The following is a 141,325-nucleotide window of genomic DNA, read 5'->3' on the forward strand; positions in this document are numbered from 1 at the left end:
CACCTACAGCTGACAGACACCCAGCACCCAAGTGCAGCCCTTCTGTGGCATTACTCAAGTGGCCGATTCTCTGGGCCTTTGCACACTAAATAGGTACCAACGTGCATGAACAAAAGACAGCAAGTGGCAATCACAGCAAGAGTGAAAGACAGAGTAAAAGAGACCTTGTTATGGTTTAGATTTGAGTGTCCCCCCAATCCCACATGTGACAGTGCAGGAATCAGGTGGGATGATTAGATTATGAGAGATTGCGTTGCTCCCTGGAGGCGGGTTAATTGGATGGTAGCTGCTGGCAGGTAGGGTGTGGCTGGAGGAAGAGCCTCGGGGTGTGCCTTTGGGGTCTATATCTTGTCCTTGTTGAGCAGAGCTCTCTCTACTTCCTGGTTGCCATGTCCTCAACGGCTTCCTCTGCCAGGCCCTTTGGTCATGATGTCCTGCCTCACCTTGGGCCCAGAGCTGCAGACTCAGGTGATCACAGACTGAACTTCTGAAATCATGAGCCAAAATAAACTTGTCCTGTGTTGTTTTTGTCACAGCAATGAAAGAGCTAACTAAAACCAATTGGCGCTGAGACGTGGGTGTTGCTGTGACTAATGTGACCATGGTTTGTGTGGCATGGGGGGTGTTGGGGTTGAACATTCAGAGATGTGAGCTGGAGAAGCTTCAGAATGTTGTAACAGAGCTTGACGGTGACCGCGGTGGTTTCAGAGGACCTGAATGCCAGTAGCACCGCAGAGAGTGAAGACTGGGCTCATGAGGTTTCAGAGGAGGGGACGCTGCTGGATTGGACTGGAGGCCGTTCGTGTTCTGTTTTGACTCAGAAGTTATCTACACTGTGCCTCTGTCCTGAGACTTTTTATGGGACTGAATTGATCTGGTGGAGGGAACTTAAAGGCAGCGCAGCATTCGGACGGTGGCGTGGATATTGCTGGTGGATTTTAGCCAAGTTTACCATAATAACCAGGAGCAGAAAGCGGAGAGGATTTGAAACACTTGCAGGCAGAAAAATGTGAGTAAAACTGGCTAAGGAATAGGCAGTTATTAAGGAGATTTCAGGCTTTAAAGAAGTAATAGGAAAGATGGCCTAAGGACATCTTGGGAGTTGGTTAGACCACACCCATCTGTCTCCAGAGTGAAAGTAAAAATTCAAATTCTTTTGAGATGAGACTACAGAAGCATCCTGCTTGTGGGGGTGGGGCAGCTAGTAAGTTTTGGGGTCTGGGCTTTTTTGTTTGTTTTTACCATGCTCAGCCACCCAGACATGCAGAGGCTGCTGCAACCAGGGTCCCAGGAGGCGTGGCTACTAGAGCTCAAGATGGCAGACCTCGTCATCAACCACATGGTGCCGATTCTGCAGGAATGAAGGATACTGGAGTTTGGGGGTCATGGAGGCATCTACCAGAATTGCAGAGGAAGGCCTGGGAGGCCAGGCAAGGTGCAGCAGGGTCAGAGTCCCTGTGGGCACCCCTGAGAGCGCGATGCGTGAAGGTACGAGAAGGAAGCCCCAAAGATTCAGAGATGGCTGTGACATGGAACATCACCCGAGGAAAACTGCAGGAACTGAGCAGAGACAAGCAAGAGAGGCCATGTGGGCTGCAACACACAGGCCAGGGAGCCACGCAGCCACGGAGAGAGCATCCTCATGCCCTGCGCCCAGTGGCTGAGCAGGGAGCTGTAGGACTTGCTCACCCAGCTGGATTTCAGTCTTACTTTAGGCCTCTCTCTTCTTCGTGCCCTTATTTTTCCCTGGTGGAATGGGAATGTTTACTCTGCCATTACATATTGGGTATATGTGACTTGCTTTTGCCCTTACAGGGGACACCATCCATGAGTTTACCTTGAGTCTTGGATGAGATTTGGATGTGGACTTTCGGGCAATGGTAGAACTGTTTTGACGATGGGGATTCCTGGAAATGGACTGGATTTATTTTGCACTGTGAAATGGGCAAGAGCCTTTGGGGGCCAGGGGCAGTGTGTTGTGGTTTAAATATGAGGTGTCCCCCAGAAGCTCATGTTTGAGACAATGCAAGAATTTTCAGAGCTGAGCTGATTAGATTACGAGAGGTCAACCTCCAGCGGATTTACTGATGGATTGTAACTGTAAGCAGGTAGGCTGTGACTTTGGGGCTTCAGTTTGTCCCTGATGAGTGGAGCTGTCCTGCTGTGCTTCCTAGTTACCATGTTCTGAGCTGCTTTCCTCCACCAAGCCCTTCAGTCAGGAAGTTCTGCCTCACCTCAGGCCCAGAGCTGTGGAGTTGGCCGAGGATGTACCAATCCTCAGGAAATGTGAGCCCAGATAAAGTTCTCCTCCTCCCCATTGTCCCTGTCAGGACTTTTGGTCACAGTGACAGAAAAGGCAGACCGCGACTCCTCGGCCCCCTGGAAGCCGTTCCTCACGTCAGTGCCCGCGGCGCAGGCTGCCCATCCGTGCCCACAGCACTCATGTGAGCCAAGAAAATTCTGTGTGCTCGGGATACTTCTTCAATTAAGACCAGAAGTAATACCTTCTCAGGCCGATTTACATCCTGAATTCCAAGGTTAGGGGAAAAGATGTCCGGATTTTCATTACAAACGGCAATGCAGAGCCCAATCTTTGAATCATGGGCAGAATAGAAAAACCAGCTCACTAGAAGGGTGTCCTGTGGGTGAGCGAGGAGCCGTGGCTGTGCTCCGCGGTGCTAGTGACCGTGCCATTCCCCAGGTGGCCCCGTCCCGAGCGTGCCACAGTGGGCGCCTCTGTCCTCAGAGCCTGCCGAAGGCTGAGAGTGAAACGTCTCAGCGACCCCCACAGCCTCAGATGCACACGGGCAGGGAATTGGCAGAGCGGGCCTGGCAAGCGGGTGAACCTGGGTGCGCGGTGGACGAGTTGTGTCAGTCTGAGTGCTTTAAAAACAAGTTGAGAAATGGAAGCACTTCCATCACCATCGGCCTAGGGACGCTGTGCCAAGGCTGGAGGCGGGCGCTGGGACAGTGTGCCAGGGCGCAGCTTCTGCCCTGGCGGTGGCCTGCCCAGAGGCGCTTCCCCAAGCACCACAGACACCCCTGGTCTCCTCTCCGTCCACCCCTAGCCTTTTTTTTTTTTAAACCTAGATAATTTTTATGCAGATAAAGAGGGGGATCTAATCTGCAGATAAGTGGAGTCCTCCTTCGTGCAAAGCACCGCGTTCCATTTGTGCCACTTCCCCAGCCCGGGCAGTGCCAGCGCAGACAGGCCTGCAAGGCCCTGGACTTCCCTGCCTGCCTGACTGCAGGGTTAGGTGGCAAGGCTGTGGGCGTGGCTTCTCCACCAGGTGGCCTGGGCTCAAACTGATTCTGCCACCTGTCAGCTTGTGAGCTGGGGCAAGCTACTTGACTCTGTGCCTCAGTTTCCTAATGTGTAAAGCTGAGGTAGATCACACTTCACGGAGTTATTTTAAAGAATATGCAAATTACCACATATAGAGCACTCTGAAAAATTCTTATAGTAAGCGTATAGTAAGTGTTCGATTAGTATTAGCTACTCTGGTGGCCTTGAGTCTGTGTTTGACTCTTCTATAAAAGCTGTGTGCTCTGCCCAGCTAGGACATAAATCTCTATCCTCTGGGCTTCTCACAGTGCCCATGCTGAAGCAGTCATGAGCACCAGCTGGTACCCCAGGTGGAAGTGTGCCCAAGACACCTGAGCTTTGACACATTGCTGACATCAACAGATACACAGGCACAGAGCCATCAGATCTGGATCTGTCACACGCAGTCGTGACCTGGCAGTTCCTACCGTAGACAGCCGTGGCTGGGCGTCGGGTGGGCTGTGGTCGCAGGGTGAGAACAGATGCTTCAGGGCTGCCCTGGGAGGGAGGGGCTGGCCTTGGTGCTCTCATCCAGGGCGTCACTGTTTGATCTTTGAGTATTAACTGACAGGTACACAGCGCCGCATGTGCGGTGCCTGAGGTCAAGTCACACGTCTGCTCCAGCATCCGGCTCCGACTGGGACACTGGGTGCTGGTGAGCAGGGAAGGATGGGTGGAAGCCAAGCTTCTGTGTCGGGGAGCTAACAGTGGACATCCGTCTCCATGAGGTGGGCACAGGCCGTGCTAAGCCCAGGGGACATGGGAACAGCCTTCCTGCCAGTGAGCAGGTGGAAAAGATGAGCGGGCAGGGCAGCAAGCCTGAGGGAGAGGGGACCAAGCCACAGCAGGCAGGTGTCTGGAGCACCCTGGTGACCGAGCCCCTTCACAAGAAGGCAGGGCTTGATCCTGGTCAGACTGCTGGACAGTGATGGGCGACTGCTGGGGCCAAGGGGTGTATTCTGGAATGCCCAAGGCGACTGAAATGGATTGTTCTGGGCAGTGCAGATGGATTGTTTACCTGGTGGTGATCCGCAGGTGAGGTTGGAGAGCTGACATAATAGCAGCTCCTGGGCAGTGGGCACAAGGCTGACCACGGGCCCCACAGAGCAGACAGCACTCGGTCCCCAGAACTCTCCAAGTCCTAACCAGGCTCTGAGGGCACCACCTGCACCTGTGAGCTGTGGATGTGGAGTCAGCTGGGTGCTTGGGGTCTGTGAGGCCCCCGCCTCCTTCCTACGGTAACGAGTCTTCCAGTGGGAAGCTGAGCCTCGGTCTTTGCTCCTATGTGACCAGTCCACCTGAAGGCAAGTGACGGCAGCCACCCACACGTGCCTAGCAGGCAAGCAGGCAGGATGGGGACAGTGAGAGGAAGGGCGGTGGGCCTGGGCCTCCTGGAACCCTCCCCCGGGTGCCCACTCTCCGAGTGCTCGGGTGCGACTGGAGGAAACAGCACCGTGACTGTGGAGGGGTGAGGTGCCTGCAGGGTGGTGCCGGGCACGTCTCTGACATGCCAGGCCCCGCTGCCCCGCCACAGAGACCACAGCCTGGCCCCGCGCAAGGACAGACACCCTGGCTCCCGTGGCTGAGCTGACACCTGCCCCTGCGCCTACCTACTGCAAGCAGGAGTCAAGGACAGATGAACACATCCTGTCTTCAGCTCCAAGTGGAGATGCTCCCGGGTCCTTCCAGGTCAGCACGGGGCCATGGCAGGTGACAACAGCCTGAGGCATGCCCTCGAGCTGCCTTCACGCCTCCCGCTTTGCTCCTGCAGATGCACCCGTGCGCCCACTGGGCTTCACTTCCCAGACGTGCCCCCTCGCCATGCTAGGCTCCACCTCTGGGGTCCCTGGCTTGTAGTGCCCACAATGCACTGTGGCCCACAAGGACCCCGGAAATGCTTTCTATGGTGAATTCTTTAGCCTCGAGCCTAGACTGATGCTCAGTGGCTTAAAAATCTTGTCAGAAAGTTAGAAGACAGTCTTTGCCAAGAACTAAGGATGAAGCAGACACGAGGCCATGGCCTGCCTCTTAGGTCACCTGGCCTGATGGCCAGTCACGTGCAGGAACCAAGAAAGGTCGCAATTCAGAGATCCTCAGAGGTGGCCATGGGACCCTTGGCACAGCACAGGACTCCAGGAAGCACAAAGACAACCGAAGGCATGGTGTTCCATGTGCACATTTATTTCTTTCAAAGGTCATTCCTAGCCACAAGTTCTTCAGAGGAAGCTGCCCGGAGCCAAGGACTCGGGCTCACGCAGGACGGGCGCCTGTTTTTAAAGTGCTTCCGAGTAATGCGGTCATCGCCGCGGCATCGGCGCCACACTCAGCACCACGCCAGACCTTTCCATGCACCTGGGAGAACGTTCTTCCTTTAAAATGCAGGTTTGACGTGGTGTGGGTGAGAAAAACCACAGACTGTGAGTCAAGTGATAATGGAGCATTGCTACCCCAGGTGAACCGGAGGGTGGATGGGTGTCCAATGCCTCCTGGCACAGGGGACAGGAACGCAGGGGACAGTGAGCCAAAGATAACCTGAGCTTGTGCGGGGGTTAGGCATTGCTTTGGTAATCACCTCTGGGCCAGTTTGGGCCACAGAGAGGGACTGACATGAGGCTCAGGACCCAGGCCTGTTTTCTGTCTGAAAGAGACACACATTTTGACTTCCAGTGTCCGTCAACTTGTATTCTGTGGGTTCAAGGCCAAGAACCTTGAGTTCATAACCCAGAAAAAATCTGCTTTGGGTGACAGCAATGTAAATTAATCTTTCCCTTTCTGCTCAAGAAAATTTGCAACATTCTGTACTTAGCCAGTAAGACCCAAGCAAAAGTCCAGATGGGCACCTAATTTGTAATTGGTTGGCAGCAGTTGGCCAAGTAGCCCTGGTGAGGACCAAGGACTGGTTTTGAACTTAAACTTGAAACTAGATTGATAAAGTGCTCTGTGTAATGCTCTGTGTCACAGCAGATTTTCAACTGGAGTAAAGAGACCCCACCTTCGTTATTGCTACTTTAACACACACACACACACACACACGTCCGCTGCATCCTCCACAACAGATTCAGGCTGGTCCTCAAGCAGAGGAAGGAGAGGCTGCCAGCTCATCCAGACCAACAAGCGCACCTGCTCCAGAGAGGCGGACCCGCGTCGGCACTGGGGTCCTGAGGCATCACCCGTGACATGAGTCTCTGGGAGCTTGGGCGGCACAGTCAGTGAGCACTGGTACTTATAAAATGCCACTCTGCAGCAATTCCATCAAGACAGAAAGACACGACCCTCGGCTGGGGATAAGGAGTGGGCACGTGAGTGCGGTCAGCATTCAGCGTACGATCTTAATCATCTCCAAGAAAGTCACTTTGAACGTAAATACCTCACACTGTTTAAAAAAAGAAAAAAGCAGACCTGGCTACACAACGTGGAAGGGGATTTCACAGTATCGACACAGCCCATTCCTCAGGGCTTCCCGTGTCCCTGCAGTAGTGTCCTCTATGACGTGAGAAAGGCCACTGGCAGAGACGGCGAGGGTGCACCCCCAGGAAGTGAGCCCCAGACCTGGGTGTTGAACAGCAGCAGCACTCATGGGGGGACTTGGGAAGGGATTGGTGAAAAGCTTTCTTCTATTTTTTTTTTTTAATTAAGATGACCTGAATTTTAAAAGCAAACAGATCAAAAAAGAATTTTTTTTAATTATATAGGTTGAATTTTAGGATTAGGAATTACCAACCAGATATCCCTAATCCAAAATTACAAAATTGAAACTTTTAAAGCATCAGGGAGCTCAAAACATTCTGAATTTCCAGACAGTTCAGATTTTGGATTTTTGGGATTAGGGATATCTGGTTGGTAAAGACTATTTACATATTCAAAATCCCAAAACCTCTGCAATACTTTGGCCTCAAGCACTTCAGATAAGGGATACCCAATCTATACTAACACTTCTGATCCAAATCTGGAATTCTGACACATCACACCCCCTTGGAATTGATTCTCACGTCACAGACTCTATCCATCGCAAGACAAAGAAAAGAAGTGACCCCTCCTATCCCGAAAAGTTGGTAGCAATTACTAACTTTGGGGACTGACTTGCTATTAATATATTTTGGAGCTTTACAACGGCTAACATTCAAATGCAATCTTTAAAAACAAAGCGTGGGTAAAAAGTCATTTTAAAGTCACTTGATAATTCCTGGAACACCTAAGAATTTTTTAATGTGCATTTGAAAGTGAATTCCCAGTGTAGTTTTTGAATCTCTCCCTCAAAAACAGGAAAGAAAAACAGTCCTTGGGTCTCGGCTCTCTCAAAGGGCCTTGCTCCTCCACGGCTCCATCAGGGCGCTGGACGGCAGGCTCTGCTTGCCCATCTGCCAGGGGTCAGGGTCACACCAGCCTTTTCCATCTTATTGGAAGAGCACCAATCTCAGTAAAGGGTCAAGACGTGTCACCCCAGTGACAAGCACGTCTGCTGGCATCACACGTTCAAGAGCGGAGCAATGTGGAAACTGGCAAGTGATGAGGGAGGTGGTTCGCTAGGTACACAGGGATTCTGAAAGTACGTGCCAAGCTTCTCATTTTTCCACTGGAAACCAAAACAAGGACACCCCAAAATGTGGCCAGGAGCACCATTCAGAACAGAAACCTGAAGAGCCCATAAAAAGAATTTCCCATCTGTCACTAAACTCCCATTCCAAGGATGGACACCTGAGATGCGGAACACTTTCTTCGAGTGCCCTACAAGTCCTTTGTTTTGGCCGTAGGCAATATTTGGCAAAAAGTGCGCGTGTGTGGGGGTCACCATGTTCTGTGAGCTGTCACTTACTGCTCCCAACTCCCGGGTCAGGCTCATCAGGCTCCTGTCTAGTAAGGTGCGCCAGACGGAGAGGAAATCTGCACATCGACTGCTCCCTGGCATTCTGAGCGTCTGACATGGCAGAGGACGATGGAGAACCACGCCGGCATTCACATCGTCTCCTCCGAGGAGGCTCAGAGAGGCCTGGGAAATGCTCAGTAATGCGTGGGACATACTTAGTGTTTGTGTAAGGTTTCAAGTTCTATGGCTAACAGCAAAGGCAATGCCTTCCTATATTTGTCAAAGCATTTCATCAACTGCTATCATATTTCTTTATCAAAACTCCTGCCCATGTTCCACCTCCCTGTTCTCAGGGCCAGGTGTACTTTTTAATTCTAAGCAGCAAATTAGAAGAGGTGACCCATCCATTCTGGTCACAGTGACAGCCCAGAGGGGCACACCTTCCCCTGACTTGGAGGCGTGGGCCCCACACACACCTGCTAGAGGCCCCAGTGGGTGAACCGAATCCCGCCGTCCCTCCCAGGCCCTGCGGGTGGTGTAGCTCTTGCTCTCTAACTGCTACCCCGATGCTTAGCCGGGGCTGCGGGTGCCACTGGGGTTCTGGTGGCAAACTGGGCTTCGTCAGTTCTCCTTGGGGGAAGCCTCCGGCTGGAGACGCACTTCCTTCCTTCCCTTCAGACGAGCTTGTTGGGAACCCGAGCTGGAGGAGTGGGTGCGCGGCAGCGGCCAGGCCTCCTGCGTCCTGGGTGCCCGTCCTCCAGCGGCAGGGAAGGCGGCGGGCAGCCTACGCACAGGGCTCCACGGGGGCCCCGTTCATGGCGCTCTTGCCCCGGTGGTGCCTGGACAGCAGCTTCTTGTTCAGCAGCCGCGTGAGGGTCGCCCCCTTCCTCGGGGCGCCCTCCTGCCGCTGCAGGAACAGGAGGTCGTTGTGTGACTGGCTCATGCCGGGCTCTTTCTGCGGGTGCCGTCGGCGGAAAAACAGCTTGGCACCCCTCCTCAAAATTCCTCCTGCAAGAGGAAGCACAGGGCCATCAGGGCTGTGGGCACAAGGGACCGTCCTAGGTGAGAAGGAAGGACGCTGGTGTCTCTGGTGAAGAGCTGCCTGCTCCGAGCCGTGGCAGCTGGCGGAGAAGACACTGACCCGACCCTCGCGCAGCGCCTCTCGGGACGGAAGGGGGACCTGGCCGTGCGCCGGGCGCCCGGACCATCGGAGGCCAGGTGTTCACAGCCAAGCCAAACGCGGCAGGTTCTTGCCCCTGGCCGGCACTGGGAGGTGTGAAGGCAGCACAGCGCTGTGTGTGTGACCCCAGGAAGGAGGGTCACACACAAAAGACCCGCTTAAGGACCCCAGAACAGTGGCACTCGCTTTCTCAGGAAACCCGAAAATTTGTTATTTTGGGAGTAAAATTTTTAAAATTTTTATATAATTCCCAATCCTACTGTGTGTATATACAAATATATTCATATACTATATACCTTTATACACACAGCTCATACGCCTAGGCCTTATGAGAATCGACACCTGAGTTTTTTGATCTACAAAACCTCAGTTTGGGGAGGGGCAGAGCTCAGGTAGAACACTTGCCCAGCATGCACGAGGCCCTCAGTTCAATTCCCAGCCTGCAAATAAAGGAAAAAAAGAAAGACCCCTCTGTTTTGTGTGGCTTGACCACCTGCACAGGATCTCAGGTGGGGGATAACACGCAGCCTCAGCAGCCACCCCAGCAGCAGTGGCCGGCTCCCTAAGGTTGGGTGTGGGCAGCGGCTCAGCTGCTTTTCTACAGTAGCTGGGCACCCTACCGGGCAGGACCCAGCAAGTGTTTCAAGCCAGCCTGAGAAATTCATCAGCACTTGGAGGGAGGTGTCAGTGGCAGGAAGAAGACCACCCGGTCAGTGAGCTGAGGAGGTAGCTTCAGTGTGGAGCTAGCCGTTGTGTGCAATCATTGTGATGTGTGCCAACAGCCTCCAGGTTTCAGGAAGGAGAGGATCGGGCCATTGGCTCCTGTGAATGGACGCAGGCCCACATGGAGCCCACTGAGGGCAGGGAGACCTGCCCAGCAGGCTGAGGTCAACTAGCGGTGACTCGAGGAGCCACTCTGGGGCTGGTTTGGGAGCTGAGCTTCCATGTCCTGGGAAAGAAGCTGGAACACTCCAGGGGTGGCTGAATCTAACCTGGTGAAAGCTGCCAGAAAAAACTGTCCTAAAAACACCTTTTGGTAAATACAACCAAATCGACTATTGTGAAGAATCACTATGGCATCTTTACAGTTAAAGTCGGGAGCCCATGAGTTTCAGGGATGCTGGAAAGAATGGGAAGGTGTTAGGGAATGGTGGTGGGAACGTGGAGGGACGCCTCTGTCCCCTGGGCCCACCCTGCTGACCCCCACATGCTTTCTTTTGAAAGCAGTTTACCTGCAGCCCTGCCTGGCTTTAGCCAATAGGATTGGCTGCATTCCTCTGCAAACCCCCCCATCATCTGCAGGAGAAGTGCAGGCCCCAGGTGCCCATAAGAAGAGCACAAGCCACCCTGGGGGCCGGGAGGCTCCTGTGACCCGGACACAGACCAGGTTCCAGAACTCAGGGAGATAAAGATACTCCCCCAACCGGAAACCGTCAGAACAGGTTCCAGTTAGAAGCAGTCAGCACGGACCACAGTGACTCAGAGTTGCCCTGGCCCTTCACCATGTGCAGTGGGGACTTGGAAGTCGGATGCCGTCCTGCTGTCTGTCAAAGAGGTGGACCTGGGCGGGACTCTCTGGAAACTTCTGGAGGGCAGGAGGGGCATGTCATCCTCCTCTCGGAGAGGACCCACTCTCTCCCTCGAGAGTGTCCCCTTGTCCCCTTTTCTGATCCCTTCACAACATTTGCTATTCTTTTACTAAGTGTGTGTCTTGCCTGGAATGCTCTCAAGCAAGAACATGGAATCCGGTGGCCCTCCCAGCTGCCTGCTTCTGCCCGGGTCTCCTGCAACACGGGGAAGGTAGCAGGCTGTGTAGATGGCAGCAGGTCTGTGGCACGCACGTCCCCAGAAAATGCAGCCTGTCATGAAAGACCATCGAGGGCCTCAGGACAGCCAAATAACCTCTTCCAGTGGGACATAGCTTGGGGTTCAGCTGGTGGGCAGAGTCCCCTGGGTATCAAACAGCATGTGCTGGGCTCCCAGCCAGGGGACCCTTGCTACAAGGGGGCTCTGCACCCTGAGGTTACCCCCGGCTGGAGGTTCAACTGTCCTATAGGAGCTGCTTCCAGGATGACCTGGGAGTCTCTGAGGCAATGCACAGACCCCCGCCCCCCCGTGTGGACTAGAGACGGGAAAGAGGGGTCAGAGGCCCCGCTGGGGCAGTGGGGGCTCAGGGAAGAGACGAATCAGCCTGCAGCCTGTCAGCCCCTGTGGGCAGGGCTGTCCTGAAGGGCCAGCCTCAAAGCCCACTTCACATGTGTCTCTGCTTTGAAATTCAGCCTGGGGGCTAGAGTCAGGGCTCGAGGTGCGAGCAGGGCCTGAACTGTGTCCTTCCAAAGTCCACACAGAACTCTGCACCCCAGGACCGTGGAAACTGACCGCTTTTTTGGAGAGAGTGTCTTTACACAGGTGATCAACTCCAAGTGGCTCATTAGCTGGGATTAATCAAATACGCCTGGCATCCTCAAGGTGGGACATTTGGACACAGAGGGAAGACAATGTGAAGACACAGGGAGACGCCCCGTAAGGACGGAGGCAGAGGCTGGGCAATGCTCCTCAAGCCACGGAAGGCCGAAGGGTGCCGCAAACCCCGCAGCCAGGAGAGCCCGGCACGGCCCTCCCTGCGGCCTGGGGAGGAGCCAGTCCTGGAGGTGCTTCAGGCTTAGATTGGGCCTCCAGGCTGAGAGAGACAGCCTCTGTTGTTTGGACCACTCCTTCATGGCACTCTGTCCGGGCCTGGAAGACCACCTCAGCCAGGAGAGACAGGGGAGCAGCTGGCCTAAAATGGCGACCAGACACCCAGTGCATCATCCTGCTGGGTCCCGGGAACCCTGGTGGCCACACAGAAGAGTGGGCAGCAGAGAGGTGGCCAGCAGGGTAACATTCTCAGCCCTGGGACGTGATCACCAGCCAGCATCTACCGAGACAGCAGAGGCCCAGGCCCCCTGGCCCCTGAGATCCGGGGTCTGGGAGAGAGCCCAGGGCAGGCGCCTCCCCTCCCCTCCCTTCCGCTAGTCTTCTCCTGCTGTGTCACATCCTCTGTCCCTGGGCTGGCAGACACAGGGCTGTGGCCACAAAAGGCACAGTGGCCTGCTTGCAGGGGACAAGCACTGGTTCCCAGGGGCTAAAGGGAAGCCAGAACCTGAGACAGGCGCAGGTCTTTAAAGAACTTTAAAGGGCTCTGCACCCGCCCAGCAGCCGCGGCCACCTTCGAGGGCAGCGGCCGAGTGACATCTGTATATCAGGTTCTTGCGCACTAAGATCAGCACCACGGACGTCCTGCCTGCGCACGGGTGGCGGGCTAGGGAGGTGTGCACAGTACTGGTTTTAAACTCGCCGCTGGTGGAGTTCCTGCCGGTGGGCTGTGGTGTGGGCGCTGCACACCACGTGGTGTGGGGCTCTGGCGGCCCGTGCAGCTCTGCCTTCTGTCATGTCCCTTTCCCTGCGTCTCCTGCGCCCTCGTGACGGGCTCTCTGCAGGGGTTCCCGGGACTCACACGTGCTCCCTAACCTGACCCGTGGGGTTCTGTGGGGACGACACCGGCCTCTGGTCCTCGAGGGGACACACCACACGGAGACTTGCAGTGCTGTGGATGGAGCCCAGCTGCTCCCCAGAGCCCGTCGGGACGGAGGTGTGACCTCCTTTACCGAGTGGGCGTGGAGGACACGGGGTCGCTCGAGGCTAACGGGCCGGGGACCCTCTGCCTCCGAGGCCTGCGTGCTGGGGCCCGGCCTTCTGTCTGGGATGATGACGGGCGCCCACCAGGAGAGGCAGCTGGAGCAAAGGCCAAGCCTGCGTCCCTGGGGAGGAGCGCCGGCCAGCTGCCTGATGGCGAAGCCCTCCGGGCCCCCCGCCCCAGCGCGACTCAGGCAGGGCTCCGGAACAACTGTGCCAACAGAGAGGGATCCTGGGGCGTGGGCGATGCCAAGGCTCAGCCGCCAGCCGTGTAGGGCGCCAGCAGGCAGAGACCATTCAGCCTCGGTCTGTCTGAGCCTGCTACTGTGCACTTGCCCCCGGGGCAAACAACGTGGAAGAGCTATGGCCACAGGCCTGCTGGGCGACCAGGGACACAGCCAGGCCATCGGTGAAGGTGAGGGTTGCTCAGAGGGAAGAGCACCCTCACCTGCTGCTGGGAGGTAGCGCTGCCGGAGTCTACCTGTTGTGAGGGCCAGCGTTCCATGTCAGCTTGGCCACAGTGCCCACTGAGTCAAACACAGGTCTAGGTGTTGCTCGGGAGGTGTTCTATACATGGAGCGAATACCCGGACATTGAAGAAATTATTCTGGATAATGTGAGTAGGCCTGGCCCAATCAGTTGAAGGACTTAAGTATGAACACATGAGATTTTTCTGGAGAAGAAATTCTGTCTCGACATGGTGGTCCTGCCTCCAGCCTGCCACCTGCCTTGCATACTTCATATTTGTGGGCCCCACCATTGCATGAGAGAGTTCCTTAAGTTCTATAACTTATTGGTTCCATTTCCCTGGGAAACACTGATAGCACAGCTCCCGGTTTGGTAGGTCACACTTGACTCTGAGCCACACAGTCTGCTACCCTTTGCTGACAGGGAAGTTCCTACCCACCAGGCAAGAGCAACTGTGGCCACTGTGACTTCAGGACACCCAACTGCTACATCCCAGGCCCTCTCACATGTACCCCTGGCTCTGGGAGCAAGACTGAGCCCCCACCCACAACCATGGCCTCCAAGGGACCCAGGGTGCCATCTTGGAAGCAGAATCATGATTTCCAGAGGGCGGAGAGTGGGAGGAAACAGGGGAGGCCGTGGCAGGCACAGAGGGACACGGTGGAGCCGCATGCACGGTGGCTCCCAAGGCAAGTCATGATAAGGAGGTAGGAACGTTGGTCACCGGATTTGATCAGAACACACTGACACAGCCCAACAAATCCCAAAAAGATAGGCAACCGTGCGCTTATCAAACGTCCTCAAAGCTGTTAGAAACACTGAGAACTGGTTTGCGGCCAGAGAACAGCTCTCGATTTCAAACGCACGCTGGACAGGCACAGAAGCCGGAGGGGAAGCTGGGCTCCCTCCCCATCCACCCCGGCCTCGGCTCCCCGCGGCAGCCCAGGTCAGGAAAGCAGGCCCCGCGGGCAGAGGGTGCAGCGGACCGCCCCTTCGCCCCGCGTGTCTCACAGCAAGGCAACGCGTAATAGGAAGACAGAAGACAAAAAGGACTTACTGTGCAGACACTTAACTCTGGTCGGCAGAGCGATCCTCTTAAGTGAGGGGGAAGGGCACGGAGGCAGAGAGCGCAGAGGTGAAAAGAAAAGCACGCAAGAGAGAAATCAGAACGCGGGAGGCCGTGCGCAGGCGCACCAGCCGCGCAGACCCTGGCCAGGTTCCCACCCCCACGCCCCACCTGCAAGCCTCCCCTGATGCGCTCGTGACAAAATACACCTAAGAGCCCCATCCTGACCGCGGCCACGCTGTGGGGGCCCTCACCCACTCGCTGTTGGGCAGCTCTGTCCACACTTCTTAGGTCACAAACAAACCTAAGTTCGGGAGGGGACTTCCAACCAGCACCATTCCAGGTTCCAAATACACAGGCATCCCAGGAGTCTCCCCCTGACTCCTGATGGGACAGAGGGTACTGGTGGCTTCTAAACCACAAAAAGTGAATTTTAAAAAAGCATGAACTCCACAGTCATTCCCTTGAAAGTTTTAATTTTGGGGGTGTAAAATGAGAACAATCTGGCAACCACACATAGTCTAAGATTCTGACATCTCAGACATACTAAATGCAAATCTCTTGGAAAGCACTGGAATGAGAAATATTCTTTTTCCCACTCAGCCAAATAGCTCACCTATAAAAAGCGTGGTGGCAATGCATCAGTGCCCCAGTGTGAACCACGCGGCCGCGTATCCTCACCACGCTCCCCGCCCCAGCACGCCTGCCCACACCTAGGTCCCCCAAAGGCTTCACCGCCCTGGCCAGGGAACGGGGAGGCAGGGGAAACCTGGAGGCTGCGGAAGCAGAGGGAGCAAGGGATGGAGGAGGACTGGCGTCCGGATGGACAGTGTGAGCGAGGCCGGGCGTCTGGGAATCCATGGGGAGGGGCGCACTGGGGTGCCCGGGAGCAAGAGCGCGTGGACATCAGTCAAAGCAGGAGGAGGAGGGCAGTCCCCAGGTCCCTTGCTTTTTCTGCGACCCATCAAAGGCTGAGGGACAAGAAGGACAAGCAGCAGCAATGGCAGGTGGCGAGGACGCGACCCACCGCAGGCTCGCTCGCACTCGCAGCACAGAACGGACGCTCCCAGAGGGGCCGCCTGGGGCGGGGGTGCCCTGTGCCCTGCAGGGTGTTCAGCAGCACCTGTTCTCTGGGGGCGAAATCCCGCCTTAGGAGAACCGGGTGACTACGGCCGTGAGAGCAAGGGCGGGAGGGTTGCAGCAGAGCAGCCCCGGATTCCTGACCCCTGGAGTGGCCGAGAATTCCACGGGCACATGCTCTGGGAGTGCTGGAAAGCCAGCTGGAGTCCCGGGCGGGCAGAGCCAGGAGGCAGCCCAGCTGCACCCGCAGCGCCACACCCTGCCCTCAGCCCGATCCATCCGGGGCCCTCTGACCCCTTCACGGAGCCGACTGCACCTGGGTGGAGGAGCTCAGGAGAGGGACGGGGTGGGGGCATGGTCCTGCTGTGGAGGACCCGAGGCTGGGCGTGTCCCAGGTCTCTGAGCCCCGAGACACGTTCCCAGGTCAAATGGTGTGCACCTGAGCAGCAGGAGCGGTTCCAGGACGTCACTGGCCATCTAAGAAAGGGCGTCTCACGGCTTCTTCCCTCCATAGCCCGTCGGGCTCAGGCATGAGGCTAAGGCTGGGTTGGGTTTAGTTTGAGGGGGAGCCTGGGGGGAGCCTGGGGGGCAGATGAGGTAAGCGCAATCCCACGGCTGGAGACCTGGGCTCCTCCAGCTTTGCTATTTCTGGTCCTACCTTGCTCCTGGCTCCTGGTGACCCTGAGAGTCAGGGGCAGCTCTGCTCCCAGGTGGAGCCGGCTCAGACAGTGGAAGGGGGGCTGCCCCCAAACGCAGAGGTGACCCAGCCACTCACACACACAGGTCCCCAGTCTGCCCCACAGGCTCTCGGTGGGCACGTGGGCCAAGATGGAGCTCAGAGGACAGAGGCAAGGGAGGCTGCTGGCAAGAACTCAAGCAGGGTGGACACCAGCGCTGGAGCGTAGCCACCAAGTGGGAGGCCGGGGGCTCCGGAGCAGGTACCTTTAGGCTTCTTGGCAGCGCCGGGCTCTGAGATGCTCAGGGAGCTCTCGGATAGCTGGTCCCCATCGAGCTCCAGAGGGGCTGGGCCACCCCACGCCGCCGCCAGGGGCTCCTTCTCCAGGTCCCAGGAGTCCAGTTCCTTCTCCTGGGGCTCCAGGGCAGCTGGGGCCTGGGCTGGCTCATCTTCCACTGGTGGGACAGAGGCCGTGGTGGCCTCTGGGGGACAGGGGTCGGACGGGGTGTCCTGGCAGGCGCCGTCCATGGAGGATGCGTAGTCCTGCATCAGGGCAGCCTCGTGGTCCTGAGAGAGTGAGGTCTGTGGAGGAAATGCACCGTCAGAGGCCACGGTGAGTGGGAAGGCAGGTCGGGCAAGATGCCAGGGGAACGTGGAAGGAGGGCCTGCAACACCCGAGGGCTCTCAGACGCTCTGCTGGGGGTCTCACAGTGGCTGCAGCAGGGCTGGCCCCTGAGCTGCTAGGCACCAGGCCGGGGCAGGCCCCCCCGCAACACAGGCACAGGGCTGTCTGCAGCCAGGGGCAGCCAGCGCTCCTCAGGACGCAGTGGGTCTCTACTCCCTGTAGGTGGGCCCAGCACTGGGAGCCCAGTGGTGAGATGTACGTAAGGGGACGATGAAGTGGCTTGGCGTTTCAGACTGAGCCTTTCGACCCTTGTTCCTGCAGCCCTTTTATGTTCCCCACAAGTGGAACTTCACTGGAGGGCACTTTGTATCCTCATAAGAATCTTATTTATCTGTAAAATGCACACGGGCTCTGAACTCTGTGGGTGGGGTCAGGCGGTGGTCCAGGGGAGAGTGACTGAGCGGGGCTGCAGGGCCACACAGGTGTGCCTGCTTGGTGATACCTGGCGCCTGTGCTTCTTAACATAAGCACCAGCTTGCAGAAGAGCCCACTAACTCAAATGGACAGTTTGGAAATTGATAAAAATTATATAACCACAGTGGAATGCAGACTCTAAATACTAAGATTTGTAAGTCTGGGATTCTAAAACAAAGCTGCAGAGAAAGCGCAGGTGAGACGATCCCGGATCTTATTTTGCTCATTCATTTATCCATGTCCGAGAAGAACCACGACTGGGCCTGGTGCTCTAGAGAGGGCCCCCTGTTGGCTCTTACTGGAAGTGCACCTAGGGACCCAAAAGAACTGGTACCTGCTCCAGTGATGCTCAGGGCCACCGGTGAGCAAGCTGGTGTCCTAGGGACTGAGGCCACGTCACTCCACTCCCGGTACAATGGCGACCTTGGTGACTCACCCTCAGCACCTCCAAGATCCCTTCTGGCACCCTCCTGCAGCTGAGGGGTGGGTTCCCAGCACACTCCAGCCCCCTCCCTGACCTCAGGAGTCCAGCCCCGCCTCCCAGGGTCCCTGTTCGCACGTCCTCCTCACTGCAAATCAGACTTCTCCACCGTCCTGCTGCCAGTTTGCTGGGAGACCTCAAGGCAGAGTCAGGGTCTCCTTGTGGCCCTGCCCCCTGGAGAGCTGCCCCCTGCACCTGGGCCACACAGCTGTGCTAGATGGCCTGGCCACTCCTGCTCCCCAGGCTACCACAGAGCAGGAGGCGGGAAGGAGTGAGGATGGGGCATGTTTTACAAAAGTCTTCACTTCTCTAAGAAAACAAAAGGAATCAATATTTGTTGCAAAAATTAAAATGCTTTGGAAATGTGTAATGTGGAAGAGGGGGTTCCCCAGAAACCGGGGGGCAACGAGGGTGGAGTCTGAAGCAAAGGGGAGTCTTGCTTCAAGTCCTTCCTTCCCTTTCAGTGATTTTTCCTGGGATGCGTCACCAACCTCTCTACTCTCAAGGCATCACTGGGCAGAAATAAACAACTATGCCACCTAAGGAAATCGGACCCCTGCAAAGGGGACCTTCTGAACTCTGGTCGCATGCCTGGGCTGACCCCATCCGGGGACCTTCTGAACCCTGGTCGCGTGCCTGGGCTGACCCCGTCCGGGGGCAGAGCTGAGGTCCCCGCGGCCCTGGCCGTACCTTGGAGATCCCTGAAATGATGATAGTGCTCTTCTTCCTCGGCGACTTCAGCTTCAGCTTGGAAGACTCACTGAGCTGCCTGATGGCCACCTCAGCCACCGGATCCGAGCCGCTCAACACCAGCAGTTCTGCCAGAGGGAAGGTAGCGCTGAGCTCGCAGCAAAGCTAAAGGCTTCGGGGGCCCCCAGGGTGACGGGATGGCTGGCAGACATCTCTGATAAAGGGCAGGGAGTAAGTTCTGGAGGCTCTGCAAGCCGGCTCTGAAACAGCCCCTCCAAGTGGCTCCAGAGGACGTTCAGCAGAAGGGCAGAAAAGTGCCCGCAGGAGCAAGCAAACGAAACGTCTCCACCCTCTGGAGACTCTGAGCTTTGAGAGGTGCAGCCACCTCTCCCTCCAGGGTGGCTGAGCAGAGGGTGGAGCCAGGGCCGCCAAGGGCCGCGCTGGCCAACGGCTTCAGCGTGCTCCTCGTGCACAGCAAGAGCTGTGTGCGTGCCTCACTTGCCCACCCCGACTCCGTGGGGCTGACTCTTTTCTTTTTTCCCCTAAACTCCATTTGACAGAGGGAAGGTGCCAGGCAGCCCCGTGAGCGAGGACCAGCGAGGTCTCGCTCTGAGGCAGGCTGCGGCTGAAAGCCACACTAGTGCTGAGGAAAAACTCAAAGTGGCAGAGCCGCTGGAGCCGCAGTGTTAAAAGGAGCTGTTCTGTGGCAGCCTCAGCCGTGGCCTGAGGGCGGGAGAGGCGGGTTTCGCAAGGGCATGGGTGGAGGCCACTGTGGTGGGGACTGCGGCCAGTGACCCTGTGATGCCATGGGCCCTGGCACACAGCTCCTAAGACCCTTGGAAAGGGTGAGTGGGCCTTTCGTTATTCATAATGAGCCCTTTAACTAAGGCTGACTGGACCAGGAACCAAGCTGGGATTACAGGTGGGCACTTTGAGCTCCCCTAACCTCAGGGCGGGGCAGGGACCGGGGTCCCAGGTTAGTTCACCTCGGTGACCAGTGACACAATCCACCATGCCAATGCAGTGGAGCCCCCACAAATCCCTGAAGGACAGTCTTAGAGGGTTCCTGGGCTGGTACCACCTGAGTGCCAGGAGGGAGCACTTAGGGGTCCCCAGGAGGGGACAGAGGCTCTGGCACGTGGGACCCTTCTTGCCCTGGTCCTGGGTACCTGCTCTCTGGCTGGGTCTGCACCCTCTGCCACAGCCTGATGAATCTAGGATGTTTCCCTGCATCTGTGAGTCCTGACTCCACACTACAAATGGAGGATCACGGGGGGGGGGGGGGGGGGGGGGCTGACGTAGGTTAAGAGGGGGGGTCCTGGGGACCTATTGCTGTGTCCGGCCTAGAAGCAGGGAAGCAATGGTCTTGGGCCGAGCCTTTAGCCCTCAGGTCTGTGCTGACCCCCGGCGGCTGGTGTCTGCAGAGGCTGGGGAACGGCCTGGCTGTGCCACACGCTTGGTGCCAGAGGTGGTGGGTCGAGGTCAGTTTTGTCCTGAGCCTCTGGCCCACAGAGAAGGGTCAAGAGAAAGGATCCACTGTATCCGCCTGTCACCAAGGAAAGGGAGGCAGGGCGCTGCCCTGACGGCTACTCCCTGTGCCTGGAGGCAGCTGTCCTCGGAGGGTCACCGTGCAGGAGGCAGCTCAGAAAGCCAGTTGTGCCCGGCTGCACAGTGGACAGCAGCCTGGGGCTGCTCCACTGCAGGGGCTGAGGATGTCAGCCCAGGTCTCTTAGCACCGGGCGAAGGCCCCACAGCCTGAGCACAGGCACGTACTGGGCAGGGCGCTGAGAAAGGGGTGTCGGGAGTGGAGGCCAAAGAGGGCTGGGCCTGTGTCCCGGACGCTGCAGCTGGCCCAGCCGGGCAGGAGCCGGAGAGGCACAGGCGACCGGCAAGGGAAGGGCAGCTGCAAACTCCAGGTCACACACCGCCCAGGCGAGTGGCTCCCGTTGGCCAGCCTTGCCCCACCTCTGACCTTGGCAAGGCCAGAAACAAAGAGGGTGAGCAAGGGAAGCGCCCACCTGCCCTTTTTCTGATGGGAGGTCACGGGACAGACAGTGTTGTGATTAGAGACACACGGCATCTCTGCGAAGATGCTGGTTCCCTGGACACAACCATCAAAACCAGAAACACGCACCAAGGGCTGGGAGCCACTGTTGCCAGCAAGCTTCAGCAGACAGAGGGACACACACAGGGCTGGTGGGGCTGTCCCCGAGTCCTGCCTCTGCAACGGCATCGAGGTCATCAGTGTGCTAAAGAGCAGGAAAAATAATGTTCGGAAGGTACAGTGAGGTCTTCTTTGGGTTTTTGTATTTATTCCATTGTGCTCCCTCAAGCCTAGCAGGGACGCACGGTGACTCCAAATCTTTCTGTTACTTCCCTGTTCTCATTTTCTACTTATCATTTAAAAAAAAAAATATATATATATATATATATATCTATATCTGGGCTGGGGATACAGCTCAGCTGGTAGAGCGCTTGCCTGGCACGAAAAGGCCCTGGGTTCGATCCCCAGCACCATCAAAAAAAAAAAAGAAAATTATGCATAAATATATAGATTCTCTTCTCCAACTTAGAAAAGGAATCCTGACCCCTAGGCAGACGGGAGATTTCCAAGGACAGCTCAAGAGCCAGGAGGGAGGAGCGCACACTGGCTCACCCGTATCTGAAGAAGAGAAGGTCTTGCTGACAGGCGCACCGTGGCACGAGATGGCCTGGATGGAGATGTCCTTCTCGATGACCTTCACCTTGACGGGCGTCTTCACGGGAGACTCTGCCGGGAGACAGCCAGTTACCAGGGCAGGCCAAGCGCAGAGGGAGGGAGAGGACCCCGGTAGCAACCTAAGCCACACCCAGGGCAAAAGTGGGGCCGGGGGCCGGACGTGAATGAAACTTCAGAAACGTTTTGACGAAGCCATTTCCCTTTGTGCTCTGCGTCCCCATGGAGTAAGGGCTGTTCTGGGGGAGGATGCGCTTGCTCAGGCCGAGACGCAGCGTGTAAGTAATGACGTGTCACGCTTGCGCAGGAGCCTCTGAGGCAGTGGCCGTGGGGGTAGGCCCGGAATTCAGTCAGCTCTACATGGAAAAGGCAGGCCATGCCTTCTCCTGAGTGACATTTAACCTCAGAGTCACGCTGACCACCTGCACTGAGCTCCTCTAGTGGGTGTGCTGTCCCTGTGTGACCGTTATGCGGCACTTGACTAACCTGGGTGGGCCTGTGTCTGAGGGCAACTATTGTAGTCTCCAAGGGACCTGAGCTGGGGAATAGGCCGGGGTGCTGAGCCTCGGGTCAGCTTACTGGACATTTCTTTGACAGAACATAAAGGCAAGGTGTCCAGCCCAGAAGCAGGTGCAAGTCTTACTGCCGCCACCCCCGTCTGGAGCTGGCCTTCCTAGGCCCAGTGCTGCAGCCCAGAGCACTCTGCCTTCACGAGGCCAGCGCAGAGGCTACGCCAGGGTCTCACCAGAGCTCAGCGGGGACGCCCTCCCCGCATCGTAGCGAGGCTTGGTCTTCACGGCAGTGACGGTAGTGACCACAGTCCCACACGGCATCACTGTGCGGTCCTTTTCTATCTTTGCAGCAGCAACAGGGGGAGGGGTTTGCCGGGATTTCAGTTCACTGGGTTCTATGTAAGAGAACTGCAGAGAAGGCTGGTCACTTGCTCTGTGGTACCGTTTTCCCACAGCACCTGGGGGTTTGGTTCCAGGACCCCCCAGAATGCCAAGATCCTCAGCCACTCAAGGTCTGGGCACCCTCAGTACAGACGTGGTTCCCCCAGGGGTTCCAAGCCATGATGGGTGGAATCTGCAGATGAGGAGCCCACAGACACTGCAGGCCAACTGTTAGCGTGAGGCCAAGTAGCAGAGGAACACTGCTTCCTCTGAAATGCCCACTGGCCTCTTTATTCAATGTCACTTAGTCTTTTCAATTGACCTGGATTTCCCTGGAGTTGGCAGAGAACCATGGCAGCCAAGCTCAAATACAGCCAACCCTGCACAAACAGTGGAATTAAAAACCAGAGAAACAAAGGTCTTAAAAGGCCCTTCGGGTCAGGCCCTGAGAGGTTGTTGCAAGACGTCATCTCACACATTGGACAGCACAACCCCATCACAGGGGGACAGGTCCGTCCAAATCTAGACATGCGAACCATGACACCACATCTCTTGCATGAGACTTAGAGGGCACTGGAGGCCGAGGGAGCCTCTGGCAGCCACAGGAAGCTCCTAGAACAGGAGGTCAGGCCAGAATGCATGGACGAGAAGGTCACCATACCTCTGCAGTGACCGAGCCCAGTGCCAAGCTGCTGCAGGTGGGTCCACCGACCAACGCGAAGCTCTGTGGCCCAGAAGGCTGCTTCTTGAACAGGTCCAGGGGGACAGTGGTCATGGCCAGCGGACCTAGAGAGCAAGGACGAGAAGGAGCATGGCTGACGTCTGCTGGGTGACGGGAGCTGACACACCAGCACAAGCTGGTCCATTAGCCGGGAAGCGGCCCTTTTCAAGAGCCTGTCGAGTGTCAGGTCATCAAAGGCACGGCAGGGGTGTTCCAGCCAGACAGAGGCAACGCACCCCGCACGGGGTGGAGATGCTGGGCAAGGTCATTCCTGATCCACTGACAAACGCTGGAACATGGACAGTGGATTAGAGACTCTTATCAAGATAAATCAGGAAGCTGCCAACTGTACTGTGAACATAAGAGAATATCCGTATCCTTAGGAAATGCACACTAGAATGTCGGGATAAAGGGCATGGTGCCCCAGGACTTGGGAGCTGTCATGAGCGTGAGGCCAGCCTGTGAAAAGGGCTGGAGGGTAGCTCCGTGGTGGAGCACCCTCTGGTTCAATCCCCAGAGCCACACACACACAAAAAAGAAAGGAAGGAAGGAAGGAGGAAGGAACGGGGGTGGAGATGGTGGATCAATTTTATATATACCTCACCAAGATTAAAAAAATTAAAAAGAAGTTCGTTGAGGCTAGAAGGGGTCCAAACTGCTTCTCTAAGCCAAGAATTGATGAATAAAAGATTCAGAATTGGTAAAAAAGAAAACAGATCAACATTTTCCAAAGCCATGACCTGCTAATAACTGGAACTGAGTTAGAGCCAAATGTGCCCTTGGAAAGCCCAGGGGCTCGGGGGAGAGGGCCAGCCTCCTCTGCTGGGTCTTGCCAGCCCCCACCCCACCCGGGCCCTGGGTGGCCTCCCAAGACGGGGGCTCTGTCTACCTGCACACCAGCCTCCTTCCGAGGACTGCCCGCCCTCTGTGATCTGCAGGTGTAGCTCCTTGGATCTGGCGTTCAGCTCGCTGCGGACAGGGAAGACAGCGTGAGACCTTGGGAACGCAATGCTCTGTGGCCTTCTCAAGATGGAGTGATTTTTTTCTCAACGTAGAAAGGAACACAAAGTTGTCAACAGTTAAGAAACTGCAGAGACACGTAATCAGAACAGGAAAGGTCACCTGCAGCCTCACCCTGTGTACCCAGCTACTCACAATGCCGGGCCACCTGCCTTCCAAAGCTGACCGGGGCCACTCACTTTGGGTGGTGGTGATGCGATGGTCAGCGCGAACTGAGGAACCAGGTTTAACTTTAATTTTTATTAATTTAAATACCTAAGCCAGCTGCGGCTGGTCTCTACCATGTTGAAAGCACAGATATATAATTATCTGAGGACAAAGTAGGGAACACTGACCACCTCCCTCCCCCTTGGAAACATTTCTTTTCACTTACAACGTCACAGACATCTTTCCATGTCAATCACTACAGAGAAACACCATTTTTCACAGATGTCTATTGCGAGGCTATTTGGTCTTGTGAAAATTTTACTTGGCCAATTCCTTTATAACCATTAAGAACGATTGGGTTGCTGGGCGTGGTGGCACACACGTGTAATCCCAGTAGCTCGGGAGGCTGAGGCAGGAGGATCAAGAGGTCAAAGCCAGCCTCAGCAAAAGCAGGCCCTAAGCAACTCGGTGAGACCCTGTCTCCAAATAAAATACGAAACAGGGCTGGGGGTGTGGCTCAGTGGCTGAGTGCCCCTGAGTTCAATCCCCAGTAAAAGAATGGATGGTTGTTTCTAATGTTTCATAATCATAAGCAAGCTGGGATAAATATGCTTACACATATATCTTTGCACATAGTGTGATTATTCCCTCAGAAAAACTGTAACTGTCAGTCAAAAGGTAAATACATTTAAGACATTTTTTAAAATACATCTTTTGATGATGGGCGAAATATTCACTCCACTTGACGTTACTACTCTCTTATTCTCTACCAAATTCTGAGGTGAAAAACGATATTCCCCGTAAGCTCACAGGGCTTCACGTATTTCTGAGACTGGACATTTTTTCAGTTTATGTCCATCTCTACTTGCTTCGTATCTCCAGTGGGGAAATTTTGCCACTTTCTAAGTGGGTGCTCCTATTTCATTAATAATTCATGAAAGCACTCTGTGAAGACAGAGGAGGTTTTCCTACATCACTCTCTATGCAACTTGTTGTATAAACATCAAAAAGCAATTGACTTCTTGTTTTCAGTTAGGCTTTCTACTGAATCACTACTTCTCCCAATTTTAGTTTTTTTTTATTTTTTATTTTTGGGGAGCACTGGGGATCAGACCCAGGATGCCCTACCTCTGACCTACATCCCTGGTCCTTTTAGTTAATTAAGTAATTAGTATTTTTGAGGCAGAGTTTTGCCTTGAACTTGCATCCTCCTGCTGCAGCCTCCAGAGCTGCCAGGATTACAGGTGTGTGCCACCGTGCCTGGCTTTCTATTCGTTTTCCTAATATTATTTATTTCTACCCCACATACATTACTACTTCTAAGTGTTGGCTGACTTCCTTGGTCAGTCCAGAAACGCAATGATGCACCTCCAAGGAACGGCCTGCTTGCTGCCTTCCTCCTGGCACCTCCATGCCATTTCTCTTTCCTATTTAATTGCACTGACCAGTTCTTCTAGAACAAAACATTGGGGTCCTTCTCCTGTGTCAGCGGTACTACTCCTGGTAATTACATTCACAGTAATTTTTAAAGTCTTATTAAGGAAGAATTCATAAATTTGGTTCTAATTAAGTGTTTTAAAATTAGGAATGGGTATCAAAAGTCACTGACTATCCTTCTGGCATATAAAAAGATAATGAGTTTGTTTGCTCCTTCAATTTAATGATGTAATAAGATTCATTAATAGAGTTCCTTACATTTCTGGTATGAACTCAACTGGCTTACTTTTAATTGTGCTGCTAGATTCTACTTGGTAATATTGTATTTATGATTCTTACATCTTTATTTGTAAGTGGTCTATGCTTCCGCCTTCTTTATTCTGTTGGACGTTGGTATCAGTGGGAAGTCTCCTGCTCTGGATGGTTGTGCTAGATGTCTAAGGGACCTGGGGCCCCCACAACGGTGCCCTCTTGTGACTGAGCTACCTTAAGTTGCCTAGGACAGTGTGTTTACTTTCTAACTTCACTTAGCTTTTCAGCATAAATCGTGTTGTCCGAGGGCCTCGGGCTCTGGCGGTCCTGGCTGTGGACACTGCCCATGATGACCAAGGCGGTACTCACAAGGTGAACTCCTCCTCCCAGCTGAGGTGAGTAGTGCTCTTGGCTTGGGTGCTGGTAAAGCTCTGCACAGGGTCATTCAGCTGAGCGATGCACACGGGGCTCACGCTGCCTAAAAGCAAGGAAAGGGACGTCATATGGAGGCCGGGGACAAAAAGACAGTGGTGTAGGTAATAATGATTGGGTTAGGAAGACGGGCTGGTTAGGAGGAGATGAAACGCTACCAACTCCTGAGCCCCTGCCCTGCTGCAACTTTGGGCAAGGAGACCTGCCTCCAGGGACCTGCTCCTCCCTGCAAGGGGCTGTTAGTGAATGCCCCCGGGCCTTGATCACTCCACCTTCACCTTTGGCCCACCTTCTGGCCACCCCTCATGTAAGCAGGATGGGGAGAGGCCATGAGAGCAAAGGAACTCCGGACAGGGTAAAAGGGGCAGGACACCCCGCTTCTTTGGATGCCAGCTCTGGATCCCCTTCTGTGTGAAGAAGTCCGTCTCTGTTCTACCCTTTAAATCAACTTACTTTCTACACTTGCCTCTGTGTCTCTGGGGTGTTCAGTCTTCAACCTTCTAGGGAAACGGGACTTGGCCCTGACTGGTTCTCATCCATGGTGACATCATATTTGGAGGTCCTACCGAGATGGTCACTGAGGTAAGCTTCTTCACAGGCACCCCATGTCTTTCTGGGGTGTGTCTTTCTGTCTCTTTCTTTCTGGAGGACAGCAACGGGTACCCATTGGCTAGCTAAATGCAGTTAAGGAAGCCGCCATTCTACAAGACATCATGAGAGAATTCCTGGCCTAGGCAGCTTCAAATCACCTGTCCTGTGGGTCAGGCATGTTGGGTTCTGCCAAAGCCGTTTCCCATGATCCTATCCAGGCCCAGAGAGCATTTGGTGTGAGTACCCAGTGTCTCTAATCCCTGTCTGCCTTTGGACGTGTGGAGATGAACAGAGGGTTGGAAACTGTAGGGTCACTGCCCAGTGAACCTCAAAGTTTCCTTCCCCAACTCCTCTCCTGACTGCCCCAGTGGGGTAGCCATGGTGATCAGCTCATAGTGGCATTGAATGAAAGTGCCAATAACATATGCCTCTGGATGATATGTTAGGCTGTCCTCCTGCGCTCCTCCGGAGCATCTCCGCCCCTCGAAGGTCAGACTCCAGCTGTTCAGATTCTAGGGTTGAGAAAGGGACTTGGAATGTTTCCTAAAGAAGCGCCTGGGTTCCCTTTGTTCACAGCCTTTACCAGCCTGTAGGATTTCCTACTGCTCTGCAAGGCATTTGCAATTCACCCCTCCCGTTAATTCCTCCAGGAAAAGGGCCTTAAGCCTCCAATGACCACTAGGTGTCCTCCTCACCCTCTGGAGATTCCCTTAACCCATAGGGCAGAAGAAATGTGCCCCATCCTAGGTTTTTTTTTTGGTGGGTCATCACTTTGGGGGTTTATAGTGGCAGGAAAGGTTAGTCATGACCCTACGTCTGAATTCTCCTGGGTCTCTAGCCCAGGACAAATACAGACCCGTTAGCACCTGCCAATTGAACCAGCACTAGGATTGGCAGACCCATGCGGATGTTAGACGCTCATGGAGAGACATCTCCGGTGAAATGGACAGTTTTCTCTGGCGAGGGTGCCAGAGTTATTTACTCACACTCAGAGGGAAATTGAGCTTCGTTCTTAGCAGTTATACCAGGTTCACCACTAACCTGCATACTGGGAAACTGGGATAAGATTGACCCACAAATTTCTGCATCCAACCTGGCCTGATTACCAACTGGGGAATAAAACTGGTCTCCAGAGGAAACATAAATTATAGGAATACACCTTAAGAGACTGATTTCCATAGGGGAAATGGTTAAAATGTTCAAGACAAGAGGCTTTACTCAAAACAGCAGCCTCACTTGGCTTCTGCCAGATCTCTATCTTGCCAAGGTTTGCATTAAAATGTAAACTGTGGGGCTCCCAAGGCTCAGCAGGGGACTAATCTGGGACTGGAGGAAAAAACTGTGTCACTTTTAAATCCAAGTTGCTTGTGGCTGGTTGTCTTACCACCCTGCTTTCTTAACAAGTTCTTCCCTAAACACTACAGCACAGGGAAGGGAAAATGATATGGTCAAGTCTTCTTTACCTTGAGAATCTTTACCTAAGGATTTTGGGGCTCTCTCATTCTTTCAATATCTAAACTCACTCTAATCTGAGTCAGAAAGTGAACCTTGATCTGATAAAGATGTTCTACGTGCTCCTTTACTAATTATGGCCATGTCATTTTTTTAGAACTCCTGTTTTTTAAAATTCTATATTTTTGAGCTCATGAATTCACATTTTGATCATGTATGCCCAGATTAATGTATTTTTTTGATGTGTTTTAAAAAAAAAAAATAACACTCTTAGTTGTAGATGGACACAATACCTTTATTTTGTTTATTTAGTTTTTTTTTATGTGGTTCTGGGGATCAAACCCAGTGCCTCACATATGCTGGGAAAGCACTTTACCACTGTGCCACAATCCCAGTCCCTGATCAGTCTTATTTTATCTAATGTAGAGGTTTTTACATTCTGTCTTTGTTCAGGGGCCAATATTCAAGTGTTAGCTCTCAAATATGTTGGGAAAATTTCCTCTTACAAGATCTTAAGTAGGACATAGACATGATGATGTTAGGAATAAGTCTGATAGCCACTGAGGACAAATGGCTGGCCATCTGATTTCAGTGTCCTCCATGGCTGTTAGAATTTATACCTAGCATTTCCAACTGTACAGGCCTGCCCTATATTTAGGTCATAGTGTGAAAGTCTAATAAGCTCTTTTAATTTCTAACAAGTTTAATAGAGGCTCTAATAAATAACTGTACCATTGCAGTGGAGATCTACAAGGTCTTTGATTCTTGTTGATTGTGTGTGTGCACACCTGTGTATTGTGTTGTTATGTCTCCATATGTGCTTGTGTCCATATATCATGTACATGGTATCAAAATTGGCATATAGATAAATGAGTGCTCATAAATTAAAATTTTAGTGAGAAGTGAATCCAAATACCTTGAGTTCATGTAAGTTAAAAAGGGGTTCAATTAGGTAAACAGATGAGAGTAAAGATGTCCTTAAAATTACTAACTCACAAGTTTTTCTAGGTGGTCAAACAATTAATAGAGTGTTGGTTTCTATTAAATATCTAGAAAGTAATATCCATTACTTCCAGGATTTTTCTTCAACAAGGAAGAGATGGCTAGTACTGTCAGCTACACTTGTCTGGTATCGTGGTTTTTACAGTTAAAAACGAGTAAATTAGATTGATCATCAATGGGTTTAATCTTTGTAAATGTGTTGGTTAAGGAGACATCAGATTAATTTACAATGTTAAAGTGCTAAAACATGAACTGCTAAATATAAAATCAAGTACTCTTGACTTTTTAAATTCCATAAGGTAATATATTTAAACATTAAATGTGTGTTTTCATAGATTAGTAAATGGAAAATTTTAAGATTGCCTTGTTTCTGGGTCTTCACTAAAGCAAGATTACTAAGAGTTAAAGTTCTAATAGGTAATTCTATATGCAAAATCCAAAAAGCTTCAGCTGTATTTTAATTAAAGTATTATAGATAGCATAAAGTATTTCATCTTATTAAAGTGGAACAATTTGTTTAAATTCAAAATTTTGTGAGGGTTGTTTCAAAATGTAAATTTAGAAAAGGGGTCAACAGCTAAGAAAGAGATAAGAAGGTTCTAGGTATGGAAATATATTTTAGTACAGAAAGTAAAAGGAAAAGAAATGTTTCTGGGTGATAAAGTCTTTGTGTTGTAAAATTAAAAGTTATAAAATGTTTAAGCAATTATAAAAGGTTTGTGGAGGGCAAATTTCAAAAAGTTTGTGTGTAACTAAGTTGTTCATATGTAAGTAGCACAATCAGATAAAGTTATTCAAGGTTTCTCCCTAAGGTCAAATATTAATGTACTGATATAAAACAAAGTTTAAACTCTATGGGTTAAAGTAACAAAGATTTCTAAAAACATTAATCTGCTCTTATCTATCAGGATGATATCTTGTGTCTGTTAGTTTTATTACTTAGAAAAACTAGCCTTAAAGGAGTTAGGGTTTGTACAACTCTGGTTAAACAACAACTGTTATTTAAGAGTATTACATTACATTACAGAGTCTAAATTTTCCTTTAAAAGCTGAACTTAGTTAATATAAGAACATCAATGTAATCATGGGACTGCTACTGGATTTGTCATCTTCCAAGTATACAAGTCTTTAAAGTATAAGGTCTAGAAGAACATTTTACCAAGCTGGTATGCTTCAAACTAAGGTTTAAAGTAAAGGTTTGAAATTATAACAATTATGTTTCTTGGTCATAGTTATTATAAAAACTCAATATGTTTTTACTTTTGTTAATTTCATTTTATGTTTTCCTTGTAAACTTTAACTGTTATCTGTTAGTGCTTTACAGAAGTATAATTTCTAATATAGCAACCTGAGTTAATTTGAGATAATGGGCATGACCTACAGGACAGACAGGATATAAAGCCAACTTCTAGTACTAATACTGACCCCGATTAAATAGAAGGGGTAAATGACTGTAAAATTATAGACATTAAAGTTAAAACCCAGTACTCCTACTTCAAGACTGGTGAAACTGGCTTGCTGGATATTTAAGACCCAAACTTGGAAACTAAAGTTAAGGATGTAAAAGGGTCAAGAAAGAGGGTTGGGGTTGTGGCTCAGTGGTAGAAGGCTTGCCTAACACGCATGAGGCACTGGGTTCAATCCTCAGCAGCACATAAAAATAAATAAAATAAAGGTATTTTTAAGAAAGGATCAAGAAAGAAAACAGCCAATATTTGGCTCTTGCCCTCTGAGTCAGCTTGAACCCAGGGAACAAGGGGACTTCCCTAAGGGTTTTGCAACTCTGGGCCACATGACCTCCCGATCAGGGGGTCACTGAGACCCTGGAGAACAGAAGGCCAACCATGCACATGCTATAAAGAGGGTCATTGAAAAGGAAAATATCCCTGATGCTTCCAAGGAAAGTCACACGGTCAATAAGACCTTGACCCATGCTGGCAGATGGCACTAGAGGAGCTAAGAGGCTGCTCACAAGTTCCCAAGAGTGACCCCCTGAGGGAACTCAGGTGACTTTTAAAGAGTAGATAGGAATGAGGTCAATTTGAACAGCTTGATCTTAAACACCTAGCAAAGAAGTTATAACCAAAGCAGTCATCCCTGGCATTTAAAAAAAAGGAGGATAGTTCCTTTAATATAACTTAAGATGTACACTTGTGTCGGCCCCACCAACAGTAAGTAAGACTGGAGGCTACAAAAGAGGGATTCTTAGACAGGAGTGCCTGATAACTACCAAAAGAGACTATCAGGGTCAGAAGTTTTTTTTAGTCAATAGTCAATTTAAGGCCTACAAATCTTCCTAACCTCCTACACAGGGAGGCTTAATCTGTTTGCCAGTATGATTATCTAGCCCTAAGTAACAGAAATAAAGGGATCTCTACTAAGCACAGAGGTTATCCAATAAAAAGGTATTTTGTAGGAATCAGATGACATTAAATAGCTTAGCTACATCTTATGGGGGCATCTGTGACATTGTAAGAACTAAGTGTTGTTTACATTCCTGATAACTCTGGCAATGATTAAGATTTACAATCCCAAATAGAGGCCGTGTCCTCACTGGCCTTGTTATGGGAAGAGCTTCTCAGCTCTTGCACCTCCTGGTGAGAAACCAGTGGCTTCTACCACCTTCATGATGTTCATTGACATGTTCCAGAGCTGCGACATTTATTTTGTAGTAATCTCATTCCAGTACTCCTGTCTTTTTGCTTCTCTCATAGAACCACCCATCCACCCCCCGGAAGGTTTTACAACCTGTTCTTTCCAAACCAGGCTCTTGCCATGGGCCCCTCGACTGACCCAAAACACTCCTAAGAGGGACACCCAACTGCCTCCCCTACCTTGCCTCCTCTCAGCTCCAAGCAGCCAGAGTGGTCATCACCCCTTTTCCTCTAACAGCAGTTAGAGCTGGGTCTTCAGAGCGGGGAGGAGGCCAGAGCGGGGACACAGTCAGTGTAGGTACTGAATGATTGGGTCAGGAAGACGGGCTGGTTAGGAGGAGATGAAACGCTACCACCTCCCGAGCTCCTGCCCTGCTGCAACTGTGGGCAAGGAGACCTGCCTCCAGGGACCTGCTCCTCCCTGCAAGGGGCTGTTAGTGAATGCCCCCGGGCTCTCGATCATTCCACCTTCACCTTTGGCCCAACTTCTGGCCACCCCTCATGTAAGCAGGGAGAGGCCATGAGAGCAAAGGAACTCCGGACAGTATAAAAGGGGCAGGACACCCCGCTTCTTTGATGCCAGCTCTGGATCCCCTTCTGTGTGGAGAAGTCCGTCTCTGTTCTACCCTTTAAATCAACTTGCTTTCTATGCTTGCCTGTGTCTCTAGGGTGTTCAGTAAAACAACTTGCTTTCTACGCTTGCCTCTGTGTCTCTGGGGTGTTCAGTCTTCAACCTTCTAGGGAAAAAGGACTTGGCCCTGACTGGTTCTCATCCCTGGTGACATCATATTCGGAGGTCCTACAGAGATGGTCATTGAGGTAAGCTCCTACACAGGCACCCCACGTCTTTCTGGGGTGTGCCCTTCTGTCTCTTTCTGGAGGACAGCAATGGGCCCTGGACTGACCCCAACTGCTCCTGCTCCCACTGTCAATCGTGGCTGCAGGCAGGACTGCCCACACGCCCTACTTCAGATGAGACTCAGCTTCCCCAAGAAGTCATTTTTAAACCTAAACTTAAACTCGGGACGACTCCTAACTCAGGATGACTCATAACTTCAAACTGAGGCCCATGCACACACACACACACCTGTGGGGTGAGTGTGACATTTCAGTACAAGTATACAATGTGCAACGAGCAGAGCAGAGTAACCCGCAGACCATCCCCTCCAACATGGAACCCCTCTTGGTGGGCAGCATTCAGAATCCTCCCCGCTAGCTGAATGCACACCTGGTTGCTGTCAACCGCGGTCCCCCAAGGGCTGGAGAACACCAGGCGTCGTGGCTCCCGCTGGCTGCGCCCTGTGCCTGTTTCTACCACCTCCACTGCCTCCGTCACCAATGTGTCCTTCAGATGCTCACACTGAGTGAAGGCAGGGACCACACCACAGACCCATCAGGTGCCACCAGAGTCCGGGGCCACTGGAGCCCACCAGGCTCAGCACAGACGCTGTCCCTTCGGCACACAGCCCCACAGGACCCTGCAGCACCAGCACCAGCACCCACCTGAAGCACCAGGATCGTTGAGCAGCGAGGCACGGACGTTCTTCACCAGCAGCTTTAGTTCATGAGCCCTTGGAGGTTTGGGAGGACAGGGTTCCTGAGCAGTAGATGAAGCGCGCTGTAGACTCTGTGGAGAAGCACAGCGTGGGGAGAACGTGGACGAGGAGGTGACCGCTCCTGCTCTGTAACAAGGCTCCCTGCTCCGGGGAGGCAGGGCACCACGAGCCGCAGTCACTGTCCCTGCCCGGGGGCCTCTTCCGTCCCAGATAAAGCCAGTGCAGTAGCCCCACGTTCAGCCAGAGAGGCTCCCAAGTCTCGCCATGGCGGAGACAGCAGCACAGTGTCCGTGGGCCACTCTCCAACCCAGGACGTGCCTCCCATACTCCTCGCAGGTGGCAGGTACCCACTGCCACCTCACTGGTGGGACACTGGCCGGGTGGGCTGGCCTCAGCCATCTGTGTGAGAAGTATCTGAGAATGGGCTGGTGTGGACAAGCAAGGGGACAGGCAGGTGCAGGGGACCAGTGTGCCCTTGTCATCCCCCGAAGGCATGGGGTGTCCAGCAGCAGGCACCCCAGCTCTGGAGGGCCCCTTGCAAGCCAGCACTCCCCGTGCCAGCTGCCAGTGGCACGTGCTGCTGCCTGAACACCGGCGCGTGGGAACCCGGAAGGGCTTCCCCGAGGCCTGGACCCTGGGCAGAGAGAGCCGTGCAGGCAGAGATGCAGACTCGGACTTGAGGCGGAACGTCTGGGCAGGTGCTCGCCACCATCCTGAGGGCCACTACTGACCTTCAGGATTCCATCTAGAAAACTCCATTCTGGACCAGTCCTCCTGGCCGTGAGCTGGGAGGACACAAGGCCACCAGTGATGGCCAACATTCGTAAAGCCCAGGAGCACAAGTGCTGGGGACAGAGCAACACATGCGCGGGGACGGGATGGAGAGGAGTGCTTTCTCAACTGCACACGTGTGACGGTCAATTTTACGTCAATTTCACTGGGTCATATTTGGTCACACAATATTCTGGGTGTGTCTATGAGGTTTTTGGCAGACTGATATTTACGCTGACAGACTGAGTAAAGCATATGGCCTCCATGATGCGGTGGGCATCATCCAATAAGTCGAAGGCCAGACTGACCTTCACATGAGAGACTCCTCTTTTCTGACCTCAGCTGACGCAGGTGTCCTGCTCAGGGACTCCAGTGGGAACATGGAAACCTCAGCGGCTTCCGTCCCCAGGCCTGAGGACCCTGGGACTACAGCTGGCCCTTGTGCTCAAGCCTGGGAGGTGGACTAGAATCATACTCCAGGCTCACCAGCACTCGTGACCTGCGAGCCAGTACGTATGCTCTTCATCGCCCATGGGTTCTGTCTCTCTGGAGAACGCTGATAGTGAGCATGCTATCTGACAAAACTAGAAATCTATTTTAAGATATTAATGAGTTAAGGATAGTTCTGTACGTCTTACTTCCTGAATCCATGGATTCTGACAACACAGTACTATTTTCTGAACTTTCCTCACATTCGGACATTAGCCTTGGTCACCAGTCAGTCCTCTGATCTGCAGGAATCCACTGCGACAGAATGTCGGGCAGCTGGGGCTGGGCTCTGCTCACCCGCTGGGAGGCACGGCCACGCTCTAGAAGCCTCCATCGACCCGCACTGCCCGGAGATAAAGCTCCCAGGGGCAGAGGCCTCGCTGGCAGACTGTGTCGCCAGCCTGACGCTCGCCCAGGCCAAGCTGTGCCCGTTCACCCTGCGCTGCTCTGCTTGCTTCTGGGGTGCAGTCCTCATCTCCAGTTTGACTTCCCGTCCCTCAGGGTTATGGCTGGGCTCTCTAATGCCCCCAGAGAGCTCGTGTGTTAGGCACACAGCCGCGCTCAGAGGGGGGAGGACTGGATCTGAGAGCTGTGGGCTCATCGGGCATGAGTCCATCCAATGACCGAGAGTCTGAAGGACCACTGGGTGCTAACTGCAGGCAGGTGGGGTGTGGCTGGAGGAATGGGGCCACTGGGGTGTGGCTTTAGGCCATATCTGCTTCCGGCCCCACCCTCTCCCTCCCTCCGCTTCCTGGCTGCCAAGAGCTGGGCAGCTTCCCTCTGCCACACCCTCCCCCACGATGTTCTCCTGCCTCACCTCAGGCCTGGAGCAAGGAACTCGGCCAGCCTCTGCCTGAACCTCTGAACTCATGAGCCCAAGTAAACTTTTCCTCCTCTAAGTTGTTCTTGCCAGGGGTTTGTGTCACGGCAACAAAAAAGCTGACTGAAACACTCATTGCTGGAAGGATGAGGGCCAGGGCAGCAGTAAGAAGTCAAGTGTGAGCTCATGCAAAGCAGGGGACTGGCCTCGCTCGGCTGGCAGGATGATGCTCCACCTCCTGGAGGCTTCATCCCAGGACCACAGGGCTATCTATCAGTTAGCGCTCACGCAAGCTCAGCGCTACAGAGTGAGGTGGAGATGCTGGAAATGCACATTCCCCAAGAGAGGCAGCTGGATCCCCACAGCGCTCAGAGACACCTGCACCCTGCGGTGGGAAGGACGTACCTGAGCTTCCCTTACGTCTGTGGGCTTGGTGCTCAGAACCACTGACGGAGAGGCGGAACTCACCAGGTGCTTCAAAACATCCTTGAGGGCTTCAGATATCGCATCCGCCTCACCCACCTGGGCCTGGGGAGAAATACAGTCATGGAGTCACTCCACAACCAAGCCCCTGTGCCACCTGGCTGGCAGGCTCACCAGATGTCAGGGCTGCAGTGGCCTTTGTCCCCGGGACTCCAGGTCAGACAGACACACTCCCGTCCTTCTCTGGAGACAGGGTCATTTTGCTGGTTTCGGAAGTAATCTGCATCTCTCACAAAAAAAGGTTCCTGTTTATCCTTTCTTCCCATCTTTTCCCCTAAACTTACACACACACATATTTTTCTTTCTTATATTAGATTTGATTTCTTTTGAAAATTAGAAAGTATTTAAGGACATGAACAAAACCAGGAAGAATGAAGAACAAAGCTGAGGACTTACCTTACCAGATGGCAGGACACACAGGGTTACAATAATTAGTACCCAGCAGAATGTGTTCATATGTTCTAGAATGTTCTTGGCATCGTTACTCATAGGAGCCTCAAGCTGGAGACCACCTATGAGGAATGGACTGACCCCCTCTGAATTCCCGATGCTGAGATGCTCACCCCAGGGTGAGGTAATAGGACGTGGAGCCTTTGGGAGGTGGTGAGCAGAGGTGGCACCTTCCCGATGGGATCGATGCCTCATGAGAGGAACCCAGAGAGCTCCCTGCCCTCCCTTGTCCTCTGAGGACCAGCACAAGGCAGCCCTCTGAGACCTGGAGCAGGGCCCTCCCGGGGCAGCTGACTGGGGACTTCCTTTCTCCAGAACCCAGGAGATGAAGTACTGCTGCCTTCCGGTCTCTGGGCCTATGGTACCTGGTCACAGCAGCCTGGACTAGGCTACTGAGTGCCGGTTCACACTCAGAGTCAGGGAGCTGCGGGATGGAGCAGTACAGCCATGAGCAGGACAGCCCGCAAGGGAGGGCTGGTGAGCCCAGGGGAAGGGGCTAAGCGCAGAAAGCCCTGGCTGCCCGAGGGGCTGGGCAGCACGTGGTGGCCCTGGGAGCTTCCCTGGGGCCAGTTCCAGGAGGTGGGTGCTGGGTGCTCAGAGACTTGTGTTCTGTTCCATGCATCAACGGCAATCAAGTTTTTAGCAAGCAGGATCTATTTTTTAAAAATCAATTAACATAAAGAATGCTTTGGTTTAGTTTTTTTTTTTTTTTTAAATAATCTTGTTTAGACTTTATAGCTTTTGCTTTAACCCTGACTACCAGGGCCTGGGAGGGCATTTGCTGAAGGCTGTGGTCACTCCCTGCAGCTGCCTGGCAGCCACTCCAACCTTCCAAGGTCTCAGGAAGAGCAGCTGAGCTGGAGCAAGTGTCTGCCGGGATTCCACACCTTGGTTCCAGCACTGGCTCGGCTGATGGTGGCTTAAGAGCCCCGCAGGGTCTCTGTCATCTCCGGTCCCAACCCACTCACTGCGGAGCCCCAGCCCGCCCAGCCTGCCGTGGGCCAGCTGCACAGGGCAAAAGACGATAGAGGTGTCCCACCTGTGGGGCAGGAAGAGACCTCAGAAACCAGTCTGGAGCTGGTCTGTGTAGTCCCAAGGACAACTGGCTGGCCTGTCCCCTGCTCTGCCAGGACTTCTTATAGGGAACTTGGTCCAAATCTGTTATTTACTAAAAACGGACTCTGCCAGGATCTCTAAAATTATAAGAATCGAAATTGCTGACACTATGGCTTCCACCAGGCACCGGGCTCGCTCAGTTACGCGTACTAACTGGCTTAACCCCCAGACTGCCTTGAGGGTCACTGTCTCCACTTCACAGGCAAGGAAACTGGGACACAGAGAGGTCAGTAAACATGGTCGGGTCACACAGCCTGAAATGAGCAGAGCCAGGAGTCAAATCCAGGTGGGCCAGGACGGCGGGGGTCTGGGCAGAACTTGACAACTTACTTTTTATTTTAAATGGAGGGTGAAATTCCCGTGGCATAAAAGAAACCATTTTAAATGGGATGGTTCATTGCCATTCAGTACCTTCACAACACCTGTGGCACATTCCAAACCTTGTCACCATCCCCCAGAGCAAACCCAGGCCCTGCCCCCATCAGTGCCCCTCCCCCAGCCCCAGGGCTCCAGGCAATAGAACCCATGACTGGCAGCTGTCACTCAGCACTGCTTACAAGGCCGCCAGGTGCAACGCCCCAGAGCTCCATTCCTGAGTAACACCCGCAGCTTGGCTGCAAGGTCTACCGTCTGCTCATCCGTTCCCACCTGGGCAGTTTCTTCTCTAACAGAGTGGGCAGCCGAGGGTGGAAGACAGGGCCCGGATGCCAGGTGTCCTCACACCGATCCCCGCCAGCCCTGTCCTGCTCCTTCCCCACCCAGCCACCCCACGGCCACCCTCCTCCCGCAGGCCGTGGGTGGGTCACTGAGCCTGACAGGCCAGCTCTGGGAGACACACTCCACCTGGCAGAGGGGGTGCAGGAGCGGGAGCAGCGCCCACAGGCTGGGCATGGTGCTACCAGAGCACCAAGCAAGAGGCACAGGGTGATGCTTGCAGAACGAGATCCAAGACGAAGACAAAACCAGTGGCACTAGTCTCCCTGTGCCGGCAGTGGCCAGGCAGAAGGGCGAGAGCCCCACGGGGCTTCTGGCCACCCTCCTAGGAGCTTTGACTTCTGAACCACGCTGCTATTTTACATAGTCAAAAATCACATGAATCAGACGGGGAACACCTAGGACGGAACCCAACGAGGCGAAGGAACTTAACTAACATCGATCCGGTCCACGGCCATCCAGAGGACAAAACAATTCCAAACAGAGGAAGGCAGCCTCGGGGAGACCTTCTGATGCAGGATCACAGGGTCAGGAGGGCCCTCCTGCACTCGGGCCGAGGGGGCGCCAGGGAGGGAGGAAGCAGCTGTGCAGCCTGGACAGGCGGCGCCACTGTCCCAGACGGGAGGTGTGGATAAGTAAGGGGGAGGAGAAAGGGGAGCTGAGAGGGGGCGGGCGCCTCAGGGCACACCTGAGTGAGTCAGGGGCCAGCTACAGACGCCATCCAACCACGCACTCAAGTCCGCCAGCCACCAACAGGACAAACGCTGCCTGCAATCCACCACGGCGCAGTGGCTCAGGACCCACGGACAGACCATTAAACCTGCACCTTTCAGCTGTGCGGGTACCTCGGGAGCTGAACTGCAGCAAAGTTCCTAGGAGATCCCTGAACACCTGCTAAGCTTTGGCAGGAATGGCTCTGAACGACCTTTCCAGCAAGAGAAGTGACAGGGCCCCATGTGGCCCACCCACTCCCCACGTCCAAGTTCACTTCTTCAACCCCGGAGACCTGGGGAGCTGGAAGGATCACTTCAGGTTTCAGGGGCTTCCTTGCAGAAACGGGTGGAAAGGAGACCCCACCCTGGGGAGGCAGCCTTCAGACCCAGCCTCTCCACAGAAGCACATCAGCCAGGGAAGTGTCAGGAGGACCCACCAGCACGGGCTGGTGACCACTGCTGCACAGGGGGCCCAAGACAGTCCCAGCCCATTAGGCCCAGAGCTGGGGTTGGGCTAGGCAGCAGGATTTTAAAAGCAGCCAGGAGATTCCAGAGGCATGGGCTCCCTCAGAGCTGCCTCTCCCAGAGCCCTGCCTCAGGAGTCCAGGTCAGCCTGGTGGAGGAGGCACCCAACATCTGGGTATCTGCTGATCCCGGCCTGGGTTTCCCAGGATGGCTGTCTCACCGTGTCCGGGCACTCACAACAATGGAGAATCACAAATGCGTAGGGACTGACCTCCCCCGGTGCCCGGGGCTGGATCTTGATGGTCACCTCTGGCACATGGATGTAGGACCACCGAATCTGGATGTCTTCTCTCTTTTCTTTCATGTGGAGCTCCAGCTGTTTAAAAAAAAAAAAAGTGTTGCTGAATGGTTGCTTTTCCCACTGGAGCCCAGCAAAGGTGTACACGCCACACGCAAGACCGTGGTTCCCTGATGGGCAGCATCCAGGCTTCACTAGGCCTGTTACCACTATCACAGACACACGTCTCTCCAGGTTAAGTGACATACTGCATGCAATTATATGTAATGTATATCTTGTTATTATAAATCTATTATCACAAAATAATGGTAGTGCTAACTTCTTAACTTATAAGAACGATCATGGGTACTTTTAAAGTCGGCTAGCAATGCCCCTGCCTCTGCCCGGCCGTCTTTCCGAGCTGTGGCAGACGCCTGTGGTCCAGCACCTGGCTCCCTGCAGTCATTGGCCGCATCCACCAGCTGGCAACAGCCCGACCTGTGTGGAGGCCTGACGCGGCGGCCTCCGGACCCGCCATGCGTGGGGTGTGTTCCATCCATGTGCACAGGCAGCATGGAAGCTCACGGTCTAGGACGACGTGAACAGGGACACTGGGGGCCCTGTGACTCAGGCCCCGCCGGTGCCGCGTGGGTTCCTGCAGCCCCATGGCAGCAGTGCATGAGAACCGTCTCCCTGTGACCTGCAGAATGTGCCCAGCCTCACCTGCAGATGGACCGGCGAGAGTTGCACGTCATACAGCTGGTGTCCCGAGCCCGCGGCCGAGGGCGCGGCGCTGACCAGGAACTGAAGGATCTTGCCCACCACATGACAGGCCACCACCTGCAGGAGGGACAGGGTGACAGGTGGAGCTGTGCAGGAGAGCAAGAGGCACCACGGGCATCCTCGTGCCCGCGAATGCGACGACCCAGACAAGGACAGGACTTCCATTTTAAACCTGGCTACCTGTTCAGATCTACATCTTTCCTAATATGTAGCAAGTTGAAAACCAGAAAAATATACTGACTCCTTCCTTCCTGATGGATCTGCTGTCCTCTCAGATCTAACTGGCTCTTTACACACATTACAAGTTTTCTTTCTTTATTGCTCTATCGTATTTGCCCACAATGACAGGTTTTAAACTCCCCAGACGTTTCCACATTCATAAAGAGCAAAAGCTGCTAGCCATCTCCTTTCACTAAAAATGAGCCTTGCTGGGCATGGTGGCTCTGGAGGCTGAGGCAGGAGGATTGCGAGTTCAAAGCCAGCCTCAGCAAAAGTGAGGCGCTAAGCAACTCGGTGAGACCCTGTCTCTAAATAAAATACAAAATAGAGCTGGGGATGTGGCTCAGAGCTTGAGTGTCCCTGAGTTCCACCCCCAGCACCCCCCAAAAAAAAAAAAAGAAATAAAATAAATAAAAATGAGCCTTACAAAGATGATATGGACGTTACATGTAAAAAAATCTAAAACCTACCAGGAGCGCAAGAAATTGTTTCTATCTAAATAATTTTAACATATGGTTCTTCAAAGATGTGTAAGCAATTCAAAGAGCACATGAAATACTAAAATGACTACAAAGTGACCAGCCATAGAAACACAGAGTCATAAAATCAGCTTATGTCATAGAATAAAAATTAAAAGACAGGGACAAGCGCCCACGAACGGCAGTGAACCCCACTCCCATCCTGCCAGGTGCAGAAGCAGGGCTGGGTGCCTGCTGTCACGGCAGAGCTGTCCTTTCTGCCTCAGAGCTCCCCGAGGGGAGCAGAGCTGTAGGAGGGACCTCAGGACACCTGGCGACGTGCCAGGCCAGTGCTGCTGGCCCTGAGGCCGGTGCTGCTGCAGGGCTGAGGGCAGCGGGCCCAGCGGGCACTGCATAACCAACAGGGTGGGCGAAGAGAGTCCAGTAGGTGGCCAGCGTTTGGCCAAAGCCGAGTCATCAGGAGGCCAAGGGTAAAGCAAATGGATGTCCACCTTCCCATGGGAACGCTGACCCCACCGTGGGGAGTTTTCTTGGGGAGGCAGAGAAAATTCTTTAATTCTCTGGTGAATTTATGAGAATCCAAAATACCAAGTAGAAAGATTATCAAAACAGTGACTGTGCCAGGGCCTGCTGCTCCCGAGCTCAGGCCTGGGCCCATCCCCTCCTCCTTCTCGTCCCCAGGCTTCCCGCATCAGGCCCCCTGCCTCCATTCGGGTCCCCCTCAGCGCCCCCGCACGCCACGCAGGAGCCTGGCATGGCTGCTCCCAGCAGCCAGGACGAGAGGCAGGGGTCCCACCGATCCGCAGAGGAGCCTTGCCTTCCCTCAGTGCTGGCAGGAGACCAGACTCCTCACTTCCCCAGCATCTGTACCATCCAGAGACCGACTGCAGGGATCGGTTACGTGTCTTCATCGTGTCCAGAGTGCACAAAGGGCCGGGGCCGCTCACGGTGGCATAAGGGAAGTCACCTGTTCGTGTTAAATACGTGTGAGCTCTAAACAATCCTTTCCGGAGAAGCATATTTCGATGGCAAGTGAGCTACACGCTCACCACACAGAGAAAACCCGCTGCCCTTGGCCTCCAGGCCCGGCAGCCTACTGCTGAGACACAAGGCAGCAGCACACACAAGGCGTGCAGCACGTCTGCGTGGGGGCCTGCGCGCTTCCTCGTCAGACTCTTACTCTGGAAGTGGCCTAGTCAGTGCCCTGGCTCACGCAGGTTTCCCTGGTGCCCGGGACAGCCCACTTCTGGAAACATGGAACACCCAAGCACTTGGTAAGACACAAGCAAGCAACTAAGTCATTAAGGAAGGAAGATAAAATAAAAGGACCTGAAGCCAGGTGCAGAGGCACAACCTGCAATTCCAGCAACTCGGGAGGCTGAGGTAGGAGGATCACAAGTTCTAGGCCAGCGTGGTCAACTTAGCGAGGCCCTAAGCAGCTTTAGTGAGATCCTGTCTCAAAATTTTAAAAAGTTTTAGAAAGGACTGGGGATGCAGCTCAGTGATAAAGTGCCTTTGTGTTCAATCCTCAGGACCAAAAACAAAACAAAAAAGAACTTCAGGACTTCAAGACAGCATAATTGCAAAGCTCAGGATTGACCACTGCAGGCACAGCAAGAAAGTAAGTGCAATCACCCGCGGGGACCTGGTTGGGTAGGACAGTCTTCACCGCCCCAGGAGTGTCCTCCCTCAGCCCCATGGCTCCCCCCACACATTAAACCAGCCAGGCCCTCAGCCCCATGGCTCCCCCCACACATTAAACCAGCCAGGCCCTCAGCCCCATGGCTCCCCCCACACATTAAACCAGCCAGGCCCTCAGCCCCATGGCTTCCCCACCACACATTAAACCAGCCAGGCGGACCAACCTTCTGAGCCTCCCCTTGGTGTGCGGTGAGAAAGCTCATTAAGAAGCAAGTGAACCTGCTGTGACATTTTGACACGCCCACACAGAATGCTCTCAGGCTCCCAGGGGCTGCTGGGAGGGACGGCCATTAGGGCCAAATCCTCTCCCGGGTCAGTGGCCACCTCTGCCGCCCTGAGAACAATAATGCCCCATTTGTCAAATGGATGAGAACAAAATGGAAAGGAGGTTTTAAAAATAAGTAATCTTCTTTTAGTGTATTAAGGTGTTAGCCACAATGAGGATCAAATACTCCAATCCATGCAAACAAGGGCAGAGGGGCCCGGAACGGCGGAGGCAGGCTCGCCTGTGCACCGTTAGCCTTCCTGGGGCAGAGGGGGCCCGGAACGGCGGAGGCAGGCTACCTGTGCAAGTCGAGTGGAACCTCTGACCATTAGCCTTCCTGGGGCAGAGTGTCCAGGGCTGACATCTGCTTCAACGCCTGTGAACAGAGCCCCCATCTTGATCCTACGGCTCCATCCCCAGCACAGCAATGCTCCTGAGAATCCCTTTTCCTCTTCCGGTCAGCTCCTAAGGGAGTCCCAATCATGCACCACTATTTACACAGCTTTCCAGTCCTTACTTGGGTGTCATCTCCCTTGGAAAGAGTCTAATATTAGTATTGGATTTTTAAAAAGTTAAAAAGAAGCAATGTCTGGTATCTGCAGTGGTGACAGAGGACTTCTCCAGGGACCACAGTGAATCCACCTGTCCCCTAGCAGAGCTCCACAAGGCCACGATGTGCCTTCCAGGGAACACGCTCCTCAGAAGGTCATCCATAAACCTGCTTTACTCTTGAGATTATTTTTCCAAAGCAAGCAAAGACGTTCTCAGCTACCTACAGCACGTGGAAACCCACAGAAGGTGAACTGTGTATCCCAATGGGGAGGCACCGCGTGGTGGCAGGGAGGTCCGGGTCAGCGGGTGACTGACTGCCACACCCTCGGGTAGAGAGGGGCGGCTGGTGGGAGCACCATCAGACCGGGAGGGCCTGGCTCCAGGTCCTTGTGACCCGCGCCAAGCCCGCAGAGGCAGGGGCGGCTTTCCTGCACCTTTCTGTTCTCCAGCTGCAAGACCTTAAACTCAAACAGCCACATACACAGGCCAACGGCTCTTATCTGGAAACTATCCCTTTGTTTAGACTGGAGCCAGAAAGCTCAGGGCGAGGCGCTCCCAGGTTCTGCTATTGCTTGCCAACAGGAAAGCTCCCCAGAACGCCAGATCCCACCGTACTCTTTCACTTTCCTTTTCAATTAAGCTTCGGTAGAGTGGCCTCAGCTCAGCTCCTTCCCTTGGAACACTCTAGAGAATTGGAGATAATTTAATTACTTTGTCTCCAAAGAAACTACCAAAGCAGCTCAGGCCATGCACCTTAAAGGTTCATGTCACTGGATATTTTTCACCTTTTTTATTTGTTTGTTTTGGTACCAGGGATTGAACCCAGGGTCACTTTACCACTGAACCACATTCTCAGCCCTTTTCATGTCTTATTTTGAGACAGGGTCTTGCGAAGTTGCTCAGGGCCTTGCTACATTGCTGAGGCTGGCTCTGAACTTGCCATCCTCCTGCCTCAGCCTCCGGAGCCCCTGGGATTATAGGTGTGAGTCACTGTGCCCAGCTGAATATTTTTTACTCAAATCACACTACATAAAGAAAGAATCCCAAAATAAAACATAAGTAGACCTTTCACCAATCATTCATAGCTATTAAGCAGCTCTGCAATCTATTCTTACCTCTGAAAATATTCTTGAAGACAGTATGAGTTAGATACAAAAAAAAAAAAAACCACCAAAAAAATTAGTTCTACTCTGAAACAGAGGCTCCTCAACTTAAAAAATGAAGTCCATCAGAGTTAAATATTATTAGACTGTCTACTAAGTTAATCCTGTTTGCCCACTAACTCACAATATATAGCTGAAGATGAATTTGTAGGAACTTTCCCAGAAGGTAGAGAAGCAAAGTGTGGGGACCAAGATGGCAGCCGACCCCAGGGCGTGCTGATGAACAGGCAGGGCTGGACCACACAGGGCACCTGCTCCAGCACGCTGTCCATCCCTTCTGTGTTGGGCCATTTTAAAACGAACAAGGAGGCTGTTCAGCAACACTGTGCAACAAGGAGGTACTGAGAACACTCACCACGGCTCAATGTGGGCAATCCACGGCATAAGAATCTGCTCAAGATGTGCTGTTCTCTTTCTCAACTTTACTTGGAAGGAGATTTCCTTTAAAATGAGGGGCAGGAGAGAACTCATGGGGATGCTGGCAGTTTGGAGCCAGGTTGCTATGTCACATTCTACCCCCAGTGCACACCAAATCTCAGTGTCCACAAGCGTCCTTTCACCCTGTCTCCTCTCAAAAGTCAGGCTGCCCCAGAGAGCTGACTCAGCTCCAGGTTCCATATGTAGCCACCCAGAGAGTGAGTGGCCTGGGGGCAGGCAATTCTCCCACTCCGGCCGGCGGAACCTTGTCACCTGCTCTCAGAAAGACCCAAGTTCAATATAATATCACAACCTATTAGCATTTTGGCAAGAATGCCAGGTTTATGGAGTACCTGGGCTTTCAAGTCACGCAAAGCAAAACAGAAACAGGGTCAACTGAGCTTCCTGTCTGCACCCAGGGAGACAAGCAGGAACAATTCCGGTTGTGCTGCCCTTGCGAACCCACAAGGAATGGAAAGAGCAGGAGACTGGGCAGGTTCATGCACAATGGTCAGGTGGTCGCAGGGTCCATACGATAGGCTGCATTCACCCAGCACGGACTGGGGTTCCCAGCCCTCATGATAGGTGGGATTTGGGGGGAAATCCCACACATTTGAACCCAACTATTGGTTGCTGTGGCTTCCCGTAAGAGAAGGCTGGCGAGTGCCTTTCTCTTATAGTGGGTGAGTGTGGGAGTGAGCCCAAGAGAACCCTCAGTAGTGAAAAATGTGAAAAGCGCTGCCTGCAGCCCTGTTCTCTGTGTGCCGTGGCTGCAGCTCAGAGGCCTCCTGGGCTCCACTCCAGCCTCTGTTCCTAGGCAGCTCTGCACCGCGGCCAGGTGACTCACGCTCTGCCTCAGCTTCCCCTGCAGATGACGCACAGGGCTCCTCTTCGGTAGAGGAGCACTGTGACCTGGCGTAGAAGGCACACAGGCCTTCACCCGGGCTCTGCTCACCCCAGACATCATGAGCGGAGATGTGGCAGGGTGTGTGGGGTACACCCATGCCCCTGAGCCTGCACAGTCCTGCCAGGAAGGGATGCACACAGGTGGACACAGACCCTGTGGCCCAGAGTGAGCAGTGGGCACCCCAAACCAGACCTGTTAGCATCCCCTGGCTTCCTGGCTGGGCCCTTCTGCAGACTCCATGGATCATAACTTTGGTTTAGAACTTGAACCTCAGTTGACCCTTGTGCCATGACAAGCCTCTGTTTACCTAGAAATGGCACCAAAACAGAGACAATTAAAGCTTCTCATGGAGAAAGGCAACAGCGCCTGCAACCTACCCAGAGGGTCGCAGCATAGTGCCAACCGTGCTGGCAAGGTTTCCAATACAGATGCATTCAGAGACACCTGCCTCGCTAAGGAAGAGCCATGTGGTCAGCAGCCCACGGCGGCACGACCTGTAGACCCTGGGCCATGTTCTCTGATGCTGTCACAGTGAAGTTCCACAAGGAACCCAGCACGAAGCTTCAAACCCACCATGGCAAGGGCCAAGGCACACCCTGCGGAGGAAGGGCTGGCTCCAGGCCACTAGAGATAAGGAAATGGAGGTTTCCATCTTCTGGGTGGAACATTCTGGAGCAGACCTTTCCCAGGACATGAGGAAAGAGACTGTAGGGAGGAACTTGTTCTTGTGTAAGAGGATAATTAAAATTGGGAGAAATATGTTCAGTGCATGTTCAGACAGAGAGAGGCAGCGGCCAGCAAGCGCCTGCCGTGCGGCTGCCCCCGAGAAGGCCTCTCCTGCTCCTCCTGCAGCCTGCCCCGCTCCTGCCTGCACACAGAAGGACAGACCTCATCTGTGAGGCACCACGACCTCGCAGGGCTTGCTTCAGTGAAGCAGTATTTGCTCTTTGTCCCTGGGTCCTGGCACAGAGCTCCTAAAACCCTTGAGCCTTCAGAATCTTGGGGGTGATAAGTGTCCATTGTATGCTAACAAGCAAGAGGCGGTGGGACCCCTGGGCCACTTCAGGGTGGAGGGGAGAGGGCTGGAAATCTAGGTCGATGACCAAGTCACCAATAATCAATCAGTTGTGCCACTGTTACGAAGCCTCTGAAAAGTCACCTACATAATGGTCCTTAAGTGCCCAAGGCGTGATCGTGGAGGGGCTGGAGGGAGCCCAGGGGACAGGGAGCTCCTCTGTGGCAACTTAGCCTAAGCTGGAAGCAGCAAGTAAGCTGCGGCTGAGTTCTTGGGCCATTCTAACAAGCTAGCAAGCTGAGGACGGGGAGTAGGAACCTCAGATTTGCAGCTGGCATTACGGAACGCCACTGGCAACCTAGAACTTGAGAATGGGGTCTGAGCCTGCCACCTGTGGGTCAGAGCTAACTCCCGTACTGTGGGTCAGGATGCAAGTCATGGCAAGACTTCCATCCAGGTGGTGCTAGAGATTGAGAATCGGTTGGTGTGTGAAAAAACACATAAGATGTCAAAATACAGTTCGGGCAGGACATGATGGGGCCCACGTGACTGGTCCTGTGGGAAGGCCTGGTTTGCTCCAAGGCACACAGAGCCCACTCCGTGTAGGGGATGAGCCAGATGTCTGCAGAGGTGGTGACTCTGACACACTGTGGTCTTCGAGGACTTCAGAAGGACTCTGTCTAGGGCCGGGCCTGGTCTCTGAGGCTAGCAGGGACTGCTGAGGCTCACAGTCAGACGCAGGCTCACACTGGACCAGCATCGCAGACAGCCAGTCCTCGTTTTTATCCACCTGATCAGACTTTGCCACAGACTCCTGGCTCAATGCCAGACCCAGTGCTCCACCAACGCTGGCTGAGAAGCAGCTCCAGGCAGGGTAACAAGTGCCCTTGGAAACAAGTCTGTTCTATCAGAACTTCTGCTTGTGGCCCTTGAGTTCTGAACAGTTTTTTCCTTCTCGAGAATCATGCACTGCAGAAAGAATGTGTGACAAGCTGACACTGATTGCAATGTGAACGTGGGGCCCACGATATGGTTCAGATGCTACAACAGCAGGACCCACCCCACCATCCCCCCGTAAGCTCACATGCTAGACCACCAGGCCCAGAACAATGTCAGAAAAAGGGCTCAGTGTCTTACCACCTCCCTGAGTCAGGCCCACTGAGTCACACTGCAAGAGAAGTTCTAAGCTGCTCAGTTTCCGAAGATGGGAGTATCATGTTTGGCTAGCTTGTCCAAGAAGGGAGAAGACCACTTGAGGAACCCAAGCTCCCAAGGGGGTCCTATTCCCAACTCACCCCCCCAGGAGCTGAGCAGACCCACAGGCCCACTACCAGTGTGCACACAGGATGCAGGCTGCCAGGTCGTTCTGTGGGGCTCTGAGACCAGCTGGCTGGCCCCTCCCACACCCAGCATGGGCAGGGGAGGGGAGGGTCTGCAAGCTGGCTAGTTGGAGGGCAACCTGGCCATGGCCATGATGAGGCAAACAAGGGTCACTTCCTCATTTGGCTGAGAGAACTTAAAAGTCAAGAACTATGGAGAAAAATGTTATAAAATAGAATGTTTCCACTTTTCATGGCTGTACCTTTTGCATGTATCTCTGGCAGGGGATCAGCTTCCAGGAACGCTGTGGACAGCTCCACGCGCTGGGCAGGGCAGAGGGCAGGCGAGCAAGCGCAGGGAACGGGCAGTGCATGCCGCTTTTGCCCTCGCAATGAGACGTGTGGGTCCCTTCATGATATTAAAACAGACAGCTTAACACCTGCCCTCTAAGGCTGCTCTTCTGGCAAGGCATCGAGACCCTTACAACTGCTGACACCGTTTCTGACGTGCTTCTAGGAATGGGGAGGAAACAGCACGGGAATGAGCCGTCGCGGGGGAAGGGCGAGGTACCGGGAGCCCAGCACTCGCACGCCGGGCACTGTTCCAAGAGCTGGATTCCGACCGATTCACTTCCTCCCCACGTCCAGTCTAGGTTGGCTGTTTGTAGATGGGCCGCACCACAGAGAGGGCAGAGAGCACAGCTCAGCACCAGCCCAGGTCCTCGGGCCTGCCCCCGCCCCAGCGCAGCTCCTGCTCCACAGGCTGGTCGCAGGGGGCGTACCATGCCTTCACCAAGGAGACTGGGGAGAATTTGAAAACCCAGGGGAAGCAGAATCAACAAAGCAAATTGCAGGAAAAACAAAGCAGAACAAAATGATGAGAAATTCACACCACACATGAACTACAAGGCCCCGTAGCTCAGGAGACTATGATAGATAGAACACACATACACACACGGGTGCATGCGTGTGGGGCTCTGGGGACTGAACCCAGGGCTGCTCTACCACTGAGCATCTTCCCCAACCTTTTTTCAGTTTTTCTTTTGAGATGGGGCTTCTCTAAGTTGCTGAGGTGGCCTCGAACTTGCAGACCTCCTGCCTCACCCCAATCCCTGGGATCGGGGGTGTGCACCACTGTGCCCATCTAGATATGTGTTTTTAAAATGCTTCTGTGTTTTCCACAATGCATGTGTTTTGCTCTGTAAAAATGGAATTTCTCTGTGCAAGGTAGAGTGCCCCCACCCCATGCAGCCTGTGCTCTAGGCTGCCAGAGCCGGGGTGCCTGGCCCCCACCACCATGGAATGGAAGACACCAGGCAAGGCTTGGCAAACCACAGCTCAGTTCAAGGAAAGGTAAAACAACTTTCGAAAAGCTCATGTGAAAGAGTTAAACCTTTACGAACAGTTGATGTACTTCTTTGTTGGATTTTTTTTTTTTTATTGTGGTAAATGATGTATGACAAAAATGTGCCCTCTTTTTCTAAGTACCCAGTTCAACAGTGTTAAGCAGTCACGTGGTTGCCCAACCATCCTCACCACCCACCTCCGGAAACTTCCATCTTCCCCAACCGAAACTGTTCCTATTATCAGTCAGGAATGTCCCGCCCCGTCCAGCCTGCCCAGCGCCGGTCCATGTCCATCTCTATGCATTTACCCTGGACTCTGAGTGGAGCCAGAGCACGGGTCCCTGTATGGTTTGTGGGCTGCACCCGGCATGACGTCCTCAGAGCACATCCACGCTACAGCAAGTGCCAGAACACCCTTCTTTTCCAAGGCTGGACATTCCACTGTCCACTACACCACGTCTTAGCTACACTCATCCAACTTAGGTGGCCCCTGCTTTTAGCTGTTGTGAATAATGCTCTTCTGAACACAGAGGTACCAACACTACATTATGTTTAGCTTTAAATGTGTGCGTACACATCTGTGGTCGTATTAAAAGGAACACGGTTTATCACCCACTCTCTAAGGCTGCTTTCCTGGCAACCTGAAGACATTTAAAACCTGTATATTGAGACGTTCACACCTCTGCCTCCTCCACCCACCAGGCCAGCCCTGCATACTCTGTTCCTCTCCTACTGAACGGGAACTGCCTAGCCCGGAGATTCGGTCAGCATCTGCCATAACAGAGGGGGCCTGGCATCCCATCCTGGGAGGCCCTTCTCAGGCAGAGCCCCAGCAGGGGAAGGCTTCAGCAGCTGGGTCTCAGCTTCCCACCCTATGAAACAGGCCTGGGGCCACCTGCTGCCAGCGCCCCACCAGCCCGTGGGCTACGCCAGTCTCAGCGTACTGCATTGCTGCCTCAGGCTTTCTCCTTCATCCTCCAGAAACTTCCCACATTCACTGAGGGGATTCACAGCTGCATGACTCCAGTATCAGCAAACGTCTGCAGGAAAGAGAACTCTCCTATGTGGTCGGGGCAGAGGAAGCTGAGACGGCACCTTAGCCACCGATCCGGGCGTGTTTGGTCAAGCTTCAGTACACACGCCTCTGACCCGGCAAGTCCACACACACTCCCGAGACACCTCAAGTTGGGGAGTCACTACGGTATCCAGCACTTGTGCTGGTGACAGAGAAGACAACCTAATTAATTGGCAACACAGAGCAGATGAATAAGCTCTGGTCACCCAGAACCCTAAGCTGTAGTTAAAGCTGAACCAGAGCTACATAAATCAGCTGGATGAAGCTCAGAACTACCATGTCACCTAAAGAACAAGCTTCGGGCAGAACCGCACATAAAACCAATGGGAAACATTAAAGGAACAGTCCTCCACTGTGATGGGGACACAGCAGGTGGGGTTCGAGGCCAGCAGTGCTCTCCTCCTCCACCGGGGGCTACCCAGGTGTCCCTTCCTCCCTGCCTGCTAAGTGGCCCATGTGCGTGGATCAAGAAAGCAAAGGGTAGACACATCCAAAGACGTTCCTGGCACCTTGAAAACACACACACAGGTAAGGCTCAGAAGCCGCTAGGCTGAGGAGAGCAGTTCGGCATCAGAGGCACAGGTACCGCCTGGCAGCAAGGCCAGGGACAGAGAACGGCACTGTGCTCTAGCTGAGCACTTAAAATCACAGTCTCTCGGTAGTGGAAATGCAGCTGAGGCTACGGAGAGAAGCACAGAGCACGACCAGACCTCCTGTCCAGGTGCACTGACACCAGAAATCTGCAACAGGTAGCCATGGGGACACCACCTGTCTCCTTCTGGGACAGGTTTTTGGATTTGGTAGTTCTGATGAATACCTGGAAAATAAGCTACTTTTAATAATGAGGGAAATTCTGAGCCGGGGTAAGAAGTGTATATAATGATATTATTAATAATCACAGTAGTAACAGAAGACACAGAAGTTTCTAGGACTTGTTCCAGAGGCTTTCTTAGAATCTGGTGTCTGATCAGTTTAATCACTATATTGACTTTATTGAGCTAAAACACAACCCGCCCATCTAAGCTGCAGGGCGCACAGTTCCCAGCGTGCCCACCGCGGAGAGGCTATCGCCGCCACCACTCCCAACGCGTAGCCCTGCACCTTCTAGCAGTCACCCCCACCCGAGCATCCCACCTGGTGCTCAGCAATTCACTCCACTTTCTGCCTCGGTTGATCTGTCTGTCCTGGACCTTTTGTATAAACGGAATCGTGCAACATGTGGCCTTTGTGTGCGGCCTCTTTTGTGGCAAGTGAATTCTGTTCACTTTTTATTGGTGCACTATGATCACACCTAGTGGGGGGTTCAGTGCTACCTCTTGTGTGGCTTCTTTGACTCCTGCTTTCAAGGTTTGTCCACAGCGTGTCAGTACCTCATTCCCTTTGAAGGCTGAACACACTCCCTTAGACGGACAGCCCACATTTTGTCCATCCATCCATGCTTTCTTCCATCCCAGCATCGGAGTTTTCGAGGATTCCTGAAGAAAGACTCCCCCAGCCTCCACTTCAACGACCCTCCTCCTGCAGGGACAGCAGCAGTGACGGCCCCAGCTCACCTTCTCCTGGGCCGACTGGACCACGCTGGAGACCTCTCCAACCGCCAGCTCCTGGAGCTGTGGTCGCGGGTCCTGCTGGAAGGACAGCTGCAGGGGGCCCTGCAAGAGAGAAGCAGCGTGAGGAGGAGTGCGTGCAGGGGGTCCTGGCTCCCAGCAGTTATGCATTTGCTCCAGAGTTCTACAGATTTGGGAAAATACACCCAGGCATCACAGCGATGGTTCAGTAGCTTACACACCCCAGGCTCTGCCATGGCGGATCACGCTCAGCGCTGGGCAGCCCGGATCCAGGGGGAAGGAAGGCCGGGAAGGGAGGGAAGCACAGACAAAGCCAGGGACGGTGCGGTGAAGACGGCAAAGGTGCTCTGGTGTGAGGGCCCACAGTGCAAGGGAAGGACCACAGGCTCCGAGCAGGGGTCCGTGAGCACCCACAGCCTGGCGGGCCACTGGCCCAGGCCACAGCCCAGGGAGGCACTGCTCCCAGCTCCACTGGTGCCGCCCATGCTTCTCTCCATGGCCTGGGTAGCAGGCAGGTAGGCATCCCAGGGACCAGCTGCCCCAGGAATCAGGAAGGGCACACAAGACCCCTGCACTAGAAAGGAGCCAGCCCGGTGGCTGTCCTCAGTCCCTGCCGCGTAGCCCTCCAGAGCTGCCAGGCTCCTCCCCTCTGGCCTCGCAGTTCAACTCTGCCTTACGGCTCTGCGCATTTTCCAGAACCCCAGCAGTACACTCGTCCTCAGGCTAAGTCGGTTTTTGTCCACTCTGGTTGTATAAAATGCCCCAAATGAGAGCTGTACACTTAAATGAATACGACCTCAAATCAACAAGACTGACGCTTTACCTAAGAGCAGTTCAGGACTTGACAGCCAGTCAAGTCGCGTCCTTTAATAACAAGCTCCCCGAGAGCTGCCAAGCATGCCCACAGCACGGCCTGGACGGCGTATTAACTCTGCCTGGCATCTGCACAGAGCGCGAGGTGCTTGGCTAAGTTTGGACTGGGTGGTTAAAAAGTGCGGCCCCCCGTTTCCTTCTCATCCACTTCAGAGACTCCCCGTGCTGAGTCAGCTCCACCCCAGGCGCTCGGCAAGGGCGGGTCAAAGCCGCTCTGGCAAGTGCAGAGCAGATAAGCAATGAAGTGAGCCTGTTGCCATTTCTTAAGAATTCCCAGTGATCAAGAACAAACCTACAAGGCACAGACCATTTTAATTTACATTCCGTTTAATTTCTAACCTCGCCCTGTTCCAGCAACATTTACCTCACCCCCCAAATCATCAGGGGTAATTAAATCTACTTCTCAAGAGGGATGAAATCATGATTTTGGGCTGCTCTGCTGGCATTGTCCACGGCTGGGGCTTGTTTGGGTGGGAGCTGCTGGCCAGGGGCACCATGAACTTGGTGGTGACCCTATTCTGTGAGCTGGCCCGCCTGGCTGAGTAAGCAGCACCTGGCACAGAAGCCTGTTCTGGATAGGGCACTGCTAGCAGGAGGCGTCCAGCTGCTGGGCTCAGCGAGCCATACGGTGTACCTTCTGCAGCAGCCTGAAGACACAGTCGCATCCACCTGGCACAGACTCAGGATCTGGCACACAGGGCAGGTAAATGCCCCTCCTCCCTGTGGTACCTTCAGGGGTTAAAACCTTGAGAAGATTTTCCTGGGAAACTTGAAATCCAGTGACATTCTCACAAAGGAAATAAATTATTAGCTTAAACTAAGGACGGGGAGATTGCCCTTTCTTTTCTAGTTGGCCTGGTGGTTCAGGAGCAGAGTGAGCCTGCAGCCCAGGACCAGTCCCTCCCTGCGCCTCTCTGCTGCTCGGTCCAGGTGACACAGTGGCCAGTCCACACTCCACTCTGCCTAAACTGAAGGAGACTTCTCATCCCCAAGGAAAAGGACACGTGCAAGAGCTGCCAGAACACCAAGGGAGACAAGCAGAGGGCTCCCCGCCCACCCCACAGGCATGAGAGCAGGACCAGAACCCCGAACCCAAACTGCAGCTCTGGGATGGAGGGCAAGCAAATGGACCAGGGGACTGGAGTAGAGCACCTGGCGTAGGCCATGGGCATGGGGAGGCTTAGTACAGGCAAGGCATTCCTAATGCCAAAGTCCCCAAATCGGAAATCCTCCAGAACGTGAAACATTTAAAGCACTGACAGATGCCACAGGCAGAAAATCCCACTCACGAAACTTTGTTGCATAAAGTTATTTAAAATACCGTATAAAGTTACCTTTAGTCTGTGGGTATAAGATGAGCTTTGTGTTTAGACTTGGGTCCCATCCCCAAGATACCTCATGTGTATGCGAATATTTCAAAATCTGAAAATATCCCAAATCCACAATACTTCTGGTCCCAAGCTTGTCAGATGAGGCATATTGACCTGTCAATGGAAAAAGCAGCATCCCACACCACGGGGTAAAGGTGTGCAGGAGCCATTCAGAGACCCCTTCTCGTGTACACCAGAATGAGAAGCAAAACATGTTACGGGCTGTGAGCACAAACCGTCTCACTCCTGAGAGGAGTCAAAAGTGAGAAAAGCAGAAGGGCCACGAGGAACTGAGCCCAAGGGATCAGTGTACATTGAGGCCTGGAAGAAAGTACAGGTGGAAAGACACAGGGCAGTGACGTGTGCACCTGGTGTAGACACACCCACACCTGTGTCCCAGCTCTGCCCACTGAAACAGCCTGGAGGCAACAGGAGCCACCCGGGAGAGAGCACACCAGCACCAGAACTTGGATTCCAAACGCCACCAACACACGGAACCCCAAGACTGCTGGAGAAGCACGTGGATCCAGGACCCGAGGAGAGGAACACGCGACAGGAGCCTTAACAAGAGGAAAGCGCTTGTAGAACCATGAGGCAAGGAAAGGGAGAAAATAAAAGTGAGCTTGGTGGAAGAACACAGTCACTCCAGACACTCCCAACGGCCACCTGGAGATGACTAAAGTGGCAAAAGACACAGCCAACAGTGCAGGATGGCTACCTGTAGAACAAATAAAGCACCAGAGTCCACAGGGACGTACGGCGTCAGTCAAACAGAGGGAGAAGCAGGCATCCAGTTCACCGCTCTGCCAGTCACACACGCGGAAGGCGAGAGAGGAGGAGGACCTCATGTCAAGGGACCCCAGCAAAGCATCTGCCACAGAGAAGATGCATGGTTAAAAGCGAAACTCAGGAAACGTCTGAAGAGCAGCAGAGGCTGTGTAGTCTCCAAGTACCTCCCCACCCACAGGGGAGGAGAGGGGCCATTAGCTGCAGAGGAGAAACCTGTCAGAAGTCACCTTACCAAGGGACCAAAACTGATTCCCAGTGACTAGGGCCACCAGCGTCAGGGCCCTCTGACACAGTGACTAACAGAGGACCCTGTTCTGAGTTTGTGACTGCAGTGCACACGGGAAAACACCAGATAAACCGAGACACGTTCAGCAAAGAAATGATCGGTGTTCTTCAGTGTCTCCACGGTCAAGAGAAATAAGGGAACACTGAAGCATCCTTATAGGCCACAGGAGATTAAGCAGCAGCCACTGAATGTCACCTGGGCCTGAGGGACCTTAGAATACTAAGAGGATGTGGAGAGAAAACCTGTGCAATTCAAATACGGTTTCCAGGTCCAGTTATTCAAGGTGCTGGGGACATTGACCGGGTGCTATCACATAAGTTCATGGTTATTAATCACAGTAACAATGTACCGAGGTTAACTTCTGGTACTACTACAACGTAACTTCACTGTGTTACAAACTATAGCCACTTTGTACCAATGTTAATTCTTGGCTGGGAACATTGTGTTGCTATTTCGGAAGGCTGGGGAAGGAATATATGGACTCTCTCTGAATAATGTTTTTCAACTTTTCGGGAATCTTTAAAAGCAATTCAAAATAAAAAGCTTAAAAAAAAAAAAAAAAAGAGGATTTGCAAAAGAGCAGCACACTTTCATCGGCTCGCTCCATCCCAGGCATTTGGCTCAGCGCCTCAGAGTCCATCTCACCTCTAGGAGAGCCGATTGTTTTCTGGATAAAACCCCAAATCATCCCTTCTACAGATGATGCACAGAGAGTCCGAGGTTTGCCTCGGATCACACAGCTGCTATGTGCGGAGCTGGAGCTCCCAGCCTGTGGCCGCCCAGCCCGGCCTCAAACAGGTCCTCCAGGCAGCCGGTGGTGGGCCCTGCCGACCGAGTGCAAGTTAGCTTTGGCTGGATTTGGTTGGCACTGGTAGTACACCCTCTCTCCTGGACTCCAGCCTTGCTGGAGAATGGGTGAGGGCAGAGAGCAATGGAACTGGCGCCTGTTCCTGGCCTCCACGATCTGCAGAGTCATGGGCAGCCTCCTTTAATGTTGATTCTCCAGGAGTGGAAAACAAAGCCCATTAAACAGCCTGTTCTGACCAGGCTGGCCAGCTCCCAAGCCAGAGGGTCCTGTGCAGACAGCGCGGTGTGCACGGCCACTGTTTCTCCCCTCCGCCAGGCCTGCCACTCACCCCACTGATGACTGGGGTCTGCTCAGAGCCAGAGTTGAGCAGCGCACCAGGTCAGCTGTGCCAGGACAGACCCCTCTCCATCCCAGCTCACAATGCAGGGAGCCAAAGAGGGCACAAGCACCACCAGGTGCCAACCAGGGGCAAGCACAGATTGCCTGAGGGGCAGAGTAGGATCCGGGCACCTCTGAGCTGAGGTCTGAAAAGGTTAGAAAAGGTCAGATGAGCACTCCGAGGATTGAGGATGGCGCTGGAAGGTCTGTTGGGAAAGAACCTGAATGTCTGAACCACAGAAAGGAGACCTGGCAGGAGTCATTGTCGGGGCGCAGAGCCAGCAGCCCCCTCAAGGCCTGTTTTCCTTCTGTTGCCTGAGGGCAGGGCAGGCCCAGGGCCCTTACCCCAGGGGCCAGCACACCTTTCCCAATGGATTTCCTGTGCTGCGGCCACCATCACTGGTCAAGGAGTTTGGGTTTTGTAGGCACATGATGGGAAGGCTCTGCAGGCTGAGGCCACTTTGTTTACTGAGTTGCAGGAGCTCACGTGGACATCAGCACCATTCACAGCATGTCCTAAGTTCCCACAGCATCTGTTTTCACAAGGCTGCAAATCGTCTGGTCGTCTCCGTCTTCTGCATTTATAGCATTCCTCTGAGAAATCCTGGGCTGAAGGACTAAAGAAACCATGGGCTTTAGGGACTCTCCTGACACTGGGCGCCAACGAGGGGCAGGGTGTGCAACCAGGCAAGTCCATGGCACCAGCAACAGAACACAGTTCTTGCTCTGCGACAGTGCTGCCAAGGACACATGGACCCAGAAGCATTGGACTCAGAGGAAGCCCTGGGGCCACCTGTTACAAGCATGAGCCAGAGAAGCTAGACACAGCGATCCAGGGTGTGCAGGGGCTGGGCATCAAGCAGCACCCTTGGGCTGCTTACTACCACGATCACCTGTGAGTGTTAGGATGGAGGCAGGTGAGCATCAGGGGATCTGCACAGGATGGTCCAATACTATCCTCAGCCCTGGGCACCCTGAGGCACCCTGAGCCAGGACAGAGCCACTTCTGAGATGGGCTCTTCCTGAGGAAGTGGGATTAGATCAGTGGACACTGGTTTGCAAAACCAGACGGAGAGATGGGAGAAGCAACGTCACAACCACCACCTGGAGGTGCCACGGGTGAAGGGGACCTACGAATGTCTGATTCGGGGACAGGTGTGTACACAGCAGCTTCTCACGAGCGATTCTCAGCCCATGGGAAGCACTTGAGGACTTGTGAGAAACACAGTGTGCTTCCCACACTCCTGCCTTAAAGTGTGAACCGAGTGGGGAGAGAGGGCACGTGCATTCCTAAGCTCCCTGGGTGGTTCTCCTGGTCCCACACTGAGCTGAGGAAGAGCTGGCAAACCAGCGGTGGTGTCCTCTCCTGGGCGTCCAATTCTCCACCTCACAGAATAACGACTATTTCTGGAATAAGGGTAAAAATCCTGGGTCCCCTCTGATACAACGAGCCTGCCCTGCTGTGGCCACTGGTCATCAGAGTGCAAAGCAGGCTCCACAGTCATTACTCAACCCTCGGCTCCCAGGGGACACCGGCCTCATGTTTCAGGATGAGACATTAAACAACCATACCCTTTAGCCCTTCTTACTGGACCTCATTCAAAGAAAACATCGGGGTCTCAAGTTGAATTTGCTTCCCACGGGGAACATGGCTGTAGCTGAGAATGGACCCTGGAAAGGCCAGCTCAGGCTCCAGGAGACCCTCAGCAGCTCCCGCAAGTTCACAAGCCTCGGCACTGATTCCAGAGAGGGAAGAGGCTCGACTAGAAGAGTCTGGTTCCTTTCCATCTTGAAATACAAAACTGGGTGAGACTTGCAATGGGAGGGTTACAGTTGTCCTTGGATAGAAAAGTCTACTTTTCATGCAGCATGCTGATAGGAACAAGTTATTACCAGCATCTCCCCATCTGCAGGTGGCAGCCAAGTGTTGGTCTCTCCCCTGGCTGGGTTGGAGAGCTAGCAGGACTGGGAGGGGGCTAAGAGGTGGCCCTCTGGCCAGCCAGGCCCGTGGAGAGCAGGGGCAGGCTGGGAGTGCCAGCCCTAATCGGGGATTAGTGGGAGCCCAGGCGGGGGAGGGAGTGAAGAAATCCTGTAAGCACGGCCATTGGGGTCAGGGTGCCCACCAGCACAGACACCAGCACCTGCTCGCCCACACTGTCACTACTGTCACAACAGTGAAGGCCCAGGACACTGGGAGGGTGCTAGTCAGTGGCAGGGAGTCAGCTGCCAGAATCCTCTCTGCCTGCAAACCCTCCACTTGAATTCAAATCAGGCAACACTCCCAGACACTGGCTCAGGAGTGACACTACAGACTGCTCCACGCAGAATGCCACAGGGGATCTGGGCTGCTTTGAGCTGAAACCCAGTACGTGATGGCTGCTTCCATCCTGACTGCTGGCGTGCAAGGCTGCGCGTGGCCAACAGCAGAGAGAACTGAGAAGCGCATGGAGCCCAGCTCCCCTGCGAAGACTCCAGGGCTTCAGGGGAAAGGTTTTCACCCTAACCCTTCACTTCTCTCCTCGAGGAGTCTCAGACTGGTGCCACCGACCCAGACCAGTGCAGGTCAGGGGCTTCCTCCTCTCTCTGCTGACACTGCAGTGCCGGACAACCTGCAGCTCTCCCCCTAAGGGGGCATACTTCTGGAAGCCCATCGAGAAATGACAGGAAATGAAGCAGACATCCCCAACTTGCAAAGGCAGGGCCACTGGCTCTCAGCCTGAAACTCCGCCAGGAGTCCCAGTGTCAGAACCCTACGGTCACTCGCCCGACATCGCCTGCATTCCAGAGAACCAGAACATGAGGACACAGGCCTAGTCACCAGCCCGAAGAGGACTCAGCACCAGAACAGGCCTGTGACCAGGTCAGTCAAAGTTCTGTGACCCATGTTTACTCCCAGGCATGAGGACACAGGACTTGAGAGCTGATGCAGGTAGATGTCCAGCTCTGGACAGCTGGGGCACCAGTTCTAGCCGCCAAGACGGACCTCAGTCAACCCATCTTTTATTTATCATCCAAAAGGTATGGTTATTTTTTTTAAGCATTCAGAACAACGGAGTTGTTGGGTTCATGCTAATTTACACTCTAACCCTTTCGCTTTGTAATTCCATGGCTACGAGTGCCAAGGCATGGCAAAAACACCGGGCGACTGTGGAGCATCTCGAAGGTTGATGGGTCCAGGAACCAGCATCCCCCATTTCCGAGGCCAGCAGCCACTGTCTCCCCAACCAGGTTACACAAGCAAAGGCACACACCCCGAAGGACTGAAGGACTGTCAGGAGTGCCTCGCCCCCTGCGGAGTGCTCCAAATAGCAGCCACCACCCACCCCAGAGCCTGTCAGCAGACTAAGGAGTCTTAAAAGTAAGACTAAGCCACCAAATAATTAACAAGAAAGAAACAATCACAGGAGTGTGAGGTGGCAGCTAAGCCGCAAGCCCACAGTCTGAACTCAGAAGCAGCCAGGTTCACCTTCTGCCTGTGCCCCCACAGGCTGCATGTCCTAACCTCTCCAGGCCTCCGTTTCCCCACCTGTAAAATGGTGAAGGCATCTACCCCCAAGAGTGTGCTGACTCAGAGATCATGTGTACACAAAGCCCCCAGTATACCCCCTGGCAAGTAGCTGGCCTCAACAAATTGGCCACTAGTTTCATACACCCAGAAATAAAAGCCTTTTTAAAAACAAAGAAATTCTTGGCAAAGTTCAGTGAGATTAGAGAAGGGAAGTATATTTGGATCACAGTTATTTGTTTATCAGGTGCAAGATCAGTGAATGTGCAATGGGACACTGGAATCCACCCGGGAGTCCAGGCAGGGAGGTTCTGACGCGTCCCTCCAGCAGCCGTCCATCCCCGCACAGCTTAGGGCCTGGCGCTCCTGATGTTCCGAGTATGAAAAAGAACCACGTTGTCCTGACTCCCCACCGAGGGTCCCTCATTCTCCTCCGCCCTACTCCTAACTTTCCCGGAGGCTCTGCCGGGCTGGAGGTGGGGAAGGCTCACTTCGGGTCAGCCCGAGGCTGCGACAACGCCCCCAGGAAGGAGGGCTCTCCCCACCGCGGCTCCCGTCAACCTGCCCCGACCCCGGCCGGCTCTCCTGGAAACTCACCCCTCTCCTTTTGGCCTCATGGTTCAGGGCGATCACCCAGGCCGCCTGCCACTGGCTCCTCCAGCTATTCAGCGTCAGGATCCAAGAAAGCAGCGCGTCCGACTCGGGGCGCCGCTCCTCCTCGGGCTCCGCCCTCCGCCGCGGCGGGGGTCGCGCCCTGGCCAGCGCCCACTGCGTCAGGTACAGGCCCACCGTGACCAGGGCCGCGACGAAGAGCGACACCAACACGAACCACTGGACCTCACCGAGCCACCAGCCCAGCCGGGCCATGGTGATGGCGCATACCCGGCCCGCCTCGCCCCAACTCCACAAGCAACCCCGTGCGGGACGCAGAGCCCGCCGGCGGTGAGCTCAGGACATCCGCCGGCCTCGGCCGGGGGCTGGAAGGGGCGCGGCGGGCCCGAGCCAGGCCAGGCGCAGCGCCTGGAGGCCCGAGGCCGGGCGGGGCGAGCAGGAAGGGAATGCCCGGCTGGCGCCTGGCGGCCACGGCCCAGGATTGCGCCCCAAGCCCCGCACACCTGGGAGAAGGGAAGGCGGGAGCAGAGCCGGCGGCCGGCGCGCCCGCCTAGCGCGTCTGGGAAGTTCCCGGGGCCGCGGCCCGGCGCGCTTCCTCCCAGCACGCCGCCCCGGGCGTCCCGCCCGCGGCCCAGCAGTGGCCGGACGAGGCCCGGCCGGGGGCGGGCCGGGGGCGGGACCGGCGCGGACAGGGGCCGCCCCTACGCCCCCTTAAAGGCCCCGCGGGCCCGCGCCCCTGCAGCCCCACCCCGCCTGGGCCCCGCCGCGCGCGCTTCCCCGCCCCTCCAGCGACTTCCCTGGGGCTGGGCCGCCAGGGGACCCAGCCGCTTCCCTCCACAGACAGGCCCCCCTGGCCACAGGATCGCGCCGTGCGCGGGATTTAGTGATTAAGCAGCCCGACCCAGAGGCTACTGCGGGGCTGCCTGAATTGTCCCGTGTGCGTGCATGTGTGCGTGCGTGCGTGAGCACGTGTGTGAACGATGCTCTGGAGAAGAGCGATTTTAAGGATTGTCGTTTCCCACCAGCAAGACTGTGTCTGGTTACAAGTCCTTGAAAGTCCTTAGGGACCCATGGCCCACACCCAGAAGTAGAGGGTATAGGGTCTGGCCTAGTGGACTATGCTGCTCAGCTCGAAGGAGGGTGACCCCAGGCCCTTGACTCTTGTTGTGGTTGCTATTTGTTGTGTGACGCACGTGTGAGTGTGTGTGCTTCGGTGAGTGTGTTTGACGTACCATGGGAATAGTGTGTGTGCACGTGTGCTCCCTTCTGCATGTTCATCTTGCAGAAACAACACCCATCTTTTGGAAATGATGTAGGAACCCAGGAGCCAGAGATTCTCCAAGGCCTAACACAGGCCTAAACCATGACAGCGACTGCGTTATGTTTTCTGCGGCTCTATTAACGGGACTTGGCCTTGAAGTTGGGCTAGATAGACCTGAGTGTCCCTTGGGTCTTCTCTTGCCTAGCAGGGGTCGGGTGGTGGGCCAGTGGTTGGTCACATCAGTGGGGATTCGATAGGAAGGAGGAAGGAACTGCTGGACAGAGAGCCCTTAAGGGAGCAGAACAGGAAGCTGGCAGGCAGGTGAAATCCCACAGGGGGTGCCCAGGTGAGCCTTCCACATCAGGTCTGTGATCAGAAAGTGGAAATAAGAATGGTTCCAGCAACTTCCTACAAGTTACTATCAAAGATGGGCTACCCCCTCAGCCTCAGGTTATTAAGGGTAGGAAATACTTCTCTTTTCTCTTAATTACATCTGTGCTATCTTAAATGAAACAAAGGAAATTTCTTATTTGGAGAAAAAAAATCTAATTAATTATTTGCTGATCTGTAGCCAGATCTATACAGTTGAATAATTCAAGTCCTACAGGATCCCTGCCAGAGTAACTAAGGTAACCGGCGGTCTAGCCCTGCCCACCTGTTCCCACGTGAGTCCATGTCCATGCATGTGCCTGGCTGCAGCTCTGTGGGCGGAGATGAGGTGTCTGTCCTGTGTGACTGGTGGGACCGGTCTCCTTCCTCCACCCGGATACCTCAGAGACTGCTCACCCGGCTGGCATATTTAGAGGCTTGTAACAAGCTGCAAACTGACCACCATCCCTAGTCTAGGATTTGTCATGCTTCCCTGTGCTTCTACAAAGAAGGCGTCAACATGCAGACATACACTTCCAGAAGGGAAATGCAGGGAGACAAGCAGTGATGAGGCTCGCAGAGGATAAGGCGGAGGCCCAACGTGCAACAAGAACTGAAGCCTCTCCGGAACCTAGGGAAAAGACCAGGCTCCTTTGTTTTCGTCCTCGCCCAATCCTACTGGCACCCAGTCCCATTTGTCCACTACACCCGCCCTCTCCTACACCCATCTCACTTCAACCCAAAAAGTAAGCCTGAGGCTGTGCCCAGGGAAGGCTCCCGTCCTCACCCACCAAACCTCAGATGGCTCAGGGTTCTCTGTGCTATTCTGCATTGTGATGTACTACTTTTAACCACTCTTTTTTTAAAAAAATATTTTATGTATTTATTTTTTGTGGTGCTGAGGATGGAACCCAGTGCCTCACGCGTGCTAGGCAAGTGCTCTACCACTGAGCCACAGCCCAGCCCTTAACCATTCTTAAATGGAAAACATTGTAGCAGTGGATTCTGCAACACGTTCACCTTAGCGTCTGCGAGCAGGTGGTGCAGGAATGTGGGGCAGAGTCCCCAGGGTGCTGACCGGTGCCCTCAAACCCAGCTCTCACCCCTGGTAGTGTGGTAGTGGCCACGGAAGGAACAGATCCCAGCTGTTCAGCCTGCAGCGCAGACTTCAGTTCAGTCTGCGGGAGCCCTGGGAGCAGTCACCTGGGTACTCTGCGCTCAGAGGACAGTGCCCTGAACTTGGACCAGTCTCCGCCCAGGCTCAGTGTGCGCCGTCTCCAGGCAGCCTGGGAGAAACAGCAGAAACCAGATTCTGAATTCCCCTCCAGCCTCCCCGTCACTGGTTCTCAGGGCCAGAGGCTTCCCAGCACAGGCGTCCTTGTTCTGTGTCCCCTTCACAGACAGAGGCTGCCTGCTGGATGCTTTGCTGAGTCTCCCAGTCTCGGGCAGTTTCCTCATCTGTGCAGCAGGTTGAAGAGTGTCAGTGTCTTCCCAGCAAGCCTTGTGATCATGCTGGATTTTCAGAAATTAGTAAATACGTCTAGTGTGATGCGTTTCACCTCTGTAGACAAAAATCATATTCATCCATATGAGAAATTATTTATTATCTTCAAGTCAGAAATTCTTGTAGGGTTTAAAATTACTTCCAAAAAAATCAGGATTTGGGTTAAATTTCCAATATCTTAAATTGCCAGAGGGAGCAAGGAAAGGTGGGAGTGGAGAAGTCTACAGTTGCTCTCCAGTGGGTGGGAAAGCTTTCTCCGCACTCTGCCGTGGTCACAGATTGCTACTGCTCCAGTTATCAGGTTGCGTCCCAGGACGCTGACAGAATGGAGAGGGCTGTGGTGGCCTCTCCTGTGAGCACAGGGCCCTCCCTGGCTGGCAGCCGACCTGCTGAGAAGTCCCTCCTAGCAAGCAGCTTTCCGCGCCTGGCTAGTGCCCCAGGCTGCGACACAGAGGTGCCAGGGGGTGTGTGTGGACATCTGACCTCTCTCCCATGGGCTCCGTGCAGGGAGTCAGAGCCCCAGTCAGAGCCACCCTGGGCCAAACCAGGCCTTCCCCTCCACTGGTGTCCCTGGGCTTCTTGTCCCAGTCACAGCAGGACTTAGCGGGTCCTTGCTCACAGCACCTCCCGGGGAAAGGCAGTGGTCCCAGCACTGCAGGGACCGGGCAGCACGCAGCAGAGGCTGTGCCAAGAGTGTGCGGGCGAGACCACAGGCCGTGCCACAGCCCCTGCGCAGTGGCAACAGAGACGTCAGCACTGGCTGCCAGGGTGCCATCCACACCCCACACTGTCCTACAGACGCAGGATGTGGAAGTCCAAGCGTGCACGCTGACTGATCATCCACTACCCTCGGACACCATGTGAGGCTGGAAGTCAGACGACCATCAGCAAGATGTGCTTCAGAGATCCCAGCCCGGCAATGACCATGGGGATCCAGGGAGGTGCCCGGGCGGCATCAGAGCAGGGCTGCGGCTCGCTGCTGGCCAGCCTGACCCAGGGACTCAGCCTGCGACTGAGCAGGAGGGGTGTCCAGTCTCTGCTGGTGGCTCAGGTACGCCTCTTGTGGTGCTGCCCAGGAGCAGTTGCTTGGACGGTTGGCTGGGACCATCCCTATGAGGAGAGATGTGTCGCCAGCATTTAAAAATATTCCTCCCAGACTCTTCCCTGTTTTCCCTGACCTCCCCCCTCTGTGCTGACACTTGGAATCCCTCTGTTGGGAATTAAGGTGTCTATTTGGAAATGGAGTGTGTAGGGACTTATGAGGTGGCGGGGGACCTGGCAGAGGGCGCACAGGAAGCGAGAGATAAGTGCTGCCGACCAATGCCCCCTCCCCTCTGTGGGTGGTGGGATGGTCTGCACACAGGCTCCAGCGGGGACAACCGAGGCAGGGCCTCCCTTGCTGAGGACCAGGCCTCTCTATTCCACGGCTCCCCGTTAGTCCATGAAGACAGAGTGAACAATTCGGCTGGTCCAGAAAATGCAGTGCTTCTGTTCGCCTAGCCCTTAGATTCCAGAGCCAGAGAGGCTGGAACTCCCAGCCCGCTGAGGAAAGGCGGTGTGGAGGCTTGGAGACGCGGAGCGACTCGGCGAGGCGATGTGGGTTGGGGGACAGAGACAGGCCTGGAATCCGGGTGTTCCCCTGTGACCCTTCACGCTACGCCTGCGGCGAGTCTGCGTGACACCCTGGGCAGCGAGAGAAGAGCAGTTCTTCACAGGCGCCGACACCCATTTACGGCGATGTCTCATTGCCCCAGTTCTGACGGAGTGGGCCTCTCCCCAAGCCACTCGGAGTGGCAGCGGTGACTCTGCCTGCCAGTGCCCGGGGCCAGTGACACGTTCTCCTGGAGCATCATCTCCCACAGAGCTGCCCTTGGGAAGCTGGTCCTGGGGAGGGGCAGCATCCAGCCTCCTGTGACCCCAGCTTCTCTCTCCTGTCCAATCTGCAGGAGCAGCAAAGCCGAAGCCCAGGTTCTCAAGAGGAAAGTGGTTCCAGCTTCTCCCTCCTTGTTCTTCCTCTAGGTCACGGATGCCCCAGATGGTAGGAAGAACGTGACTGATGTCCAGGGGGTGAGAGAAGGGCCATGCAGCGCACAGTGGGCCCCCTGCCCTCTTCCCTGATCTGTCCTTGTTCGCACTTGATTCCTCAATGGCCAAATAACCTGGGGACCATCCTCCCCCACCCATCTGGGGGAGCTGCGTGGAACCCAGCTGACAGTCTTCCTAACGTGTGGCTGAGCTCCACGGGAAAGGAGGAGTCTCCAGGCCCCCCAGCAGCAGAGGGAAAAGTCAGGCAGGGTGATTTATGGGTGCCGTGTCCCTGCTACTCTGGGCAAGGCAGGGCAGGGCAGGCTTGGCCGTCTCTTGTGGCCGAGGAGCAGGACGTGTAGGCAGATGGCACAGAGCAGGTGGAAGTGAGAGTCCACAGGGAAGGGACTCCTTGGGGGAGACTGGAACAGGGTGCACTGGGAGCGAGGGGCCGGGAGGCTGCTCCAGTCCACCCACACCAACGCACCAGCTCCACAGTCCACGCACAGCATCCTAAGGAAGGAGGTGACTTGTCTGCCAGCTGCTGTGACAACCTGCTGTGGACTGGGAGGCTGTGGACAAGTTGTGCCACGGTCCAAGACTGCAGTCCGAGGTCGGAGGCCAGCGCCATGGGTTCTGAGGAGGCCCTTGCTCAGGCTGCAGCCGTCTTCTCACGCGTGTGTCCTTCCGCGGCGGGAAGGGGCAAGCGAGCTCTCCTGGCTGTTGGGTTTGCACTGCTGGGATGGAATCCAAGGCCTTGGGCGAGGCAGGGGGCGCTCTACCACTGAGCCACACCCCAGTCCTCTGGGGTCCCCTTTGATGAGGGCACCGCTGTCGTGACCTACTGACCTCCCAAAGGCCCACCCATCATGGGTTAGGGTTTCAACATGGATTTGGGGGGACACATACGTGCTAACTACTGCAGACGGCGCCAGAATGAACTCAGGACACTGGGCAGCTTCCTTCATAGGCACCTGGAGACTCTGCGGCTTCATAGGCAGTTTCCAAGCTGCAGCCTGCAGGGAGAGTCAGGCACACAGCGAGGAGCAAGGCTGGCCCCCAGCATCTTAGCCACCCACCCTGGACGAGCCCCGGGGAAGTGAGAACGCTGGAAAGGAGTCAGACACTGCCACGTTCTGACTTCGGCTCTTGTGGCCATGCTAAGATGTGCGTGAGGCAGGTGTCGATGCTCCCGTTGCACCTGCAGGTTAGGAACTGAATCCAGAGTTCCGCGACTTAGCGAGGCCTCCACGTTTCTCCTGGACACAGCTCAACCTTGAGCCAGACGTGTCCAGAGCTCCGGCTGCTCACACAGTCCCCTTCTCTGCTGTGAATGCACCTTTGCAAAGAAAAGTGGCTGCAGAGCACTAAGCCCTGGTCTTGAGGACGCTCCCCAGGACCCAGGTTCCACGGACGTACTGGGAATCGGCATTCAGCCGGTGGCCAGCCAGGGCAGTGGGCATTCTGTACTCGCTCCTTTCCATCATGGCTGCTCTCCGTGAAAAGTGAAGTGTGCAGGGGAGGCTCCAAGGAAGCTGCGTTACGATTTTAAAGATAAAGTTGGGGAGACTGCTTTCAATTTCATCTAGGGCAAGGGAGAGAGGTCTTGGGCAGGTCGACAGAAGGATGTCATGACACCAACGGGCAGAGGCCCAGGCTGGCGACAGTCCCTGCCTGATGCGGAAGGTCCCCGCCTGGACCAGAGCACCTCGGAAGCAGCGGGTCTGGGAGCCCCGGTGCTGGGAGGAAGCGCCCACCTGGAACCCAGGCTGGCTGGCGTTCTCCCGGGAAGCGTTGCTGAGGCTTCTCTGGCCACGTCTCACACCAGGGACGCTGCATGCCGGGAGTCCCGGGTTCCCGTCCTCCGTCGGGTTCCAGGGTGCCCCTGGGAAGGCGCCATCTCCGACTCTCTCCTCCCCCGGGGCTTCTGAGCAGCGGGCTCGTGCTCGGGTGTGAGGCTGCCTTCCACCTGCTTCTCCAGGCAGCAGTCTGTCCCCGCCAGAGGCCTCCTTCCTGTGCGCCCGGCCTGGCCGGATCTCTGAGGTGAGGTCCTCAGTCCCGCGCCCTCCCGTGGCCACCTGCCTGTCGCCATGGAAACCCTGCCCACTAGCAGTGTGGGGAACACGCCTTCCCAGACCAAGCACTGGTCCCCCCACACCCTGGAGCCCAGGCTCCGCTCTAGGCCTGTAGGTCATTGCAGACGGTTACAAACAAACTCGCCGGCGTTATTGCTGCCTTTGGGGGCCTAGGTGGGCTTCTGTCTGGGTGAGACCCTGAGTCAGGACCGTAAACGTCGGTGGGAAATGTCACACAGAAGTTCGGTCCTCAGGCGCCACTCAGCGCCCTGCGGTGAGACCCTCACATGCAGGAGTGAGGCTCTCAGGCGTGGGAGGCGAGACCCTCGGGGGCGGGAAGCCAGACCCTCAGGCGCACAGAGCACCTACAACGTGAACCCTCACTCACGCTGGCATTCACAGACACTGGAGCATCTTTCCTTTTTGATTTAAAAACCATACTCTTTTTTTAATCTTAATTTATTTTTATTGTAAACAAATGTGATACGCGTTGTTTCTGTTTGTACGTGGAGGAGCAGCATACCAGCATACCATTTGTGTAATCATACATTTACATAGGGTACTGAGGTTTGATTCCTTCTGTTATTTTTTCCTTCCCTCCCACCCCTCCCACCCCTCTTTTCCCTCTATACAGTCCCTCCTTGCCCCCCTCCCACCCCACATTATGTGTCATCATCTGCTTATCAGTGAGTGTAATGTATAAAGCTGCTCCCCCGCCCATCAGGTGCAGTAATTTTCCCCGCCTCCCAACCACTTGCCAATCTGTGAACATCCTAGCTAGCTATTGGTTCATCAGTCAGCTTGCAAGTATCCTTCTCCCATTTTGGTCCCCTGTTAGTCCAGCAGAATTCAACTGTTTTACTGTAGCTTCCCCGCCATCTTTTTCCATTCTTCTTCTGTCCTACACACTTTTCTCTATCCTCCTGGCTTTCCACTCTCTCTAGCGCGCGCCCTTTCTTTTCCTTTCTCTTTTCCTCTCATTTTCTCTCTTACCCTGCAGGGAGACACTGTTTGCTTAATAAATTCCCTTATGTGATTTCCCATGTCCGGCGTGGTTCCGTGGAAATTCCTTACAGTGAGATCATTCATCTTTTGGATTTTTGAGATTGGCTTATCTCACTTAGCACGATATTCTCCAATTTCATCCATTTGCCTGCAAATGCCATAATTTTATTATTCTTTATAGCTGAGTAATATTCCATTGTGTATATGTGCCACCGTTTCTTTATCCATTCATCAATTGAAGGACATCTAGGTTGGTTCCACAGTCTGGCTATTGTGAATTGAGCAGCTATGAACATTGATGTGGCTGTATCTCTGTAGTATGCTGATTTTAAGCCCTTTGGGTATAGGCCGAGGAGTGGGATAGCTGGGTCAAATGGTGGGTCCATTCCAAGTAAAAACCATACTCTTGTGTTAAGTTTGATTATTAGAAACAATAGAAAATACTCAATCCTCGCACCTCACTTCAGCCCCACGAGGGAAGAACTCCTCAGTCACTGAGTCTTCAGCTCTTACCCTGCAGGTCTCAAGTGTTCAATTCAAGTGTTTCCACAAAATTGACAAGGTGCATTACAACAGGCTGGAAATCAGACCAGATCTTACACATCCTTTATTATCACTAAGAATGAGAACAGAGATGGTCTTCTAAATGGGACACTGGAACAATATAGTAGTTTTTACATACAAATAAGCAGTTCTATAAACAGAGCACTGGGCAGAATCAGTACCCTTCACATTACATGATATGCAAGGAAGTGACTTTTATCATCTGCTCAGCACTTATTTTGGTGGAAAGGAGCAAAATGTGTTCAACAGAGGTCACATTCACTCTGGACAGCATGCTGTTGGTTTTGCATGACAGGGCTGCTCTGGCACGGGTGTTGATCGACTGTTGGAGAATAATTAATAATAACAATTGCCCTGCGTCTGAAGTCATCTCGGAGAGCAGAGGGTCTGGGAGGAGTCTCATCACACCGTTGGTGTGACAAGCAGAGGTCTCTTCTACATCCAGCCTTTATGAGCTCATCCTTGTCTTCGTTGACAGGGTGTCGATCCAGGTGTCAGGTGGTCTATGACGCACACACCACGTCTGAGTGGACACGGGCAACGCCGTTTTTAAAGCCATCTCCAGCGACACTGTCACAGTCCTCCGTGCCTGTGGTCGGGGCTCCAGCTCCACTGTTTCTTTTTTCCACTGCTGAGCAAACTTCTTGCTTGTTTTTCCACGGATGTTGCTGGTTTCAGAGAATCCCTGGCCTCACGTTGCCTGTAACGTGGAACCCACAGTCTCTAAGGTGGACTATAATTTATAACCAGTGACTAGCTTGTTGGAAAACCAGCATGATTGTGGATTGCCTACCACTCGGAGCGTTGCAGAGCTGCCTGACTCTCAAGGAAGAGCGCAGCGGGACCTTGCCCAGCACGGTTTCCACAGGCCAAGTCAAAGTCCAGCAGGATCCCAGTGTGTTCACACAGTGTCCAGAGTTCATGACCAGAACTTACGGGCGAGTGTGAGATCGCAGGCCATAGCTTGCCAACAAAGCCACACAGCCACACAAGGACATGCCACAGCCGCGGCCACCACGCACTGCAGTGCAGGACACACTGACCAGTCTCCTGCCTCTGGGGCAGCTCTTTCCACCAGTCCTGATTCTAAATATGGTGCAATCCTCAAATAAAATGATAAGTTAGTTCCAAAACATACTTTTGCGAATGCATTTCTTCTTACATATCAGTTGTGAACATAATATTCTGTTCAGTTGAACATTTAGTAGAAGTTAATCGTGCAGCAAAGTTTATGACATTTTTACAATTAATTTACAAATACTTTCAGACAATCTAACCATTCACCCATTACTTTTTTCAAAAGAATAGTCCTTTAAAAACATAACAATTCTTTCAAAGTGACCGCAGGTGGGGTAGGGGTTGGTGTTCCTATTGGTGTCCCCATCCGGGACAAGGAGGCAAGATGGGTCGATAAGGCCGTGTGTTTCACACTGCTGGGACACACTGAGGGAGTAATAGTGGAGACTGGTGCATCTCACCACTCTGGAGGCTGGAAGCCCAAGAGCATGGTGCAAGCATGCTATGGTGGAAGGCAGAGGGCGAGAGGAGGCCTGACCCCCCTTTATAACTGACCCCCTGTCAGGATGACTAACCCACTCCCCCAAGGCAGCTGCAGCAATTCACTCCAGAGTCCCGCAGCCTCACCGCCCCTTACAGGTCCTGCCTCTGGGTACTGCTGCGTTAAGATGAAATTTCTAACCCTTGAACTTGGGAGACACGCTCAGACCTCAGCAAGGCCCCATGTAAAGATGACGAGTTTGAAGACTATTTCTGGCCTTTTGGAAAACATAGAAGACCGTTATTTTACCAAGGCCTCTTAGTAAAAAGTGCATCCTAAATTCCTCCAATGTCAGCCCCAGTTTGTGTCCCCAGTTTGATCTAAGATGTCACTGTGCTGGGCAACCATGAGCCACTTCCCTGTGCCCTGACTTGGCAGCGGTCCCCTGTCGGGACACTCCTGAGTGGCTTGCATCCGTCCCTGGGTTTTTAATTGTTCTGGTTGGTACCTGGTTTAGTACTTTGATAAGGTCCCTCATAAGAAGGGAACTACTGAAGTAGGTGTAGAAAAGAAGCATCAGGGTTACTATAAAAATAAACCTGGGCCAGAGCCAGTGTCTGCAGGTGGAGAAGGTGCAGGCCCTCGGCTCCTAGACACCCTGTCCCAGGGCAGAGACTGGCCCCTGGGTGCTGACAGCCACCTGCCATCCAGCGAGAGGAAGGGGTGGGGGCTGGTCAGGGCTGAGGGTGAGGCCATGATAATGTTCCTAGAATCAAGGGTGCGTGGAGCATGTTTGAATTTTTTTGTTGTTGTTTTGTTTGGTTCCAGGGATTGAACTCAGGGGCACTCAACCACTGAGCCGCATCCCCAGCCCTATTTTGTATTTTATAGAGACAGGGTTTCACTGAGTTGCTTAGCACCTCACTTTTGCTGACACAGGCTTTGACCTTGCGATCCTCCTGCCTCAGCCTCCCCGAGCCGCTGGGATTACAGGCGTGCGCCACCACACCCAGCACCGTGTTTAAATTTGTTTTTCATTACACATTATACGTCTCCATCTTTTAAAGAGTTCGTATTTGCCCCTTTCTGCTTCCACGGCCAGCGTCTGATTGTCACTGCGGCTCTGCACCCCTCTTCTCGCCCCAGCCAGGCCACCCGTCCCAGGCCGCCTGCTCTGCTCCTCTGCAAGGCCCTTCTCTCTACCTTTGCAGGCGTGTCCCGCCCCAGGCCACGGGCCACACGTGCTCTGGGAGCTGAGCCAACCACACTTCCTACCCACATATGAAGGGTTCTGTAGTCTTGTCCTTCCTGCTCCCAAGTTCACTCTTCTTTTTCGTTTGTTTTGCCCTTGAGATACTTGGTATTCTTCCAGCTTTGACTGTATTTGCAAACTTGATCAACTTCAGCCTGACCCCTAAGTCTTCACCGAGCAATGGAGGTCGGCCCTGGACGAGGTGCAGAGCAATGGAGAAAGAGTGGGCCGAGGTGGCACGCGTCCAGGGCCTCGTTCCGAGGCTGCTGCTCCGAAAGGCACGGACGCAGGGGCTCTGCTTTGTGCCGCTGCGTCTCCTGCTCTGAGGATATCACCATCTGGAAGCTCCACGACACTTCTTTCCTGGCTTCTCCACTTAGTAACAGCCACAAAGAAAAGGGGGCTCTCTGTTCTCATTTGTTGGTCCATCTGTCTGTCCATCCATCCGTCGGTCCATTCAGCATTCCCTAGGTCATAGCCAGCAGCCAGCAATGTGCCGGGTGCAGTGGTCCCTGTTCTGGGTCACACCTGGGAAGAGCTGCAGTCCTGCCTGGTGTCACGTATCTGAGGCCTCACCTGGTGTCTTTCTGACCTATGCAGGGGCCTCAGCCATGCTCTGGCTCCAGCTCTGCACAGGTGGACACTGCATGGCTGCCTCAGCAGCTGCAGGCATCTCTTGCTTCCTGCCCTGGTTTCTCTACCTCAACGCGGGCTGGCCCCGCTCTTAAGGAGCACGTGGAGATCTTGTAATGACAGAAGACATCCCCTGGGCAGACCTAGCCCAGTGAGTTACAGGAGAGGGAGGGCAAGTGGCAAGGGCTTGCCTCTTCGCTCCTGCCTTCTTGGGGACGCTTTCACAGCACCTCAGAGGGCCCGCAGGAAGAGCTTCCACCCCAGCAGGGCTACTGGGGTGCGCCTCGCTCAGGCTGCTCATGCTTCCTTGCTTTGACTCTCCCAGTCTCCACTGGGCCTCGACTCCAGGCAGCAAGCTCTTGTTGTTTAGGGAGAGCAGCTGAGACTGGCTGCAGGGAGCCACGTCAGTGAGACGGAGAAGGTGCACGCCATTAGGAAATATGAGGGAGGTGCCACGAGGGGGTGTTTCTCTGTATTCTTCAGTGGTTCGTTTTTTCCTCCTCCTCCTCCTCCCTTCCTCCTTCCTCATCCTTCCTCCTCCTCCTCCCTCTTCTTTTTTCATTGAACTTCAGGAGCATCAATTTTATTTTTGCCTCTCATTTCCTGAAAGTAAAGAGTGCCCTAGAAACCAGTCAGAATCTGGAGAGAGAAGGAAGCGTGCGGCCACCCCAGTGGAGCACTCTCAAGCCGGTCTAGCACTTCTCAAGCCAGCACGGGTTTCTGCCACCCTCCCTCAGCATTTGAGAGGCTCAGTCTCCAGAAACTGAGGTTGGGAAGAAGAAATGAAAGGAAAAGGAAATGGATATAAATTGACTGCTACTACTATCACATACTGTCCCAACTTCTGCCTTACTTGATCTATCCTGTGGTCTGCAGGCTGTATTCTTTACTCCCATTTACTTCATCAGGGAGTAGAGATTCACTATATCTCATTGGTTTCTGTGCCCGTAGTAATTATCACACATATAGTAGGTGCTCATTAAAGCTGCTGAAAGAGCATGAACTCTGAGGCTTGCAAAGTTCAGGGTCAGGTCCACAGTGACATGGAAGGTAAGAGGAGGAAGATGAAGCTGAATTCAAAATTGTTTGCTCACAGTGCCAAGCAATGCCTACATGTCTCTTGTTAAAACTCATACTGAGAACTGAGGTCATTGCTGTGCCTATACCTGGCTATGTGGTTTGGAAGCATTTGGAATTGGTTTGCAAGAAGAATTTGGAAAAGTTTGGAGAAGTAGCCTAGAAAAAGCTTACAATTCTGTAAGGGAGCTTAACAGACAATTCTAGTGGTAACTCAGAAGACCAGAAGGCTGAGAGGAAGGTGAGAGTAGAGACTGTGCTGATTAGGCTTTTGATGGGAACAAGGACTCTCTTGGGAACTGGGCTAAAGGCCATTCATGTTACATTCTGGCAAAGGACAGGTTTATATTTTGTCTGTGCCCTGAGTCTTTGTGTGTGACTGAGTTTAAAGGTGATGGACGCATTCATCCAGGGGAGGAAATTTCAAGGCAGTGTAGCATTCAGGTTCTGGTCTAGTTATTGATAATTGCTTCTATCCAGGCTTGCGGTGAGAATTGAGAACAAAATGCAAAGAAAAATGATCTGAAAAACGTGTAGTTTGACCAGAAAATGAGCCTTTTGAGTTGAGGCCAAGTTGGTTTCTGAAGAGATTAATACCATTAAAAAGAAGCCAAGTAAGCCGGGCAAGGTGGCACATGCCTGTAATCCCAGCTGCTCAGGAGACTGAGGCAGGAAGATCACAAGTTCAAAGCCAGCCTCAGCAATTTATCAAGGCCCTAAGCAACTTAGTGAGACTCTATCTCAAAAATAAAAAGGGTTGGGGATGTGGCTTAGAGGTAAAGCCCCTTAGGGTTCAATCTCCAGTTTAAAAAAAAAAAAAAAAAAAAAAAAAGCAGCAGCAGCAGCAGCCAAGTACTCTGTTATGGAGCAATAGAAAAGATGTCTTGAGGACACCTCAGGAAGTGGCCAGACCCTTCAGGGCCAGGGGTAAAAACATGTAAACTCACTTGAAAGACTTTGTTTTGAGAAGAGAACCCCTGGAGCATCCCGCTAGCACAGGGACACTTAGAGGATCATTTCCTGTGGATTTGCTTCCCCTAGTTGAGCCATTCAGGCACTTGGAGGGCACTGCAGCCATATTCCAAAGGGGCCTGGCTCCTTGGTCCTGGGGTTGGCCACATGGTTCTGAAGGCAAGGGTCATGGAGGCTTTCCCTGAGATTCAAAGGAAGGGAGGCCAGGAGGGCATGGCAGGGTCGGGATCCTATGGCATCCCCTTGAGAGGGCAACGTAGGAAGATACGGGAGGGAAGCCAAAGCTGCAGCAGAGACTCCAGGAAGTCAGAGACGCCAGGAACGTACGCCAAGGAGAGGCAGCCCAAGAGGGAGGCCGTGCAAGGCAACAGGGTCACACGGTGCTAACGTGTGACCCAGATGCCAAACCCGGAGCTGCAGGAGCTAATGCTTGCTTGCCCTCTGGGGTTCTAGTCCTGTGGGTCCGCTTCTTCCTTCTCTACTCCTTCCTTTGGGAACGGGAGTGTTAAGCCTGTGACATTGCATTTGGGAGCATGTAACTTTTCGTGGGGGCAGGGTTGAGGAGTGTTACTTGGGATTGAGCCTACGGGTGTTCCACCACTGAGCTTCATCCTCAGCCACTTTTAAAAATTATTTTTTAAATTTTGAGACGGAGTCTCGCTAAGTTGCCAAGGCTGGCCTCTATTTATTATCCACCTACCTCATACCCCTAACTAGCTGGGTTTCCAGCTGTGTGCCACCTTGCCTGGCTTATTTTTTTTAATTTTGACAGGAGCACCCAGCTAAGAGTCTGTAAGTCTCCGAGGAGAATGCAGGCTTGGACTCGAGCAGTGAAGGAACTCTGACTACGGGAACTCTTGGAGATGGACTGAATGCAATTTGCATTGTGAGACGGACATCGGCTTTTGAGGGCCCAAGGTGGAATGTTATGGTTTGGATTTTAAATGTCCCCCAGATGTGTTAGAGGCTTGGTACCCAACACAAGTGTCCAGAGGCGAGGCCTTTGAGAGGTGACAGGATCGTAAGAGACCTGACCTCACAAATGGAAAACGAGGACTGACAACCAATCTGTAGCACAGCAGTGCCGGGAGGTGTTTCTTTAACAAGACTGTCTCCTCCAGTTCCCTCGGGAAGATGCTTTCCTGGGTCGCCTCCTCGCTCCTCCCGCCCCCTCCATGCTAAGGCCTCTTCACAAGGCATTCTAAGTTCCAAGAGCCTCTGCGGGCCGCCCCGCTTCTCACTTCTCAGCCGGCAACAGGTCTACCTGAAAAGGAAACGCAGAGGGAGCCCCAGGAGGTTCCAGTTCCCTTGATGTGACACAGAGGCAGTGGAGGCTCAGGACCCGAGGGGATGCTTTTGAGAGGGTGAGCCCCAGACTTCCTGCATGTTGGTCCCCCTGTGCCCCCTGTTCCCTCTCATAAAAGCTGTGGCATCCCTGAGTCCCCCACCTGCCGAGGACAGAAGCCTGCCCTGCCTTCCTTCAGACCAGCTTTGAATAAAACTGTTTTCCTTCATCAACCTCTGGCCCCTGAGCGTCAGCAGAATCCCAGAACCTTCATTTCCCCGTAACTGTTTTTGGCAAAGCCAACCAGGAGGAAGACACCCACCTCTGAGCAGTCCCTGGTGAGGGGAGCAGTGGTCTCTCAGGAAAAAAGGGGTTCCACTGCTTGTGGCCAGGGAACCCCAGTGTAGCAGCGCTCTCTCCCCTCTCCCCGAGTTCTTGCTTGGGAGCATTCCAGGAAAGACACAGACAGTAACAGAGCAGCCAAGTTTAGTGGAGGCGATCGAGGCCGGGCAGGCAGGAGTGGCGGCAACACGAGGCCACAGCAATACTCACGAAGAATGGACCCACGTGCTCTTCCAGGAAGCAGCCTGCCTGCAGCTCCGCAGGCCAAAGCAGACAGAATCTGTCATGTTCCGCAGAGAGCTCCCCGCGATCTGCAGGAGAAATGCAGGCCCAAAATGATGTCGGTAAGGGGCCCCAAGTGATCCTGAAGGGGGAGACTTTGTGACCCTTTCCACAGGCCAGATTCCCCAACTCAGGGAGATAAAGAGCATCCATAAGAATGTACAGCTATGAATTCAGTTAGAAGCGATCAGGATGGGCCAAAATGACCTAGGGTTGTCATGGCAGTGGGGACTTGAAAGTCTGTTGTCACCCTGTTGTCAGTCAAAAGTCAAGAGGTGGACCTGGGCAGGGCTCTCGGACCTTCTCTGGGATCCCCAATAAAACTGGAGTGCAGGAGGGGCACGCTGTCCCTCTCCTCTCTGAGGACACACTCCCTTCCGAGTGTCCCCGTTCTCTTTTCCTACGCGTGCACAAACTCACGCCTGTTACTCTGAGTGACATGCCTGAAATCTTCCTGACTTGATCACAAGACCTGGGGTCTGAAGGGGGTGGTCTCGGGCTGCCTCAGCTCCTGAAGACACTAGCCCTGCCACACTACCTGTCCCCTCACGGGAGCGCTCTCTTCTCACTTAAATAAACCCTACTCTTTTCACTCTTCCCTTTCATTATTGTCTGTGGATTTTATTCTCCAAATTTGTGAGGCAAAAACCCAGAAGGCAACTGGCAAGGCCTGCAGCCTGCACAAACCCCATCTGCCAGCAGGAGCGGGGAATCTGGTTTCATCTCAAAACTCTGGTTTCAAAGGATCAGAAAAGGGGACAAGGGGACACTCTCAAGGGAGAGAGTGGGTCCTCTCCGAGAGGAAGATGACATGCCCCTCCTGCCCTCCAGAAGTTTCCAGACAGTCCTACCCAGGTCCACCTCTTTGACTGACAGCAGGACGGCATCCGACTTCCAAGTCCCCACTGCACATGGTGAAGGGCCAGGGCAACTCTGAGTCACTGTGGTCCGTGCTGACTGCTTCTAACTGGAACCTGTTCTGACGGTTTCCGGTTGGGGGAGTATCTTTATCTCCCTGAGTTCTGGAACCTGGTCTGTGTCCGGGTCACAGGAGCCTCCCGGCCCCCAGGGTGGCTTGTGCTCTTCTTATGGGCACCTGGGGCCTGCACTTCTCCTGCAGATGATGGGGGGTTTGCAGAGGAATGCAGCCAATCCTATTGGCTAAAGCCAGGCAGGGCTGCAGGTAAACTGCTTTCAAAAGAAAGCATGTGGGGGTCAGCAGGGTGGGCCCAGGGGACAGAGGCGTCCCTCCACGTTCCCACCACTCACAGCTGACTGTCCCCAACACCAGCAGCTGCACAGAGACATTTCTGCATCCCAGGTTCTTCCCCTTCTTCCCGCTGCAGCTTCAGCTGCCATGAACACGAGGGCGTGGGAGCCAGTGGGATTCCGGCCTGAGCCACGTGGAACTGCACCCTGGAAATCTTCCCTCTGCTGATTGAGATGGAAATACAGCCCTTGGGACTGTAGTGGGTTACTCTGTGGTACTAGGTGCTGTGAAGTGAGCACTCTCCTCCACCATTTCAGGCTCGAATAAACCATTTGCGCTTTCTGGGCTGGGCTGTAGTATTCTTTCATGGTTTTGATATGAGGTGTCCCCCGAATTGCCCTTGTTTAATAAAGGAACGTTTGGAGGCACGATGTCAGGACTGATGGCTGTGACCTAATGGGCCATCGGGTGGTGACTGCAGGCAGATGAGGCGTGGCCGGAGGAGGGGTCGCGGGGGTTGCCCCGGAAGGGTGCCTCTCCCTGCTCCTCAGCTGTCGTGGACAGAGGAGTGTCCCCTCACCACGCTCTTCCTCCATGATGTTCTGCCTCACTGCAGGCCCAGAGCAGTGGAGCTGGCCAACAGACAGCCTCTGAACCACGAGTGCAGAATAGACTTCCTCCTCTAAGTTGTTCTTGTCAGGGTTTTGGCCATAGCCACTAAAAGCAGATTAACAGAGTCTGCGTGGGGCCACTCCGAGGGCCAAAATTCCCAGGAATTTTATCAGTCTGGAGAGTACATATTTGTTTGGTTTGCGTTGCTTTTTTGGTTTTTCTTTATTACTGCTTTATTTGTAGGATGAGTGGCTAGATTTTGAAACCACCTAAGGGTCCTCTGTGCCATGTACTAACTGATGGACGACTTATGGCTATAACTAAGCAAGCATTTCTATCTTATTATAACAGGGCATGGCCTATGTAAGGTTAAATTCTGGTGAGAGATGGCCCCTAAAATGTCTTAAATCATACTGTTCTATGATGAAAAGCATTTTGTCAGAGAGGGTAAATGGGATGGAATCCTTCACATTATGAGCTTTTGTGCTATTGTGCAATGAAGGCTCCAAGAAAGAGGGAACAGAATCGATGGTTCAGAGAGGAAGGACAGTAGCACTCAGGAGGAAAGGGCAAACGGAGAGACTGGCCTTTGAATGCTCTCGATCCGCCCCGGCTAGCACAGGCCGCAGGACGAGGACGAGGGCCTTGGAGCTGCGACTCCCTCTCTGTGTGAGTGAGGAACAGCCTCCTCCCTCAGGCCCAGCAGGACACTGAGCACCACACTTCAGTGCAGGGCAATATGAGCAGTATCCAGCTGGAGGGTTAGGTCAGGACCTCAGCCAAGAGGATACTCATGGATGTGCAGTCCATCTCAACTTCAGGATGCTAAGTGGAAAAGCTCTAACCCACCACTTTGAGAAGATCCACAGAATGACTTGTGTGTTTTTGCTCCTCACTGACCTACTTGGACAGACATCCAAGTTGGTTTGTTTGTTAGTTTGGTATTTTTTTGGTACTGGGGATTGAACCCAGGGGTGCTCTACCACTGAACTACATCCTCGGGCCTTTGTATATTTTGAGACAGGGTCTCGCTAAGTTGCTGAGGCTGGCCTCAGACTTGCAATCCTCCTGCCTCAGCCTCCTGAGTTGCTGGGATGGCAGGTGTGTGCCACCAGGCCTGGCCCAAGCTCATTTCCCTACACTTTGCTGGCTGCAGATGAGAGAAGGCCACTGACAAAGCCAATGGGGAGGCACAGCATCTCCACCAAGATCCTGCAAACACCCTGCTCCTGGGGCCGCTTCTCCATTAGTGGGACCTGATTGGAATCCAAACTTTGAAAACGATGGCTGGTCAATCCTTGGTGGAATTAGAGAAAGTGGTGCCTGAGCAGAGAAGTCGGAACATAAAGCAAGGACCTAAATGAAAGGCAAATGGGTCCTCTGGATTGCCAGGAAGTTCAGGCACGCTGCAAGCACAGGAATGCTGCAGAGATGGCCCGGAGAACAGGAGGATGGTTAGCACCATCTTTAGGGCGAGCTATCATTCAGGGAGCACCTCAGACACGTGAAGGTGCTACAGGTAGGAAGCCTTACCCACGGGTAGACAGTGCCTTTAAGATCTGTCAAGCAAGAGAAGAAATAACAGCAAACTTTACACACTGTTCAGTAATCTGTCTTTGGTCTTTGATCTGGTGAACAGAAAGTGGTTCCTGGTAAGCTCTAAGGAATCGACTTGGAGGTACAACTTCAGTGCTGTGAACGCCTTCTTCTAAGTCATCCTGGAAGCCCTCAGAACAAAACCTTCCTTCCTTATACATAAAAGCTCTGTTTTTTTGTTTTGTTTTTTGCGGTGCTGGGGATTGAACCCGGGGCCTTGTGCTTGTGAGGCACGCACTCAACCAACTGAGCTATGCCCCAGCCCAAAATGCCTGTTTTGAGTGGCACAGGTGACTCCTGACGTGCTCGTCCTGAGAGAGAGACAGCCAGAGAGCCTGCCATCTCAACTATGTGCCACTCTGTCACCAAAACGGGGAGAACTCAAAGGGGTATTCTTCCCTCGTCCAGTAAGCGAGATGCCACTACAACCTCCTCCTGTGGAGCCCACCCTTGCCCCCAGGTCATCTGAAGATCGGGCCAAAGTAAAGCGTTGTCCAGCGGCAGGCTGGGACCCACTGTCAGATTGTGACATCCATGTCATGGGCTGTGCCTGAGGTTTTACTGTGTGAAATGGAAAAAAAAAAAAAAAAAAAAAGTCAGATTTACTGTGAAGCTAATGAAGCTTAAGCTCCAGGTCTCCCACAAGGACAGGTCATTTCCAAGTTATAAATATCTCACTTCAGCAAATTCTCTAAATCCATGACCATGTATTTACTGAAAAAGAAATGCCTGTCTCTTTCCATTCCAACTTCCCTCTACCATCATACCTTCACAGTGGCTGCAGTAGAAGTGACCACAGGCCATTTGAAGTTGATTACAGCAGGGCTGAGGGGATAAATTTAGTGAGGACTGAGTAATGAGGGTACATGATGTTTCATCAAGTTTGAGAAACTCTTAACTGAATTCTCTCATACATAAACTGCTTGGAATTGGGGGATTGCCCACAGTAAGCTTTGGCACAGCAGCCGCAGATATCCAGTGGCCAGGTATTTCCGGGTATTTTAGCTAATCTATCAATAATAAAGTTTCAGTTCCACTTTTAGCCAAAAGGGAATAACAGAGATTGGATTTCCCATCCTGTAAGAAACAACTCCAGACAAAATAAATGAAAGAATGACCTTCAAAAAAGGACTGTGGACCCTGAGAGAGGAAGGGAGGCATCTCCCTGCACTGAGCTTGGGAAGAAGAGGTGGCTGGGTTGTGACTGAGCTGTGCCGGAGAGGAGAGCTGGGAAGAAGGGAGGCGGGAGGCGGGAGAGAACGAACTCTGGAGGCCTTAGAGCGGCCCCCGATCCTTAGCATGTGAGGAAACCTCCTGAGGCTGGTAGAAGAACCACCTGGAAGGATCAGAGGGGAAAATACCCCAAGTTTGCACATTTATCAAAATAATTCATGGGGTGGCCAGGATGTTTTTGCCTCAGTAAAAGCAAACTGGATCCTTACTTAAATGTTGCTCTGATCCCACTGAAGAGTTTAAAGAAAAATCCTGAAAGGATAGAACTGTTTCCAAGTGAGTCCATTATGTTATCAAACAAAGCTCCAGGATATTTACAGGAATACAAAAATGATCAGCGCTCAACACAAAGTAAACTGCATATGTCTTCCATCCAATAAAACACGAGCAGACACGACAAGAGGCAACGAAATGCTGCCCAGGACGAGGAGAAAAGGAAACCGACTGAAGCTGACCCGGAAGTGGAACAGGTGGGAGGAGAGGAGGAGAGGACGCCGATGGTGCCAACTCGCTCCCTCTGCTTGGGCGCTGAGGAGAGCCAGAACACACTCAGCACGACACAGGGGACAAGTTCAGATCACACTCAGAGGTGACAAGTCCACCAGCTGGCCAGGCAGGTGAGGAAAGGGTTGGTGAGCTGGAAGACACAACAAGAGAAACCGCCCAAGGAAACTCAGAGGAGGAGAAAGTCACGAGGGCACCGCCATTATGGGGACAATTTGAAGTGGCCTAATGTAGAGTTTGAAGGAAAGAGGGGCAGGAAAGAAAAACTGCTGGGAGACATAATGGCTGGAAAATTTGTAATTCTGATTTTAAAAGACCATGAACTCAAAAATCTAAGAAATTAAATGAACCAAAGTATGCCTGCGCATGCACACAAGAACTACACCACAGTACATCTCAATCAGATGGCCCAAATCTGGTAACAAGAAAAAGCTAAAGAAGCCAGAGTCAAAAAGACAGGTACAGGGAACACAGGTAAGGACAAGAGACTTCCCCCCGAGATGGTCTAAGTCAGAAACAGTGAAGCAGCATCTTTAAAGGACTAAGAGGAAAAAAAACCTATCAATGTAGAGTTCTAGTCTAGTAAAGATACCTCTCAGGCTGAAAAACCTGAGCACCGGCAGACCTGCACCAACTGAGGCAGGAATGTTGCTGAGCGGAGCCTGGTCTGCAGGTGAAATGAGGAGGCAGCAAAGGACATGGACACGGAGACTGCGCAGCCTGCTTATTAAACAGACCTCTTTAAACATCACTGGCTGAAGGGAAAATAATAATAATGATGCACTTGGGGGCTTCCACCATCCCTAGAAGTGAAATGTATGATAACAAAGTGCAAAGGCTGGGAGAGGGAAGAAGCGGGTTGTGAGTCTTCTGTTGGAAGAAGCAGAATGTCCCTTGGTTATTATGAAGTGAAGAAGACACACTGTGAGCCCTACAGTGGCCACTAAGGTAAGAAGACAAAGTTACAGCTAATAATCCAACAAAGGAGATCACAAATCATAAAAAAAGGTCCAGTTCATCAAAAAGAAGGGAGAAAAAGATAAAATGGGGAGCAAAGAGCAGATGGGATAAGTGAGAAATAAATAAGAAGACAGTAGATTTAAGCCAAACATATAAGCAATCACATTAAATGTAAATGATCTAAATACCTTGATTAAAAGGCAGAGAATATCAGATTGGGGAAAAAAATCAATACTCAAACATATGTTGACTACAGGAAACACTGTACGTGGTAACGCAAGTAGGCTAAAAGTGAAAGGATGGGAGAAACACGTCATGCTTGCTATGGTTTGGATCTGGAATGTCCTGCGGGCTGGGTCCTCGGCTTGGTGCCACTGGAGAATGGTGGAAACATAAGAAGTGGGAACTGTGGGAGATTTTAGTCAGTGGGGGTGCACCCTTGAAGGGGACAGAGGGACCCCAGGCCCTCCTCTTCCTCTTTCCTCTTACTTCCCATCCATGAAGTAAATGGTTTTGCTATGTCCTCTCATCATGATGTTGCCTCACAGGACCAAAGAAATAGGGCAAATGAATTAAGGACAAAAACCTCTGAAACCATAAGCCAAAATAAACCCTTCCTTAAATACGTTATCTCAGGTATTTTGTAATAATAATAGAAAGCTAATAAGTACTAAAATTAATCAAAAGAAAGCAGCAATGATTATATTAATACAAATGAAGTAGGTTTTATAGTACACAAAGAGGATCATTTAAAAAATGATGGAGGGGTAAGCAAATCAATCCTCTACATTTATGTACCTATGTGAAACCAAAATTGATAGAACTGTAAGGAAAATGAGACAAACAAGCAGTTGTTGTCCTTCCTCCCTCCTCGCCCTTTCTTCCTTTATCAAAAACTCACCAGATAGATTCCTGATGTGGATGGTCAGCTTGCGTGTGGAGGGTAGGCTCAGGCAGTTGGAGGTGGGTTAGTGCAGGGAACATTGGAAACCAGGGTCTGTTTTCTCGCCATCTGAGGGGAAGTACTCATATGGAAGCCAGGAGCCAAGGATAGCCCCTGTGGTGCTGGCATCCAAACCATCTGATGGCTCATTTCTTGAGCTGTAAATTCAACATGTGGACAGAAGGTCCAGAATTAAGTCCAGACGTAAATGCATGTGTATTTCCTCCTTTCACGTCTGACTGCTGACAGGCCTGGGGCATCCACATGAGTTCAATGAGCACACATTAGGTCAGACTGAAGTTCCCATACCACTCTCCACCAAAAGGAACTGTGGCAGGGAAGAAATAAGACGGAAGTCCTATAAACTTGTGCCCCAAAGGAAGAACACAGGAAGAATAAAGGCACGTGTCGAAGATCAGGGAAGCTGCTCTGAACTTAGCACTGCTAAATTCAGACTGATTTGAGCATCAAATTTAAAATGATGTAACTGACTATAACCCTTTGAAGGATATAGGAATCCATGAATCCGCATTACATACACATTGAAACAAGGAAACTAATGGGAGTAATAGAACATTCTTTTCTTACAGGAGAAAGGCCACAAATAAATGAGGGAATGGTGGGATAAGGAAATCTTCATTTGGTAATGACTATAAAAATAATCAATACAGGCAAGAAACATCAACAGATGCCCAAATTAGTGGGTACAACTGAAATAATGAATGGCATTTCACATACTCTCAAAATAGCTCCTCAAAAAACATCTATAACTACAAAGGGGGAGCAGCTTAGTCAAATGATTAAAATTATCACACCAACAGGGCAGATGGGCACCCTGGGCTGCCCACTGGTGACAGGAAGGGAACACGGCTTCTGTGGCACTCTGGCCAAGCGCATGCCTACTCTTGAGGAAACTCCGATTAAGGGACACGCCAACAGAGGAACCATTCACAGTTGTCCAAAAGATCAAGACCATGAAGTTCAGAGACGGAGAAGTAGTCACTGAAGGAGACAAGGAATACGGGTAGCCTGAGAAGGGGGAAGCAGGAAAGTGAGCGGCAGCACGAGGGACAGGTCTGCCACGTCCTGCACCCTCACCACGTGCAGCCCGCCAAGCTCCCTGTAACGGGCACTCAGTGCCAGCCAATGTGCTCAGCAGGCAACCATGTTGCACTGAGGTGACCCAATGAGCACTTCAGCAGCACCAGTGACACACGTCAAAACCACGAAGGCAGCACGAGTTTGTGTCACAAAGGACCCGTCAAAGGGACTCGTCAGTCTAAGACCAGCCACTGGCACATTTCTATTCTCCTCGAGTTTACCGCTGCCCATGTAAAAACTAAATACACTGTGGGTCTCTAGATAGCTGAACTGAAACCCAGGGAATATATGCAGACATATTTACTAAGTTCCCTACTACCACCAGCTAAAACAAATTGGCTGGTTGTCCCCCACCCCAAGATTTCTTTGCTATATTTATTTTTCAAATGCTTAGTAGGCACCTTTTTTTTTTTTTCAGGCCTGGAAACACATGAATAATAGACCCTGCTCTCAGTCCCCTCCTTGTCTAATGGAGGGACCTGGAAAACAGAAAAAGAGCAAGTGCAGTGATGGGCTGTCAGGAAGCACCGCTCTGGGCCGGGGAGGAGAGTGGATGAAAAGGGCCAGGAGGCATTTCCTGGAGGAAATCATGCCAGCCACAGTAAGCAGGGCTGAAGACACTCAGCGGGGTGAACGCAGTTTGTGTTATCTCAAGGCAGATGAGCTGACCAAGGGATCCTACTGTGGGGGATGTGGGCCAGCAGCCGATGGTGACACTCAAATTCGTGCTACAGTATTTATAACACAAGGCATCTTCCTCTCCAGACATCTGCCATGTCTGAGCAGTACCTGCCACCCCACCTTCTTAGTTCCCTAGAGCTTATACTCATAAGATCTGAAACAGACTTAGCTTCTGGCAGGGGAAAGTTTCAACACTGGGGATGTGGCTTGTCACGATGGCATTTACTGTCTTGAGTGTGTGATGACCGAGCAAGATGAGGCAAGAGTGTGACAAATTCAAACCCCCAAAAGACTATTATGACCAAGAGGAAAGGAAACGTTTTTTAAACAAAACAGTATTCAGTGACAAACTGAACAGCAGGGTGAAGGGAAATAATTAAAAATCATTTGTCCCTGTGGTGTGCTCAAGAATCTTTCAGGCAGCTGTTCCCAAGAAGGCCAATTCAGATACCAACAAAGGAGAACAAGGAGGCGGGAGCCACGGCACTAGAGCCTGCACCCCGTCTCCCTAGTACCTTGTTTTCCAGTCAGCTTGGTGAAACACCTACCGCTCAGCTCTCGTGTCACGGGAAACTAACACGGAAATAAAAGGAGACTGCATCCCGCGTTGCCAAAGAGCCTCTTCAGAATGAAAAATACAACATTGAGACCCTAAGTCAGGAGAGAAAACTAGCGCATCAATTACCATGCTCAAACACCAGTGCAAAGTGCACAGAACTTTCTTTTTAGGTGCTCATATCCTCTCACATTCACCTTAAAAACAACTACTTTAAAGCAAAGGAAAAGGTGAATCAGAAGCTATTACGTTGAACAGAAATGAAAAAGGTGGACGAGCAAAGGTCACTGCTTATCTGGTTTTAATTATCATATATTTAATACAAACTGAATTCTACAAGAAACCAGGAACTGTGGAAAATCAAACATCTCCCATCCCTCGTAAGTGGATATCCATATCATCCAAACAGGAGGACTTTCTCTTCACTTTCATAAAAGTAAATGCTACTAATTGTTATTATCAAAGTGCAAAATGTAACGAGATCATGACTCAAAGCAAAATACAGTACAAATTTATTGACTCCAATCATTCTTAGTTAAGATTTAAGCAAAGTGAACAGACAATAGAATTAGGTACAAGTAAGCAATGGATTAACATTAAATATTCTATTTTACTATGAATTTTCAGTCCAAAAAAAGCTTATTCCTAAAAAAATTATTTTCTCAAAGGCCTAACAACAAAACGTATTACAAAACCACTCATTCATGTTTCTTTAAACAATAAGCATATATTCAATGCAAACTGTGAGACAGTTTTGGATTAGTCAGTAACAAATGATCCACCTTTTGGAATTAGTATTAACCAAGAATAACTATGGAAACTCAGACAGCACTAACAAATAACTGAAGAATGCTGATTCAATTACTGTAAAGATTTACAGTAAAATGCCTGGGTTCTCGGAATTTGAGAAACACCTGATGTTGACCCCTTCTCCTCTAGGCGGAGTTTCCTCCTGCTGTGTGGAAATGCCCTGGGTCGCTGCACTCCCTGGTGCACAATGAAGAGCCCATTTGAAATCATGCAGACATCAAACTTCTTAAAGTGCTAGAGCCACAAGAGGAAAATGTATTTCTAAAACTTAAAGTTTAGTAGCCAGTGTTTGAACACTTATTAAAGAATGTGTATTACCATTACTTAAATTAATGTTTCATGATCATTACAAAAACACCAATGAGATATCAGAAACTGACAAACTGACTTGTAATGTTCCAATTTAACTGAATGAGATTTATAAAGAAATCTGTTAGGAGTGACAATTATTTATATAATAAGAAAATGCAAATCCTTTTCTTTTTGTAGTTCCGGATTATAGTTGCACAGGTGTGTATGCACATAGGAACCCAATCTGAGGGAACAAAAGTCAACTTCAAGTCAGTTCTGTCTCTTCCTCACCCTGATCATTCAGCCAGGCAGGAGATGCAGCCACCCAGGACTCCAGGGAAGGGCACATTCCATTCCTGTCCCATAGCTGCTACTCTTATTAGCACCAATAGGGTCTTTGTGTGGATTTAGGTGACAACCATTAAGTGCTGGACAAATTTTTACAAAGAGGGCTATATATGATCCATTTCCAAACAACATATATCTCCCCACAAAAGTCAATAACATTCATTATTGAATTGCTAGTTGAACATTTTGGTAAAATTATAAATGCATACCAACTAGTCTTAAGCATGAATATTCTATTAATCTTGAAGTATTACTATTAAAATGCACAATATTTGTTACCTCCATTGCTTACTGTGATAAAAAACACTTTTATGTTACTCCCTCCCTACCCCACATAAAAGGATTCAATAACAAGTTCTCAGATTAACAAATATATTAAAATGTTTTACATTCTTTCCACACTGCATAAAAAAGCAGGCATCCTGAATACTTACAAGGAATAAATGAATTTTCTACATTTTCAAAAATTAATTACAATCAGAAAAAACATTTACAAGAATATCTTTACTATCTAAAGGAGTTGCAATGATGAAAGACCAATTTATTTTACACCAAATATTTGCCTACTGGCTGAGATAAACATTCTTTAAAAAACTGTTTACTGAATAAAGTAATTAACGTGTCTTTCATTATTTTACTTCTTAACATTTAAAATAGTTACATGAGTGGAAGCATTTTCTGTTTTTGACCACCAAAATAAACTCTTTCAGCCTAATGCTTTTAAGGTACATTATAAAAAGTAATAGAAAAATCCAGAACTGCATTATAAATGTTTTTGGTTCAAAATTTTATTTGAAATCTTATATTTCTTGCCTAGACAAGAAAAAAAAAGTGAACAAGACAAAACACTGGTTAATTTTTAAAATCTAACAGATATGCAGAGTCTATATTGAGATCAAAAATATTTTTTACTGATTAATGGTATTATTTAAAAAAATCTTCAGAAATGTAGCATAAAGGTTCAAGTCCTGGGACACTGAATCTGCAATGCCAAGATTATTCGTGGAGTTACCACAGATATGCCAACAGTCATGTAGGTGTCAGGGTGACTGCTTTGTTCTGATGTGGCAGCTAGCGCTCAGAGTAAGAAAGACCGCACTAACAGGGAACGAATTCCACGTGCGATGATCCATATGAAGTTTTTCATTAAAGGTCATATGCTTTAGTTTCATCTTTAAAATGCATAGATATCTTCAAGAAAATATAGAGATGGCAAGAATCAGTAACTGCAACTTAATTTTATTTTCCTTTCTTCATCAAATTTAAGAACAAAATAGAAAATAACTACTAAAATATTGTGGGATTTTTGATAGCTTTTTCAAGTGAAAGGATAAAAGGCAAATTTTCATATATAATTTCTATAATATACAAAGTCAATTAGTATTTTATAAAAATGCCTGCTTCAAAAAAGGATATCTTTCCCAGTGTTGGTGTGGAATGTTGACAATGAGATGGATGAGCGGAGTTCTCTTCCATTAGAGTACAAATTGAAAACTGCTTCTCAATCATCCAAGTTGACTTTTCTAATTTGAAAGAATATCTGTTTAAAAAATATATAAACTCAAGAGTCTTAATCTGTATCGCTACCTACAAAGGACTTCATGGTTTCAATAATATTTCTTTATATATGTAACCCTCCCCACAAAAGTGGAATTAAAGTTTTCCCTTTTGAAGTACCCAAATGAACTTTGGATAACACCTACTAAAAGCCATTTAATTACAACTGACACAAAGTAGGAAAAAAAAAAAAAAAAAAAAACCCCAAACCCTATGAACCGAAATAAGTAGCAAAAATCAGTTTTGGACCCTTTGTAAGTGCTTTATCACGTTTGAATATTAAGTCGTGACTTAGAGCAGAATGGTTCTGCTACTGATAATCTAACCGCCATAAACTCCAACACATCCTAACAGAAGTCTTCACAAAAGACAGAGAGGCAGGAGACCGTGTGTTTTGTATACACTGTTCCTGGAAAGCGCGTCCGAAGTGCAAGGTGGGGCTTCCTCCTCTGCTGAGGTCTCCAGAAGGAAGTGGTGGTTCAGAAAGTAGAGTGGCTGTACTCCTTCCGAGTGCTGGGGTCTGCCTACACACTTGTCCCCACATACCTGTTATACGAATGTCAAATCCACAATGAGTACCATGTCAGCTTTGCGTTTTGTTCCAATAACACTCAGACTTTCAATTTGTGACAAACTAAATCAGAGAAAACCAAACACGCACGGTCCTTTGAATGCAGGTCTGATTTAGACTGTGATACAGAGGTCTTTATGACATGCCCATTGCAGCTGAAGCTCCTGGAAATGGTGGACTCCTGTATATCATGTTTTCATTTCCGTGTCTTTCGTGGAGCATGACCATTATTCGACATACTAAGTGACAGAGAGCAAGTTTTCGTTATTCTGTAAAAATCTAAGTGTAACTATTGCTGATTTAATTTTTCACAATTTTCATAGAAAAAGTTCTTACGTGACCACAAAATACCAAACATTTGTTTTTCTCAAGTGCCAGGATAACTTGTTAAAGTTGAGGTTTATCATTTTTTATTGCTAAGGTGTCTAAGATCTAAACTAATACTGTCAGCAATTCCACTTCTTCCTGATACATTTTGGCCTTAAGAACATTGCTAAGATTTAACTAGAACTCAGAAGTCTCAAATAATCAGAAGAAGGAATACTCTGACAGCATTCCACTAATTACAAATCAGTAAAAAACAAAAACCTCAATTAAATGATTATACTGACACCTCGGAATAAGGACTGTGCAATCCATCAAGATTAATCCAATTTCAACAGTAACCCCGCTGTTGAAATCAAACCCCGCAATTGCTGTGAGGTTTGGAACCACAATATTTTAGAGTTTATTTCTGAGGTTGAGTTAGGACATTTCTAATTAAAGTCAGTTTATCTCAAACTTAAATTCAAGCATAACAATTTCCAACCTTTATTCTTTTTTAAAAAATATTTTGATTTTTAGGACAGTTCACAATTCAGGAGTCTCCCATTTCAAATCGGGTAAGTGTGGGTCTTTCAATTGTGTGTCTGTTCGTGACTCCAGAGACTGAAGGCTGTTTTGAATGTCCTGTGGCAGAGCTTACACATGAACTGTCTTTTAAATGTGATTGCTGAAAGGGGTGGGGCATGGTAGAAAAGAGTGTCCGACTCCTGGGGTGCAAACAGTTTCTCTGTGGCCAGGGTGGGGTTTTCAGGCAGGCCAGTGGGACTGTCGGGTTCCAGAGGCTGGATCTTGGGCAGGGGCGGCGGTGGTGGCAGAGGTGGTGGCGAGGGAGAGTTTGTGGGTACAGGGCATACTTCTGCCTCTTTATGCGCCGTCTCTTCTGTGGCCTGAGACATGTGGGACTGGAAGTGACTCCAGAGCCGGAAATTGGTGCGAAAGGCTTTGTGGCACACGTGGCAGATGAAGGGCTTCACTGAGCACAGCAGCTCCTGGTGCCGCTCCAGCTGCTTGTGGGCTGGGAACATCTTCCCGCACTTCTCGCAGGGCCACAGGCCAGCCTCCTTGCTGGGGCCTGCTTCCTTAGGGGCTGCACTGGCCTCGGGCGCCTCCTCCTCCGCCTCCTCCACTGGCTCCTCTTTGACCTGGATTTTCAGTTGTTTAGAAAGACTAAGGTCTTCAGGGAGGCAGGAGGAGTCCTCTGAGTCAAAGTTCACTTGCTCTGGAGAGTCACTGAACGCACTGTCGTCTTTTGGTGTGGTGATGTGATTTACCTTATGAGGCTCTGGCTGGGGCTGGGGCCTAGAAGCAGCCGTTACTTCGCCATTGTGGTCCAGCGCGGGTGGGGAGACGTTCTCAGTGGGGGCCATGCTGTTCTGGTTGTGCACTTCCACCTGGTGCCGCCAGATGCTGAAGGAGGACTTGAAGGTGCGCATGCACTCGAGGCAGGTCAGCTTCTTATACTCACACCTGTCCTCATGCTCCTGCTTCAGCGCGGGCGAGAAGAACCTGAGGCTGCAGTAAGGGCAAACGGTGGCGTTCCGGCACAGGCGCTCGTGGTTGCCTTGCTCTAGAAGAGAAGAGAGCTTAGCATTACAGAGGCGGCACGGGTAAACCTCTTTGCTCTCTACTGCGCTTGCCAGAGGAGCATGCTCTTTTGGCTTAGCAACTTTATTTACTCCGAGGGGTCTTTCTCCGGGGTGCATTTTTATGTGCTGCTTAAACTGAGAGAGAAAGCGGTACGCCTTTCCACAGTAAGTACAAATGTAAGCTCCTTTGGCTCGAGAGCGCAAGTTCCTCTTGATGACTTGCTGTGCTGGGGAGCTACTCTGTCCCTGAAAGCCAGGCTTGCTGCGCCTCAGCTTAATGATCAGGGCCTTCTTAATCTCCCTCTCTCTCACTATGTCAATCAGCTTTCTTTGGAATTTCTCATCCAAAACTGCGTGGGAACTAGAGGCTGGTGACGGGTTCTTCACTATGCCGTGTTGGGTCTGACAGTGTGTCCACACTTTGAAGTTGGTGTGAAACCTCTTGTGACAGATGTCACAAGCGTAGGGCTTCTCTGGGTTATGGTACATGTTAACGTGGCGGTGGAGACCTGCTGTTGATCTAAAGATTTTAAGGCAATGTTTGCATTTAAATTTTTTGTTTGGTCTTGTCCCCTCCAACTCACCAAGTCCATCTTTGTTCAAGTCAGAATCTGGGAACTCTCCATCCAGGGGAGGGCTTGTGCTGTCCTCACAGTTACCTTCTGATGCGAGAGGGCCCTGCTCGTCTGCCTTCGCCTTCTTGAAGGGTGACCTTCTGTCTGCCTGGAACCTCCTCTTTGCTGGTAGCCTGCTCATGTCCTTGTGGTCATCTTCTGTTTTCAGAGGCAGATCTCGCGTGGCGGCTGCTGCATCTCCCACGGTGACGCGGATGATGTCCGAAGGGTCTGAGAGTGGGCTGCTGGGCTCAGTCTTAATGCGCACCTCAGTCACGGGGGAGGCCCCTTCCCTGTCTGTGGACTGAGAAGCACTGAAGGACCTGAGGCGATGTGGTTGTAGCACTTGAGGCCTGTCATCTAGGGTTGTTTTTTCACTACAATCTTTTAAAGATGACTTTTGAGATAAAGCACAAAACATATTCCCTGGTGCATCACTGGATACTGCAGATGATCCCTGGGAAGATTTCAAATCTATGGAGGGTGAGTAGACAGGAACCTGGCTATCCATTGACAACGACCGTCTGAGGAGGCTCTTAACAAGTGGGCCACTTCTGTCAATGCTTTGGTTTCCAGAACCAGATCCACTGGACGGGACCACTAAGCCTAACTTGGAATAGTACAACAAATTCCTGTCTTCACCTTGACCACTTCCTTTGTTAGTTTCTTTTAAGAGATAGGGAGTCTCTGATGAGCTGCGGAGAGACAAAACAGGTGGCCGTGGTCTTGTCAAGGCCAGCTCTATAGCTCTTCCCTTGGGAAGCTGACCACTCACCCCTGGCTTATCGTCCACAGTGTCTCTGTCCTGCAGAGGCTTTGAGGGAAGCACTGCATTCCTCTTCACCGAGTTGCTTCTACTAGGGTCATCCAAAGACCCAGAATGCTCAAGAGACTTGGCAAACCCCACGGAACTCTCTTTTGACCAGCTCTTTTCAGTTAATGACAGGCTGTGAAGTGGTTCTGTTGGCTTTGGAGCTGGTTTATTGGTACTGGTCTTGGGTGCGCTACTCGGTGAGGGCCGGGCAGCATGGCTCAGATCAGACGGATTCTGACTGACAGCCTTTCCTTGTGCTTCACTTCTACTCTGACACACGATGACACTTCTCTTTTGAGAACTGGTCTCTTCATCCTCTATGGACACTCTTTTTCTACTGGGACAGGCTGGGAAGGGAGCCTGTGGGGCTTTGGAGACAATGTTGGTCAGGAAGGAGATCCCCAGGCTGTAGCCCAGCTCCTGCACAGCGGCAAGGCTGCCCTTCTCCACAAACAGGGACGAGGAGTAGATGTAGTTCAGCACGTTGTCAAAGGCGTCCGGTTCACAGAAGTCGAGCTGAAAGACAGTCTGCGACTCATTTTCCTTATTTGTGAATAAACTCTGAAAGTACTCACTGCTGGCAGCCAAGACATTCTTATGAGCTCGGAACTTCTGGTCTCCGACAATCAGGAGCACATCACACAGCTGCCCCTTGAGGCGCTCTTCGTTGAGAGCGCTGAGCAGAGAGATGGCATGCGCTGGGTTGATGTAGTGCAGCAACCCCTCCATCGCTCGGGCCTCTCTGAAAGACAGAAGGTGGAATTATCTCCAAAACTGTGGTGAAAACCTCACCAGGGCAGGTGGAGCCAGCTGTCTTCCACAGGCGCCAGCGTTCAACAGACACTTTCTGAATGACCTTTTTTAAACAACAGTAAAAGTGAAAAAACAACATGCTTCCTGGTTTAGGAAGATCATCAGTCCTTACAACTGGAGAATTTTAGGAACTAAAGACTGTACTTCAGACAAAGGGTGCTGAAACTTGGCAGGTATATATGGAAGTGATACTTAAAAAATAATAGTTTATTATTCAGGGTCCTTATCCAGTTGATGCTTAGTTTTATTTCTCATTAATTTGGAGAATGACTAAAACCTCTGAAGTCTATAACTCTTAATCAGTTTATTATTGTATATACTTAAATATAATGTGAATAGTACCAATGGGTTGCAAAATAGAGGTCTTGTCAGGCCTTTAAAAATGGGTAAGAATTTGGAAAGACAAAAATTTTGGCTAATTATCATTGAACCAAAGTGTTTAGCAAAGGTTAGAAGCACTAGAGATTAGACCTTTTTTAAACACAAATTATCTTGCAATCTCCAACATTATTCCAGCCAAATGGCATTTTCAACAATACCATCAAGAAAACTGGCCTGGCTCTAAACTTAATTAAGGGGTTTGGATGAAGTCTCACTGAATTTCCCCTCAAATATCAAAGTGGGCCGAACCTGGTGGTAAGCGTGAGCCTGTGAGTCAGTGTCCTCAGGCACATCTGCTAGGTGACTTGTGTGAAGTAGGAGCAATGGTGCATCCTCCTGAAGGACGTGGCGAAGATGACAGGGCTAGCCTCTAACACAGTAAGCACTCACTCATGTGCTTCACTTTCGAGAACTGCAGGATAAATAGGTATTTAATTCAGTATCAAAGAAAAGGGTCCAGATTAACTCTCCCATTCTCTCAGTGAAGACAGGCATTCTTACAGAGGCAATGCTTGGCTCTCCATGTGACTCTGTGTGTGGATTTTGGTTACTACTCTTAACACTTCATCTCTTTAGTTTGGTTTTATAATATCATCTTCTCTTTATTGTTATGAGACTGAGATGCAGCTTAGTGCTACAGTGCTTGTCTAGCATGCACAAGGCCTTGGGTTTGATCCCCAGCACCACCAAAAATTTAAAAAATACACACACACACACACACACACACACACGCACACAACCATGACATCTACTTTTACTATTAGAATGGATCCGAAGTGATTAAGAATGTGACAGTCTCATCAACACTGCAGAGTAACCACACCTTGCCCCAGCACATCTGCAGGTTTTCTCCTGGTTCCAGGGTCCAGCCTTGGCTCATCACCCCGGGTCTGGGTTCTGCAGAGCCAGCAGAGAGCAGTCTGTGAGGCTGCCAGTCTGGAGTGACCTGGCACCATACACACCCTCTCAGCCCCACTCTCACTCCTTGGCAAAGTGCTGACTCAGAGGTCTGGCTGTGCTTCCAGGGTGGATGACTTCAGCGGGGCCACAAACCAGTGCCTGGGTCAGAACATCAGATTTCCCTTCACTCCATCCTGCCGTCATTTCATATTAATTGTTAAACCTAATTCTCCTACTTGTGAGTGTTTGACAGATGTTCTTCTTTGTTTTTCCTTTTCAGTTATTTTGATTTTCTCCCTCACTTTAAGAACCATACAACTATCTATGTAAAGAAACTTCATCTTTTACAGAGGTCAGCAGAAAAAGAAGCTTGTAATGTCACAGGTACTAACTCAGCTGTGTACTAGCAGTTTGTGGTAGGAAGAATCTCTGAAGACGTTGCCACAGGGAAGAGCAACAGATGCAGAAGCAAAGGCTGAACATGTAATTTGTCAAAGGGGTTCTCAAACTAAACTCTGGTTTGTTAGCATTTTTAAAAAAGCATGCAAGAAAGAAAAGAACTAAGAGTAGAAAACGTCAGAATGTATCAAATGTAGTTAAGGGCTTGGGAAACTTGTTTTAGTTATCGACAGACATATTCTTTCATACATGTAACCCAGGTACTGGCTGAAATGTAAAGAAAAATACATTCCTTGCCTTGGAAGACAATCAAGAAAGCTTGACAGTCAGTGTTCTGGGCCAGCTAACCTCTCTCTGTTTTTCCCACAATAAAATAGGGACAATAATAGCTACTTCCATACAATGCTATTTTGAGAGTCAAATAATTACTATTATTTATTCAGCACCTACAACACATTACAAATGGTACCAGGAACTTCTTATGCCACTCACTCATTACAAAATGGCGTCTGAGAAGACTTGAGGAATGAGGGCCAAGCCTGAATATGCCTAAAGAAGCCATCACAGCAGAGGGAGGGCTGGAGCAAAAGAGCCACAGAGCCACGGATGAGGACATCCCAGAAGCAATGAGAAGACAGACTGCACAGGGTTGAGTGGGCCACTGGGGGAACTTCACAATGGGAAATACACAGCCACTGGAAGACTCTGAGCAGAGAAATCACAAAGCCTGAATTGTTTTAACTAGAAACATAACAGCTGCTTTCTGATCATCACATGAGTCACTTCCCTCTGCCACACTCTTTAGCCATTACGTTCTGCCTCACCTCAAGCTCTGAGGAATGGAGCCAGCCTTCTATGGACTGAGACCTCAAACTTTTCCTCCTCTACCACTGTGCAGGTCTTTTAGTTGCAGTGGCAAAAAAGCTAACTAAAACAAAAATTGGTACCAGGAGTGGGGTTGCTGCTATGACTGACCTGATCTTATGGTTAAGAATTTTTGGGGAGCTTTTTGGAATTGGTGGTAAGAATTTTGAGATGTTTAGCAGTGCAAGTTGGAAATGCTTTAGGTTGTTGTAAGCAGAGCTTAACGGCTGATTCTGGTGGGGGCTTAGAAGACCAGAATGCCAATAGGACTGTGGACAGTGAAGACAGGGCTTAAGGGTTTAGATGAAAAGGAGGACATTATGAGTAAATGGGTTAGAGGGCCATTCATGTTATGTTCTGGCTGAGAAGTTGTCTGCATTTTGTCTGTGTCCCGAGAATTTCTGTGAGGCTGATTTTTAAAGCAATGGATTTATCAATCTGGCAGAAGAAATCTAGGCTACATAACATTCAGGTGGTAGCATTGATATTGCTAGTGACTTTTAGCTAAATTTATTGTGATAACCAGAAGCAGAAAGCAGAGCATAAATATTGAAAAAATATGGATTTGAAAGGCCAGAGTAAAACTGGAGTTAATGAAGTTGCAGTTGTTAAAGACATTACTGCCATTAAAAGGCTAAAGGCTTTGTCCAGAGACAATAAGAAAGATGGCTTGAGAGCATCTCAGGAATTGGTTAAGATCATATCCATCTGATTCAAGGAAATAAAAGCAAAAATTCTCTTGAGACCAGTGGAGTACTCTTCTTGTACAATGGGGCCTAGGAAGTTTTTTTCAATATGCTCAGTTAGTCAGACCCTCAGAGACTGCTGCAGCCAGGGTTCCAGGAGGCTTGGCTACTGTTCAAGATCGTAGTAGACCTTGGCATCAACCGCGTGGTGCTGGTTCTGCAGAAAATGCAGGATGCTGGAATTAGGGGGTCATGGAGGCTTCCACCAAGATTTCAAAGTTAGGTCTGGGAGGCCTGGAAAAGTGCAGCAGATATGAGTCCCTATGGGCAGCCTCTGAGAGGGTGATGTGTGGAGATCTCAGGAGGAAGCTGAACTGCAGTGGACAACCCCAAGATTAAGAAATGCCAGTAACGTGGGACTTTGTCATAGGAAATCTGTAGGAACTGAAGAGACAAGCCACCAGAAAGGTCACCTGGGCTGCAACCAACATGGTCACAGGAGTGGAGCTACACAAGCCCTTTGGAGAGAACATCACAATGCCATATGCCTCAGATGCTGGACACAGAGCTTCACGACTTGTTTGCCCAGCTGGACTGCAGTCCTGCTTTGGTCCTATCCCTTCTTTCTAGGCCCCTAATTTTGTGAATGGGAATATTCACTCTGTACCTTTATATATTGGATACTTGTAAATTGCTTTTGATTTTTACAGGAGCTCACAATGCAAGCTTGCTCTAAGTCTCAGAGACTATGAGGACTCTTGGAAATGGACAACATATATTTTGCATTGTGAGATCTATTGTGAGCTTTTGTAGGTCAAGGGCAAAATGTTATAGTTTGGATATGTTGTGTCCCCCAAAAGCTCATGTGTGAGACAATGCAAGAAGGTTCAGAGGAGAAATTATTAGATTGTGAGAGTTTTAACCCAATCAGTGAATTAATCCGGATCGGGATTAACTGAGTGGTAACTGAAGGCGGGTAGGGTGTGGCTGGAGCAGGTGGGCATTGGGGGCGTGGCTTTGGAGTATATATGTTGTATACAGTAAGTAGAGTCTGTTTCCTGATCACCATGTGAGCTGCTGCCCTCCACCACACTATTCCTCCGTGATGTTCTTCCTCACCTCAAAACCTGAGGAATGGAGCTGGCCTTTTATGGACTAAAACCTCTGAAACCATGAACCTCAAATAAACTTTCCTCTACCAAACCAAACCAAACCAAATGCAATAGCTATGGCGTGGAGAATAAACCAAAGAGCACAGGACATAAGTGGAAACTAGAGCTGATGAGGAGTCTGCTGCCATGATCCAGGTGGCCTATACCAGGTAGTGGCAGTGGATGTTAAGGCCCATTGGGGTTGCTAATGGAGTGACTGCAGGAATGCCAGAAGGGAAGGAGTTAGGATATGTCTCAGAATTCTGCCACAAGTTAGAAAGATATCCTTAGTTAACATGGGGTTTGACAGAGAAATCAGGAGTTCAGATTTTTTTTAAAAAAGGAATCCAGGTCTGATACACTCTATATGAGTGACAATGTGTCCACTAATACATCCCTTTTGGGGATCCTTTACTCCCCCTGCCTTTTTTTGGTACCAGGGATTGAACCCAGGGGTACCTAACCACTGAGCCACTGAATCACATCCCCAACCCTTTTTTATTTCTTATTTGAAGATAGGGTCTTGCTAAGTTGCTTAGGGCCTTCTTAAGTTGCTGAGGCTGGCTTTGAACTCATGATCCTCCTGCCTCAGTCTCCTGAGCAGCTGGGATTATAGGTATATACCACTGGGGCTGGCTCTATTCCCTTTCTTGTGCTTTCTGGAATCATCTCCCACATAAACTTCTACATCTAAACCTCTGTATCAAGGTCTGCTTTGGGGTGAATCCAAACTAAGACACAAAGAGAACTTGCAACTACAGGTACAGGTTAAGGAGGTATGTCTGTGTCCTTGGAGGTGAAACAATTCTATTCCATATATCCCATGGACTCTACTGCCAGACAGCAATATTCTTCTCACTGTTCACTGTTTAGAAAGATTTCTTTCTTTATCCCTTCTTCATGGTCCTTGTTTTTGCTCTAAGTAACTGCTTCCAATCTATTAGACCACAGACTTCTATCGTCTTTGAACAAAAATATCCAGGAATTAGAGAATAATAATAAAATCATTAAGAGTTAAGTTGTAAGAGAAATACCCTCTATCCCTGAAAATTAGTTGGGGTTTGAAACCATTCTCTTAACTGTAACTTCCATTTACTCATCTGAGACTGCCTAAGAAGTGGCTAAAAATGTCCAAGTTCCTGATACACAGAGTAACTTCGCAATATTTATTTTCCACTCTACTCACTCAAACCCTCACTACATACCTAAAAATAGCTACTACTTCTGTGCTTACTCTGCTACATACACAAAAGCAAACATCTTTCATATGGTAATTCACTGTTCCCATAACCCTAGATACTACTCTTATTCCCATTTTACAGATAAGGAAACTGAGGCAGAGAGAGTTAAGTAACTTACTCGATGCCATACAAATAAGCAGCAGCAAAGCAGGCTCCTGGGCTAAGATATGAACACTCTACCATACTGCCTCTATAGTTTCCTTTATATTCTCACATCATCTTCTGAGTTAGATACTGTGACTACCCTGTTTGCAAGTCAGGAAACTGAAGCTCAGGAGGTCAATAACTCGCCTGTGGTTACTAGTAGTAAAGCTGGGAGTCGGGTTCCAGACTCTGGGCTCTTAATCATTATTCAGTATGTTTCTCATGGTGAGGCATCCACCTAAATGTGCCAGAATCCTACTAGACATGTAGGATGCCAACCTAACATACACTTGCCTTCTGGAACTTTCTTGTGTAGGAATAGGACAAGGCAACCAGTCGATATAGTCCAGTATGCAGGTGGCAGAGGGAGGGACCCAGTATAGGCCATGCCATGAGGACAGTCAGGGGAGGAATCAGGGAACATGGGGAGGAGAAGGGAGGAAAGGTGAAGGGCATTTCAAGAAAGAAGAGCAGCATGTGCAACATCAAGGGACAAGACAGAGCCTGAGGCGTACCAGGAACTGCAAGTGGTTTCTTCTGGCTGGAGTGAAGGGCACATGTAGGGCAGATTACAAGGCTGGAGAGGAAGATGGAAGCATGGGGAGGTCTTGGGTTTGAGACAAGGCCACTAGAGGATTTCAAGTAGGAGAGTGACAGTTTCTACTCCCTAGAACCTACAAGACTCTAGAGGTCTGGAAAGACAGGGGTAGGCAGTGCAGACTCCTCACGTTCATTTAAGGCCCCTGCTTTTATATCTTAATTCAATTATTAAGCCTTGAGAACAACTAGACCCCTTTCCTTATAGCAGCAATCAGACAATTAACATTCTGGATTTTTGTGCTTTAACCACAGTAGGTGTTGTCTATTTAGTGAGTTTAACAACTTACATGAAAATATAAATGCTTGAGAGAATGCAGGCAAAAAGGGAAAACCATAATTGCTGAGTGTCATGAGATGATCTAGAAAACTTCTTTGTGGCTGGTGGAAATGCAGACTGAATTCTCAAAACTCAGAAGAGGTCAGCTTTGTTGCTGGGGATGCTTTTTCCTCAATGCATTTTTCTGATCCATAAAGAGTAAATTTGCTGGTGCATCAGACTCCAGTTCTCACGAACGTTTTAATTACGAATGAGCAGGATCTCAGCAGGGCACGGTGGCGCACGCCTGTAATCCCAGCAGCTTGGGAGGTTGAGACAGGAGGGTTGTGAGTTCAAAGCCAGCCTCAGCAAAAAGTGAGGCACTAAGTAACTCAGTGAGACTCTGTCTCTAAATAAAATACAACATAGGGCTGGGGATGCAGCTCAGTGGCTGAGTTCAATCCCCAGTACCCTCAAAAAAAAGAACAGGATCTCCTACAGAAGACCATGTATCTCATAAAAATGATGCCTCTGGTGTCCAGAGCAGGCTCCCTCTCCACTGCTTGTCTCTACCAGCTCAACAAACAGGCTCCATCACTTCAGTCATGCTGGAAAAGCCTGAAAACTCTTGAAAGAAAAGTGGGTGACAAGTAGAAGAAAAGGACTGCTTATGAGCAGCAGAAAAAGCTGCAGGAACCCTTCCAGAAAGCCAGACTCACTGACCACTTGGAATCCTCACCCACAAATACTTTCCCACACTCTGCCTGAACCGTTTCTACCATTTCTAGAAATTTCAAGATGAGAGCATCTTTATGGCTAACAGGTCATGGGAGACATGACAGTTCTGTGGAAAAAACTTTCACATAGTTACTCACCACCTTTAGGTATGTTATCTTGTAAAGACCACTGGACTTCTCAAAGGTCTAGTTTCCTGTTAAATGGGGCAGATACTATCTTCACCACATGAAACTTCTGCGAGGTACAAACAAAGCAATACGTATGGAGCCCTAGTCAGCAAACATGTCCCATCTGCAGGCACGCCTCTTACTCCCCTCTGTCTCCTGAGTGTTCTGAGGGCCTGATCCACAGGGCAAGTCACAGAAGTGCTGGTGATGGGAGGTGAGCAAACTGGCCAGCCTCTGGCTCTCCAGGCGCTCGCATTCCTGTGGTCAAACAGACAACAGTGTGATAAAGAACTCTATGAGTGTGACAGCAATGGGATTCCAGGAAGCTCTGACTCTGGCTGGGGGCAGGAGAGCTGATGAGTGATTAGTGGGAACATCAGGGAAGGAATGGGACTCACTCCCTTGCCAGTTACAGTGACACCAAAGGTTCTAGTCTCCACATTTCTACCATAAACGAGAGAAACACAGGGATCTCAAAGCTTGCCTGGGCTCAAGTTCCAGTCCCCTAGAATGGCCACAAAGCCTTTCAGAGCTAGATCCCCAAGTCCTCTAGTACACTAAATGCTAAGGGGGTCTGGGCACCCATATCTTAATGTAAATTAATTAAATGCAGTAATTTTCTTCCTTATACTAATGTCAGATCAGCTGCAAAGAATGAAGATTTTTGAGGGGACAGATGTAAGGTGGGCAATCTGTAATACAGACCATTATGGGGACAGAAGAAGAAAGTGAAGCACAGCCAGGCACTCAATACAAGGGCACTAGGAAGTAAATGAGGGGTGAGAAAGGGAGATAAAAAGAGCCAAAATAACCTCACCTTCTTTCAAGTTTTAGAGACTAAAACTCAGGCTTGTAGCAAAGCTAAGGAGCATTAAAAATTGGCTTGACTCCCCAGAACTCTTACTAATGGTTCTTAAGAAAAATGTCTCTTAAGATTCCAAACATTAACCTTAAATTGAATTCTGGGAACCATGATACTTTGGAATGTTGGAGATTGCTTAAATAATCCTAATCAGGATACCAGATAAAGAGGAAATGCATGGAACACAAGGCAAACACCCAGCCAAACACACAATGCACCTACATTTGACTTTGGAATAAAACACACAGTTCATGTGCAAACCCTCACCTCTGGATTTAGCCTAACTCTCTCCATTTGATTTTACTGTTCTATGGTAACAATAAGGTGGCACTGAAGTTCATTCTCATTATCACTCACTCACTTGTTGACAACACAGACATCCAGAAAATACCTAAAGCTCCTTAGATTCATGGCTAAACTAGTTTACCTGATCCTTCAAGAGGATCAGTTTACCACCTTGTATTCCACTCCATCACATTTTCAGAATGTCTATCTCTTGCTCTTGGGTTTGGATTTGATTCAAGAATACACATTAATGCTCTGCCACCACCAGCAGAATGATTTCCCAGCGCAGTTCAAGTCTTAACTGCACCACAGCAGGGTGGTCTCTGGTCACAGGTAGCTGGTCTGTTCTGGCCACCCAGCAGCCATACCTCCTCCTCCTTTGAACAGCCACTTAATTTCTGCTTTGAACACTTGTCCCATGAGCAGTCTGATGGTTGCAGGCACACACCCGAAAGCCAGGCCAATTAGACACTTTCTCCCTAGAATATGGGCTCTGAAAAGGATGACAAAGGCAACAGATGAATGAAGCTGATTTTCTCAGAGGGGGCCTGAAAATGCAACCCACTAGTGCCCGATACAGAACCCCTGGAATTGGTTTGTTCTAAGTTTTTTTAGATTTTCCTTCAACTCCAAGAGCAACCTTGTTATCTTTAAAATAAATTCCTTTTTCAATTCAAGTCAGCCACTTAGTTTCTATTCTGGTTATTAAAGAACCCTAACTAATATGTTTCCACGTGGTATTCACTCTTCTGGTCATGCCTTCCAAACCCATGCTTTATAATGTTGCTGCTAGACCAAGCTTCCTAAAACAAGCATTGATCTGTCACACAACATAAATATTAAGTATCGCTATTATTAACTCAGCTTGTTACTAAACTCCTCTTATGTGTAAGGCACAGTTGAATGTGTCTAAAATATAGGGATACTCAAAATAAACAAAGCCCCCAGGACCCAGTGAGGTAAATTAGATGATAAACAAGGGAACAAACAAATAAGACTTCTGATGTGCTAAGTGCCCTGATAGAAAACCTCAGTGTGATGTGAGTGCAGTGCCTAGAGGTGTAGCAGACCCTCAGAAAGTGCCACACACCAATTTAGTGGAGACCTAGGACCAGTATGAACACAGTCAACCTCTGTCCTGTTTCCTCATCAGGCTAAAATAAAGATTTTTTTAAAAACATGGATCCTAAGGTGCTATAAAAGTCTGCTTTCAAACTACTTTTAAAATTCTTTCCCTTAGGGGTTGGGGTTGTGGCTCAATGGTAGAGCACCTGCCTAGCATGTGTGAGGCACTGGGTTTGATGCTCAGCATCACATAAAAATAAATGAATAAAATAAAGGTCTATCAACATCTAAAAACATATTAAAAAAGTCTTCCCCTTAACTCTCTCCTCATAACTTTCTGCTTCCAATACTCCCAAGATACAACCTATACGTCTTATTGCTTTTATTACCCCATCTGAAGCTTCCCAGATGGTGTCTAACTCCTCCCCAGCTCAGCTCAAGTTCCAAGTCCTCTAGGAAGCCTTCTGTTAGAACTGAGTTGTAGCCCTGCCCTCACATGTTAAAACCCTAATGCCCAGCACCTCAGAATGAAGATGAGGTCTTTACAGAAGTAATTAAGTTAAACTGTGCCCTAATTAAAAAAAAAAAAAATGTTATCCTTTAAAAAAGAGATCAGACACACAAGGAGGAAGACCCTGTGAGCGCATAGGCATTAGAGACTGTCTGCAAGCCATGGAGAGGCCTCAGAAGAAACCAGCCCTGCCAACACTTTGATCTCAGGCCTCGAACCTATGTAATTGTGAGAAAATGAATTTCTGTTGTTTAAGCTGCCTGGTCTGTGGTAAGTTATTACAGCAGCTCAAGCAAACTAATACTCGTCTCCTCGACAACTTCGGCTTACAATAAGCAAGCGTCTTCATTCAATGCCTCCATCATCTACATGGTGGGCACCATTTGTGTAGTGCTTACTCATGGCCTTGCCTTGCTATCATGTGTCTCTCTCCAACAGGACTATAAGCCATGCGAGAGCTGTGGATGCCCAACATGGTATCTTGCTCCGCAATAAACATATATTGATTTTTGTGAACTCTACTCCAATAAAATGCAGGAGTGGTAATTATATTTTTGTTTTCCTTAAATAAAACTGGTCAAATCACTGCCCTGTTTTAGAATACTATTTTCTGTTACTTTCTGGAGAAAGATCCAAACTACAGACTTGCATGCAAATTCCTCACACTCTCAATTCACCTCTGCATCCTTATTAACACTCCTCATCTACTGTACAAACCTGCATGCCCAGTTTCTGGCACCTGAAAGAGCTTTCCTACATTGCTTTTACCTGGTTACTGTCTACAGAAAAGATTCAGCTGAAATGTCACTGTCTCTATAAAGCTTTCACAATTTGTCCATAACCAGCAGATGGGTCATTTCAATTACCACAATTCTAGATCCCTCCGCAATAACCCCCAACTATGTCAGTGGATCTGCTTAGCTATCTCTTTCCTCCGGAGACTCCTGAAAGGAAGAGCTCTTGTTTTCATCTGTGCACTATACAGAGAGAATTCACTCAACTCAAGGCTCAGTTCGCAGAGTGGCTCACCTCCACATCTCCAATGTGTGTTGCAGAGCCCAGCATCAGACCTATTCTGTGCTTTCTGGGATCTTGTAGATGTAGTAACTACTGGACAATGAATGCCACCTCTGTAAGTCTGCTCAGACTTCTTGCAACTCCAGCCTCTCTGTGCAAACCCAACATACTCATCACAGCATAACCCAGGTGTCCAGTACAGCACCTGAGATCCACACCCTCACTCCTGCTCTTTCCCACACATTCCCTGCTGAGCTTGGTTGTTGCTAGCCAGGAGGTCTCCTCTGCCAGAGGCCTCTTCTCCTTCCTTTATCCTTGCCCAGTCACTAACACCTGTGAACCTAACCCTTCAATCCTTCTGTTATCTCCTTTCAGTCCAGGGTTTAACAACCTAGTCCCTCTTTTGTTATTTTTAGTTTTCCCTTACCAGTGTATCTGTGTAATATTCCCTGCCATCTAATACTGTAAATTTTTCTGGGGAGGGCTTGTATTTTCTTCAACTTTTATTCCCACAGAATGAAATACACTATACTTCCAATAAGTGGTGTCAAAAGGAAGAATGAATTAAATAAACTTACTTTTAAGTAAACCAATGCCTCAAATTTCAACTTTTTCTTTAACAACAATATTTAGGGACAAAGTCAAACTTAATGACTACTAGTTATCAAAGGTGGAAGCGGGATTTAGATTTACTCCTTCGAGGGGGAATCGTTTTTAAAAATAATTTTCAATGAGAAATCTTCCTAAAATGGATTAAGCCACACGGTGCTAGGAACGTGACACAAACTCTACTCGTGACTCGGGGTCACGCTGGTCAACCATCACTGGACGGTGCTGGAACAGAGGCCCGCGGATGCAGAGGTGCAGGGCTGGCGGTGGGGCGCTCCAGCACGAGGCCTCCGCCGGCGGCAAGCCTGCCGAGGACCTGTCCACCCGCTCCTGGCGGCTCCGCGGCCACTGGGCCTGGGGGCTGGCAGTGCGCAGCCGCTGCCCACGAGGCGGGCTCTGCAGACCAGCACGGAGCGTCTCCGGAGGACGCTGCCTGGTGCCGAGCAAGGCCAGACGAAGTCCCGGGAGCCGCGGAAAGCCCCGGGCCAGGTCCTCGGGCTCTGGACGTGCCGACGCGCGGCGAGGCCCCGGCGTCCGCTGGGGGCGCAGGGCAGGAGGATCCGCCTAGCCCCGGAGCTGTCACGCTCCCGGCGCGGCAGGTGCCGGGTGCCACCACCGACCCCGCGCCCGCCGCCCGGTCTACCCGAGCTACCCAGAACGGGGCCGCGCGCCCAGCCCGCTGGGCGTCCCAACGGCTCCGCGTGAGGGGTGCGCGCCCCGGCACTGCGGGGCCGCGACGGCCGGCAGCCCAGCCGGGGTGAGCGGGGCGGCCGGCGAGGGGCCGCGCATGCGCCAAGGCGAGGGCGAGGCCAAGTGCGGGCATGGAGCATGCGCGGTGTGAAGGCACAATCGGCTACGTGGGAGCCCGGGCATGCTCGGTGAGCCCGGCGGCCCCGCGCACGCGCAGAAGCGTCCAAAGCCCGCAACCCGCTGGCGGAGGAAAAAGGGGAGAGAAATCACCTCAGAATTACGTCAGGAAAGGCCGCGCTTTGCGGGGAGGCCGTAGCCCCCCACCGGGCTCCGCGGTTCTCCCGGGGCGAGGGGTGTGACCGTTACTCACCGCTGTTCAACCCCGAGGCAGACGCCAGGCCCCTTTCCGCTCACACTCGGCTCGCGCGCGCCGCAGCCGCCGCTGCCGCTGTGATTCCATCCATCTTGAATTTGACGTCATCCCACACCAGGGATGAGGTCATCGCAGGCAGCGCTCGTCACGTGCGCGGCGCTGGGATTGGCCGCCGGGCGCCGGGGGGCGGGGCGAGGGAGGTGCGCGGCGCGGAGCCGCAGGGCGGGGCGAGGCGCGGCGAGGGATCCGCGCCGGTGCCCCGCGTCCGGGGCTGTGCCGGCCGGGCTCTGTGCGTGGGCCAGCGTCCGCGGTCCCCCGGGCAGGCGGCCGGGCTGGGTGAGGGGCCGCGCTGGACTGAAGAGGCTGCGGCCGTGGGCGCTGCGGACGTTCTGCCGCAGTCCTGCCGGCGGGGCCGCCTTGGACTCTTGGCTTCCGGGAGCGGCGCACCCGCGGGACCGCTCTGGCCTGGAGCGCGGAGCCTATCGGAGGGCGGTTGCGACGCGCTGGCGGAGGCCGTGCCCAGGTGGCCGCTGGCTGTACCGGACGCCGAGGCCTGCGTGCGAAGCCCCAGGACGCGGCGCTGTGGGAGAACTGCACTACCGGTCTCCATTCTCCTGAAATGACCAGACGCCAGAGGACGGCTGCAGAGACCTGGAGGAGACTAGTTAGGGCCTCAGGTGCACCCCGCGGCAGATTCAGTGTCCGCTCCCGTTGTCACATGCTTGTCCAACACGCTTTCACAGACGGGAACCTCTCTTTTTTTAAAAGCAAGTATTGCATTAAGTGATCAGGAGGAAGCAGCTTACCCTCCGCAGTTCCAGCCCTCATGTAGCGTGGGTTTTCTTGCGTGAACATCACGGCTCCATGTGCTGGAAGACACTTCACTTTCAGTTACGACCCAGCTAGATAGCAAAGGCCAGACTGCACACGCCAGCTCTACAGAAAGCTGCTTTAGTTCCGACAGGCTGCGTAGAACAGCTAGACACGTTCTCCAAAGCTTAGAACAGACCCGGAGTCTGTGTTATGAAGGGGAAATTCTACAACCAACCCTTAAAATCTCCTGGATTTTAAATTAGCTTTAATATTTTCCAGTGTATGTTAATTTTCAGAACAAATTTTTGAAGATTTGAGTTTATGCACATGAACTTAGGTTAAAATAATTTAATAAGTGAGGAGTGTATGGAAGAAATAATCTTGCATTAGGGTGGTACAGATAAAACTTGTCTCCAAATTAATAGCTCTTTTGTTTGTTTAGTTTCACTAATGTCTAGAAGACTGTTGGTGTTAAGAATCTGGCCCCCTAAATTTTCTCCTACTCCTATTTAAGAATTTTAAAGAATGTTTTTCTATTTTGAACTGTGTGGTGGTAAAGCAAACTAGCCTTGAGTTTTAGGGTCCCCCGTGACAAGGCTGAGTGAGCATTGTGTTATCCCCGTTTTACAGGCAGGAAAACCAATATGGGCCTGAGCCTGAGCTGGAAGCCAGGTTTTCCAGTTTTTGGTTTGTTATATCTGGTGCCAAAAGTAGCTGCCCTGTGGTGTTTCCCTAGCTAGCTACCTGTTCACCTGCTGGTTTCTAAGCTACCTCAACATGATGCACACTGCTTTGTCCTCTGGAAGCCACAGATCACCAGTTGGCTGACCCATCTGCCAAATGCAGCAGAAACTTTCGACCTTTAAGTTGACCTCTCACTTGCAACAGTTACCAGTTCCTTCCTCAAACTCAATAGCTGCAGTTAACGTCTCAGTGTCCTATATTTCCTGCCTCTCCACTGCTCCTTGGTCTGTGTTAGTTCCTCTGCCCTTGCCCATGCTCATAGTCCAGTTTCCTAAGGACCATGACCTTGGCTCTCCTGTTACGCTTGCCCTGGGGGCGGGGGCCTCATCCATCCCAAGGACAGTCACTGGTTACCTGAGCAGGAACTTGGGTGCCATCCTTGAGCTCACCCTTCACTTCCGGGATTGGGCCAATCATTTCAGTCCTGTCTGTCCTACGTCTTAAGTGCTTTTCTGGCAACACAGCCACTTCGTTCCAGCCCACCTGGCATCCAGATGACTCTTCCAGCCTCTAGGTTCCCTCTTCTTTACTCTTACTTTGTAACCGAAGTGTCTTTTTAAAAAGCAAGAGGCGTGGTGGCACTGCCTCACCCAAGTACTCAGCTTCTGTGTTGCTCCTGGCATAAGTTCAGACTCCAGCCCACACCAGCCTCACAGTTTTCCCCCATCCCAACCCAACTTACTGGGCCTCCTGCTTCTGGCTGAAATGTCACCCTCCACCTGAGTGACCTCTCCCCTCCTGCCACCCAGGACAGTTTCATCTTGCTCCAGGGTCTGTCACCTCTCCACCCGACCCCTGCAGTACCTTTTCAGCCTCCTCCTTTAACCCCTGGGTAAGCACCTTGTATAGGTTTTGCTAGTGCCACTTGTGCAGGTGCTGTTGGCCTGCCTGCCAGAACCTCTCATCACCCCAGACTGCTTGTCCTCCTGCCTGCTGCGTGGGCAGCATGGGCTTGGCCTGTGATAGAAGCTTTCTGTGTTTATATGGAGTGAGTGTTCTGCCCTGAAGCACCCCAGGATCTCTAGCCCTCTGCACATATTCATTCATACAGAACATACCTCATTGGGCCATCCAGATGGCCCTCTACCAAGATGGCTAAATGACCCACAGCCATGCCCTCAGCAAGCTCATAGCTGCACTTGCTGTCTGCTTGTTCTTTCCTTCCCCATCCAACTTTAAGGGACTGTCGGCCCTGTTACCCCAGCCAGAAACATGGTTATTTCTCTCAATTTCTGCATTTGACTGTCACTGGGTCTTAAAAGTCTACCTCTTAAAGGCCCCTTGGAACCATCCTCAACAGTGCTGCTTCTGCTGTTCCTGGCTCCCAGCTCCTGTGGCCAATCTAGCTGCTCAGCCAAGTTCCAGTTCAGTTTTGCTTCCTTCTCTTCCTGTTCTAAATTAGATTGATCTTCCTAAGCGTAGATCTGATCAACTTGCTTTATGGTCAGTACCACCCGTCCATGGCTGCCAGTGACCTGAGGCTTCAGTGTTGGCTGTGGCCTGTCAGTGCTGCCAGGTGGCATTCACTCTGCCTGCCCCAGGCTGGTGCCCCACTTTCGTCCCTTCCTCTACGAGTTCCCTGGATTCAGTGTGAGTGGCACATCTGATTTCCCTTACAAGCCTCAGACCAAAGCTGTCTCCTGTTGTGCTTTAGTTACACCGGCACGACATTTACCCATCTCTTCCCATGAGTCAAAGGACTGTGTGTGTCTGTGTCGCAGTGCCTGGAACCTATGCGTTCCTGGAGCTTTGGGCTGTTGCTAGGGCCATTGCTTTTGAGCCAGCTGCTCTGGATGGTTGGCGTTTTTCCTTAGAAACTGGGTTACGGTGGTGTCCAACACTGTGGTGTTAGTAATACTATGAAACTCAGTTTGTCTGCATTTCTTGTGCCAGACAAACACAGCCTTTCATAAGTTGGGGGAGGGAAGTCTGCATGGGGTTTAAAACAAGCCTTTCCATATTTGGAAGTGGGAAGTTTTACTCAGCCATGATTATCATTTCATTTTCAAATGCAGAGCTTTCAAATCTGGGGATCCAAATTTGCCTAGCCTGTGGTTTGGGTGCTTGTCCCTTAAAAAAAATTAGGCTGGAGTAGAGGGTGAGCTATCAGTTTCCTTCGCTTCAACAAATTACCCCAACTCTGGTGGTTTAAAACAACAGAAGTCTGTTCTTCCACAGTTCTGAAGGTGGGTGTTAAGTTGCATCACCACGCTGAGGTCAAGGCTGGGGGGGCACCTCGTGGGGAGGGTCCATTTCCGCCTCTTCCAGCTCCTGGTGTAGCTGGCATTCCTAGGCTTGGTGGTGTTGCTCCAGTCCCCACGTCAACCATTGCCGCCTCTGTCTGCCCGATCCCCATCTGCCTCTCGTGGGAATGCTGAGAAGGCATTTCGAGCCCACGCAGACACCCTCCTCAGCTCAAGATTTTGAATTTGCTCACATTCTCCGCATATGAAGATAGCATTCCTATGTGCAGGTAAATGAGGCAGGGGTGACTTCTGAAAAGGACATGATAGAAAAGGGAATGGGAAATGGGAAAATTAAGGAAGGTGGTAGATGATAGAATGCTGTGAAGCAGGGTTACGACAGCCACCTCCACATGGCCACCACTTCAGACACAGCGCAGCCCGGAACTGGAAGGCTTAGGTCCTGGCACACACTTCAGCTTGTGAAGTTGGTTGGGTCAAGTGTTGCTCTCACAACAGAAAAGCCCTGTCCTTAAAGATTACCATTAAAAAGGGGCAATTAAGCTGAGGCCCTGCCCACTATGTTAGTGGGCATGCTGGCATGGTGTTCTCTGAAGGCCTCTCCTCCCAGTCCTTGTCATAGCCTTACACACCAACCTTGAGGTTCCCCCAGCTCAGCAGTTGCTGGTAGTCACCAAATGACACCAACAACTCCATGCCAGTTTCTAGCAACCCTTCTGCCCTCAGGAAGCTGGTGAGAGGACTTGGATGTGTGTGTGTGTGTGTAATGGCAGTAGTGATTCTGTTTGATTATAAACTTCGTGCACATTAAGAACATGAGTTTGGATGTAATTTCCTCTGTGCTGTTCTATAAGCTGCTATCATAAAAGGAAGTGAGGAGTGTAATTCCTTTAAAATTCACACCATGGGATTTCTTTGGTAAAGAAAGGTGGATGCTCCTGTCCCCAGTGCTTTGGACTGGGTGAAGAGTGGCAGCTACGTTTCAACAAGTGCCTACTGTGTGCCTTCCGCATGAACCCATCTTCCCGGTCACTCTGCTCTTTAGGGATAATAATTCCATTTTACCTGCTGAAGAGAGCAAGGTTCCTGAAGACTAGAAAGAGGAGGAATGGAAGCTGGAACCTTCCTACAGCAACACCTGTGGCCTTTAATAAATCATGCTGCTCCGAAATGCTTCAATGTAGCTGGCTGAATTCATTCACTGCTCAGCCCTTATTCTTATTCTTTCCTCAATGGGAGGGGGCGAATCCAGAGCGCAGCACTTTGGTTAGATGCTTGGGAAGGGAGAAAAGTGTATAACCGAAAACAAGTGGAAGCAAAGGGATCCACACTGCAAGGCCCATGTTTGATCAGGGAAGCGGTTGAGAAACTGTTTCCAAAGAGTGAGGAATGTGGAGGGAGGGACCCGCTATCTTTTCATGCAGGGTTGTGACCATGTCCCCATCAGACTTTGGCACTGTGAGGATGGGCTCTCCCCTCAAGGAGTGGGCATCTTCTCCAGGGGACAGACGGGCCTCTTGGTAGGAGTGTGAGGCAAGGAGTGGTGCCGCCTGCCCCTCCCGGGCCCAGACCCTGAGCAGGACTGCGGCCAGCAGTGGTCACAGCAGGGCTTGTCCTTGCAGTGCATGGCGTGCCCTGGGCAGGGCTCAGGGGTGCGCTCGGGGTCATCAATAACCCCGTTTCTGTGCAGTAGCAACAACCCTGGGTCCAGCTTTGTCCCTGACGAAGGCTCTGCCAACTCCTGGGCAGGCGGGTGGGGAGCTGACGGTTGCTGCTCTGGATGTGAGGCTGAGGTCCCAGGCTGTGGGAGAGGACAATGAACTCGCCAGAGAAACTTCACCCAGGCAGCCCTTTCCTCCGTGGCATTTCAGGGCAGCCAAGTGTGTCCATTTGTTTTGGACCCCAAGCTGCAGGTGGCAGTGCACACATAACCAGTGACTGGCCAAAATGCTGGCTGAGTGATGGACCCAGGCTCTTCTGAAAGGACCCGAGATGGAACTGGCCTCTGGTTTGCTTTCTGATTTTGTTCTTGGTCCATGGAGACTTGAGTGCTGTGTGAGAGTCAGCAGTCTCAGTCCCTCACTGAGAAGAGAAACCTGGTACGTGCTTCAGCTTGGTTCTGACGTGTCTGCCGAACTTCACCGCCAGAATTTTAGTTTAGTGTGCTTATGCTAATTGAATCCACGTTTACCCTCAAGTTTTCCTTAAAACTGATTTCAGAACAAGACTTTATAAATTATTGCAGAACTTCCACCTGAAGTTTGCATTTGGAGCACTCTCCAAAAAACTGGGCCCAGTGATCTCATCAGTTTTCTGGGCTGAGAGCAGCTGCCCTTGCACCCCACTCCCTGGGTGGAGGTGACTCAGTGGATTTGGTGCACTGTCTCCCGTACCTGTGAAATCACCACTTCTAAAAATAGGTGCTCTGCCCCCGCCGTGCTGATGACGGTTAAGTTCCAGCACTTGGAACGTCGTTAGGTGGGGATGGCCGGTGATTGAGAACCACAGTGACGTCCCTGTGGCTTTAGCCTCATATGGAACTCATTTTACATGCCGTTGTCTGTAGCAAGTCTAGAGTTTCTAAATAACATTTGGAAGAATTCCCAATACTTTACCTTACAAAAGCAACTACATTTTAGAAATGAGGTGGTAGTGGCATGTGCCAGGGCAGTGGGGCAGCCCTCTGGGCAGCCCTCTGATGTCTGACATCCATTCAGATCCAGCTCTCCCTTGGGATCAATGCCCTGGAGCGATGGTTTGGTGCCATCGCGATGGGCACATCTGCAGGGAAGTTGGAGTTCACGCTTTCCTCTGTCTTGGTGATTGCTCTGGACACAGGTCATGCGGGGTTTCCACACCCTGAGCAGGCGCTGCAGCAGTAGGCGGCCGCTGGGCAGCCTGAGTCAGTTCGGCACTGTCTGCCTGGACATGGCAGTCGGTCCCACAGGTTGAGGGTTCCAGTTGCCAGCCCGGGTTGTGACCTGTGCTTCTGGTGGCTGGCTACAAGCCAGGGATCCCCAGCCCCTCCTTGTTGGACTGTCTGGTAGAGTGACTCACAGACTCGGGGAGACGTGCTTGCAGTTTGTTGGAAAGGATATTCTGAAGCACCAGATAGACGGCTGTGGAGGCTGAGGTGCAGGGAGGGTGGCGCTCCGGTCCCTCCTGAGGTGCTCCCCGTGTTCCCCTCCGGCAGCGCTCTACACCCTGTCCTTCGAGTTTTCAGGGCGCCTTCAGGAAGGCATGATTGACAAATCACTGGCCACTGGTGAGCAGCTTAACCTTCTGCCCGCCCCCTCTGCAGCAGTTGGGACTAAAGGTCCCTGTCCTGCTGCATTGCTCTTTCCTGCGCCCACCCCCATCCGGGGAAGCCCCCTGGGGGCTGCCAGCCAGCAGTCAGCTCACAGGACACAGAGAGCCTTCACTTACCACTGTGAAGATTCCGAGGACTTTAGGAGCTGTGTGGGAGGAAGATCACAATGTTGTGGTGAGGATGTCAAGATAATGTCCTTAATCTCCTACCAGGAGTGTGATACTCTAAAACTAGGCCTGAGTTCCCCCCAGGGGTTTGAAGTGAGCTCGTCAGCACGATGCTGAAGCAGACCCCTGGTGCTCTGAGGGAGGGGCCTCGCTACTTGCTCCCTCTCAAACTGGCCAGCACAGTGGTGGCCCACCCAGGGTTGAGGTGCCAAGAAAAATCAAGTGACCACCAAGACGTCTCAGTCACAGTAGAGACATCAGTTGTCTTTTGTTTTTGTTCTTGGCTCTGGGGGTTAAACCCGTGCTTCATGCCAGCTGGGCACATGCTCTGCCTCTGAGCTACGCCGGCCCAGCAGGCCTTGTTTCAGCAGTGTCAACTGACCCTCAAAATAGCTTCGCCCAGACCACGTTCAAATGGGACCAAAGACACACCACAATGCAGAGGACGCAGAAGCAAACACAGGACGAAGAGCAGACTAGCACAGGGCAGGGCGGCCCTGCAGGGACACCTCGCCTGGGTGGGAAGCCTTCAGACCCGAGACCTGGTGCCCACGGTGCTATAAAGAGGGCGCACCCAGAGCTCGAGAAGCATCGTTTACTTCTGAAATGAAGAGGAACCAAGAAAGTGTCCTTGGTGTCAGCAAATGAAGACGGGAGCTGTAGTGTAGGGATTCTTCTGGGCACAGCTAGTGTGAGACAGCCTCACAGATACCTGGGTTTTTCTTTTTACAAAGGCACCAAGAGGCCGATGTGCCACATTCAGAGCTTGGTGTGGGTGGTGAGTCCCCAGGGGAAAGGCCAGCTCCTGGAGTCCTGGCTGGGTGACCTGGGGGAGCGTCGTGGCCTCTGCTCCCGCTGGGTTCTCACTGGTGAAGTGGGGACAACATGTCAGCCTCTGTGCTGCATGTGAGGATGCGACGATGAAGTTTAGGTGCTGACACAGTCCCTGCACCAGGAAGCACCCAACAGGAGCTGGAGAGGCTGCCATTCTTGTGCTGACTAGGGAGTGGCCTCGGGACTCAGTCTGGAGAGCACACCACAGGTGGACGTGTCCTGGCATGCATGGCGAGAGTGAGTAGCCAGGCACAAAGCGGAGCTGAATCAGCCACGCTCCAAGTCTGGGGAAACACGGAGCGTGAGATCCAGACCAGCAAAGGCCAGAAGACAGAGACAGCCCTCGTCCTTCACCTGTATGATGATCAACTGATAGAGAGAATTTGCTCAAAATATCCTATTTCCTCATTTATAAAAGCTGGGAAAGTGAAGATCAGTGCTTAGAGAAAAATTCAAAGAAATTCTACCCAGATGTATAATGGTTTAAAACCAGGATGTCAGGAGAGGCTGCTTACAGAAGTGGTGTTAAATCTGGACACGTTGGAAAGTTTGTTAAATAAAAATTACAAAAGGCCATTTCTGGACTGGACTCCTGCACCAGGCCCCTACAGGCCAGGCTGAAAATCAAAATGGAGTCATTTATGCTAAAGTTCCAAATCACAGCTGAAACTGGAAATAAGGATCAGACAACTGCCAGGTTTCCCAAAAAGGCCAGTTTCAACTGATGTGATAATGAAGATCCTTCTGCCCTGATCATTACACAAAAAAGGTGACCTGGAGCAACACACTCCCTGCCCCACCTGCAGGGAAAGTGACTGAAATGACCAGCCTGCTTTTGCTCTTTGCTCCTCCTCACAGCCCTTCTCTGTCTGTAAAACCAACCTCCTCTGCCTGGCCCTGCAGAACCCTGGTTCTTACTTGGAATGAAGTGTTTCCCGATTCCAGGATCATTAAACTAAACAGTGATTTTGTCTTTTGACAGAAGGACTCAAAAGCCAACCACAGAGTGTGATAATGGGGGAAGTGTAGAATCACTGGGAATCGGGGCACTCAATTAATTACCTTTCAGACCTTGGCGCTAGTGACTCAAGAGGATTTTACACAGGAAAACTAGGACTCTGCAGAAGGACCTCACGTTGCCAATAGACCTTACAGTTGTCCTTTGGGGCACGTGATCCCTGAGTGTAGCATTGTCCTGTCTCCAGGGCAGGTGAGCTAAAAACTCTGGTCCACTTTCAGAGGCCACTGGTCAGCATGTGTGCTGCTTTGCAGTTTTGTTGTCAAAAGCTCGGTCCTTGTCCCTGATGCCAATCCAATAAGAACATGGTTTTGAGAAAAAGGAAAAAGTAGGTTTCTTGTTTTGCTAGCAAAGGAGAAACTCAGGGGACTCCTGTCCTAGAGCTGTGATTCTGCCCCTCAGCAGGAGTAGGGACTTTTAAAGAGGTGACTCAGGGGCTGCATTCCACATGTTCTCTGCTGGAGTTGTGATCCACTTGTGAATTTGGGAGACAGTCATGCATGAGACCTTCTGGTGCCATCCCCAAAATCAGGATTACTCTCCCTGTGGCGGGTGTGTGCTCAGCACAGATAACTGTGCCCAGGATGGGGAGGAAAGGTGATCCTGTTTCCCTGAGACTAGTGAGGGGCAGGGAGAGAGGAAGAGAAACATGTCCATTTTAAAAAGAAGTGGTAGTGGCAGAGCAGCAGGGGCTACATTTAAAACATAAGATGGACCACTGCCACGGTTTCTTCTCTGACCCCCCAGCCAGAGCAGTATCCAGCAGCTCCCCAGGTCCAGGACACACCTCTCAGTCCCACTACGTAGAGGTTGGTCTGTGACCTGCACATAAACGAGTTACTACAGCTTTCTGTCCCCATGCCAGTGTCCCCAAACTGGCTCATGTTTACTTGCACAGCCACATTGGGCTCAAAGGCAGGGGCCTACATCACCAGTCCAACTTGCAGAAACTCCACAGGACTTGGGGGCTAATCCCCAGCAGAGAATGACCTAGCTGTTGGCTCTAGGTTTGGAGGAGGTGGGGAAATGGCTGAGAGCAGGGAATTAGGACGAAGGAAACGCAAAATAAAACCAAAAGGGCAGTTGGAATTTCAACAGTGAAGCACGAGTGTCCTTCTGTCTCCCCTGCCTTAGCCAAGGGACGCAGGATGGGGTGGGTCCAGCTCAGAACTGTCCCTTCAGGCTCCCCGACCACCATGGCTCACAGGCAGGTGCAGTTGCCATAGGGAAGGGCTAACTGCAGCTCAGGGAACTGGCACATCTCCCATTTCCTCACCTCGCCCTGCCTGGAAAGCCCTTCTCCCAGGAAATTCATGCCAGCGGCATCTCTTGGTGCTTAATGGAGAGGTTGTGGACCAAACCAAGTCACATCCCAGCCTCTCCAGGGGTCCATTACAAGACTCAAGCCAGTGTGACCCAGAAGAGCAGAGGACGTGAGCTGTGTGCATCCGGACACTTCTTATAGTGTGACCTCTCAGGAGTCTTCCATTCATTTGTTCATTTGACAAATATTCATCACGGTTGTTTGTGTTCCAGGATCTACCGAAGATGGACAGGGACATCCGAAGATGGCTTGCTGTCCTCTCGTGCCTGGGTGCCCAGCAGCACCGGGGATGCTGGTCCTCCAGGACTGTTTTCCAGGTTTGGCTCTGGCCTGAAGTCCTGCCCTGCCCATCCTCCCCCACCTGCCTGAGTGTCCTCCTCCGGGGAGGCAGGTACAGGCAGACCTGAGCTTCACCTGTGTTCTGCCGTCCTCATGGCCACGACCCCAGCTCTGGGCAGACTGGACAGCCGCTCTCAGCATGGTTCTGAGGGGCCCTCTGTACCTGCAGGTTCTGCATCCTCAGGTTCAGCCAATTGCAAACTGAAAATATTTGAAAAAAATTCTGCATTGAACATGTACAGGATTTTCTGGTCACTATTCCCTAAACAATCTAGTGTGACAACTATGACATAACACATCATACCAGGTGTCGTAGGAAACCCGGGCGTCTAAAGCCAACAGGAGGACGAGCGAGTCACAGGTAAGCCCTGGTGCTTCATTCAAGGAGCCTGAGCCCTGTGGGGTTTTGTATCCAAGGGGTCCTGGAACCCACCTCTAAAGAGATTGAGGGATGATGGTTGCGATGGTTCCGATGGGAGGTGTCCCCCAAATGCTCACGCCTGAGACAACGCAAAGAAGTTCAGAGGTGAAGTGATTGGGTTGTGACATTTCTGACCTAATTAGTGCATTGATCCCCTGACAAGGGTTAACTGGGTGGTAACTGTGGGGGGGGTGTGGCTGGAGGAAGAGGTGGGTCACTGGGCGTGGCTTCAGGTGTGTGTGTGTATGTTTATGTGTTATAATTATATATATATATATATATATATATATATTTATGGTTTGGATTTTTCTTTTATGGTACCGGGGATTTGAACTCAGGAGCATTTAGCCACTGAACCACATTCCCAGCCCTATTTTGTATTTTTTTGTATTTATTTAGAGACAGGGTCTCACTGAGTTGCTTAGGGCCTCGCTAAGTTGCTGAGGCTGGCTTTGAAATCGCGATCCTCCTGCCTCAGCCTCCTCTGCTGCTGGGTTTCCAGGGGTATGTATTTTGTCCCTGGTGAGCGGAGCTCTGTCTGCTTCCTGGTGCCATGTCCTGAGCTGCTTTTCTCCTCCACACACTTCTGCCTCCCCTCAAGCCCCAAGGGATGGAGCTGGCCATCCGTGGACTGAGAGCTTCAAAACTGTGAGTTCTCAAGTAAATTCCCCCCAATTGATCTTGTAGGGTCTTCTGGTCACAGCAGCAAAAAAGCCGATTAAAACAACTGTGTGCCCTCATGGCAGCTACAGAGCTACCCATGCATGCAAAGCAACTCTGTCTCAAACTAGAAAACACGAGGGGGAAATAGCCAGGGTCATGTGAGTAAGGAGGTGTCAGTCACTTAAAAATACCAAGCCATTTTATAAGAAAAACATGTACTGTGTATTTTCATGTATGTGTGTGGAAAGAGAGATTATTTTAAGAAATTTGCTCATGAGATGTAGAACCTGGCAAGTCTGTAGGCCGGCAGCTGGAGACCCAGGTAAGGGTTGAAGTTTGGGTGTGGATCCTTTCTTCCTCAGGGGGCCTCAGTCTTTCTATTAAGGCCCTCAACTGATTTGATGAGGCCCACCCTCACAGTGGCAGGTCATCTGTTTCACTAAAAGTCTGCTGATGCTATGCAGATTTCATTCAAAATCACCTTTCCTCAAACATCCAGAATCACGATTGACCAAATATCTAGGTACCATGGCTCAACTGAGTTGACACGTGAAATTAACTATAACATACAGTTAAAATGGTTTCTTTCCCCCATATTTGATAGTGCCTTTATTTTTTTATCTTTATGTGGTGCTGAGGATGGAACCCAGTGCCTCACACGTGCTAGGCAAGCGCTCTACCACTGAGCCACAGCTGATTTTGAAAATAAATTAACTGAGTTTGAAAATAAATTAAAAACCATAATGGGGGCTGGGGTTGTGGCTCAGCGGTAGAGCACTTGCCTAGCACGTGTGAGGCACTGGGTTCCATCCTCAGCACCACAAAAATGATTTTTAAAAAAAGTATTGTGTCCATTCACGACTAAAAGTAAATTTTTAAAAAACCAGTTAAGTTTTTGTTGATGCTCCAAATTAAAATTAGCAAAGCGAGAGTGACAATCAGTGAGCCTTCCTGTTACACGCGGTGCGGGAAGGCCGTCACCACATGCGGCACAGGCGTGTGACGATGAGGCCCCAGCCAAGGGACCCGCGGCGGAGGCGCTCGGGCTCGTGGCCTCACGTGGTGCGGCCGTGCCCTCTTCACTCACCTCCCACTTTTTCTTTGCTTTTCTCCCTGATGAAGATAAAGATGAGAAGAAGGTGACAACGCTGTGGCCCGAGGCCCAACGTGCCACAACGCTAATGACGCTGGTCCCCAGGCACGTGGGCTGGAGCCAGCGCCTGCGACTCCCCCCGAGCCCTGCGGGGGACACTCACCCTGCCCGTGCCTGACCTGTGTGCCCGTGAGGGCACAGGATGCCCACAGTGCCCCTCCTGGGCACAGCACCCAGAGCTACCCCAGGCAGTCCAGTGTCCCCGTGGGGCGCAGTGGCCCCTGACTGAGAAGCACTGGCTGGAGCATCTGACAGGGCAGCAGGACAGCCTGGGCAGGACCGGGTGGGCGTCACAGGGCCTCGGGCTGGGTGGCTTCAGCAACTGCATGGAGAGCTTGGCGGCGGGCGGCGGAGGGGGAGGCAGGAAGCCAGGGCAGCAAGGCCTCTGGTGGGTTGGAGGGAGGCCATGCCGTCTGCTGGGGTCCAGCCCTGTGTGTAGCCATCAGACTTGGGCACAGCGAGCTAGGTCTGGCCACACCTGGCCCAGCTGCAGGTTCGGCTGTGTGGCACCATCCTGTCCCGCTTTCAGGAGGGTCCGAGGTGCAGAGTGCAGGTGATTTTGCTTTCACACTCCTCACAGCACGCCGGAGGGTGACCCATAAGAGTGGCGCACTGTCCCCAACAGGCCTCTGCAGGATGGCTGTCCTCCAGGATCCGCCAGGGCGTCAGTAGAGAGGGCGTCTCCTGGGAGCAGCTGGCCTGGGGAGAACACCTGAGGAAACGGGCCACTCGGAGGCAGAGCCAGCCCAAGGCAGCCAGTGGGCACAGGGAAAGGCAAACTCAAGCAGCAAGGAGACCACTGCACGCCTGAGGGACTGGCTGAGATTCAAAACCCAGCACCAAATGCTGGCAGCGGGTGGAGCGGTGGCGCTCCCGTGGGGGCTGGCGGGAAGGTGCAGGGCTGCGACCGTGGTGGGAAGCAGCTGGGTGAGCCTTGCCAGCCACGTGTTCTGCACAGAAACTGCCGGGACCCAGCAGTGCACCGGGGTCAACCCACAAGCAGCTGTCCCTTCACGTGGGAGACGGCCACGCGGCACCCACCTCCTGGGTGGGGAAACAGGCGCTGTCCACACAGGACTACCGCCCGGCAGAGGATCGCAGCACGAGTGGGCAGCCGGGAACGCATCCGGCTGAGCACGGAAAGCCAGGCGCTGAGGGCCCTCTGGTCGGATGGCATTCTGGAAAAGGCGCGCCACAGGGACATACACCGGGGTGCCAGGGCAGGGAGCTGGTTGGCAGCAGAGGCTGGGGAGCAGCCTGTGTCGTGACAGTGCCAGGGGCCAAATGCCTGGCTGCCCGTCGCTCCGCACCTGCCCTTGCGGTCTGGTCGTGAGGTGTCCCCAGCAGCCGTGTGACCCTGCAGGAAGGGCTGGAAGGGATCACTGGCACGCGCACGGCGACCTCAGCAGCACATCGACCCCCACGGGGATCCCCGGGGCCACTGCAGGCAGGTGGTGGCTGGAGGAGGCGGGTCCTTGGGGTGTATCGCCAGAGGCCAGGGCAGCGCGCCTCCTGGGGCCGTGTTCCCAGCTGCTTCCCTCTGCCACACCCTTTCCCAGATGCTCTGCCTCTCCTGAGTCCCGGGAATGGAGCCGGCTGCCTGGAACGGGAGCCCAAGTAGACCTTTCCTCTTTAAGATCGTTCTTGTCAGGTCTTTTGGTCACAGCAGCCAAAAAGCTGCCTAAAACAGGACCCAAGTGGGGGCTGGGGCCAGGTGTCTGTGGAGTGAGAAGCCGGAGGCCGAGGCGGCGTGAAGCGGCCAGCGGTCCACGGTGCACCAGTACCCTTCGTGGCCCTGCACGGACCCACGTTTAGCATCGTCTGAGGGCCAGAGTAGCCCATCAGACACCCGCACGGTGGTCTTAACACAAGTGGCCTTTGAGTCCTGAAAGGTGGCCCTGGTGACTGTCACCATCACGACCCCACCACAGGGTGCCTCTGCAGCAAAGCCTCCGGACACGACCGCTGGCCCAACTGCGTGACCGCCAGAGCTGGCGAGCAAGCTGCTACGGGGGCAGAGCCAGAGGGCTCACGCGGTTCCTTGGTTTTCCTTTCTCTCCTGCAGGACGGTGCTGAGCCTCGGCGTGGGCCTTCTGGGCACCAGCGTAAGGAGATGTGGCCCAGTTTCTGTCATTGGGTTTTCCTTGGTGGCCTTTCCCCCGTCTGCACCTCTTTGCAGCCACTGGTCCTGGGCTGCCTGTCCCCGAGGTCACGAAGTGCCGAGCACTCCTTCATTCTACAGGGTCTCCGTCTGTCTCCTGTCTGGTATTCACACGCACAGGGGCCGGGGCCCTTGCTGCCTGCCAGCTTTTGGTTGCCCATCTCTGGGACTGCATGGGTCAGCTGTGACCCTGTTCGTGTCCATGGGGCGGGGAGCACAGCCTGGGCAGCCGTGGCTTAAGGAAGCCAAGAAAGGAGTCACACTGCCCAGGCCAGCGGTTCTCTCCCCTGTGAGGAAGCAGAATTCAAGAGCGTTGGTGAGTTTGTTTTAGAAAAGGTGGTCCAAGATGGAGCTCCCGAGTTGCTCCAAGAAAACGACAGGTTCCTAAAATCAGCCTGTATTTTGAGGCACCACCAAAGCTCAGTGGTGGAACAGCGTCCTTCTCAGTTGTTGAAGCTCTGTTCGGGACGGCTTCCGGGCCCGTCGTCAGAAGCGGGCCTTGGCCTCTGCGCTCCGGTGAAGCTGCTGGGTGGAGAGGGTGCTGCAGGAACCCCGGCACGGGGCTCCCACTGCACGCGGCCAGCGCAGCTCCAGGGGCACCTGGGGCTGAGTGGTGTCCCAGTTCACACGTGGAAGCCCTCGCTCCAGGGACCCCCAGCATGGCTGTGTTTGCAGGATCTTTAAGGAGGTGATTGACGTGAAACGAGCTCACTAAGGTGGCGCTAGTCCAATCTGACTCATGACCTTATAAGAAAAGGTGACGAGGACAGACACACACAGGGGATGACCCCGGGGGACACAGGGAGACAAGGCTGCCTGCAAGCCCAGAGAGAGGCCTCAGGAGGAAGGGCGCTGTGGCAGCTCCACCAGGGACCTTCGACCTGCAGAATGTGAGGAAATGAACATGTGGTTTAAGCCTCAGCCCGCGGCTTCTAGTTATGGAAACCCCAGGACATAGACACACGGGTTGGGTCAGAAGCATCACAGACTTCTCTGAGCCCTCCAGCAAGCCCCAAGCCAGGGTGGAGGTGGGCCGCTGCATGCAGCAAGTGCTCATCAATACCAGGCCACCACTGACCGGTCAGGAGCTGGGTGTGGATGGAACCCAGGTGTTCGTGTGTGCGTGTGTGAGTGCGTGGTGCTGGGGCCGGAGCCCAGGCTGTGCGCGTGCCGGAGGAGCCCTCTGTGGACATCTCACACCCTAGGAAACAGCGCTCTCATCGCCGGCTGCAACTCTGACTCTTCACACGGCAACTACGGAAATAAAGGGAACCTCAATGATGAAGACCTTCCTTTGAACAGGAGCAGTTCCTGTGTCAGATTACTCGTGCCCACCCCAACATCCGCCTCCGCTCCCGTTTCTTTCTTACTAATAAAACTCAGTTTTATTTGGCAATATGCCCGGCTAAACGACCATGTTTCCCAGCGTCTTGGCCTTCTTGTCCCTCATTTGGTATTCTGTCAAACACATGGTCACGGAAATGTGTCACGGGAATTCTGAGGCCTTTGAATGGACGGGGCACTTTTCCTGCAAGCTGCTGCTTCTCCCTTTCTGCTGACTGGAATGTGAGTGTCACGGCTGGAGCCCCAGCAGCCATCTTGTTCTGCGGGTCGACTTGAGAAGAGGAGCACACGTGACAGAAGAGAAAGCAGGCAGAGCAGCAGCAGCGCGCGGGGCTTCAGAGCTGCCGTCCGCCCTGGACGCCGTGTGCAGACCTGCCCTGCTGAGAATGGAACCTCCCGCGTCTACACCGCCATGGGCAGACCTTGTACTCAACTGAATCAAATCACATTTTCTGTGGTTTAAGATGCGATGAAGGCATCTTAGTCCTAAGAAGTTATAATGAAGCATATGTGTATACATTTGGCGCCCATAAACGCCTCCCTCCTTTCTGGCCTTGCAGGGTGTGAGAACAGTTGGGTTAATGGGTCTGGTGAACTCAGATGAGTGAAGTGTCCTTTTTGTTCCCAGATCATGGCTGTCCTTCCTCAGCCCACGAAGGAGAAGATGCCCTGAAAGCTCCTTCCTGGCAGCTCCGAAGCCCCCAGCCGGGCACAGGAAGCACGTCTCCAACCAGACGGCCTCAGACCTCAGGAACAGGAAAGAGGGAAGCAGCGCGTCGTTTCTCCTGCCGTCTGTGTTTTTGTTTGGGGCTTAGCTGGATCTCAATCCACGTTAGCGTTTCCACGTGTTCTGTCTGTAAAACAAGCGACTTTGGAAGTTAGTTGGGGCTTTGCAAGTTGGAAAAGCAAGTGGGTTGAAGGAGAGTCAGGAACTGGTGAGACCAGGTGGGCAGTGGTCCAGAGCCTCGCAAAGACCAAAGGGTGCGACTGGGACATGGGCCAGGGGATCTGGAGGCACCCGAGGGCAGCTTCCGGGCTCCCTTGACGCCTGGGCAGAGGCTCCAGGCAGGATCCTGGGCCACGGTGAGGGTGCAGTCAGGCAGGGGCCAGTGGGCAGGCTGAGGTCGACGAGGTGCGGTGACCAGAGGGCCAAGGGGAAGACCCATTTCAAAACAGCAGCCTGACCCTGCATGGCCAGGCTTTTTACCTCAAAGACGGTCTCCTGTGTCTGTTTAAGGATCAAGGTTCCTGTCAACGTCTCAAGGACACAGAGATGGGGTGATCTAGTTGCTTCCAGAGGCCCACATAAGAATGGTTGCAGGCTTGGTCTTAGCCTCTTCTCTGGGGGCTCCCTGCCTCCGGTGAGGCTCAGCAGTGGGGGTTCGACCCCATCTCTGGCTGTCCAGAGCTCCCCTCTATAGCCAGCCTGTGACACACTGGATCCCATGGCTTGTCCCAGAACTGGCGGGTGAGGCACTCCTCGGACCAGCCCTGACGCTCCACAGCCTGCTGGGCGCTGCCGGGCCTCCCTTGGGGCGGAGCTGCCAGAACCCGCCTTCCATCTCAAAGGAGGCGCCTGGCGGGAGCCTCCTCATCCGGCCCTTCCGTGCCCGGGCTTTCACTGCTCTGCTGAGACGTGGCCGGGAAAGCGCACTTTAAAACAGGCTGCACCGAAAGGCGGCTGGATGTGCCTTTGCCTAGAGCGGCTCCCAGAGTGAGCTGCACCCTGGCGGAGCCGGGCAACAGGAAGAAGAGTCCAAACAGCAGGGCCAGGGGACTGCCCAGGAGGCAGCAGGCAGCGGGGTCACTAAGGCCCCCACGCCCGCCTCCTAGGCGTTGCCACAAGCTCCTGTGCCATCCATGGCCCTGGGGGTCGGCCCAAGGCCCTGTGGCCAGGCTCCTCCTGGACAAGTAGAGAGAGGCCCGAGCCCCGCAGCAGATGCCAGGCCTGAGCTGTAGCTGAGCACACGTGTGTCAGAGCATAGGTGCACAGCACGCAGTGTCACGGCTGGTGGCATGGGAGACGACTCCACTCTCCAGGAGCTTCTCGCTCCCGACCCGCCACCCAGCTGAGTCCTCGCTGCGGCTGCTCTGCGGCCCTCGCTCCGTCTGCCGGAGCCACACACTCAGATCCGGGAGGGCGGAGGCGCCCAGGGCTCTGGATGCCCTCAGATGCTGGATCCTGTCAGGTGGGAAGTCGCTCATTTCCTGGTGAAGAAGGTGGCCCTCGGTGGAGATGCCCTTCCGGTGTGTCACGGACTCCTGCCTCTTTCTCAGCTGCAAAGCCCGGGTCTTTGCAGGCAAGGGTTGAAGCAGTTCCCAGTTGCCTGCCGTGGCCACCCACCTTCCCACACGCTGTCCCGGCTCCCTGCCTGAGGCTCTGCCTCTGTCCGGACTTGCTTCCTACACTCCCACGGCCTGTCTTGGGTCCCGGCACCTGTCTTGGGTCCCGGCACCCTGCTGTGCTCTATCCTCTGCTGCCTGGAGCACAAGGTCACAAACGCTTTTCACCCTCAAGGGCTGTGGCAGGCAGAATAACCCCTCCCAGAGACGCGTAACACCCCTCCCCAGACATAGGAATATGAGGCCCGAGGTGGCAAAAGGGACTTTGCAGATGTGACCAAGTGAAGGCTCTTGAGATGGGGACATGATCCTAGGTTACCCAAACAGGCTTCAAATGTCACTTCAGGGTCTTTACAAGAGGAAGAGGAAGCCAGGAGCAGGGAAGGAGATACAGGACAGAAGCAGAGGCCAGAGCAGGGCGGAAGAAGGTCCCCAGCTGCTGCTGCTGGCCCTGAAGGTGCAGGTGGTCTCTCAGCACTGGAGGGGCTCAGAAGTGAAGGCTCCTCTGCAGCCTTCACAAGAAACGGGCCCTGCCCACAACCCGATTGAGACTCCAGACCCGCAGAACTTGAAGGCAGCCTCAGTCCATCCCGGCTGCTGCAACAGAAAGCCCTCTGGCTGGGGCAGAACTGACGGAGTCTGCAGAGGCGGGCTCTGGCGGGGGCTTCCTGGCTCACGGATGGCCTTCTGCCATGCTTCTGTGGTGGAGGGCGAGAGCCACCTGCAGTCTCCTACGAGACCATTGATTGTCCTCTGAGGATGCCACCTTATGGCCTCCCAAAGGCCCGCCTCCCAACACTGTCACCTTGGCTAGGCTTCGACATGTCAGTTTGGGGGAGGCGTAAGATCCATTTGTGGCGGGAATGAGTCCGCTGTTTTAAGCCACTGAGTTTGTGTCCAGGAATCTAGTGCCTGGACTGTGCTTGGCAGAAGCAGGAACACAGGTGAGTTTTCAGAGCAGAGAGCAGGAGCTCCCTGGAGTCCCCGCTCTGGTGGACACGGGCCCTCCCAGCCTCAGCAGGCCAGGGCATGTTCCCAGCTTCTTCTCTGACTCGGCATTGAAGCTGCTCCAGGGAGTTTCCCATTCTTGTGGAGGTCACTCCTGTGTGCGCCCAGCAGGATGGCCTGGCCCAGGCTGGCCCATCCCCAGGGGCTCTCCCTCCGGGCTGACCTGTCTGTGGATTCCCCACGTTTCCTTCAATACTCCTCTGGAGCACCGGGGCCTTGGTCTCCGGGGTCCCACCCCAGATGCCAGGCATCCTTCTGTACCCCTGCAAGTCCTCTTCTGAAGGCCTTGTGGGGGCATCGCAGCTCGCCCTGAGGGCCGCCTGGTCCTGGGATGGCCTGTCTGTGCTTCCTGCTGGGCTTCAGGCTGCCCTCTGCTTCCTGTGGCTCTGGCCCCTAAGGGAGCCCTCCCTTTGCGGTGTTCATCTTGGCTGGTCAACTGGATAAGGAGGCTGGCTGTCTCCTCACCGAGACCGGCTTCGCCATCTGGGTTCTGAGCTGATGTCTTGGCAAAGTCTCGCTGCTCGGCAGTGGGGACAGCGGGAACCGCTGGTAACCTTGCCCTCCTCCACCCAGGCCCAGCAGTGTCTGCCCCTTCACGCTTCAAAGCAGCCCGCCAGGCCTTGCTCCCTGCTTGTTTGAAGGCCAGCTCTGACGTGCCTTGTGCAGCCCTCCCTCCTGAGGCCGGCTCACCCCCTCCTTGAGTTCCTTGGGATTCTTATGCACTCACTCACCAGGTGAGTGTTGGCTGTCGACTTGACACCAGGGCCAGGGATCTGCGGTCATTCTGGCCTTCAAGAAGTGTCCCACCTCATAGAGAAGACAGACGATTACCAAATGCAAAATTCCAAACATGTGCAATGCTGCCATTCTGGGGTGTGTGAGGAAGACCAGGGCGTTACAGCAGGGCTTCCGGCTCAGGGCCAGGCTAGGGCACAGACAGCTGGTGCGTGGCGCAGTGTGCACACGTGGTTTGAGCCGGGCAGAGCTAAGAGAGTCGCCTGGGCCAGAGCGAGGGCCGGAAAGCTGAGGCTGGATGGAGAAGGGGTCAGAGGCCCAATCCCTAGGATGCAGACTGATGGAGAGGTGGACGTGCAAGGTACCCTGTGTCCAGCGGGAGCCACCTGAGGATTGCACAGTCCTCTGAGGAGACGAGCGGGAGTGGGGAGCGGAGGGTGGGGTGAGGGACAGCGGGGGGCGACGAAGGTGGGGAGGAGGGGAGCCAAGCGAGAGGACAGCCCGGGACAGCCCTCGGGGAACCTGGACGTGGTTCTTTCTGCAGCACCCAGCTTCTTCACACCTAAGCTGGAGCAAACGCTCTCGGCTGCAGAGCAAGACACCAAATAGAGCCCACCCATTGCCAACCACAGCCTGCCCGGAAGTCCTGGCCGCTCAGTGGGAACTGCGGGCACCCCAGGGGTTCTGCCTGGGTCTCCCTGGAGAACGTCCCTGGTTCTGCTGGTGGTGAGGCCTGGGAGTGCGAGCAGCCGGAGGGCGACGCCCCCGCCCCTCTTCCCGCCACAGTTGGCCCTGGACAGCTCTGCTGGACCGCCCAGCCAGCCCCGCAGGGTGACATGGTGACCACAGGCGGTGCTTCCTCCCTCCTGGACTGTGCCTGGGGCCGCCCCAGTCAGCTCTTCCTACCCCAATCCTCATCTTCGGGTTCGAGAGGGAGGGCAAGGAAACAAAGGCATTTATGAAAGTTCTCAGGTGCTGTGCTCAGCTGTGCCCAGTGTAAGTGAAGAACGGGTAAATAAACGCACGTGCGTCTCTTAAGTGAAGAAAGTTACCCTGGGTGTAACACTGTGGTCAGTTCCGTTCAGTGTAAGTGGTTGAGTAAATTCATCATTGTCTTTGGGTAAAAACCTCTGGAGCTACGTTTTTCTGACATTTTAAAACTTGTGTCTAAATTGCCGGGCATGGTGGCACATGCCTGTAATCCCAGCGACTTGGGAGGCTGAGATAGGAGGATCATGAGTTCAAACCCAATCTCTGTCAGGGCCCCAAGTGACTCAGTGAGACCCGGTCTCTAAATAAAATAAAAAATAGGGCTGAGCGCCCCTGAGTTCAATCCTCAGTGCCAACAAAACAAAACAAAAACCCCAAACAAAAAGCTTGTGTCTAAATCACCCCGTAGCCCACCTTGCCGTGGTGCTCAGCCTCCGGGAGGAGAGAGAGGCCATCGGGGTGGACGTTAGGCGGGCGGCTTTCTTCCTGCGTTTTTGACCACGTCTGTGGGCCTGTTGGTGCGCAGCCTGGGTCAGGTGCCAATCTCTTCCATGACACGGTCCAGCGTCCCTGCGGGGTGAGGTCTGAAATGGAGAGAGGTACACTGGGGTCGGGAGGCTGGAAGCAGGTACCCGCGGGGGTGCCGTGCCCTTGCGCCTGTGACTGGGAATGCGAGTGCGACGGGCCTCAGATTGCTTGACGGATGGCGGGGCTGTCAGGACGGTAGACGCCGCCGTGACGCAGCCCGCGGCGGGGCAGAGGGCACTGCTCACAGTCCGCCTTCCCCTAACGCTCCCGGCTAGTGGTGTAACGCGGCCCAGAGCAGAATTGGGCCCGGATTGCTCAATGTGGTGTCACCAAGCTCCTTTTGCCTGTTGCAGGCACTGATGGGCGGGGCTTGTCCGGCCAGCTCAGGTGGGCTCAGGAGCCCGCACAGAAGGAGGGCAGGCAGGCTGCATGGGTGCAGTGGAGACGACTCCAGATCTAAACAGGGCATCGTGTTTGGAGCATCTGTTTATCTTCTGTTACGGACCCATCATCCTGTCTGCATCCTCCCTGGGCAGACCCTCCCTCAGGAGCGCCGACTTGCTGTGGCCTAAGGCCTTGGAGGACCAGGGTGGTCATGAGGCCACAGAGACCACGAAGGCTGGAGAGGGGAGGATGCCCCCACATGGAGGCCGAGGCCCGGACGTCCACCCTCCCACTGGTTCCTCCACGCCGCCTACCCTGGTGCCCTTGAGGGGTACTTCCGACAAGGTTGACAGTCAGAGCAACGAGAGATCACGTTACCAAGCACTGCACACGTGGCTCTCGGGTCCTGGCAGTGGCCTGTGACTGGATGTCTCTCTTCAGCCTCCTTTTACCCACGGGAAGCTGAGGCGCAGAGCGCTGGGCTGGTCAACCAGCTGGCAAGGGACCTGGGGTGCCTGGGACCTGGGGAGCCCAGGCCTCACAGCTGTGGGCGAGGGTGGTGCGTCTCTGCATCAGGGGAGCGCGGGAGGCGGCCAGGCTGAGCCACTCCCTCCCCGGGCTCCTCCCTGGTCCCGAGGGCCTCAGCCCGTGTTGTCAGATGACCCACCGCGGGCCACGTGTGACCTTGGACTCCACCACCAGGTTTCTGATACCTCGTGTCCCACATATGGCGTCCCCGGGGGGGACCCAGGCCTCACCACCTGCCTGCCTCAGCTGGGGTGCCTTCTGAAGCCCTGTTCCAGCCTTGTGTGTCCCCAGGTGCCCCTGTCCCCAGGACAGGTCTCCCTGGGAGCTGGAGGCGCCTGCTCCTGCCATTGTAGGGTTCTCCCGCCTGGTCACACCCCACCTGGCAGCTCTGCTTGGGCTTGGCGGGAGGAGGAGGAGAGGTTGATTTCAGGTGCTGGCGAGCCACTGCTTGGCGCTGCGCTCTTTTCTCGTGCCCCTTGCAACTCCTTGAACTGTGGACTGTGCCTGAGGACACACAGGCTCAGCCTCTCTGACTCGGCCTCTTTCTGCCCCAGCCCTGCCTCACGTGCTCCTTGGCTTCTGTTTAGTTCCTGGCCTCCTCAGCTGAGGCCAGCAGGAGGGGGGGATCCCAGCCACACGGACCTCTCTCCTCTCCACGTTGCCCTGGGCCTCTGGGGGCCTGGCTCTGCCTGTGGGAGGGTTCCTGAGTGCAAAGGCCCCTCCGAGGCTGGCTGGGGTGGGGCGGCGGGAGGTGGCAGCCATGTAAGGACAGCCCCAGAGCAGATCCTCAGTGCCGGCCACCGCTGTGCTCCAGGACCGGGGAGCTAGGTCCACGCCTACCCACTGCCTTCTCCCTCCCTGCTCCTCCCGGGGTGGGTGAGAGGGGTTGCTCCCTTCTCCCACCCTAGGGCTTTTGAGGGCCAGGGCCTCCTGCTTTTCCACCCTCCCTCCCAGCCCACCAGGAGCCCAGCTACCTTGTGAAGGTCCCCTAGAATAACTAGGCTCCAGCCCCCCTGTGCCTGGCATCTGTCACGGTGCCCCTGCCGGAGCAGAGGCCCGAGAGGCGGGAGGGCTAAGAGAAGTCCAGGCCTCTGTAAGTTGCTAGCAACCTTCCAAGGCACCAGGTTCTGGTGGCTGGGATGGGTGGCAGGGAGCACAGCGCAGCTGAAGTAAGGATGCGTGCTTGTGTGTGTCCCCACGAGCTCAGCCTTGCATGACCCCTGCTGTCCTCCCCAGGATGTGCCCCTGGGGAGTGTGCATGGGGGAGGAGGCCGGCTGCTCAGCCAGCAACAAGGAGGGACAGGAAGCAGAGGGCAGTCACCTCTAGCAGCTCCATGACCCTTAGAGACCACAGTGGAGTGGGAAGCTAATTGCTATGGTTTGGATCCAGAACGTTCCTCGAAGGGCCAGGTGTTAACCCCGGCGTGGTGCTGTTGGGAGGTGGTGAAAGCTTCAGGAGCTGGGGCATAGGCATAGGTCAGGGGCTGTGCCCTGCCAGGGACTGAGGGCCCCTGGCCTCTTCTATTGCCTTCCTTTTGCACTTGGCTGTGAGGTGAACAGGCTCCTTTGCAAGTGCTCCCATTGGTAGTACACTGTTCCACCTCAGGTCCCAGAGTAATAGGGTCAGTTAGTCATGACGTGGAGCCTCCAGAACCATCAGCCAAAATCAACCTTTCTTCTTTTTAAGGTAGTTTGTTTCAGGTATTGTTTTACAGTAATGGAAAGCTGACTGGCCCATTAATTGATACGTAAGCTAAAAAAGACAAAGTAGGATTAGAGGTGTTTGCCTTCTGTGCAGAGCTTCATCTTGTTAGGTAACATCCCCCATCCTTGTCCTGACTTCCCAAAGGATCCAGAAGTGGCTCCATGGTCACCACCAGTGGACCTGGCTGGTGACTTGAGGTAGCTATGGAAGCCTTTTTATAGGTATACCTCTGCAATCTCCAAGCCCACCTTTGCTTAAACCACACAGTGTCCTCTCCCTGTAAGCCTGAGGGGGCACGCCAGGTGACTTTGGCTGAGCATCCCCAGCCCCAAGTGCAGCAGCCCAGGAATTGACCCAGTGCCTCTGCGCAGCCTCCACCTGCCTATTGTCCTTCTCTGTCCCTAAATGCAGGTAGAAAAGGAAACCCATTTCAGCAGAGTTGGGTCAAGGCCAGGTGGGGGTCTTCAAAATTTGTCCTTAACACAAGAGGGCAGGATTCAGACACTGGCAACTGCTCGTTCTGTTTACTTGAAGCACGTTGGAATCTTGAATGGCAGTGTTTATTCAAAGACTGTCTGAGTGAGGACAATATTTGGTTTCCCAGAGGCTGTGCTGGGAGGGAAGCATTCTGGGAAGTCAAAACTGGGGTTAAGCATCTCTAGTCCCAGCCGTGGAGGAGCCGTTGGTTTCCACGTCTGCGGGAGGCAGCTGTGCTTCCTGGGCTCACTCTGGGCGGTTTGCACTCCCTGGGGGCTCTTGCCGCCTCTTACCTATGGGGACCCGACGTGCGTCTGCAGACTTTCAGGCGAAGTGAAGCCACGTCCAGCTCTGCGACGAGACCCCGGGGAGTTTATTTTGGCCGAATGGAATTCATTCTAAGGTTCTGAAGTCATTACCACGGCACTGCAGTTCCTGAGTAATGTGCCTGTCTCGGCGACGATCGGAGGAAACGGGAGGAAACGCCTCAGCCCACTTTACTTAGGTCTTCACCACAACGTCCAGATGAAGGCCAGGTGTGAGGTCACTGGCTGGCTCCCCCGAGCAGAGGAGCCCTCAGTGGCAGGCCCCCAGCCCTGGCGGGGCGATTGCTATTGGACTGCTCTGTGCTGATTCCGTGTGGCCTGACCGTGCTGGACTGTCTGAGGGACGGTCAGGGTGACAGGAAACGGGCTTGGCAGACAGGGCTGCTGCTTCCTGTGCGGGCTCGGGCACTGTGGGGCATGCTTACTCTCGCCATGGTGACGAGGGGGAGATTGGCCGTATGATTGCCTGAGGGCACCTGACTCACCTCGCCTGTGATGGGCACGTCAGACCCTGCCACAGCCAGGGACAGACGGAGCGGAACAGGGGCGCGTCTGAGCTTTCAGTGATCGCTGCCCGGGCTTAACACCTGGATTAACACTCTTGCCTCCTTCTTCCCTGCTTCTTTCCCCCAAAGCAAACATACCTAAACCAATATGTCTCAACCATCGGTGGACACGGGAGTCACCCAGAGACCCCATAAGACTGGCTTCTGACTCAGCGTGGTGCACGAGCTCCCGGCAGGGGCTCATGAGCTCCCCGGGGTGTTCGAGTTGCAGTCTGGGGATCACCTGGGGGAGCCAGCCCTCAGCCTCCTCCCCTCCAGGAGACTCTGACACCGGCTTGTCGAGAGCGTACTCTGTTCGGTCTTGCGCCGAACCGCACCGCTCTGGACGGGGGTCATCACGGGTCAGCGTAGAGCCACAACCTCTCTGGTCCGCCAGTGGCATGGCTGTGAATGTACGGTGAGCGGACGTTTGTGAGAGGCTAAGGAAGGACCAATGTACGGTCATCTAAGAGGGTGTGGCTGGGAGACCATCAGGCTGCTGAGAGGACTCAGAGTGGGTTGCAGAGTGGGGGTGTCAGGGTACCAGGGTCTGATTCAAAAGAGAAGGGCCAAGGACAGGACGGGGCCAAGGGGCCTGGGCACTTGCCGAGGCCTCATGTGTCCCTGTGAGTGGGCTGTGCACCCTGTCCACCCTGCTTCCTGGAGACAACGGGGCCTGATTGAACTGCCATTGCACTGTGCGTCCAGGACAGCACTGGTGTGGCCGCCCAGCTATTTGCAGTGAATGGGAGGGAAATTTGGTAGAGTCAGGCACCGTGGGGCCCGGTGGGTGTGATGCTGGGTCAGGCCACAGTGCGGGGGGGTGGTACCTGTGGTGACAGTGGTGACAGTGGCCTGGTGCCTGCTTTCCTCACTCTCTGGTCCTGCTTCCGGGTGGGGTAGCTGTGGGCTCCGAGTGCGGAGGAGGGGAGGAAAGGCACCCGCTGGGTCTGAGAGTCACGGGGCTGGGTGCTGGCTCCGGGCTGCCGCTGCACACCTCAGGAACTGACCCTGATTTGAGGGGTCAGGTTGCACCCAGCCCGGAACCAGGTGACCACGGCCTGGGCTCTCAAGCCCACATACCTGGCCCTGAGCATGTTCCTTCCTGCTGCACAGCAGGCTCCCTGGGCCAGTGCTGATGAGATTGGGTACCTCGTGTTGTCATCAAAATGTTCTAAATTTTGTGGGTAATATAAAAGTTTAGTCTTAGAAAATTGTTGTGAAAATAGTACAAAGAAGTTCCTGTAGCCTTCAGCAACTTCACCAGCTGCTAGCATTTTGCTCCATTTGCTTACGTCTTCTAATATAATCTCTCAGCGTATTTCTTTTCTTACATATGTAGTGCTACCTCTGCCCATGTTCTCGTCATACATGTGTGTGTGCACCTATGTCTGTGTATGTGTTACGGTTTAGATAAAAGGTGACCCCCAAAACTCACGACAATGCAAGAAAGTCGAGAGGCGAAATGATTGTTTTATGATAGTTTTAGCCTCGTTAGTGCATTAATTCCTGGTGGAGACTAGCTGGGTGGTAACAGACAGGGGTGGCTGGAGGAGGTGGGTCCTTGGGGTATGCCTTTGGGGTATGTATTTTGTCCCTGGAGAGTGGACCACTTTTTCTCTAGTTTTTTGTTTTTGGTTGGGGGCAGGCAGGGTATTGAACCCAGGGGCACTCGACCACTGAGCCACATCCCCAGCCCTACTTTGTATTTTATTTAGGGACAAGGTCTCACTGAGTTGCCTATCACCTCATTTTGCTGAAGCTGGCTTTGAACTCACAATCCTCCAGCCTCGGCCTCCTGAGCTGCTGGGATGACAGGTGTGTGCCACCTCACCCAGCTCTCTGTCCGCTTCTCAGTAGCCATGTCCTGAGCCACTTTACTCCACCACACTCTCCTGCCATGATGTTCTCCCTCATCTCAAGTCCAAAGAATGGAGTCATCTATGAACTGAGACTCTGAAACTGTGAACTCCCAAATAAACTTTTCCTCCTCTGTTTTTGATAGGTCTTTTGGTCACAGCAGCAAAAGACTGACTAAGACAGTATGAGTGTGTGTGTCTTAATTTTGGGGAGAAAACAATTTGGAAAGAGGTTGCAGACATCTGGCGCTTAGCCCCTGTGTTCGCTTTATGTTGCTGTGACAAAACACCTGAGAAAATAGACTCGGGGGAGGAAAGATTTACCCTGGCTCCTGGCTTCAGAGGTTTCAGTTCATGGTCAGTTGGCTCCATTGCTCCGGGCCTGAGGTGAGACAGAGCATTGTGGTGGGAGGGCATGGTGGAGCAAAGCTGCCCAACTCATGTTGGCCAGGCAAGAGAGTGAGATATCGAGCGCAAGACTGAGAGACAGAGAGGTTGGGGGAGACCAGGGACCAGGCGTCTTTCAAGGGCATATCCCTGGTGACCTTATTCTTTGAACTTGGCCCCTCCTCTCAAAGTGTCCACCACCTCCAAATACTGCCATCAGCTATGAACTGATTAGTGGATTAATCCACCAGTGAAAGCCCTCATGATCCCATCACTTCCCCAAACGCCTCCTCTGAACGCTGCTGCACTGGGAACCAGCCTTCAAAACACGAGCCTTTGAGAGACAATCCAGAGCCAACCCCCACACCCCTCGGGACTTTTGGCATATACTTCTAAGAATGCTGATGTTCTCCTATGTCACCAGCATCACCACATCCCAGGTCAATCCACTGCTGTATCCAAATAAGGTGCCCGTTGAGACTGCTTTTATCCTGCCAGGACCCTGCCTTGGAGCACTTATCTGTCCTCACCCAATGATATCAAGGGGAAGGATCATTTTCACCTTTCTTAGTAAAGTCTAAAACCAGAGCCAGGGGCATAAAAGTCGTTTTTATTGAAAACCTAAGAATCTGCAAGTCCTCCCTTCGTCAGCAGGCAGAATCCACAACGAGGCACCTCCCTGGCTGACCTCCTCACACATCTGCCTCTAGGACAAGTGGCCTCAGTGACCTGCTTTCAGGGTGCTGACCATGAGACCACACCATCCTGCACAGCCTGTCCTGAGTCTGTGTTATAAGAAGGCAGAACCTGGCTCTCTGCTCTTGAACTTGGTTTGGGGGCTGCGTTTGTGTTGCTGGACAGATTTCTGGCCGGGCTCTTTGATCAGAGGTGTAATTACAAATTTTGTCCTAACTCTAAAGGAATGAAAACTTGCCAGCTAAGTTAAAGCTGCAAATTCCCAGGTTTGACTTGATCGGTGTGTCTTTGCAAACTGAATAGTAATTCTTTGTCCCAGCGCGGTGTGGGTCACTTCCTCAAAGAACTTTGTGACGTGCCTTCGTCTCTCTGAGGGCCTGTGCAGATAAAGAGTGAGAAGTGAGGACATGATGGCTCCTGGCCACACTGCAGGCCCTGAGCCAGGCCCAGGTCTAGGCCACAGCGTCCTGACCTGGCTCTCAGGCAATCGCCTGCACCCCCACCTCGGCCAGGAGCCGAGGACCACGAGCAAAAGTAAGGTAGGCTTAGCCTGCCTTTCACGTTAAAGAAGGAAAAGAAGAAGGTTTTAAAAGTCTGTTAAGTTTATCACACCTTTGACCTAGCAGCAGAATGTCCGGTGTGATTTACGGGCAGGCAGGAGACCCCTAAGGAACCACACCTGGCCTGAGTCGCACAGACGTTTCTCCCACTGGCGCTCGGGGGAGGTCACCTGCCTGAACGCATTGGTGGCGATGACGGAATGCTGTTCTGGAATGCCCACCTTCGCCTGCGGAGGAGGCGGCTCTGGTTCACAGAGCTGACCCATGGCGACCCAGTAGAGGAGCCAGGCCGTCCCAGGGGCTGCCCGGAGGTCACACCTGGTGGCCGTCACTTCAGAGGTCCCCAGCGCAGGGCTCACCGCAGTTCTCCCACTAATGGTCTCACCCTTGTCCACTGCCACCAGAGCCATCTGTGGGCACGGCTGCTCCGGGTCAGCCTGGTGGTGCCCTTTCAGGTGGAGCCGTCCGGTTGCAGCTCCAACACCTTCAAGAAACCAAAGGTGGACATTCCCATTGTCCTTAGGGGCTTGTTAAAAGTCGTGCAAATCAACGTCGGAAGCCAGCGCTCCACAGCTTGTGCTGCTTCCAGATCCTTCTATGCCGCTGCTGAGGCTTGCTGGCCCACCTGCCCTCGGCTGCCAGGACCTGTTCGCCTCTCTCTGTCGTGTCCAAGGAAACCTCGGGGGTCAGCTGTTCACATGTGGACATGGAGGGGCTTGTGGCAGGCTCACTTCCCTTAGGAGGGACTCTTGCTGTGGGGACATGTGAACAAGAGCTAATGAGACTTGTCCCTCTCCATTTCCCCCCTTCTCTAGTTCCCCAGTTTCCCTCCACGTTCTCAGTGGGTGCATCATCGCTGTACACAATGGTGGGGTTTGTTCTTACCTATGAGCTCATGCTCACAGTTTAACAATATAATTTGGCCAATATCACCAATTTTCTATCAAGAGATAAAGAAACAGGTCACTGAGTTGATTGGCTTTGGAGCCCAGGTCTGAGTCCCATAGGAATCAGAGGCTCTGCTCCTGCGAGACCCCGGGACCCCATTGGAAGTTAGCCCAAGGCTTTCAAGGAAAACTTCCTCCCTCTGTGTCTCATGCAGCCTCTGGGAGACCTCTAAGCCATGGCCACGGTTGGCCTGGTGCAGGGGCAACACCAGGGCCCTTGGAAGTGCAGAAGAGGACTTACCATGCTTTGGGTTGGCTCCCTGGCCCCTCGCACCTTCTATGGCTCTGGACCAAAGGCTTCCAGATCAATCAATGGTACTGGGGCACTGAGTCTGAACACCCCAGCACACCCTAGCAGAACAAGGGTGGTGTCCCACAGGTCCTGGCCTTGCCCACAGCAGGAGTGACCACCTGAGCACAGCTTGGGCGTTGCACATTCTGAAGTGACCCAGTGCAGAGTTCTGCTGCTGTCCCCTGTCCCTGAAGCTTCCTTGCCCCCTGTGGTCAAATCCCCTCTTCCCTTCTGGGATTTCTTCCGTCCTCAGGGTCCACTCTGCTGCCCCCAAACCTGCCGCCTAGCGCACTCCACCCTGCAGCCCCCTTCCTCACGTGTCTTGTCCATCACGTTCTCTTCCTGGGTGGACATCAGTCAGCGGCAAATCCAGGTCTACCCGTGAGGACTTGCATTTTAGCTGGGGCTGGTCATGTGGGAGAGGCTGCGGGCAGGCATCAGGAGGGTAGCATGAGAGCAGCAGAGGGCTAGGCCTTGCCCTGTCCCACCATGTCCCTCCACACGTACATGGGTGTTTCCTGCTCCTGGGGTGGAATGAGTGGGGAGAAGAGGGGGTTGTGCACCTGTTGCACAGGGAAAGGAGGAACAAACTGAGTGGCCACCACTCGGCCTGGCTCCTTGGTAACGGAGTCTCCGTTGGACCACAAGCACAACCCTGAAACATCGCTGGGGCAGGAAGACAAGTCAGGGCCTGGTGCTTGGGACATCTGTGTGTGAATGCTGGGGCAGCAAGCAGGCCAGGTGTCGTCGGGATGGGGGGCTCTGCCCTTCCTCCCCTGAGCACTGGGTCTCGGGTTGCAGGTGGCAAGAGAGTCTCACTCTGGTAATTCCTGAGGCATGAGGGCAAACCACAGATGTCCCCCCTGGGGCTCCCAGGTGCACAGATGGCGACACACCTGCAGGACCAAGCCCCAGAGTTGGACCTGTGATTGAAGGCAGCCAGGGAGGCTCTGTGAAGGGCAGAGGGAGGTGCAGACTAGCCCTGCCCTCCAGGGACTGGCCCCACCCCTCACTTCCCCTCTTCCTTCCTCCCTTCCTTCTTCATTCCTTCATTCCTTCTCTTGATTCCTTCGTAGAAAGATACTGCACTTCCAAGAGACATACTGGATAACCAAAGGCCACTCTCGTCCATCAAATTGCCCAAAGGAGACATTGAATCAGGTTGCATCTTGCATCACTAGGTTTCACTTCTAGAATGCTCCAGGGAGCTTGCTGGACCCTCTCTTGGCAAAGTGGGGTCACCATGACCATAGCTCAAGACTGGCACAGGCAGAGCTGACTGGGCCAGGCTGCCTTCCCCCGCATGCTGACCACAGACCCCGGGGAGACGAGCTGGGAAGCGGGGTGGAACTTCAGGCTGCCCAAGTCACCTTCTTAGCCCCAGCCTGCCCAGCAGCAGCCTCACTGTGCTTCCTCAAAATAATTTGGGCAGTCTTGAGGACGAGTTGCTTGTCAAGTTGGTGACATTCTAGGGTCCAGAGGTGTCCTCTTCCATGAGCAAGTAGATCTTGCTCTTGGCATGAGCAGGACCCCCCTTTGCTCATTGCTCTGAGGGTCCTGAGGGCTCCTTCGGGGCTGCCGGCGGCTGACTGCCTTGTGTCCTTGGCCTGCAGCCCTGCTGCTCCTCTGCCTGCTCCCTGTCCCCTTTCTGCTCTCTTCTCAGGACACTCACTGAGGGCAGGGCCCACCCTGGTCCATCACCCTGGTCCATTACCCTGGATGACCGTCCTTACCATAATCACCTCTGCAAAGGCCCTCTTTCCAAATAGGATCACGTCCTGTGATTCTGGGTGGACGTGAATGTCGAGGGGACACTGATCAAACCACTACTGCCCTCGACTGGTATCTCTTCCTTCCTTCTCCCGCCATCTGTTGGCTTTCTCTTCCCTTGTTGAGTGAGTCCAGCAGGCTCCCTGCCAGTCACAGCTCAGGCGCCCGACCCTTTCCTTCAGGGATGGAAAGCCTTCCCTATGGCTCCGCCCGTCGGCGAGACATTCCAAGCTGGTCTTTCCATTTGAACCTTCTCATCAGTCTGTCTCTTGTTTATACAAAACCCGAACCACAGAACACTCTTGGTAAACACTCACCCACTTACTCTGCAAATGCCGACCCTGGGGCCCGAGCCCCGCTTCCCCAGGAGAGCTGGGCTGGTCTTTCTGCACATCCTTCGGGGCTTTTGGAAAGGGTGTGTTTTTCCTAACTCACTTCAAATGCATTTCTTAACATAAACCTCTGAACCTTTGGAGAATGGAAAAGCAGTAGCTCATCTGGAAGGAAATTCCAAGTTTTAAGAACCTGTAACCCAATCTTCCGCGTCAGCAGCCGTCCTTGGAGGGCAACTCCTGCCCGCGGGTGCGTTTCCCGCAGAGACTTCTGCATCTGGTTCCACTGGCGGCCTGTGTTTAAATCCCTGCTCTGAATTTTTCCGGTGGGTTCAGAAGACGCCCCTCTGTGGTGCCAGTCCTGCGTCCCCTCCTGGTTCTCTGACGCCTGAACTTCTGGGTGCCTGGAAACTCAAAGTGGGCAGAGGGAGCAGTGGCAGAGGCTGGGCTGTGAGGGAGTCATTGCCAGTCTCCGTGGTGTAGTGGGGAGTCATTGTTGGTTAGTGGTTTGTAAAGTGGTCAGCTCTAGGAGGAACTGCCGCCCTTTAAGAATTTTAAATACAAGGTAACAGGACATTCAAGACCAAAGGCGCCCGGGCCTCAGCTTCTCCACAGGGATCAGAAGGCTCACACTCGGTTCCCTCTCAGGAAGAGCCACTCTCCCCACTTGTGATCTCCATGGGCAGACATGCGGCCTGCACGAGCCGTCACTGCCTGTCCCCATGGTCACATTGTCCTGGGTGCCCTGCTGTGGTTCTGCTGGGCGCTCGGCTTCCTGAGGATGAGGAGGGTGGGAGACGCTGTCTGGGGGACACTTTGTTGCTTGTCTCTGGGGATCCCCTAATGTGCCTGTGAGCTAACCAGACTGTTTATTCAACATCTGTCGAGCACCTGGTGTATACGGGATGCAGGCTGGGCACCAGGAGACTCTCTTGGGTCATGATTCCCCTTCCTGTGCTGTCCTCATCTGTCAGGTCCTTGTAAAGGACAAAGGGGACAAGAATGTGAGGAGGTGAGGAGCCACGTGCCAGGGGTGTGGGAAGGAGGATCCTGTGGCCAGGACAGG

General features: G+C 52.5%; 2 protein-coding genes across 15 annotated transcripts; both read right to left on the bottom strand.

Moving 5' to 3' along the window:
• Positions 1-6,893: 6,893 nt before the first annotated feature.
• C2cd2 (C2 calcium dependent domain containing 2) lies at positions 6,894-61,809 on the bottom strand. 3 transcript variants are annotated; one of them, XM_047563727.1, is made up of 15 exons: positions 61,131-61,809; positions 52,510-52,608; positions 40,439-40,555; positions 39,710-39,814; positions 35,903-36,025; positions 33,365-33,488; positions 26,100-26,208; positions 23,764-23,843; positions 22,815-22,939; positions 22,006-22,180; positions 21,201-21,314; positions 18,545-18,672; positions 16,541-16,856; positions 14,510-14,546; positions 9,016-9,137 (listed from the first exon to the last, which is right to left on the bottom strand). In XM_047563727.1, exons 1-14 carry the CDS (start codon positions 61,398-61,400, stop codon positions 14,521-14,523), a joined length of 1,911 nt encoding a protein of 636 aa, XP_047419683.1. In that variant the 5' UTR covers positions 61,401-61,809; the 3' UTR covers positions 9,016-9,137; positions 14,510-14,520. The 3 variants fall into 3 exon arrangements, with proteins under 3 accessions (XP_047419682.1, XP_047419685.1, XP_047419683.1); XM_047563726.1 differs by lacking the exon at positions 14,510-14,546 and having other exon boundaries at positions 6,894-9,137; positions 61,131-61,808; XM_047563729.1 differs by lacking the exons at positions 14,510-14,546; positions 52,510-52,608; positions 61,131-61,809 and adding an exon at positions 52,327-52,498 and having other exon boundaries at positions 6,894-9,137.
• Positions 61,810-88,261: 26,452 nt separating this feature from the next.
• Zbtb21 (zinc finger and BTB domain containing 21) lies at positions 88,262-107,443 on the bottom strand. Of its 12 annotated transcripts, none has more exons than XM_047563942.1 (7): positions 107,350-107,433; positions 103,456-103,580; positions 101,911-102,198; positions 101,067-101,357; positions 95,044-95,206; positions 94,176-94,342; positions 88,262-92,153 (listed from the first exon to the last, which is right to left on the bottom strand). In XM_047563942.1, the coding sequence occupies exons 5-7, from the start codon at positions 95,085-95,087 to the stop codon at positions 91,159-91,161; spliced, it is 1,206 nt and encodes a 401-aa protein (XP_047419898.1). In that variant the 5' UTR covers positions 95,088-95,206; positions 101,067-101,357; positions 101,911-102,198; positions 103,456-103,580; positions 107,350-107,433; the 3' UTR covers positions 88,262-91,158. The 12 variants fall into 12 exon arrangements, with proteins under 12 accessions (XP_047419898.1, XP_047419897.1, XP_047419886.1 ...); XM_047563941.1 differs by having other exon boundaries at positions 92,757-94,342; XM_047563930.1 differs by having other exon boundaries at positions 88,262-94,342.
• Positions 107,444-141,325: the final 33,882 nt, after the last annotated feature.

Source organism: Sciurus carolinensis, chromosome 9 (genome assembly GCF_902686445.1).
Source record: "Sciurus carolinensis chromosome 9, mSciCar1.2, whole genome shotgun sequence".
Taxonomy (NCBI): Eukaryota; Metazoa; Chordata; class Mammalia; order Rodentia; family Sciuridae; genus Sciurus; species Sciurus carolinensis.

What these genes read in the sequence shown, in the direction of transcription:
- C2cd2 (XM_047563726.1), bottom strand. Translation starts at nt 61,400, where the DNA reads ATGGCCCGGCTGGGCTGGTGGCTCGGTGAGGTCCAGTGGTTCGTGTTG. An exon ending in TGGGAGGAGGAGTTCACCTT is followed by an intron (nt 23,844 to 26,099) that starts GTGAGTACCGCC and finishes CCCTGTCCGCAG; the next exon opens with CGAGCTGAACGCCAGATCCA. An exon ending in GGAAGGAGGCTGGTGTGCAG is followed by an intron (nt 22,940 to 23,763) that starts GTAGACAGAGCC and finishes CTTGCTCTCTAG; the next exon opens with GTCCGCTGGCCATGACCACT.
- Zbtb21 (XM_047563932.1), bottom strand. Translation starts at nt 95,087, where the DNA reads ATGTGCCTGAGGACACTGACTCACAGGCTCACGCTTACCACCAG. An exon ending in AGGCTCACGCTTACCACCAG is followed by an intron (nt 94,343 to 95,043) that starts GTTCGGCCCACT and finishes TCTGTCTTTCAG; the next exon opens with AGAGGCCCGAGCGATGGAGG.